The sequence below is a fragment of the Scyliorhinus canicula genome, chromosome 4 (assembly GCF_902713615.1).
Source record: "Scyliorhinus canicula chromosome 4, sScyCan1.1, whole genome shotgun sequence".
Classification (NCBI taxonomy): Eukaryota; Metazoa; Chordata; class Chondrichthyes; order Carcharhiniformes; family Scyliorhinidae; genus Scyliorhinus; species Scyliorhinus canicula.
Genome location: NC_052149.1, coordinates 27,794,656 through 27,938,834, shown reverse-complemented (window position 1 = coordinate 27,938,834; position 144,179 = coordinate 27,794,656). Strand labels below are relative to the sequence as shown.

At 43.8% G+C, this 144,179-nt stretch overlaps 1 protein-coding gene and 1 pseudogene across 1 annotated transcript; one reads left to right on the top strand and one right to left on the bottom strand.

The window, feature by feature from the left end:
* Positions 1 to 23,739: 23,739 nt before the first annotated feature.
* On the bottom strand, positions 23,740 to 110,496 carry snx7 (sorting nexin 7). The gene is made up of 10 exons (XM_038793916.1): positions 110,264 to 110,496; positions 79,894 to 80,076; positions 69,813 to 69,923; positions 67,027 to 67,185; positions 51,357 to 51,555; positions 47,303 to 47,502; positions 44,164 to 44,250; positions 43,821 to 43,925; positions 27,648 to 27,800; positions 23,740 to 26,043 (listed from the first exon to the last, which is right to left on the bottom strand). Exons 1-10 carry the CDS (start codon positions 110,384 to 110,386, stop codon positions 25,963 to 25,965), a joined length of 1,401 nt encoding a protein of 466 aa, XP_038649844.1. The 5' UTR covers positions 110,387 to 110,496; the 3' UTR covers positions 23,740 to 25,962.
* A 22,337-nt stretch (positions 110,497 to 132,833) lies between these two features.
* On the top strand, positions 132,834 to 140,131 carry LOC119964122 (annotated as a pseudogene).
* Positions 140,132 to 144,179: the final 4,048 nt, after the last annotated feature.

Below are 144,179 nucleotides of genomic sequence, written 5' to 3'. Positions count from 1 at the left end.
TTACTGTGAAAAGCCCCTAGTCGCCACATTCCGGCGCCTGTCCGGGGAGGCTGGTACGGGAATCGAACCGTGCTGCTGGCCTGCTTGGTCTGCTTTAAAAGCCAGCGATTTAGCCTGGTGAGCTAAACCAGCCCCTAGCCTGGTGAGCTAAACCAGCTTGATGAGCTGTTACCAGATGAGTGGCCAAAGATTTGGAGATCTAGGTCAGCCTACATTCCTTCAAATATAAAAATGCTTTAGCGAGTGCATAAATGCTGGGCGCGATTCTCCCAAAATGGGAGAAATCGTAAAGCTGGCGTCAAACCCGGGCGGGTTTGATGCCAGCGCGCCCCTTCCCGACCGGGAACCGATTCTGGTCCCCGGTCGGGGCTAGCAGCCCGACGCCGTAGGCTCCGGCATGACGGGCTTAACGAATATCGTTCAGCCCACTTGCCGGAGTTAGCGCCGGCTGACGCGTCATATGACGTCAGCCGCGCATGCGCGGATTGGAAGACTCCAACCCGCGCATGCGCGGATGACGTCATTGCGTATTTGCGCGAAACCCGCGCATGCGCGGGCCGGGTTGCCCCTCAGCCGCCCGGCGAATGGATACTGCGGGGCGGCGGAAGGAGAAAGAGTGCGCAGGCATCGGGCCCGCTGCCCGTGATCGGTGCCCACCGATCGCGGGCCCATGGCACCCTTGGCACGGCCGTGGTACTGCCGTGCCAATCGGTGCCATGGTTATGAAAAGCGAGTTTGTGACGCCGTTTTTACGAACGGCCAGACCAGGTGTGTTTGCCGTTCGTAAAAACAGCGTAAAGGGCAGGGACTTCGGCCCATCAAACAGCTGTGAATCGCTGCCGGCCGTAAAAAAACGGCGGCAGCGATTCGGGTCGGGAGTTGGGCGGGGGGTGGGGGAGAATAGCGGGAGGGCGGGAAAAATGTCGGGAAGGCCCTCCCGCTATTCTCCGACCCGTCGTGGGGGTCGGAGAATTTCGCCCGCTGTCTCTCAGGTGCACCATTTGCACATCCTCACAACTATTAGAAGAAACTCCGGAAGTGGCAAAGTGACCATTGGCTGCTTTCCCCTTTGAGGGGGGAGAGCTGACTGGTGATGATTTAACCCGAGGGTCACCACACCTCAGGCAAGGTTGAGAAGATGGAGCCTTCATGAGTAACCGCGGCCGGTACAGACATTGAACCCGCATTGCTGGCCTTGTTCTGCATTGCAAACCAGCTGTCTAGCCCACTGAGCTAAACCCGCCGAAGAAAGTGGGAAAGACCAGGGTAAGAAATGCTCCACAATCCCTCGGGCAAATTAAATTGAATCAACTGGAATTCTGTTGTTTCACACAAATCAGTTGTGGTTAAAGCTGCATAAATAAAAGTACGTGAATGGAGTGGTAGGCCATGGACAGTGGTGAGTATCCTGTCTGTTTGCATTTTACTCGCCACATGTACAAAAGCTGAAATTTGTACTGCCTGTCTCAGGCACTAACGTGGATAAGTCATCCAGAAACAAAAACAGAAAATGCTGGACAATCTCAGTCTGACAGCCTCTGTGGAGAGAGAACAGAGCTAACACTTTGAGCCTGGCCTAAGACTCCATGGGGATCATTTTAATTTTGATTGATGATATAAAATGTGCACCATTAAGTTGGCCAAGCATTATGACACTAACCTTAACTCCTAAATAGCACAGATCTATTTTGAAGATTAATTCTCCCCTACCCGGCGGGGCGGGGGGTCCCGGCGGGACGGAGTGGCGTGAACCACTCCGGCGTCGGGCCTCCCCAAAGGTGCGAATTCTCCGCACCTTTAGGGGCTAGGCCGGCGCCGGAGTGCCTCCCGCTCCGCCGGCCGGCGTGACTGGCCTTTGGCGCCCCGCCTGAAGGCCTTCGCCGGCCAGTGGACGTCCGCGCATGCGCCGGTGCATCAGCGGCTGCTGACGTCATACCGGCGCATGCGCAGCGGAGGGGGGTTCTCTTCCGCCCCCGCCATGGTGAAGGCCATGGCGGGGCTGAAGAAAAAGAGTGCCCCCACGGCACAGGCCCGCCCGCTGATCGGTGGGCTCCGATCGTGGGCCAGGCCATCGTGGGGGCACCCCCTGGGGCAGATCGCCCCGCGCCCCCCCAGGACCTCGGCACCCGTCTACGCCGCCAATCCCGCCGGCACCAGACGTGCTTTGATTCCCGCTGGCGGGAACGGCCTGTCAGCGGCGGGACTTCGGCCCATCGCGGGCCGGAGAATCGCCGCAGGGGGCCCGCCGACTGGCGCGGCACGATTCCCGCCCCTGCCGATTCCCAGGTGACGGAGAATTGGGGCCACGGCGGGGGCGGGATTGACGCCGGCCCCGCCCCTGATTTCCAGTCCTGAATTTCCCTACCAGAGTAAATAGTTCCTGCATATCTACCCTGTTAAATAATTTTATCATTTTAAACATTCTAATTAGATTACATCGGATACACGTTGCAAGAAGTAGATACAGGGTCAATCAAAATTTTCAACACTATGACTATTGAGTTTCCAATAGAGCAACGATGTTTCCACTTGTCGGGGAGTTGTAAACATAATTCACAAATAAATCCGATAAGACATTCGAGGGAAATTGAGAGTGATGAGAATGTGGAACTCACCACAAGAAAGTTGAGGTAAATAGCACAGGTTCTTTTCAAGACAGCTAGATACGTTTGAGGGAAATTGTAATACAAGGACATGGTGATGGGGCCAGAAGAAGTAAAGTGAAAGGAGGCTGAAACTGAACATAAATAGTGGCATAAACCTGTTAGGCCCAAATAGCCTGTTTGTCTGCCGTAAGGTTTGATGTAACATTTTTTGGGCAAGGGTACCAGAGGATAGTGAATAAAGGGAGAGAAATGCAAATGAGGTACTGATCAGCAGAACAGGTTTGAGTGTTGAAGGGCTTACTCCTGTTCCGAACGACTGGGTCATGTTGTACAGTGATGGGCTCCTTCAACTGATAACTGATCAAAAACAAATACAGTTTCAGCTGCCCTGAAATGTCTTTTGGTACACAGAAAACAGGCCGAGTCATTCAACTATATCTTAATTTGAGAGACAAGGTAGGAAAGTCAATGTAAAAGTTCCGAGTAAGTCCAATTTCTTATTTATGATTCCCGGTGTTTGGAGGACTGCAGATCTATCAGTTTCCGAGTAAATCAGCAACAACATATAGGGGCTGATTTAGCACAGTGGGCTATACAGCTGGCTTGTAATGCACAACAAGGCCAGCAGCGCGGGTTCAATTCCCGTAACAGCCTCCCTGAACAGGTGCCGGAATGTGGCGACTAGGTGCTTTTAACCGTAACTTAATTGAAGCCTACTTGTGACAATAAGCGATTATTATTATATTTATATAATGCCTTTGGCATACTAAAATGCCCTCAGATGCTTCACAGCGGCATTATAAAACAAAGTGTGACACTGAGCCAAGTGAAATATTGAGCCAGACAATTAAAATATTGATTAAAGAGGTAGATTTAAAAGTGTAACTGAAGGTACGACCAAATCAAATCAAATTTTTTTAATACATGGAATTGCAAGATCATTACTAGTGTTTTGGAAATAAAATTCATCGTTTTGTCTCTTTTTGCCTTGAAAGCCAGTGGGCCTGACAGAGCGTCTTCCAATCAATGTTACATGCTTCTTTATAATCAATGTTGCATCTATCCTTCTATCTTAATAACATGGTTGCTTAGAATGCTGTTTTCTCCAAAAGTCAATTGCTCAGGTTAGTTCAAGCATTCATTAACTTGCATTTTCCCTGTTTTGTCCATAGTAAATCCACATCCCATAACAAGTGTGCATTTCTTGATCACTTTACAGGCTATTTCTCCAGCCTTGCCTAGTATTTCAGTGAAACTTCAGTGCTTTTGTTCTGAGTAATCATCAGTGCTTTTGAACAGCAGCAGTGTTCTGCTGAATGGACATTTAAAAACTATCGGTAGACTTTTTAATTACAATTCTCTTCAACTTTTCACGTCCCGGAAATTGGGTTGTGTGCCGCTTTTGTTTCAGACAACGACTGACTCATTCACATAAATAAGCCCACGGGCTAACTGATTACCAGAAAACAGCTATGCCGTGACTGTTTTCGTCAGTTGGTCATAAAATAAACAAATTGACACGGTGATAAACTACGGATTTGTATACGCAATCAAAAATACCCCAGCAAGTAAAAACAAATAAGCTTAATTTTTCTTCCCATCAAATTGATTGTGTCAGTACAGCTTAAACAATATTGAGAATTTGGACTTTAAATCCCAAGGCACACGGGAATAAAATGAGCCAGCATTGATCGAAAATTGCAAGCCTCAGTATGTGTGTAAAACTTCCAAGACAACAATAAAAAATGAGTCGCTATAGCAACAAGGAACAAAAATCTGCACTCACATATGCTATGCTCCTGAAATTGCTAAGCCTCAGCTTTGGTATCTCATTCACTTCAGCACAGTTTATGGTAATTAGTGCTCTTCGAATTTACACTTGAGATTTTTATCCAGATTTCTTTAAATAATGTTTTAATTATATTTGACTTCTAACATAAGCCTTCTTTAGCTATTGTTATGTTCCCCAGCTGGATAATCTGTTTACCAGTGCAACTCTGTAACTAACCCGGTAAGAAGGCTAGTACAACAGGATTGCAATTTCTTCATTCTTTGTGAACTATGTTTTAGTCAATTTATCAATTTATCTTGTCCATCTGCCAAATTCTTCACCTTTATTCACCTCAGCCTTTTCTATCCCTCTCACTTCCCTTTTAAAATTCTCAATGCTACTAATCCCTCAAACCCCACTCCATGTCTCACATTGAAATGTTCTCTCTACATTTCCTCTTGATTCTTCGATAAGTCACTCATCATCTTCAGTAATTTTAATCTCCATCTCCATCGCATCTCTTCTTGGTCCCTCTCCTCTGAATCCGATCCAGACTAAACCTCTCCCCCTGTACAAACTCTCTTCTTCATATTCACAGCTACCCTGCCATCTCGTGTGGCCTCTGGTCTCATGGGCCTCGATGACAGGTCATCTTTGACCGCTTCCTTCCCATTCACATCCAATCCCTTTGTATCCATTATTGAAAATAACCCTTCCCCATGTTCCTTACAATTGCACTATGAAATTCCCTGCTGTCTTCTACCCTCCATTCATGTTATTTACTCATTGATTTTCTCAGCCATTCCTTCACTTCTACTCTTGATGCTCTTCTCACGAATAAAACCTTTACTCTCTTCATCCAGGTCATCCTCGGCCCATCGAGTCTGCACCAACCCACTTAAGCCCTCACGTCCACCCTATCAGCGTAACCAAGTAACCCCTCCTAACCTTTTTGGACACGAAGGGCAATTTAGCATGGCCAATCCGCCGAACCTGCACGTCTTTGGACTGTGAGAAGAAACCGGAGCACCCGGAGGAAACCCACGCACACACGGGGAGAACTTGCAGACTCCTCACAGACAGTGACCCAAGCCAGGAATAGAACCTGGGACCCTGGTGCTATGAAGCCACAGTGCTAGCCACTTGTGCTACCGTGCTGCCCTTGAATTTCCCATGGTAAGTTATCTATTGCCTTTAGCTCCTGTAACAAACTCGATATCCCTGCCATTAGTTCCTCCATCTCCCCAGCCACTGTCCCAAGATTAACCTAATTGTTTTAAGGCTGTACTCCAGTTAACCCTGAGCCCAGTTTCTGACCCCCAATGCTGTACTTCGCAAAGACTGCCTCCTTTCATTTCTCTGTGTTTCTGACCCTATCCTAACAGGTTGCTACTGCGACCCTTGCATTTATCACCTCCAAACTTGCGTATCTCTGTGCTGTTCTGGGTGGTCCTTCATCTTCTAACTTTTGTTCCTCATAAACTACAGCTCATCCAAACGTCTTTCACCTGTATCCTGTGCCCCTCACCAAGCACCCCTACTCTGGCTGATTTACATTGAATCTTAGTTGCCCAATGTTTCAAATTTAAAGGTATTTATAGGCCTTTAGACCACTTAATTATTTTAGCCTCGTCTTTCCCTATAGCATATCCAGCTTTTTCCTTGAGGCTCTGGCATGTACTCTTGTTCTTCCAGCCTTCCCTTCTCCCTACCATTTTAAAAATTCATTTCATGGGGTCTGGGAGTTATTGGCTAGGCCAGCATTTATTGTCCATTTCTAGTTGTCCTTCTGAAGGCGGTGGTGAGCTGCCTTCTTGAATCTCCATAGTCCCTGAGGTGTAGGTACACCCACAGTTCAATTACGGAGGGAAATCCAAGATTTTGGCCCAGCCACAGTGAAGGAATGCAATCTATTTCGAAGTCAGGATGATCAGTGGCTTGGAGAGGAATCTCCAGGTGGCGGTGTTCTCAGGTATCTGCTGCTCTTGTCCATCTAGATGGTAGTGGTCGTGGGTTTGGAAAGTGCTGCCTAAGGAACCTTGGTGCATCTTGTAGATCGTACATACGGCTGCCACTGTTCTTCTTCAGTGGTGGAGGGATTGAATATTTTGTGGAAGGGGTGCCAATCAAGCGGGTTGCTTTGTCCTGGATGATGTCGAACTTCTTGAGTGTTGTTAGAATTGCATTCACCTGGGCAAGTGGAGAGTATTCCATCACAATCCTGACTAGTGCCTTGTAGATGGGATTTGGGGTGGGGAGGGAGTGGGGCGGTGGGGGGTGGGGGGGGGGGGGGGCAGTCAGGATGTGAGTTAGTCACCGCAGGATTCCTAGCCTTTGATCTGCTCTGGTCTCCACAATATTTATATGGCTATCCAATTCAGTTTCTGGTCGATGGTAACCCCCAGGATATTGATAGCATGGGCAGCCATGTCATCAGCTGCTTAGGTACTACGCTCAGAAAACTTTTCCCTAAACTACAACACCTTTCCATCTCCCTCTCTTCATTTGATACCCTCCTTAAAACGTGCATCTTTAAGCAAACCTTTGCCGCTATGCCCATTTCTTTCCTAATTGCACCTCTGCAGGCAGATTGGAATATTTCCCTGTACCAATAGAGTTATACAAAGGCAAGTCATTTGAATTGAAACCAATTAAATCAGACGTTATTCTACCTCATTTATTAAACATCGTACCACAGTTGTATATCAGAACCGGCAGCTCGAGAGATTCATAGCTGGAACCTGGGTGATTGTGAAAATATTGTCACTTTGTTTAACATCATAACTGGGAGAAATAAAATCTCACTGAATTGGTAGTAGGTTTTGTAGATTTCTGCACACAGGGACATAACTTGTTCTCTCATAAAAAAAATGAAAAATCTAAATGGGAAATATAAACATGTCCCTCAATGAAGATAAAATCATAAGACTTGGAGGTCTAGAAAAATTAAGCGTGATTGATGCTAAAATACAGCATAAGAGATGAAACTTCAAAAAGTGAGGCAGATATAAGCACACGCATATATATAATGTATATATATATGTATATAAAATCACAATTGGCAGATTCAAAAAGAATAAATGGACACAATCTTTGGGAATATGATCACCAGAGCCATATTTGGAAGGCATTTGTTGAACCACAAGGATATAGGTAACAAAGAGTCCATAGCAGACTATTTGTTTTGTTTTATGAAGAAGGAGGGTGGCATGTTTGATCGATCAATTTGGTTGGATGGTTGAAGGAAATCCTTGTGAACTTGTACCGGCAAACGCAATGAAATATCAGCAGTGGCGGACTGGCCAGGGTGTCAGCTTGCCCGATGGCAAGTGGGCCCCTGATGAAGTGGGCCACCTTTATCAAATAAAAATGCAATAAAGAAACAAACACAGACAACTGTTTTAGTAATAAAAAGGAATAAGAAAAAAAAGAGAACAGGACACAAATAAGCAGTGCATGAAAAGGAACGAAGCAGGGGAGGTAGTGGAAGGGTGTGGAATAGGGGGCCCCCGAGTCGGGCATAATTAAGGAAATTCCATGTTTCCAGCAAGAGTGTGTGAATTTAAAGATAAAGTTACAATTCGTGATTTGAGATGGTCGGCAACTTCAAAGGATATCAAGCAGTAGTCTTGGTTCAGCCGGTATATTGGTCCAGGGCCCGGACAGCCAAGAAGGGGCCCGTGAATCTCTGAAGGGCCCTTAAAAATTATAATTAATTAGATAAATAAATCTCCAACTTCTTTCCTGAGATTTGTATTCTAACTTAATAAAATATAATTGTTTTTAAAAAGAGCAATACCAAATAAAAATGCAATAAAGAAACAAACAAATAATCACTCAGTGTATGAAGGAATGAAGCAGTGTTCAAAGGATGTGAAAAGGAGTGGGGGGGGGGCTGGTTCACCCGGGTTGGACATAGTTGGAAATCCACGTTTTCAGCAAGAGTGTGTGAATTTAAAGATAAAGTTACAGTTCGTGATTTGAGATGGTCGGCAACTTGAAAGGATATCAAGCAGTACATAGGGTCGTGAGGTCACCGAAAAGGAGAAGCGGTACCTTTGACCGTGAATCATGAGGTCAAAGATATTGAAGTGATAAGCCTTGATCGGTAAGCTCAAAGGGTTGCGACATGTAACACTACACTGGTATCAAACTGGACATGTTAACTTTGGTCGTGGGACCATTCTTAATGTCTTATTATAGTCGGACCAAACTTCTAAGTTTCAACAGTTGTCTCAGTTGCTTGCTGGTGTGAACACTGGACAGTGGATTGTCTCCTCTTCTGAAGCTGCATAGGCCACAGTAGTATTGACTAATGAACATAGCCTATTGAACTGTAAGTAAGTTATTTTATATGTTTTATCAAGTAGGGGTTTATCTGGCATTCCTTCAAGTTATTCTTGCAATCATCAATATTCATTTTTCCCAATGTGGGCTATTTTTTATTAAGTTTTTAGTTCAGGAATATTACTCCTACCAGCATGGAAAAGAAAAAGCATAAATCTGGGTCACTAAAATGCAAAGAACAAAAAGAAGCAGAAAGGAAGGAATCAGCCAAGCGATGCAGGCCGATTACAGAGTTTATAATACCACAGGCACAATCCACATCAATATCCAGTTCTGCAACAAATAATCAAGAAGCAAGAAACAATGCTCATGGTGATGATGCAATGACATGCAAGTTACAATTACTGGAATCTTCCAACATCCATCACAAGCAAAGCTAAAACAGTTTTTTGCTGAACATCCACTTCAGCCACTTGATGATCTGCCATTTGATGCTCGTTTGTCTGAGAGGAAAATTATGAATGACTCAGTCCCAAGAAAATGGCTAACATATAACAAAAAAAGTAGATGCTTATATTGTTCATACTGCTTAGCCTTTGAGTTTCCCAACACTTGTAATCCATCACCCTTTGTACGTGGCTTTAGTGACTACAGCCGTATTAGCCAGAGCTTGACTTTACATGAATCGACAACAACACATGTCAGAAATGCTCAGCAATATATCAGTGTGGTTAATGATGGCACCTTAGATAAAATTTTTGCAGCATCACTAATTAAAAGGAAAGAAGAAGTATTGAAGCAGAGAAGTATTGTCATGAGGATTATAGACATCATAAAGATGTTAGGCAAGCAAGCACTTCCTTTTCGAGGTCACAGAAATGAATCGGCCTACACTCCAGATAATGAGGTTCTGAATCATGGCAATTTTTTAGCTACAGTGCAGTTGATGGCAAAATATGACCCCATTATGACAGCTCACGTTTCTGCAGTGCAAAACAAGTCTAAACAAAGAATCAAACGATTAGAGCAACAAGGAAAGGCTCAAAGTAAAGGCCGTGGTGGACTTATTACATACCTGAGTAAAACAACTATAAACATGTCAATCAAAATTATGAAGAATATGATACAAGAAAGAATTAGTCATGAAGTTTCTCAAGTAAAATATTATTCTATTCAGGTTGATTCAACACAAGATAATTCATCCATCGATCAGTTTAGCATTATTATTCGGTATGTGCTTAAAGGTATTATCTGTGAGCGACTACTTTCAGTTGTGCCAAGTAATGATGGTACAGGACAGGGACTTTTTGATCTATTGATTGAAACATTACAGCATCTTAAAATTGACCCCCAATAATGTTTATCTGATGGCGCTGCAAGCTACCATGGCCAGTATAATGGTTTACAAAGTAAAATTGCTGATGTGGCTATGCCCATGTCTTGAATTTGGTGATAACTGAAACAAGAAAATGTTGTGTGCCTGCAGTTTATTTTTTCAATTTGCTCCAGAATATAGCAACCTTTGTGAAAGCATCATACAAGAGAATGGCTGTATGGATAGAAGTTATTGGAAAACATCTAGGACAAAAAAAAATGAAACGATTAAAGCTAATTGGTGAGACCAGATGGTCAGGAAAATCCAATGCAGCAACAACTATATTTGGACGTTTTGATGATGCCGGTGCCAGTACTTTCGTAAATCTATTGACATGCTTATCAATGATACAAGATTCAGAAAAGTTTGATGCAAAAACAAAACATGAAGCAAATGTTTTACTTCAAAGTCTTCTAAAGTTTGAAACCATATTGACAGCATTTACTTACTTGTATATATTTGAAACTACAACCCCGTTATCAAGTTATCTACAGACAAGTGGTTTAGATATGTTTACTGCATTGAGTTTGGTAGATTCAGCTACAACAAAGTTGAAGGAACAGACAAGAACATTTGATAACGTTCACAGCAAGGCTTTGGAATTTGTAAATAAATGTAATGACAGGATTTCACAGATGAATATGGATGAAAATCAAACATTGGAAATTGATGCGTTGGAAACAGCATTGCCAGTTAAGAGGCAGAGGAAGAAGAAAAGAATGGCAGATGAGCTCATTGATGATGAAAGAAATTCCTCAGATTCTCTAGCTGATTTTCAAGTAAATGTGTTTAACCTAATAATGGATCGCATTGTCCAGTCACTAGAATCAAGCTTTGTACAACACAAACAGTTGTATAAAGATTTGTCCTGCTTGGACCCAGCAAAGTTTATAACGATTGCAGAGAAGGGCCTTGAAGATGAAGCATTGGAAGGTATTATTAAGCCGTTTCCACAAATCAGCAAAGATCAAGTAATATTGGAATTGTTTTCTTTTTCTTCAAACTTTGATGTATTAAAGCTATTGCTTAATGATGGTGAGAATATGGATTCCAGTTGCAACAATTGTAAAATTTGCAGCACTTGCCCATCGTTTGCATTAAAAATTCTGGCATCCAACAGACTTCATGACAAGGCATATGATAACCTTTATGAACTTTATAAAGTCATCTGCACACTATCAGTTACTCAAGTCCAATGTGAGAGGACATTTTCAAAGCTAAAGATCATAAAGACAAGGTTAAGAAATTCGCTGTCTGAGGAGAATTTGGAATCATACATGTTGCTATCCATTGAAAAGGAATTGTTAGATGAATTGGATGCAGAAGCAATTATTGGCAGATTCGCACAATCATCTAGCGAACACAAACGATTGCTCTTAATATAGTGGACTGCATGCAATGCTCTATTGTGCTTTTGAACTATCTGTTAATGTGTAAATTGTGCAGTAAACTATTTAAAAATATCAACCAATTACTTAAAATTAAAAATTCAATTATAACATTCTGTATTTACATTTGGTATCTACTGCCAGTAATATGTACCGTACATGTACACTGTAATTACTAAGAAATACACATTTTTTCCACAAAACATTTAATTGTACCCTTTTTTCCATATGTATTTTTTGAAAATTTTATTTATTCGTTATGAAAATTAAATGATAGCATTGTAGTTGTGGGTGGGCCCCCTTTGTCTCCTGGCAACCAATATTTTTAGACCCAGTCCGCCACTGAATATCAGTACCCAGCAGGGTTTCAAAACTCCGACCAGTAGCATTAAAATAAATGTTGTTGGTTTATTTGTTGGGTCTCTCGAGCCAAACGGTTTTCTACAAATTTGTGAATGAAGTTTTTAACTATGCAATATAATAAAGCAACTTGTATGCCACATTTTTATCACTTGTCATATAATGAATGTTCAACAATTACCAACCCCCATAATCGGATATTGATTGTGACAAATAATGAACAGGCCGCTCTAATGCCTTTGCATAAGTACTCACTTGAAAGTGTCATCAAATCTTGTAGTTGCTGAGCAGTGATCAATAATGTTAGCAGAATGCTGAGCTATGTAGCAGAATCATAAGGGCATTATGCTGAGGTTGTAGTGCTCTGGGTTGCCTACAATCAGTGCTACTCTCTGAAGCATAAAGGAAAGGTTGATGCCTTTGCAGCAGTGCAAAGAAAGACTGCAACATTGACTCATATGGCTTATCAACTAGGTTAAGTGGAAATAAATCTGACCATCTGTAGCCTTAAAAAGGCAATGAGAGGGGACCATGCTGAACATAATTTGAGCGCCATTTCATTAACAGAAGACAATGAGGCAATGATACCAACAAGTAAAAGGGCAGGTTCAGGACGAATGTTGGGAAGCACTACACACAAAGAGGAGTTGATACCTGGACTGGTCTTCTTGATAAAGTATTCGAGATCTAAATTTTGAAATTGTTCAAGAGGCAATGGACTTCATTCAAAAAACAGTTGAATGCACCATAATGGTGTAGTCACAGGTATGTTTTGGTGACCTAATGGAATTCTTCTATCTGGAAAAAGTCAAGTATACCGTTAGGGGGTCGGTTGCAGGGTTCTAACGGAGGTAGCTGCCATGTGTTACCTACGTTAAGGAATTAGTCACCATCAGTTGCTGGGGTGGGGGGTTAGTTTATTTTGTTTGTTTCTTCGGTTGTCTTTTTAAAAATCTTGGCAGAAAGAGTGGGCATGATTAGTCAGGGTTTTTGCGTAAGGTGCATGGCGGCACAGTGGTCAGCACTGCTGCCTCACAGCACCAGGGACCCGGGTTCAATTCCAGCCTTGGGTTACTGTCTGTGCGGAGTTTGCACGTTCTCCCCGTGTGTGCGTGGGTTTCCTCTGGGTGCTCCGGTTTCCTTCCACAGTCCAAAGAGTGCAGGTTAGGTGGATTGACCGTGCTAAATTGCAGGTTAGGTGGGGTTATGGGTTACTGGGATGGAGCAGGGGAGTGGGGCTACATGTGGTGTTCTTTCAGAGGGTCGGTGCAGACTCGGTGGGCCGAATGGCCTCTTTCTACACTGTAGGAATTCTATTGTTGTATGGGTTCTATCTGCTGTGGTAATATGGGTTTTGTTGTAAAATTTATTGTGAAATTGGAAAATCATAAATAAAAATATTTTAAAAAATATTTATGAGAGTTCGAACCTTCCAAAACAAAACCTATGGATCCTGAAATATCCTTGGGCCTGCTGGCAGACCAAATATTAATTTTTAATCAGCAGTTGTGCTGGATTTTCAAGTCATGTTTTGAGCTAGGAATAAGTACGACAAAATGATTATTCATGTGGCAATGTATAAACCTCATCACTGTGTTTAAGGTGTTTTAGAAGAAAACACCATTTTCACAAAAATACTTTCTTCAAAGAGACATTGACTTAAAACGTTTGTACGATTTGCAAAGTTTTCTATTCACAGTTCTGCATCCAATTGTCTGTGAATAACCCTTTATTTCTACGTAGTGCGTGGGTGTTCTGTCCTGCCAGGCGAACATTTCAATTGCAGATGGTGTCAGTGAAGTGCAGCAGAAGAACAAATAAATAATAATTTGCATATTCATATCGTCGCACAAGGAATCATTAGCATCTGAGGGGGGAGGGGGGAGGGGTGAGAAATACATTGTCAAATTACAAGCAGTTGCTCGGTAGTACAGAACTCAAATATTGCTGAAAAGAGAGATGTTGCCAAAGCTTTTCATCTTGGTCTCATCAGGACAAATGACAAATGCATGAATGCCAAACTTCAAAAAGATGCTGATTGGTTGTCAAGTGGACTCTGATTGGCTGAGGCATTGGCAGAAAGAAAAGAATAGGGAACTATAGGCTCCCCAAGCTTCCTGGTAATTCAACAAAGACATGGACTTGAACATCTTCCTTTGATTTCCAGAGAAAGGGTCTCGACTTATGAACACATGTCACTTTTAATAAGTGTAAATGAGCCACGTTACAAGCACAACCGATTATCTTAAAATGATCATCAGTGTAGCTTTTATGGAATCACTTCTGATAGTAGCCATTTTGTTTTAGGTTTTACAAGCGCGGGCAGGTTAAATACGGTCTGTGGCGAACACCGGTGGAACATGCAGTTTTATTCGTTCAGCTAATCATTGGGATGCGCAGCCTGGCATCGCACTGGCACTGAAATTCATACACCATGGTGCACAACAGAACATCCTTCTGGACTGATGTCAGTGCCCGATAGTGGAAGATATCACTCATGCAGCCACTGCATCGCAGTGTGCAACGGCTCCCTTAACCTGTTGTTTAGATTTTTGAGATACTTTGCCTTTCCAGGGTAATTTGAGATAGACTGGGCAACTTTCATCTCTGAAAGTTGCACCCATTTGTGAGTTTGCACAATACACAGTGATAAACAATTTGATCAGGGTATTCATTGCCTTGCAGGATATTTTTGATGTGCTCTATTTCTGTAAGCAAATGGCTAGGGCCTTATTTTCATGATTGCTGAGAACCCCTTTCTGTTGAGCATCCCCAGGTGGTCTGGTGAGTGCAGGGCGACATGCGTGACATTTATTACTACCTGGGTATCCTGGCGATGGCGGAGAAACCTGCTGCTGGGCATCTTGCTGGGCTTGGTCAATGTCAAAGATGATGTAGTTTTCCGCCTGGGCATACAGAGTATCCGTGTCGGATGCACCTGTGGGCTGTGGCCTGTGATTTATCACGCAGGTCCCTGCTCCAGTCCTGGAGTGATCCCGAGATGTAAAGGTTCAGGACGGTGCTGACCTTGACGGCCACAGGGAGTGGGTGTCCTCCTCCTCCATGTGGTGCCAAGTCAGTGAGGGCATGCCACAGGTGCCGCACCACTCCTGGTTGAGGCGGGTGGGGTTTAGAAGAATGAGAGGTGGTCTTATGAGAGGCTGCCGCAGGCGGGGTAGGGGTGGGGGGAACGCTGTTGGCAGGAGCAGAGAATCCCGTAGCCAGAAAACGGACAGAGAATTCTGCAGTGTGGAGTGGCTTGAATCGGAAATCCCATTGACAACCGGCAGGAAGAGAGAACCCCGCCACCGGTGAACCGCTGAGAAACACGCGGCTGGGGAGAGAATCCAGTTCAATGTTTCAATACGATCACCTCTCGTTCTTCTAAACCCCAATGGGTATGAGTCAAACCTGTTCAATCTTTCTTCATTGGATAAGCCCACATCCCAGGAACGAGTCAAATGAACATTCTCAGAACAGTTGCTAATCCAATTATGCCCATTTTAAAATGAAACCAAAACTGTACACAGTACTCCACATGTGGTCTCGCCAAATGTCTCTACAGTTCAGTAAAACCTCCCTACTTTTGGGCAGCGCGGTAGCACATGTGGCTAGCACTGTGGCTTCACAGCGTCAGGGTCTCAGGTTCAATTCCATGCTGGATCACTGTCTGTGTGGAGTGTGCACGTTCTCCCAGTGTCTGCGTGGGTTTCCTCCGGTTTCCTCCCACAGTCCAAAGACATGCAGGTTAGGTGGATTGGCTTTGCGAAATTGCCATTAGTGTCCAAAAAGGTTGGGAGGGTTTATTGGGTTATGGCGATAGGGTGGAAGTGAAGGCTTAAGTGTGTCGATGCAGACTTGATAGGCCGAATGGCCTCCTTCTGCACTGTATGTTCTATGTTTTATATTTCATTCCCCTTGCAATAAACAACATCCCATTTGCCTTCCTAATCACTTGCTGTACCTGCATATTGACTGTAATTCATGCACTAGGACACCCAGATCCTTCTGTACCACTAAGTTCTGCAATCTCTTAACATTTAAATAGTACACAACGTTTTCCCACATTACATTCCATCTGCCAAATCTTTGTCCACTCACAACCTACCTATTGTTTCAATCAAATGCGGAGGGGTGAATAAATTCCTCTTTTTTCTGCTGCTGAGGTTGGTTATAATAGTTGAATTTTTAGAAAACTGAAATTTTTCACTTCAATATGTACTTGACCATATTTAACGCCATATGAAGAAGCCAGCTAGCCAGATCTCTTCAGTTAACAAGTAAGGAGCTAGTTTTGTTGTACGTCAAGTTCAGACATTTCGACCAGTTTGTTATTCAAACGTTTTACCCAGGTAACCTTATCTGCAAGACGAACAAAGACAGACACAAGTTTACAATTGAACCCAAGTTTATTTTCAAACACAATAAAACAGTTTATCCCCCAAATTATCATAAACCTAAAATTCATAATTACTACCCGTGCCGACGGATTGGATCACGAGTCTCGCACGCTGTCTCTGGTCCGCCGCCGTTGAGTCATCTCCGATGCCTGTGTCGAGTCTTCGCTGGGGAGGGTCTCTAGATGCCTCTTTTTTCTACCCCTCTGCGTGCCCTTCCAGCCAATGACCCCCTAGGTGGGGGTCGCAACACCCAATGGAATTGCCGATTGCAACTCTGCAGGACACCAGGAACATCCCCCAGAGGTTCATCCTCTACACGTAACCATATCCCACATATGATCTGGGTGCCAGAAAGCCTGGCTTCATCCGATCAACCACAGCAATCGATACATTTGAATGGGGCCAATTATCTTCCAATGAGGCTGATTATCTTCTGATGTCCTGTTTACAGGACAAGCCAGACTTGCCCCGACTGTCTGTCTTTGTCCAGTGTACTCGAGTTTGGTTGTTTGACTTCCCATCAGCCTGTCTGTGATTCTGGCTGTGGCTTTAATTTAAAGTGTCCAATTCCGTACCGGGCCTATGATTTGGATTGTTGGCAATTTTACCATAGTTTTATTATTAAATCGCACTAAGTTAAAGTACAAGCAACATTAAAAAGGTAAGACGTGCTGAATCCCATGCCAGGCACACACATGTACACACACTTAAGTATGCAAAACAGAATAAGTTACAGAGTGAATGAGGTGGAATTGATAAGGGTCAAAGTCCATCAGAAAAAAAAAATCTAAGTTCCGATGTTCCTTTGATGGTGTTGAAATTCCAGTGTTGCGGCAGATGCAGGTTAGTTGTCTTTCTGGAAACAATCTCCTATAACTGGTATCGGTCTTTTTCCAAATGGACCCGGGTTAAAATCTCACCACGGCAAATGTGGAATTTGAATTCAATTAATGAAAATCTGGAATTAAAAAGTCTAATGATGACAAAGAAACTATTGTCGATTGCTGTAAAAACCCATCTGGTTCGCTAATATGTGTTTTAGGGGCGGAAATCTGTCGCCCTGACCTGGACTGGCCTGCATGTGACTCCAGGCCTACAGTAATATGGTTGACTTTTAGCTGCCCTCTGAAATAGCCGAGCTCCTTTATGTCAAGCTACTAGAACGTCTATAAGGAATTAAACTTGACAGTGCACTCGGCCATGATTTGGGCACCAGAAACAACAACTTCAAACTGAGCCCTGTTGACCCTGCAAAGTCCTCCTTGCAAACAAATGCCAAACTTGGGAGAGCTGCTTCAGACTGATCAAGCAACAACCTGACATTATCTATATACAATATGATTCCATGAATATGACACTATCCCAGACACCACCGGCAGAACACACTCAACAAAGATAGTGGCACAGTAGGGTACAGTCGCGAGTCCTCAATATTGACCTCTGGAACCCATGAAGTGTCATGGAATCAGTCCAAACATGGGTGACGAAACCGCCAGCTGATTACCACATACTGCCCCCCTCTCTCTTTCCCCTGTCCTCAGTTGATGAATCAGTACTCCTCCATGTCAAACACCACTTGGAAGAAACAGTAAGGGTGGTAAGGGTGCAGAGTGTACTCTGGGTGGAGACTTCAATGTGCATCACCAAGAGTGGCTCAGTAGCACCACTATTAACTGAGCTGGCCACATCCTAACGGGCATAGTTGCTGGACTGGATCTGTAACAGGTAGTAGGAGAACAAAGAGGAGGGAAGAACATACTTGACCTTGTCTTCCCCAATCTGCCAGTGGCAGATCCATCTGTCCATGGCAGTATCAGTAGGAGTGCCCATTGCACAGTCCTTGTGGAGACAAAGTCCCATCTTCGCATTGAGGAGACTCCACCGTGTTGTGTGGCACTACCACTGTGCTAAATGGGATAGATTTTGAACAGATCTAACAACTCAATCCATGTAGCGCTGTGGGCCATCAAAAGCAGAATTGTCCTCAATCACAATCTGTAACCTTATAGGCTGGTATATCTCCCGCTCTACCATTATCACCAAGCCAAGGGGATCATCCCTGGTACAATGAAAAATGCAGGAGGGCATGTGAAGAGCAGCAGCAAGCATACTGAAAAATGAGGTGCCAACCTGGTGAAGCCAGAAGTCAGGACTACTTGAGAGTCAAACAGCACAAGCAGCATTCAACAGACAGAGTTAAGCAACGGAACAACCAACAGATCAGATCGAAGCTTTGCAGTCCTGCTACTTCCAGTCATGAATAATGGTGGACAATTAATCAATTCAGTGGAGGAGGAGGCTCCACAAAGGTGTGGTGAGAGTGACTGTTCTTCACATGAGGGCAGCATTTGGCCAGATATCACATCAAGGAGCCCGAGCAAAAATGGAGTTGATGGGAATCAGGGGAAAATTCTCTGCTGGTTGGAGTCATACTTGGCACAAATGTAGACAGTTATGGTAATTGGAGGTCAATCATCTCAGTTCCAGGACATCACAGCCAGAGTTCCTCAGGTTGTGTCCTAGGTCCAACCATCTTCAGCTGCTTTATCAGTAACCTTCCTTCCAGGTCAGAAATAGGGATGTTTGCTGCTGACTGCACAATGTTCACCACCATTCGTGACTCATCAGACACCGAAGCAGTTCATGTCCAAATGCAGCAAGACCTGATGATATCTAGGCTTGGGCTGAGAAGTAATGTTCGTTTCATTTAGTGTACATACTCACTAAGTCTGAATGCATATTTATCAAGTTTGTAATGAGTTATATATTGTTCAGTTAATTATCTTAAAATAAACCGAGCATGGTTACAAAAGTATAAAATTTATTGATGGCGGCTTTGTTACTTTTTTGGAATTTTGTTGTTTACCTTTAACTTGTATTTTCATGGTATTTATCCATTCAGAACTGTTAAATAAGCAAGCAATCATGAAAGCCAACCTCCCTTGATATACCAGAGTACTACAGTACAAGTTACATGAAAATAAACCATTAAAATAAATTATTATTTTTTGAGTACAGCCGCTGTTTTAATGTAGACAGATAGGGTATGTGTGTGCACAGCAGGTTTCACAAGCAGCAAACTGGGTAACCAGGTGAACTGCTTCTAAAGTCGAATTAAGAACTAATAAGGTCTGCAACAAACTTTTGATGGGAACTCGTATCAAGGGCTGGTTAGGACACAAGTTTTGATTCCTAAGCTGAAGTTATTTTTTGTTTACTACATCATGCCCTGAATTAGTAGTATTCCAGATTGGAGACTAACCGAGAACATGAATCCAAGTATGCAGAGATTGTAAAAATTCCTCTGGCATTTCATTCTTGTCCAAGAATGAAGGTTCGGTAGAGATAAAAAGTCTTCTAATCCTTTTTGCACTCTTTGTTCCGACTAAACATTTTTGCTGTCATAATGACAAAGCCTCTTGCATCAGTATCATAGAATCCCGACAGTGTACAAGGAGGCCATTCGGCCCATCTAGTCTCTGAAAGAGCACCCTATCTAGGCTCACTCCCCTGCCAGATCCCCGTGAATCCACCTAACCTGCACATCTTTTAACACTAAGGGGCAATTTTGCATGGCCAATCCACTTAATCTGCACATCTTTGGACTGCGGGAGGAAACCAGAGCATCCAGAGGAAACTCACGCAGACATGGAGAGAATGTGCAATCTCCATACAAGTCACCACCCAAGGCCGGATTGAACCCGGGTCCCAGGGGCTGTGAGACAGCAGTGCAAACCAACTACAGCTAACTTTCAACTTGTTTCTTGAAGAAACATTACATTCCCCTTGAAGTTTCAATGGGCTCTGTGGTTTCAATGTTGCAGTATGCCTTCTATCATCCCTTTATACTTGGTTGTTTACATTCAATTTTGCACTCCAATGACTTTTACAAGCTTCTTGACTGACTCTTTGTCAGCTGAAGGCCATCTCAAAGGAGGGCTTAGTTTGGTTTGTTTTTATAGCACTTCGCAGTCTATTAATGCAAGTGTTTCCTAGAAAGACCAGGTCTGACAGCAATTATTTTATTTTGTATCTTTTTCAACCTCTGATGCCTGAACAACATGCCTGCATTCGAGTTACTTTACCACCATAGAAGCAGCTGGCACCGCTCAGACATTAAATTGCAAGGGTTCCTCAATGAGGAGCTTATCACAGCCACTGTTGGAATTCCCTGGACAGACATGGTAGTCATAGAATTTAACATCACAGAAAGAGGCCCTTCAGCCCATCGTGTCTGCGCGAGCCTTCAAGTACCTATCTATTCTTATCCCATTTTCCATATTGCACATATATTATCTTTTATTTATCTCTGGGTGGATGAATCAAATGGGCTGACTGGTTTCTTGCACCTATGATTCTTTTTTCTGAACTTTTAATCTTCTGTTCAATGAATGTCTTGTAAATGACACAAATTTGCAAAAGGACATTATTAATAATAATAATCTTTATTGTCACAAGTATGCTTACATGAACACTGCAATGAAGTTACTGTGAAAAGCCCCAAGTCACCACACTCCGGCACCTGTTCAGGTACACATGGGAGAATTCAGAATGTCCAATTCACCTAACAGCCCATCTTTCGGGACTTGTGGGAGGAAACCGGGGCACCTGGAGGAAACCCACGCAGACACAGGGAGAACGTGCAGACTCCACACAGACAGTGACGAAAGTTGGGAATCGAACCTGGGTCTCTGGAGCTGTGAAGCAACAGTGCTATCCAATGTGCTACCGTGCTGGCCCATTTTTTGAGAGATGTCAAAATATCTCTCATTTTACCAGATAATGTAGATGATCCTCGCAGACTTCAACCTCTGGGAGCGAGACTAAAACGATAATTTGCATGATCAGCCATGTATATGAACAGTTGCTTCTCCTCTATTCCTTCCGGTCTCAAAAGGAAGACCAAAGTCAACCTTGTAAATGAATTCTGAAACAACTGTATTATGCAATGGTGGGACTGTAGGTTCCCCCTGGAGGGATGAACCAAGATGGACTCGACAGTCTACCTCGTCTAGTCTACCTGATGTTTTGTGGGGATAAAAAAAAAACCTAATCTTGATTACTCATAACCTGAGCTGAGGTTTTATCTTCTCCCAACCCTACTCACTGTCCATTAAGACGGTGGGCTACCCACCTACTTCAACTGCTGCTCCCCAACCAGAGACGTGGAAGTTTATCACAGGAATGTTGAAATCCCCTTTTCCTCCAATGGTGCACTGTATCAGAAAAATCCACAGAATTGCAAGGAAATAAATGAAAAACAAATTGGTCTCAAATGTTCCTTATGTTGTACTCATTACAAAGACTGCTCTGTCAGCAAAGACCGGCAGGAAATAGTAAAGTTCGTCTGATAGATTAACTCCGAGCAAATGGTTTCAACTTTGGCGAATAGCACACAGAACATGCGATTGCAACAAAACAAGTTTCAGCCTGCAAAAGGTGTCAGGCTGTACAAGCCAAACTGAGAGAGCTATTGGCTTAAATGAGAAACTGGACTCTCCATCAATCGGAGGTTTGGCTCCTGGAGTCACCTTCAAATGGACAACAATTTCCGGTGTCAAATTTCTAACTGGAGTACAGCATTGTAATAAAAATGCCTTAAATGGTATTTAGTTGTTGTAACTTCTTGTGAGTGGATCAGGTTTAGGTGGGGCATCCAATATAATGTGGCACTGGCCACCAATGCTTCCAGCAATCTCAGCACACTCTTCTACCAGATACAGCCACTAGAAAATGGGATTGTTTGCAATTAGGACCTTTCATCAATATCAGTGACAGTAGAAATCGGATCTATATTGACTTTATGTTACATCCAGTTATAAAGTTGCCTTTTTGTTAAAACATTGTGCTTGTAAAAATAACTGGGAGAACTATTGGTGAATAACTAAGCTCAATGCTCCCCGAGAGGACACGGAGTAACTTCATTCTAAAAGCTACTGCAACCTTGGATTTTGTCCTGGTAACAGGTTAACTTTAATGTGGCTCACTCACACCATCAAAAGCGGAATTCTTCCAGCCAACAATGTCTCAATGGTTTAATTATTTAATCCAAAAGGATCATAAATTGGCATTCAAATTTATTACAATTGTTCAATTTTTTTCCCCTCAAATGAAAGCCAGGTAGTGCACAATCACACTCCAAGATCCAAGTACTTCATTTCGGATGAAAATAATGGAATTTCTATCAATTTAGACAGTAGGGAGGGGCAAAGGGATCCCTGGACAGCTTAGACACTTTTGTTGTTCCCTTGATGGTCAGGGACCAGGCTGGAAATTGCCCTGGCACTGCCAAAGGGTGGGCTTGAAAGGGTGGACGGGGTGCCTTTGGAGAACCCATAGTAGGGTGTCGCTCACTGGGGGGGGGGGGGGGGGGGGGGGGGGGCGCGCATGGATGCTGATGACAGCGATTGTAGAAGCCTTGGGTTTTGCCGGTGAGGTGGGATGAAGGCCTTTTCTGGCAAGAAGGTGGTGCGGTGGGGGTGGGGTTTTTGCCGGCACAAAGGCAGGGGCTGTAGGGTTATTCTTACATCCAGGTGCCTGTCCCACACATTTTCAGCGCAAATCTTCCCTGGCTTCATAAAGATTTCTACGTGTGGGTGGATTGCGATCTGGATTGAGCCGGTCAATCAGGTGAGAATCACACCTAGTTTCCCACTGGATACCGCATTTACAAATGTTAGGGGAGAATTCTGCCCATAAACGGAGAGCTTTGATTTTACCGACATTACATAATGGAACCAACTCCAAAGCACCATGAAAAGTAATCCAAAGACATGGCATTTCAGAAATTATGATTCTAAAACCTATGGGCAGCACGGTGGCACAATGCTTAGCACTGCTGCCTCATGACGCCAAGGACCCGGGTTGGAGTTTGCACATTCGCGCCATGTTTGCATGGGTCTCACCCCCACCACCCAAAAAGATGTGCAAGGTAGGTGAATTGGCCATGCTAAATTGTCTCTTAATTAGAAAAATAAAGAATTGGATACTCTAAATTTATTTTTAGAAAATGATTCTAAAACCTGGTAGAGGTTAGTTGTCATCCAGTTCAACCAAAGTTTAGTGATGCTCTCTTTCTACTTGTATGATTTGTTGTGTCTATGGATTGTAATAGACAATGGATTGTAATACATTTTGAATTTATAAATTCAAACACTATTTTAATCAGGCCATGGTGAAAGAGGAGAATGGGACTAATTGGATAACTCTTTAAAAGACCTAGTTAATGCACAGTGTACAGAGGCTCAAGAGAAATATTATTTTACACGGACTTGAGGATAAATTTCCTCAGTCAAAGGTTTGTAAATTTTTGGTATCCCAGAGTGTTATGGATGCTCCATTGTTGAGTATATTTAAAGATGGGATAGACAAATCTCTGGGGTCTTCGGAGTCATTGGATATGAGGACTGGTCATGAAAGTGGAGTTGAAGGCCAAGATTATGTCGAATTACAGAGCAGACCCAACAGGCCGTTGGGTCTACTCCTGCTCCAAGCTCTTATGTTCATGAGTAATGAAATAAGAGTAACGAGTAATGAAATAAGAGTAACATGATGGTGGTTTAATTGCTATAGAACTTTATTTTCCATTTACTATTTCTCCACATTATAAATGGCATTCTCATAGAATGTTTACATTTTCAAAAATGCATTTAACAGAATTCAATACTGTACATTAAGGTAAATATATTCAAATTGAATCATGCATATTACTAATCAGGAAAGTGTTTTAACCCAAACTTCACATTTATTTCATTTTACTTGGAAGGAAACAAGATCGCAGATTGCATATAATACCAGTTCACAATTCTACTTTGATAACAAAAAATTTGCATTTACTGGTCAGCCAACAAAATTCAAAACAAATCTCGTTAAGTTTAGGTTTAATATTTTGAAATTGTGATTCTACTTTATTTTAAACAAGCATTTAAAAATACCATACTTAAATTTAAGACAAAGTTATTTTGTCAAAAAATAATTTGAATTTTTTTTTAAAAAAAGGGTCTATTTTCAGCAATCAGCAGTAAAAAATGTGAAACCATTCTCTGCAATTCAAAAGAATAGTAAATTTTTGGTGCTCATTTGGTCCAGTATGTCAGTTAAGTACAATTTGTTCTAGCCCACGACTATTCCAAAATACTCCTAGAAATTACAGTCCAAAATATTTAACAGAGCTTGGTCGAAGAAATGCTGCTTGTGGATGCACATCAAGTCCACATTTCCACGATGCGCTTAATCACAATATTCTTTAAAAGCCAAATACCACATTTTTTCATCAATGGCTTAATTATTAAGGATTCAATAAACGTGTACTTTTATCATCAAATAATGTAAGTTATTACCCTCAAAAAGGCACAAACTATCAAGGAAAAAAAATGTTAAAAAAGCAGGTATAATATTTGAAAATTTTAAGAATCCCAGATATTTAGTTTCTAAAAGTAACATTTGCATAAAAGAATGTATAACAATGCAAAAAATTACAAATGTTACACAGATTGGGCTGTAGTTCTTAAGATAGAAGGCAATACACTCCTACCAGCTGAATATACTGGCCCATTAAAATGAATTGTAGGTGGAATTGGTCTTTGGCGTTTGCACATAATGGAAGTGAAGTGCATGGAAAAGAAAATGGGTGGGTGTGAAATGCATATAAGAAAATAATAAGAGTTATACGACCCTTCAAACCCACACTGCCATATGACAAGATCTACCGTTACTCTACCTTCCTGCCCGATTCCCTTACAGACAGAAATACAGCCTTTAAACATACACATTGACTCACATTCACAGCCTTCCGTGATACATAATTCCAAAGATTCACATTCACCATCTTAGTGAAGAAATTCCTCCTTACCACAGTCTGAAATGATTGACCCATTATACTGAGTCTACGTTCCCCAGTTCTGGACTTTCCAGCCTGCTGCTGATTAGCTAATGACTGTTTAGTACTACTGCTAGAGCCCAATTTCAACCCAAATATGTTTTCATTTCAAATAATGTATGGCTGAGGTTCCATGGTGTAATGGTGGGCACTCTGGACACTGAACCCAGCGATCGGAGTTCAAATCTCGGTGGAACCTTCCCTTTTGGGGGCTGGTTTAGCTCACTGAGCTAAATCACTGGCTTTTAAAGCAGACCAAGCAGGCCAGCAGCACGGTTCGATTCTCGTACCAGCCTCCCCGGACAGGCGCTGGAATGTGGCGACTAGGGGCTTTTCACAGTAACTTCATTGAAGCCTACTCGTGACAATAAGCGATTTTCATTTCATTTCATAAAGTAAAAAAAAGACTAAAATTGTCCAATGGCACAATTTACTGCACTGATGTGACGGCACCCACAATTTCCAACAGAATTCCCCAACCAGGGGGAGCATGGGAGAGAAAAAGGTTCATTTATAAAACTGTCTAAAATGATTGTTATTCTACACAATTTATTTAAGGCAGTTAAATTCATTTAAGTAAATACCCTTTGAATTTGTGGTGAATGATTATTCAGAATCATTTATTTGCATTGATAGCTGATTTTGCAAATGCATTAACTTAAGCATTACCTGAAGTTTAAAATTGGATAATTCCAATGATCTGTTTATTCTTTGGATTGTAGAATGTTCAAGTCATCAAAATAATTAAAAAATGCAAAAAGGGTAAATAATGTTCCATCAAAAGGTTTAAAAACATTAAAGAGTTCAGTATTTTTTCTTTAAATGCACATGTACACGTTCTAATCAGAGAAAAGTAATACTTATACGCAGAAGCTTGACCAAATTCCAGATTTGTTTCTATGTGCTTTGTTTACCATTCTTGTCTGCTTTCATCTCAGTCTGTTGTGAGGCCAGGAATGACTCCCATGTAGCTAGACACTAAATAGAAAAATAATTTAAAAATATAGAATTGGTAGCTTCAAACAAAAAAGTATACATATCAGCAACCGGAAACAAAATCAACAATTCTGCAAACCGATGTTGGGGACTATGGAAAGATCAAGTGGGATGATATTTCAGGTGTGTGTACAGACCCTTTATCATCACTGGGAAAGAGGCTGAATCTGAAACTTTAACTGACTCATTCTCTCCACACATGCCAACTGACCTACAGAATATAACAAGATTAACCAGGTATCTGAACCACTGTAAAAAAACATGCTATAAAAGTAGGAAAACTGCTATTACACTAAACCAGTTTTAGAGGCATGCATACGAGAAGTCAAGATAAATGTAGTCCTGAAATCAAGCAGGATTGGAGAGTAAGTGAACAATGATGCTCTTTCCTATGAACTTAGTTGCTCCTCCAGAACCATTATGACAGGGATATTTATTGAACATAAAAGTTTCAGGATTTTTAATTATTTAATAGTAAACAGAAAATTGATGACAACTTGTACATAAAAGACAACAGAAAGAAGAATTTCACTATTCTCAATCAAACTTCAGTATCAGCCATCAAAATTACTACACAGATCTGGGCACCATGGCATAGAAGATTTATCTAAAATGTGACAATTAAAATCCCAAAACAACCTCATTTTCATTCTTCTCGGAAACTATTTTCCACCACACTTTTGTCGATGAAATATAATCTGCACTTAAATATTTTTTTTTTTTTTTTTTTAAAGTGTTCACAGTTGAAAAGGTCAATTTAGAGGACCCAGTAGTGGATGAGAATTCACCTGAGGAAGGAGCAGTGCTCCGAAAGCTAGTGATTCGAAACAAACCTGTTGGACATTAACCTGGCGTTGTAAGACTTCTTACTGTGCTCACCCCAGTCCAATGCCAGCATCTCCACATCATGAATATTTTTAAGGCAGAAGTAGATAGATTCTTGACTATTAAACAAGGTAGATGTGAATGTGAAGTTGAGGTCACAATCATCAGGTATGATCTTATTGAATGGTGAAGCAGACTCGAGGGGCCGAATAGTCTAGACCTGCTCCTTTTTATATGCTCGTATGGATCAAAACATTTGGGAAGCATTGCTACAGCCATTCACAGGAATTCAATATTTTTATTTAATACCAATTGAGATTCCTAATCAGTTAGCAATTGAGCCCAAATTAGCTTGTGCAGGGACTAGCAGTTACTGCTGAAGAAACACACAGAACCAAAGAGCTGCACTCCCAAATGTTGTATCGTGCAGTGAAGATGACATTCTCCACAATTCACTGAAAAATAGATCCTGACTGGGTGTCAGGTGGGCAAATACAAGTCTATGGTGAATCAAGTAGTATGGTGAACTAAATGCAGGCTTTACTTTGCCTTTACCGACTCTCAGTTCCAAGCACTATTGCAGCTTTGATTTTCTATTTTAAAAATTGCTTTTACAATAATGCTTATGTTTTGCTATAAAAAAAGACCAGCACACTTATGTTTTGAGGGCATTTTGTTCCCTGTGTTATTTAGTATTCTTCATTCATTACTAAAGTGTATTTTACCCACTGCAGAAGAATCTGAATTTAAAAGTTTCTTACCCTTTCAAAATAATGAATATTATTTTCAGCTGCAGTTTGGAAAGCAGATTGTAAGTCATTCTGCATGTTGATAGACCATCTTTCCCAGTCCGCTTTCAAATCGCTATTGGCACATTCTACTTTATCCTCAAGTTGCCCAATATCCGCCTGAAGCTAAAACAAAATTATTTACATTAATCTGCAAGCATGCCTGGAACATAAGCTGATTTTAGCCGATACCAAACAAAAACGCAGGAACATGAAATACTCGTGAATAGACAGAATTGAATCCCACTGATCCTTTACAATTCATCTAGGTTTGAAAAAGGGTGAAAATTACACCTCGAAAATTACGTAATATTGAGTGCTACAAAAATATACATAACTAGGCATGAATTTAATACATATATTCAAAACTGTCAGTTGTTTGTAAGGCATTGTGCCAATATATTCCCCAAAATATACGATATGAAATAGCCATAAGAGAGGATGATTAGTAAAGTGATCAATTCAGAAATAAAATCTCATATACATTGATGTTAGCCTTTAGGTCTATCACGTGTACAACAGCTGTAGTAAATTGTTCATTATTCTTGCTTGACAGAATGGGTATAATTAAATCAGTAAAATCAATGCAATTCTTCAGAGAACTAAGCAACCTCAAGACAAGGTGAATTTACTTTATACATATTCAAAATTAATTTGTCCCCACCAATAAGTTTTTGACTGCTTTATTGGAAACATTCAAAATGGCAGTAGTTCCAGTTTAGAAGCATTATCCAACAGCAAGAATCAAAAATCTTAGGCAGCGCGGTGGCACAGTGGGTTAGCCCTGTTGCCTCACTGCGCCAAAGTCCCAGGTTCGAATCCCGGCTCTGGCTCACTGTCAGTGTGGAGTTTGCCCATTCTTCCCGTGTTTGCGTGGGTTTCGTGCCCACAACCCAAAGATGGGCAGGCTAGGTGGATTGGCCACGTTAAATTGCCCCTTAATTGGATAAAATTAATTGGATACTCTAAATTTATATTAAAAATCTTCCAAGGTTCCACTTTCATTTCCTGTAACTTGCTCTGCCAAGAACTTTGGCAAAATCAAAGTCAGATGAACTGGAATCCATTTCTAAATTCTGTTCCATCTGTTGACATTTTACTTGACTCAATAAATCCAAGTGCCAAAGTTCTATCAAGACTTCCATGCTACTCCCACAGATACAAGTGACCAGATTGATAGTACATAATAATGCAAATGCATAAATGTGCTTTTTGAATTTAGTGATTAATTTGTGCATTTCTGAAAAAAAAGATTCCAACTAAACCAATAAGTAATTAAAAGATAGAAGATGACTTTCCCTTGTTGCAGGCTACGTAAAACAAATTTCAGTGTTTAGGTCTTTGTGCAGCATTAGGGGTGGTTCCTTTTGACACAGATTATAGCAGCTTGATATACAGTATCACATGTGTTTTTTGAAAATATTACTCTCTAAATTCTGTAAGCAGCTTCGCCACAAGAATGGTCCAGATGCAAGTCCTCAGAAACTGAGGTGCAAAATTGCTAAACTGAAATTGAGATTGAACAACTGAATAACATTAGATCCACTCTCCATAGGTTTGGTCTGTTTCATCTGATTGAAATTTGCCAAGTACAGAGCTCTGTCCTTTAGTTTCACTATCCAACCTTGTAAGACTTGGAGAAGGCCCACAATAATGTATGTGTCTCATATTCTGCACTCCATGCCACATTGGTTAGGTGATATTTGAAACAAGCATTAAGCCCATTGTCTATGTAAATTGTGGGGCCTGAGATAATACATGGCAGGGGAGGCAGTTGCTGACAATGGGGTTAATGCTTATTTCAGGGTCTACTGAAACACTGCATGATTTCAGTGCCATGCATGCTGAAATCAGTTTTCCCCACAAACAGCAGCGAAACCAACAGATGTTTCAGTACCCTGCTTAATTCAAAGTCTTGTGCATCTCCTTCAGGTAAATTGCATGTGTGGCTTGTGAGCATGGCCTCTTATATAGCAGAGCATTTGACGATTAGAACTACACAAGATATGATTTTGTTCAAAAGTCAGTAGGAGGGCCCAAATAAAAAAAAATAGCACCAATTGTGTAATGCAGAACACGGATTTCTCATTTGATTACGGAATGGATCAGCACAGAGATGCATACATGCGATACCCATTATACGTTTCACCTAACCAGCTCCCAGGGTCAGCAAAGGTCCAAAATGGTAGATCTTCGTGGGAATGGAAAAAGGTCTTTTAAATTGAGACTGATCATCAGCAAGAAATTTAAGACACTGGCTTGTACTAGAGTCATACATTACATTAATTGGCAAATACATCATTTTATTCTTGACGGCTAGATATTAATGATATAACAATGCATGACAAAGGAGGGACAGTATTTACCACACCATCTCACTTCTGTTCTGGTCAGTGTCATTTTGTCCTGGATACTGAAATGGGAAATACTGAAAAATGTGCTAGAAAGAGGCGGGCATCTCGTTAGCACAGGGAAATTGAGTTCCCAGTATGGTTTTAAGAACCTGATGCAATTTTGAAAAATTTTGAAATAGGCATACACATATTGGTACATGACACTAAGTAATCTAACCAGGGACCCTCAAGAGGTTGTTGGTCATAAAGAAAATATTTTGAAGAGCGTGTAAATTATTTTTATGGAGTCAAGTTCAGAATATACTACTGGCAGCTCACTGGTTATGCATATTGTCAACATTACAGTGATTACACTTCAAAAGTAAATCATTGGCTGTAAAGCACATTGCTGATGCTGAGGTCGTCAAAGGCCTGATACAAGCGTAATTCTTTTTAAATTTCAATATTATTTATCAAGGTTCTTTTGAAAACATTTTTCAAACCTGCGACCCCTTACCACCAGGACAAGGACCGCAGATGCATAGAACAACTCAGCCTCCAAGTTCCCCTCCAAGTGCTCACTAACCCAACTTGGAACTATATCCCCATTCCTTCACTGTTGCCGTGTCAAAATCCTGGAAACTCGTTCCTATTGGCTCTGCACCAAGCCATAGCTCACTCCGCTGTCTCCCATCCAGCACAAGTGGTCACATGATTATGTACCCCATCTTTCTAAAAACAAAAGTCCATTCATATGAACAAGATCAAGCAACAAAACTAATCATGTAATACATAATTTGTGGGTTAACTATATTCAAATATATATGCACAGTAGGGGGTGGTGTGACACAACATGTTGAAATAAGATACTAAATCTGCACATATTTAGCGACGGAGCTCAGCCATTCCATCCTTTGGGGGTTACAGAGCACAAACCATATGCATTCCCAAGGCAGAATGGAAAAATCTGAGAGCAGCCACTCTCATTTGCCTCCAAGCATTTACTGAAAGCAACATTTTACAGTGAGACCCACCTCTCCAGCTTGCATGGTGTGCGGTAGGAAACCTGCTATTGTTAAAAAAATTGAAATAATATAGTTACTAAAGTTGAAGCCCCCACTTTAATAAAATATGCTATAATCATTTTACCTTACTCTGGTTTATATTTTTATTATGTAGCAACAGTCTTAGAATCAAAGAGTATATACTTGCCAGATAAAATTTCATTACAATACTTGGTATTTTGGTTGGAGTGCCATCTATTGATGGTTAGTAATATTGTACAGAGTGTTCTCACAATAGTAACATTGTACATTGGTAATTTATAAAACTGACAATCAGAAAGCACATTACTAAATAATTTTCAGGAAGACTTGTAATTATGCAGCTCCTCCCACAGGATATGCTAAAGCACTCTGCAGGCAATGGATTACTTTTGAAGCGCAGTCACTGTTGTAATGTAGGAAATGCAGCAACCAAAAAGCAAAGTCCCACAAACAGCAATGTGATAATGAACAGATAAATCTGTTTTGTATATTAACATAGAACTGTACAGCACAGTACAGGCCTTTCGGCTCATGATGTTGTGCCGAACTAGTCTGAAACTAAGATCAAATCAACCTACTCCCAATCGTTCTAGTGCACGCCATATGCTTATCCAATAACCGCTTGAAAGTTCCTAAAGTGTATGACTCCACGACCATAGCTGGGAGTGCGTTCCACGCCCCAACCACTTTCTGAGTAAAGAAGCTACCTCTGACATCCCTCCTACATTTTCCACCATGAACCTTATAGTTATGCCCCCTTGTAACAGCTACCTATACCTCTCATCATCTTTTACACCTCAATTAAGTCACCTCTCATCAAACAAAGGGATAATAGCTGGCCAGGACACCGTGGATAACTTTTCTTCTTATAAATTGTGCCATGGAATCTTTTAAGTCCACCTGAGGTGGTATTCACGACCCCTGTTTAATGCCTCGTCCAAAAGATTGCACCTCGGTCAGGCATACTCCCTTCCAGTACTGCACTGCAGTGTCAGCTTGGGTTTCTGTGTGACAATTGATCCGACAACCTTACAAGAAAAATGGTGAGATTTCTACCAAGTGACCAATGGCTGACACACAATAGTTCACAGCTAATAGGGCAAATGAACATTAAGAGCCATTTTAAAATATCTAATTTACACGTTAAGAATAAAATTAAAACTAGCTGGTTTACATGCAGGTAAGAAAAATTCAATTATCTGAAGTAAAAGCATTAACTTCTTAAAATAGAATTGTTTAAAATAAAAGTTGTTAAACCGGTTTGATAAAAAGCTTTCAGAAGCAGAGAAAGTAGGACAGCTGCAAAACAACATACATGCAGCGAACCAAAGCAAACGGCATAGAATTTTGTGTGCTGCTAAATTTTGATAATAGTATATTTCTATGGGTTTTGTATAGAGTGGACTAATGTTTATGGACTTTTAAGTTAGGCACTTTTGAAATGGTCAGATGGAATTTCTGTTAAGACAATTAACAGACAAGGTAATTGGGAAACAGGAAAGCAGTTGCTTGTGAGAAGCTATACTTGATGAATTTATGATCCTAATGGTGCCTCCAAGTCTGAATTCAAGGATTTTTATGCTTTGAAAGTTTTGATCTTAATATGGCGCCCTGTATTTAAACAAACCATGTACTGCTTTAATTGATCTGTGCCAGTAGGAAAACTTTATTCCGATATGATAGGAAGTGGTCTTTAACCGTTGATTTTAATAGCTTTAGTATGAGGCTTGGGTTAAAACATTTTGACAAGAGAATGTGATCTTGCTTATTGTCACGAGTGGGCTTCAATGAAGTGACTGTGAAAAGCCCCTAGTCGCCACATTCCGGTGCCTGTTCGGGAAGGCTGGTACGGGAACAGTTTTTGACTGTTTGGCATCAAAAAGAAACCTGCCATTGGTTTGTAATGGAATGTGACCTTCTGGGGTCTGAGGAAGGAAGTGATCAAGCTGTCTCAGTTACCGATCCGTAAAGCAGAGGTTGCAAAGTTGAGGTGACACGAGATGATTTGCATCACATAGTCAATAGAAAGTGTGCATTTGGACCATTCCCCCAAAACATAAGTGTTGAAGTGAGTTATGGGGTTAAAAGTTGGAGAATTAGGGTCCTTGTTGGCACAGTTTTACCATCACTTCATTGGTGTACCTCGTCTGAGACGTAGTTCATCATTACCTTTGACACAGAGGAAAACAAACTTCAACTGTGCTGTCAGCATACAAGGAATCCTAGGCTCTTGAGGATAGAGTTTCTAGGTTATCTACACTGCTTCTTGTTAAGTATATTTACATTTTACTTAATACATTCTACTTAATTCACAAATATTAGTAATTTGTCTCTTGTAGGTCAAGCACAACTGAGGACCTTTGTGTTCGAAATAAAAAATTCAGACCATAAAGAGTTTTATACCTCAAAAATTACATTGCACAGATCAAAAGTAAACAGCAAATGAAACAAATGTAGCTCATGAGCGGCAATATATTTCCTTACATCTCTGCTTCTAATAAAAAACTGCGAAGCGCCATTTTTGTTGTAAAAATTTCACAAAAATGTAAAGATGCGGTGTTGATTTTGCGGTCAGCAATGTTCTTTGTGGGCGGGGGCGTGCTCACACCTGGCATTTGATTCAGCGCATGCAGTCTGCCTAAGAACTGTGAGAAGGATGAGACACATTGAGGCTCTTCAGCCAGATTGAAGAATCCTCACAGAGTAATCTAGAAAATGTAAGAGGAAAGCAAACTGAAAATTGTGAAGGATAGGATTGAGAGAGGAGAGACAGATAGATGGTAAAGGAAGAAAAATATAGCTTTTAAAATCTCAAACACAAATTAGCTTCCAAAGGAATGCAACTCCACACTTATAAAATTAAATATATAAGCCCAGAGACCAGATTTGGCAACAAAGAATACTTATGTCATTAAAAATTCACTTATTCCTGAATTAAGTCAAGAATAGTGGGTGGTGGTGCAACTTCACTCCACTGCATTTCAGTGCTGAGTCCATTGGCAAGGATTGTTACAATGCACCCCACAGAGCAGCAATATATTGCTGACAACAATTTTCACATTTGTGTTTAACTGCTCATGAGTACTTTGGAAGCTGTAATCCAATTTACTCCATAATGACGGTGAGCACAGACAGCCTCACCATTATTTATAATATTTATTTACGTTTTGTGTAAATAATAATGTACAATGAATAAAAATTGACAATGGTGAGATGTCACTTTGGGAGCATTGAAAAGATCTAAATAGGGCTCGGAGCCTGGGACAACTCAATCCAGCCCAGCTCCCTCCACAGACACAGGGTCCTGGCATCATCCGAACCCAAAGGAAACCACACGTGATTAAAGTTTCTACTTTTATTTTGATTATTATTCATTTCAGAGCATAAAGTCCCAGTCTGTGAGTTGCAGTTTGCTGATGGCTTTGCGTTGTCATTCCATACTAAATTCACTTTCACCAGTTTGTGCCTGGGTTTTTCCAGGCCTGCAAGGAGTTTGGACTTGGGCCAGGACATATAGACTCCACCATCGACAATCTCTCTCTGGATGTCGGTGACACCTTCACTTAGCTTTAATCAACAATTACCAGTAACCTGTCCTCTGATGTTGAAAACAGCACCAGAATTGTTAACATCATGTCTTTCACATCAAAGTTGCGAAGGTGAATGTGAGTCAACAGAAAACGAACCAAACATTCAAAGCTCTGTAACGACCAGGCTTGTGTTCTCGAAGCCCTCCATTACAGTAGCGAAGCATGGGCAACTTATGCCAAGAAAAGGAGCTGAACAGCCTCCACACTCCTCTGCCTCAGATTAATATTGGGCATCTCCTGACAGAACAGAATGTTGTGCTGTATCTGAAAGCACATCAGCGTCTAGGGATCCCCAGAATGTTATTTTTCCTCGAGTCAGCGGCAACCCTGTTGGCTGAGTCATGTGCATCAAATGGACGATGGCTGCTTTCCCAATGACATCCGGTATGGAGAGCAGCACAATGTCTGCGATACAAGGTTATCTGTAAGCGAGATCTCAAGTTGAAAAACTGAGTCGGTGAATGGGGAGTCCTTTCTGCTCACCAGAGTACATGGAGGCAGGCTGTCAGGAAAGGTGTGGAAAAAGCTGAGGCCAAAAGAAATGACCAGATGGAGGAAAAGAGAGCCCGCTGGAAGGGAAAATGGTCGACCTAAGGCCAACATTATTCATCTGTGCCAGCTGTGGAAGTGTTTACCACTCACAAATCAGCCTCTACAGCCACAACAGACAACGTTCAACCCAGAAGTCATACATGTCTGGCGGCATCTCCCCGGGTGATGCAACTTGTTTATCATATACTGCTCTATCCCTCTTAAGTCAACGCTGTGTCATATTGTATTGTTTAGTAAGCAATCATATGGCGAACAGAGGCAGTTATTCTCTAACACCACCACTGCCATTTTCACCATAATTGATACATATTTGTTGTTGCCGCAAAGAGAAAAAGTTGTTCATGGAGGTGCCGCACTTGAAGTTCGCAAAAACTAGTGCAGGGTTCAAGAGATGTTGCTTTTGTAAGGTAAGATGGTGAACTCCTCAAGAGCCCGTAAAATGCTCCACTAATCTCACTGCTTAACATTTCACCAGCAAATAGTGTTATCTGAATATACAACCCTCCCCTTTTACTCCTTCAGTGCCAACGATTTCTCTAAAACATTTGAACAGATCCAACACAATATTAATTACATCATCATGTTATTTATACATATATACATCAGTAAGACAGTCTCTTCGGGGGACGTCTGTCTCGTTTGGACAATATCCGATGTTCAGGAATTTAGTCCTTTTGAGCTCACGCAAGTGTCCCCTGTTCATTTGTTGGTAGTATTTCTTGTGAAACTAACTCAGTGTCTGTCTCTGTTGGTAGTGACGATTCTGCAGTAACGGATTCAGTAATTTCTGCAGATGTAGATCTCAGTCCTGTCATCTCACTGTCCATACATTCCGATGTGAATATTTCTGGTGAAGACTCTGTACATTCACTTTGTGAAGCTAATAACTGGTTAGTGTGCCAATGCTAAAGCCGTTCATAGTCTGTTTGAACTGTGTAAAATAGCAGACTTGTCTTTGCTAGAATGATGGCTGAGGTCATTATTCTATTGAGGTCCCCTGAATGAGGTCTAATTGTGTTCTGAATTTCCTCTTTAATAGTAGCATCGTTGGTGAGCTTTGAGTTGTTGAACACGTGGAATTTCTTTATGACATTAGAAAGTTGTTCATAGAATCCCTACAGTGCAGGAGGCCATTTGGCCCATCGAGTCTGCACCGACCCTCCCAAAAGAGCCCAATACCCTGCCCTATCCTGTAACTCCATAATCCCGCCAAATGGTTGGACACTAAGGGGCAATTTAGCATGGTCAATCCACCTCTGCTGCACATCTCTGAACTGTGGGAGGAAACCAGAGCATCCAGAGGAAACCCATTCAAACTCGGGGAGAATGTGCAAACTCCACACAATCACCAGCGGTCGGTATCGAACCAGTGTCCCTGGCGCTGCGAGACGGCAATGCTAACCACTGCGCCACTCATGTTAACACATCTGGGTAAAGAACTTGGTTTCTCAATGCCTTTACTGCGTGTTTGAGCAATTGCACAAAGCATTTGGCTAACCCATTGGTTGCTGGATATATGGAGCAGAATTAATATGGCAGTTACCAATCCCCTTCAAGTAATCTTCAAACTCTGTTATGTAACTTTTGTCCCATTATTACTCAAGTTGCTCCTGCTTTCTGAACCTTGCAAAACCTCATCTAGTCTCAAAATTGTTTGTTCCATTGTTGTGGACTTCAGGATTGCAACTTCTGGCTATTTAGAATGTGCGTTGACAATCACTAGGAACAAACAGCACGGTAGCATGGTGGTTAGCATAAATGCTTCACAGCTCCAGGGTCCCAGGTTCGATTCCCGGCTGGGTCACTGTCTGTGCGGAGTCTGCACATCCTCCCCGTATGTGCGTGGGTTTCCTCCGGGTGCTCCGGTTTCCTCCCACAGTCCAAAGATGTGCGGGTTAGGTGGATTGGCCATGCTAAATTGCCCATAGTGTCTTAAAAAGTAAGGTTAAGTAGGGGGTTGTTGGGTTACGGGTATAGGGTGGATACGTGGGTTTGAGTAGGGTGAGCATGGCTCGGCACAACATCGAGGGCCGAAGGGCCTGTTCTGTGCTGTACTGTTCTATGTTCTAAATGCCCCTCAATTGGACCAGCATGGTCAATATGAATTCTCTGCCATGGCTGTGCAGGCCATTCCCATGTATATAAAGGTTAAAGGGGGTGGAATATTCCTGAATGTAGAGCAAGACTGGCATAGCCCCACTTATTCTTCAATTTGGGCATCTAATCCTGGCCACTAGAAGTAGCTGCGTGCCAACTCCTTCATCCTAACCACACCAGGATGTCCTTCATTCCGCTGTTCAAGGATTCGGTTTCGCAGACATGGCGGAACAATTACTCAACTACCCACAGAAGAACACCACTCTGAACTATCAACTCAAGTCACCTCGTGGTGTAAGGCTTGAGGTCGGGATTCTATCAGTGCATGTTTGTTAAAATGCCTTTTTGGATCATATCCGTAACCTGCCCCATCACTGGATCGGTGTATGTATACTTCTGTACTTGAGATTAAGTTACCGGATGTTTTCAACATGAGAGAAACAAAAGATATTTACAAAATTTGCATCAGATTCTTGTTTGACTTTCTCAACTTACCTGACTTGTAATGGCAGGCTAGCGGCACAATTCAGTGGCCCCATCGCGCCCGCTTTAAGTGTCAGGACGAGGCCACTGAATCTCGCAAGTTTGCAAAACGTTTCATGAGATCCAATGGAATCTCACGAGAAGTCGCGATCTGGATCTTACCCTCACTGGACGTGGTTCAGATCAGCATATGTAAATGAGCCATACAACTCATTTAAATACAAATTTATTGGATTCTCCTGGTGTCCGGGACTTAACTGCCGCGCTTGTGAATCCTTGCCAGGGAGCCATTTAGTACAGTTCCACACAAACATGGACCTGACACAACAGCACCCGGAGGGGGGTGGTCTCACGGGCCCCCAGACACTGCAAGCCTGGCACCCTGCTGACCTCCTCCTAACAAAAACATGCTGAATGTTCTTCATTCATCCCCGCCTCTCCAAATGCAGATTAATTCTGTCTCTCTTTCTTCCAATAGTTTCCCCACTGCTGAGGTTAGACTGACTGGCCTGTAGTTTCCTGGTTTATCCCTTCCTCCCTTTTTGAACAATGGTACCATATTGGCTATCTTCCAGCACCAGAGAGGAATTTCTGCTAGAGCATGCATCACCTCCTCCAGCATTTGCTTGAAAGATAACAAAGTGATTTCAGCTTTTACACCATTTTTAAAACAAAATGCTGAAGTTGTACCTGGGCTAAATCGCTGGCTTTGAAAGCAGACCAAGGCAAGCCAGCAGCACGGTTCGATTCCCGTAACAGCCTCCCCGAACAGGCGCCGGAATGTGGCGACTAGGGGCTTTTCGCAGTAACTTCATTTGAAGCCTACTTGTGACAATAAGCGATTTTCATTTCTTCTGAACTATGTATGTTTCCCTGAAGACAGTTACTTTTTGAAATCCTTATTTCACAATAGCGGCTGTCGCGATCAACTGATTGAATTGTCAACGCCTCTCTACGATTTGAACTGTTTTCTTTGGGTTTTTTTAAAACTTGCAACAAACTCATTGATTTTCAACCTGAGTCTCGACAATGGTTTTCTTCAAACCTCCAAATCTTCGTCAATAGTTGTTTATGACCTGAATCCCCATTGCAGGTTTCTCTTCTGTTATACATTTGTTGTGGCCACAAAGAGAAAAATTAAGACGATGTACCATGCTTTAAGTTTGTAAAAACATAGTGGAGTATTTATTAAGAGATGTGCCTTTGACAGAGTAAGATGGCAAACTCCCCAACACTCCGCTGACATCATAAGGTATCACATGACATTTCACCAGTCAATAGTGTTACTTGAATACATAACAGATATGCGGTTTGATTAATTCAAAGATGGGTAATATAGCTGATTGTGATTTCCTTTCTAAAAAGGTCTTCCCATCAACAATGTACTTCAAGTATATAGGTGAGCATTTCTGTAGGCGATAATTAGGTAAGTAGGGTGCCTAAAGTGAGACATTAAAAATCAATCTCTCTCATAATGGGCATGCCATTGCGTTTGAGGTTACTTATGTGCTCAATAATGAATTTAACAAGGGGCTGTGCCATATATCGGAAGAAAGCTCATTCAGGATTTAAAATTTAGATCATGTAGTCAAATTAAAATCCACAATCACTTTTAATTACTGGAGTCATGCCTGGTGTCGGTACATTAAAAACAAATTAAGGTTAATTTTTTTTAGCTGCTAGGTGATGTAGGCTATTTATTGCAGTTTTTCAGATACAGCAAATTTGTTCACACAATGCTTTTGTTCCCTCAGTTCAGATTTGCATTTTAAACAGACGGAAAAGTGTCCTAAGCTGTTTTGACTGTGAGCAATGCAGTCATTCGATGCCAATGACCACAACACTACTGATTCTCTGCAGTGTATTTTGTTCGACAGGGTACTTGATCTAATTTCATCGAATGAAGTCAGGCAGAAATGTCGGGGGGGGGGGGGGGGGGGGGATGCATTTTGGTGAATAACTCAGTAAAGATTTAAAGTAGTTATGGAACATGATAAAGATAGACCAAAATAAAGGTTCTGAACTGAGGGAAGGCTGGTTTTAATAGGATAAGACTTGCCAAAGTGGACTGGAAGCATCTATTGTTGGAAAATCCACATCAGAGCAGTGAGAGTCACTGAAAAAGGAATGAGAGAGAGTACAAAGCCAACATGTTCCTGTAAAGGTAAAGGGTGGGACCAGAAAGTCCAGAGAACCTGGACGTCAAGGGAAATACAGGATTGGATAAGGGAAGAAAGGGAGGTTTATGGCAGATACAGGGGACTGAAAACAGTGGAGTCCTAGAGGAGTATAGAAAGGAGGGCTTACTGAAAGAAATCAGGAGAGCAAAGACGGGGTAAAATAAAGGAAACTCCCACTGTGTTTTATAAAAATATCAAAGGCAAGGGGGTAACCAGGGAAAGAGTAGGGGCCATGAGTAACCAAAGTGGCAATCCGAGTCTGGCGCCAAAAGATGTAGGTGAGATATTCAATGAGTATTTTGCATGTGTTCACTATGGAGAAGGATGATGTGGTATAGAAATAAAGGACTGTGATATAATTGAACAGATTAGCATTGAGAGGTAGGAGGTGTTAGCAATTTTAGTAGGCTTAAAAGCAGATAAATCCCCAAGCACTGGTGAGATGATTCCTAGGCTGCAGTGTGAGGTAAGGGAGGAGATTGCAGATTGCCACAGGTGAAGTGCCAGACGGCGCAGGCCACGCGTGGTCCCAGCGTTCGAGAACCTGCCGTGACAGCTGCAGGCAGTGACCAGAGACGCCACACTAGGCCGGGATCCATGCCGCTGGCCGGGGGCTTCTGTTAGGGCTAGGGGCAGTGGTGGGTGGGGCATGGCCAGGGGTGGGTTTTGGGGTCGGGGTGAGCTTATACGCGATCCAGCACTGCTGGCGCCATGTTTCCCGGCGCGACCAGTCGGGGTATAGGCGTGCCCGGCCGCTGCTTGTCAGCTCTGCGCATGTGCGGCCCAGGACCCGTCGATTATCCGGCCGTTCTCCGCGCGTGTTCCATGCGGCACCGGTGCTTGTCCCTCACCAGTACCGGAAATCGTTGAGGGATTCGTGCCGATTTTCCCATCGTGGAGCACCACGGATTCTCCGTTCCTGGCTGCAGAAACGGAGAATCTTACCCCATGTCTTTGACAAGGGGAGATCATGTCTAACAAATTTGACTGAATTTTTCACGGTAGTGACTAGGTGTGTAGATTAGGGCAGCCTAGTTGATGTTGTCTACAAGGACTTCAGAAAGGCTTTTGACAAGGTCCCACATTGGAGACTGGTCAAGATAAGAGCCCGTGGGATACAGGGAAATCTGGATCCAAAAATGGCTTACTGGCAGGAGGCAAAGGGTGTTGGTCGAATGCTGGTTTTGACACTAGAAGCCTGTATTGAGTGATGTACCGCGGGGATCGATGTTGGATTCCTTGCTGTTTGTAGTGTACATTAATGATCTAGATGTGAAAGTAGGAGGTATGATCAGTAACTGTGCAGATAACACAAATTGGTGGTGTGATAAATAGCGAGAGAGATAATCATGAGAGAGTACAGCATGATATAGGAGGCTGGTTAGGTCGGCTGAACAGTAGCAAATGGAATTTAACCTTCAACGGTGTGAGGTGATGCATTTTGGGGGGATATAACAAGGCAAGAGAATACACAATGAATGGTAGGATGCTAGGAAGTATAGAAGACCAGAGGGTCATTGGGGTTCACGTCCACAGGTTTCTGAGGCAGCAGGACAGATAGACGAGGTGGTTAAAGAAGCATATGAGATACTTGCCTTCATAAGCTGAGGCACAGAATATACGGGCAGGCTGGTTAGGATGGAGCTGTATAAAACGCTTGTTAAGCCACAGCTAGAGTATTGTGTGCCTTTCTGGTCGCCACACAATAGGAAGGATGTTCTTGCACTAGAAAATATACCAGGATGTTGCCTAGGCTGGAGCATTTCAACTGTGAAGAGAAACTGGTTCGGTTGGGATTGTTCTCCTTGGTGCAGAGAAGGCTGAGGAGGGACCTGATCGAGGGGTACAAAAATATGAGGGACATTGACAGGAAGAGTCAATGGGAGAGTCTGGGAAAGGGGAACTGTGGGGACACATATGGACGATTTTAAAAAGCTCCCCACTGAACGGAACAAGGGAGAAATGGGAGGAAGAGTTAGGGACAGAAGCAGGGTGGGGATTCTGGAGCAAAGCACTGAACAAGGCCAACTCCACCTACTCCTGCGCAAGACTAAGCCTCATGCAGTTTAAAGTGCGCACCTGACAAGAACCCGAATGAACAGGTTCTTCCAGGAGGTGGAGGCCAAATGTGAATGGTGCCAAGGAGGCATGGCCAACCACGCCCACATGTTCTGGGCATGCCCCACACTTGTTCGGTTCGGGGCAGCCTTCTTCGAGGCAGTGTGCAAGGTTGTGGGGATGAGGGTGGAACTGCACCCGAGAATGGCAGTCTTCGAGGTATCGGACCAGCCAGAACCTCATGTGGGGAAGAGGACCAATGCCCTTGTCTTTGCCCACTGAGGAATCCTGCGATCAGCAGCACCACCTACAGCTTCAGATTGGCTGGTGGGCCAAAGGGGAGGAGGGGGTGCCAAAAAGGAACAACATGTAAACTGTTACCATCTCATCTATTTCTTGTACATTCTTGTAGTGTAAAAATGCTAACTTTAATCAAAAATTTTTTTTAAAGAACACCATAGCATACAAGATTATAGACCAAGTGCTGGAAAATGGGATTGGAGTAGAAAGATGCTTAATGGCCGGCATAGACATAATGGGCTGAAGGGCCTCTTTCTGTGCTATAAAACTCTATGCTCCTAAATGCCTTGGAAAATACTGATGAACTCACCTGCTCTATAGTGAGATCTATGGTGTATATTGTCAGTTAATAAATATATATTTATATTTTTGAGGCAATCCTTTTGCTGAGAAATGTTGGATTAAATTATTACTTCATCTATGGCTTTTGTGAAATAGAATAATTCCTGTGAAGACAATGTGGAGTTTTGTTTTTTTGTTTCGTGATTGGATGGCTGACAAAGACAGAATTTATTGACTATCCCTAATTGCCATTGAAGTGGAGATAGTGAGCCACTTTCTTAATAGAACAGAGCGGCACGGTGGCACAGTTTGCACTGCTGCCTCACAGCGCTAGAGATCCGGGTTCACACACACACTTGCAAAAAATCTGTTATTTTGTGCTAGTTTTTCTGACCTCCATTTGAACACAGGAAGCTGGTTGAGCCTCATGTCCACAGAGCTTCATCACATGACACAATGCTCCTATTCATACAAAAGTAATTGGCCCAGAAGGTTCAGAGATGCCATAAATTGGAGCTCCACGCCCAATCACATGTGCACTATGAATTTACTCCAAAATTTCCTTTAAAAGAAATTTGCTTATGCCAGTTACATGCATTGGCAAATCAGGGACCTCAGCAGTGCAGCAAATGGCTTCCTCTCTCTGCATTAATGAAGCAGATTGATGTGCTCAAACCTGAGCCAAGAATTTTGAATTTCAAATCCTTTCAATAATTGAATTTGATCACTTAGTACTTAACTATGTGCACATTCAGTTGCCATATTCCGCTTTTCAGAAGCAGTCTCTTATATTACAGGTTTATGCTTTTATTATTTAAAATATTAGATTAGTAATTCAAACTACTTAAAAAGTCCTAATGGTGGAATGGGAACAAAAGGTCAAATTTATGGGGCTATGTTCCACACCCTGAGGGAGCCTGAAATACTCAGCACTACACTGGGTGAAATGACATTCAGATATACCAGGGAGCATCTCTTGACTAAACACAAGGTTCCTTTCCCATACTAATGACGGTCATAACACCTGCTGAAGGAGCTCTCTCCAGAACTGGTCAGCAATTGAGTATAATATGCTCTGGCAATGCTCTGCAGATTACAATAATGCTTGATCTGTGAAAAAAAAAAATATTTTAACAAAAATAGCTTGTCCCTGACAGAAACAGAATGCCGTTGCCTCAGAATAAAGCAAATGGAATTCAGGTTAATGGCAGTACTTACTACTTACCTCTTCAATTTCATGATCAATCTTCTGCTGCTTCTGTTGTTTCATTTCCACTGTGTTTTTACCCAAGAAGGCACCAAACGTAAAGCTTAGATCAGAGTGCTCCAGCTGATAACAGTATGCAATACATTTGAATCAAAAGATGGGACAGAGTTAAAATGTAATTCCTGTACAGATTTGGGTTAATCAATTAAATATCAAGTATAAGCAGAATATTTTTCACAGTTAAATACTGATACAATTTATAACCTTACATTCAGTTATTTCAGTTAGAATTACATTTGCTTCTAATTACTGGTTTTTGGATCTAAAAACATGACAGAAAAAATTCATATTTTATACTCACCATTTCTTTATCTGCTTTCTTATTAGTTAAAGTATCAACTCGTAACTCATAATTTGCCTGAATGAGGTCTCTTCTCTTCAATACAGACTGAGGAGGAAAATATAATAGTCTTTACATTATTACGTATAAAATTTTGCACTATGGATACTGAAATTTTTTAATTACGTTCAGTAACACGTGGATCACACTTTCATAGTTTCATTCCAATACTTAACATTTGGAGCTGTATTACAAATCTAAACGATAGGGTAACCATCAATACACCTACTATCTTAATTACCTTTAGAGTCGAAAGCTTAAATGTTTGTGTACTTCCAGGTTTCTGGCAATCATACATCCTGCACGAGAGTCGAGTCTAATATCTTAAGAGTCATAGAATTTTGCAACACAAAAAGAGGCCCTTTGGCCCATCGTGTCTGTACCAGCCATTAAACACCTATTTATTCCAATCCCATTTTCTAGCACTTGGTCCTTAGCCTCGTATGCTATGGTGTTTCACGTTCTCATCCCATCTAGAGCCTTCATAATTTTGCACACCTCAATTGTCCCCCCTCAGCCTTCTCTGCTCGAAGGAAAACAATCCTAAGCCATCTCTCATCATCGCTGAAATGCATCCTTCCTAAAGTATGGTGACCAGAACTGCACACAGTACTCTAGCTGTGGCCTAAGAAATATTTAATACAGCTCCATCATAAACTCCCACTCATTCTATGCCTCAGCTAATAAAGGCAAATATCCCAGATGCTTGCTTCACAGTGTCAGGGTCCCAGGTTCAATTCCCGGCTTGGGTCACTGTCTGTGCGGAGTCTGCATGTTCTCCCATGTCTGCATGGGTTTCCTCCGGGTGCTCCGGTTTCCTCCCACAAGTCCTGTGCTGTTAGGTAATTTGGACATTCTGAATTCTTCCTCCGTGTACCCTAACAGGCAACGGAATGTGGCGACTAGGGGCTTTTCACAGTAACTTCATTGCAGTGTTAATGTAAGCCTACTTGTGACAAGAAAGATTATTATTATAACCATCTTATCTATCTATCTATCCTGTTGCCTTCAGAGATCTATGGACATGCACCCCAAGGTCCCTCTGATCCTCTGTACTTCCTAGTATCCGACCATACATTGTGTATTTCCTTGCCTTGTTACTCCTCCCCAAAATGTATCACTTCACACTTTTCAGGGTTAAATTCCATTTGCCACTATTCTGCCCATCTGACCAGCCAATCTATATCTTCCTGTAATCCAAGGTTTTCCTCCTGACTATTCACACCACCAGCTTTCGTGATATAGAATCATAGAACTCCTACAGTGCAGAAGGAGGCCATTCAGCCCTTCAAGTCTGCACTGACCCTCTGAAAGCACACCACCCTATCCCCAGCAACCCCACCTAACCTTTTGGATACTAAGGGGCAATTTTAGGATTGCCAATCCACCTAACTCGCACATCTTTGGACTGTGGGAGAAACCCACACAGACACATGGAGAAAATGCAAACTTGGCACAGGCGGTCACCCGAGGCCGGGATTGAACTCGGGTCCCTGGCGTTGTGAGACAGCCATCTGAAAAATTACTGATCATACCTCCTACTCTCATGTCTAGATCTTTAATGTACGTTAATTACATACAGCAAGGGACCCTGCACCAAACCCTGTGGTTCACCATTGGACATGGGCCTCTAGTCGCAAAAACAATCTTTGACCGACACCCCCTGCCTCAAAGTCAAATTTGGATACAATTTGCAACTGGATCCCATTGGCTCTTACATTCTTGAACCCGTGCAGGACCTTGTTAAAAGCTTTCTGTAGTCCATGTAGACTACATCAACTACACTACCCTCATCTACACACCAGTCACCTCCTCGAAAAATACATCAATTAAAACTAAGCCAAGATTACATATTAATATGCACATTTCATTTCACAGAATCAGGAGGCGGTCATTCGGCCTATCGTGTCTGCACTGGCTCTTCGAATGAGTATGACTTAGTGCTATTCTCCTGCCTCTTCCTTGTACGCATGCACATTATTTAAATACAAGCAATCATCAAATGCCCTTGTGAATGCCTTGACTGAACCTGCCTTCAGCATACTTCCAGTATTTTGTTAAATTAATTTTATGGCCAAAATATTAGAATGATTATAGTTACGAATGCAATAAAATTTACTTCTAAAAATTCCTAAGAATAGATCATTCGTAGCTCATTCCATTGAAATAAACTAACATGCAATTAGCTTAAGAAATTCAGTCGCTAACCCTTTTTTGGGTGTATCATCACAAGGAATGCAGCTGTTGAAGGCGGTCAATTATCATTTTGTCAAGGCAACTAGGGATGCATAAGGAATGTAGCTTTGTCAGCGCCACCCATATCCCAAGAACAAAAACAACCTGTGACTGTATTAAACCTAAACACTGTAGCATATTCTTGATTTGATTTTCTGTTTGATAATGCTGAATTATTTGCAATGAAACGTTCAAGTTTAGCTTTACAAAATAAAGTTACATCATCATAATTAGCAACCAATACCTACACAACATAGAACATAGAACAGTACAGCACAGAACAGGCCCTTCGGCCCTCAATGTTGTGCCGAGCCATGATCACCCTACTCAAACCCACGTATCCACCCTATACGCGTAACCCAACAACCCCCCCCTTAACCTTACTTTTATTAGGACACTACGGGCAATTTATCATGGCCAATCCACCTAACCCGCACATCTTTGGACTGTGGGAGGAAACCGGAGCACCCGGAGGAAACCCACGCACACAGGGGGAGGACGTGCAGACTCCACACAGACAGTGACCCAGCCGGGAATCGAACCTGGAGCTGTGAAGCATTTATGCTAACCACCATGCTACCCTGCTGCCTTACACAAGTAAGTCCATAAAATTTTCTTCAGACTTAATAAAGCCCTATTATTTTCTTACATAGTGCTCAGATGCAGAATTTGGGAAGGAAACTAATATAACCTAGAGAGCAGTATTTTGTTTTACAACAAATTTCCGTCGTTGTTCATTCCAAAATACTACATAACTATTTTATCTACAACCTTGGAACTTATAAATCCACTTATAATCTTTGATTTGGCCACACTCGCCCTAATCATTTTGTGACCCTGAGATTTAAATTAAAAAACAACCTACCTTCAGGGTTTCTGCACATAGAACATATTCATGCAAGGCAGGAAGCAAATCCTCTGTGAGGCCCATTGTAAGTCCTTCAATGGCTTTGCAGCAGTTTTCAATTGAACTAGCTACTCCTTTCAAAGGTTCAGCCAGCTCTTGTTCGGATTCAGACCATTGAGCATAAATGGGACTGTATTCCTTCATCTCAGCCAAGTGTTCTTTAGCCCAAAAAATTAGAAAACATTTCAGTCTTTTCTTCTCAGCAGCCTCAAAAAACAGATCAAAGAATCACGGACAAGAATCGAAATACACACAACCAAAAATATACATACCGAATTGGATAAGATTATTTCTGAGAAAATCAGAATGAGATTTCCCAACTTTGTCAGAAATGGGCTATATTATATCAGGACTGAATGTGTGAATAATGTCGGATTTATTAATCTCTTCCCAAACACACCTTCACAATTATTTTTCTGGGCAAGGTTTATTTCAAAAACAATTTACACTTTCATTCTAAAAGATAATCAACGTGGGATTAGAAAATCTACTTTTCCTCCAGAGGATATCAAATTTAATGTCAAACTTGTCCGAGCAGTTTTAAATTAGTGGAACAATTATGAAATCCACTAAACACAATAATTATTTGAGAACACAAATAAATTGATGATTGTAATTTTATTGATTTTTCTGGAGATAAACCAGAAAGGTACACTTAACTCTCTAGTCTGGAATGCTGGAGACAAAGGCATTTGAGTTTTGTAGATTTTAGAAAAATGTTGGAATGCCTATCGGCAATTTTTTGTACACCTACTTGGCACGTGTGTGTGTGTGTGTGTGTGTGTGTGCGCCTCCTCGAAATATACCTCTTTGAAAGCATCCTCCTCAAACGCCACTTCTCCTCCTACATGCTACATGAGAGGTAACTGTACTTGACAAAGGGCATTAAAATAGTGCCCGAGAAAGCTCCAAAGATTTACCACTAACAACCAGTAGGGCCATTATCTGGAGTGCAATTCAACCAAAACATTTCCAAGTATCATTTTGGGCAAGTTTGGCAGGCTGTTTCCCGCTGGCCTTTTGGGAAGATCCAGATCGGTATTCACCCATGCTTAGTCATCTTTTTGGGCCTTGGGAAGTTTCTGCAAGCGGAGCTAAGCCTTCTGGCGAGAACAGCTCCTCAGAAATCGTGGCGCCATTTGAAAGGGTTCCCCAATCGCTAAGTGACCTTGAGGGTCCCCCACATCTCCATCCATGGGCAATGCCACGCTCTGTAGACATGGGTATTTACCCTCTGCAGACATGCCTCCTCCCCAAGTGAGGACACCCCACTATGGGATCTCGGAGGGGCCCCCTTTTCAGGTCCCCCACCACCACTTTGGCACCTATGAGGATCCTTCAAACCCCCCATTCACCTTCCCTCCCAATATTTATGAGGCCCCTGCAAACCCCCCTTCACACTCCCCCACAACTTTTATGAGGCCCCTATAACATCCCTTTCACATCCCTCCCCAACTTTAATGAGGCCTCTCCATACCCCCATTCGATGGGCATGCTCCCCTCTGGCCCGCCAGGGTACTGTCCTGCTCCCGACCACCTGAGGGCTCCAATGGCCTCCGAGACCCCCAAGTGGGCCAAGTGACCATCATGACTGGTCTCTGCTTGTGGAGACTAGTATCAACCAGCGCCTGGTTGAGGCCCAGCCAGCGAATGTTGTGTCAGCATATTTAAATGATATTGAAATATCATTACCATATTATTGAAAAATCATTATCTGGGCGTGATCCAGATTGCGTTGGGTGTAATGAGTCCGGTGACTCAATCAGTCTGGCGCAAAGCCCGAGTTGGTCCCCTCCCGGATTCACACATGCACCAGGCTCTGTGCTGGGTGCAACACGCTAGCTGAATTGTGCCAGTTAATTCTGTTGCAGCACCACAAGTGGCCAGTCTTGGAACTGCATGTGGACTCAAAATAAATTTCATATAACGTTTTTCCATATTTTGGAGTTCCCGATTTGAAAGGTTACAGTGGATTACATGTTTTTACGGCACTGCATGTGGAGAGTGCGATGCACAAAATCATCGTATTTCCAGCAGCTTTGCTTGGAATGACTGGGACCTGGTGTAGTGCTTTTTATGGTTATTTTTATTTGGCAACCAAAATGTGACATTAACTTGCTAAAAAACAGAAATTGTACTGAAATAATTGATGGTAGGCCAGTAGCAAAAGCATAATAAACCTCAGACTGAAAGGTAGATTACAAAATTAATTGTATTCTAACACCTATGATGAATTTGCAACTTTTGCTCAAGTTGTTTGTTTAATCGCACCCCAAAATGTTTCCCTCATTTGTACATGAAAGGTCATTTTTTTTTGTCCTCTTGGTTCCAGAATGGATTTGCATTGTTTACTGAAACTATCATGGTAGCACTGCCCAAGAAGAAACGTTCTCACCATGACCAACACCTGACACCTGAACAGACCACCTTACTGCAATGTCTTTTCTTTTAAAAAAAAATTTAGAGTACCCAATTCATTTTTTCCAATTAAGGGGCAATCTACCTAGCGTGTTCAATCTACCTACATTTCACATATTTGGATTGTGGGATCGAAACCCACGCAAACACGGGGAGAATGTGCAAACTCCACACGGACAGTGACCCAGAGCCGGGATCGAACCTGGGACATCGGCGCCGTGAGACTGCAGTGCTACCACTGCGCCACCGTGCTGCCCCCTTACTACAAAGGCTGAGGTCAGCATTAAATACCTTATGGACTTCTGATCAATCCAGTTCAATCATTAATCTATTCAGCAATACAAAATAAACCTCTCCTATTATTTTATTCGTTCAACTATAACATTTTCAGTGCTGTACTGTTCTATGTCTATGTCTATTTTCATGCCTTGATTGTTTGTTAATTTTCTAATTTCTGGGTGCAGTGTTCCAGGGAATCGGTGAAAATTTAAACTCCCGTGGTCAATCAATCTATCCATCCATCTCTCACTCACTCACATACACAAACTCTGCACCACAATTAAAACTCCCAAATTCCTTCCTTCCTGCTGGTCATGGAACTTGGGCTATAACTGTGCATTCTGGACATCATAGCAGAGTAAAAACTGAAACTTACATGCTGTATTTATCTCACACAAACACATACTTTATTTAGCCATTTAAATTAAGAGGTCAACAAATCCCTTCGGCAATTTGCATATTAGGTTTGACACTGCACTGAATTTACTCTGATGTTATACTCAAGCAGTAAGAGACAAGTGCTCCATTCCTGAGCCCATTCGTAACACGTTCATGAAGGGAAAAGTGTACATTTAACAAAATGATTTTCTTTTAAAAACTGCTAATTTCACAAATGAAATAGCACTTCCTACTAACTAACCATATGGTATTAGCTGGTTGCTTGGAGTAGTTTATGACTTCAATCATTTGACTCTAAATATAGGATACATGGTGTAAATTAGGCTTCGAAAAAGAAAGGGACTTCAAGTCTTCTGCATATACTGCCTTCATTTCAACAAACATCTGGGCAGCAAATATGTTCATGTAGCTGAGCTTTATGTATACTTCCCTTTCCTCTCTGAAAGTAATTATCACAGTTTTACTAATCCGGGATTTAATATGTCACATTTAACTTCATAAAAAAAGCTTTTGTCAATGTTATGTGAACGTTAACGCTAAACTAATACATCAAATAATGTGACACACAAACAATGCAACTACATTGTCTCACCTGAATACAGCCAACTAGTCACTTAAAAGGATGGAATTGTTCCCAACACTGTTGCTTACAGTGACTACTGAAATTGAAACGTCCAACGCATGCATGCAGCAAGGCTGATTCACGACATCACAGAACTATTTGCAGTGGGCCTGATCAAGGTCAAATTAATCATGCACAAATTCAATGCAACACAAATACAAATTTGTTGCTGGCATTATGTACACAAGTTATAAGTAGACATTTCATATTAAAAATCAAGGGAGAAAGTATTAGCAAATAAACTTTTATGATTATTATTGAAGCTGCAGTAAAAGACTAATTTGCAGTACTGACCTTTCAGTTCCCTTAAAATCCTTTGGCTGATTTTATCCAATGTTCCCATTTTCTGACGGAAAATGTCCACATAGTCACTCATGGTTGTGAATTCGCTGGGTCGATTCTTAACACTCCTAACTGTGCTAGCAACAGCCCTGACTGTTTCTCCCATTTTACTGATGAATCCTGGACCAAGTTTCTTGTGAGATGCCAAATCCTGTATTAACATTTTAAAAAGATAAAAGTGAATAACCCAAAAGGAAAATAATTATACTGCATATCAAAAACAAGAGAAATAAATTACAAAGTTGTCATGCAATGGATAAAATAGGAACAGATAAATAGTAGCAAGTAATTCAATTAGATTATGGCAAATCTATATTTGCATCTGTCTGCCTTAGTTCCTTAAATCCTTTGACCTAATGAAAACCTACTAATCATAGTTGTAAATTGTCAATTTACTTAGCCTCAACCGCTTTCTGGGGAGAATTCCAGATTTCATAGAAAATAGGAGATGTAGGCCAATCGGCCCTTCGAGATTGCTCTGCCATTCAACATGATCATGGGCGATCCTCTATCTCAACACCTTACTCCTGCAATCTCCCCAACCCCATCAACACCTTTAGAGTCTAGAAATCTATTTTCTTCTTAAATATATTCAATAACTTGATAGAGAGCTCCATAGGTTCTGTGGTAGAGAGCTCCATATCTTCACCACCGCCTGAGTGAAGAGGTTTCTCCTCATTTCACTCCTGAATGGCCTATCGTGCATCCTGAAACTGTGGCCCCTTGTTTTAGACCCAGTTTTGGGCATCTTACTTCGGGAAAAATATTTAAAGATTATGGAGAGCACACAGAAGACATATCCTACAACAGAATTAGGGATAAAAGGCAGAATTATAAGAGGCTAGCAATACTGGGGCTATTTTTACTCTAAAAAGCTGGGTCATGGCGATCTGACAGATTTTAAAAATTAGATTTTACTGCAGTAAACCAGAAAAAAAACGAATTCCATTGGCTGTTAGGTATGCAAATAAAAAGCATAAATTGCTGAACATCACGAAAAAGACAATATACGTATTCAGAGGACTATTAGGTACATGTAATGTTCGGGACATAGTGGTGGATGTAGAATTCTTAATAGCTTTTAAAAAGGGGAATCAAATAAATATTTAAAAAAAGAGAAACTTAAAAGCAGAGAGGAAGATATGATTCTGTGATTGAGATTTGCTAAATGTACAGCTCTTCTACAGTAGAGACCCAATACTGTAAAATGGGGTTTCCCATTGAGGAGCAGCCCAACACCATCGGGAAACCCCCGGGCGCAGGCAAAACGGAGAATCCCGCCCCCTGTGTCTCAGGAGCACTGAATTTAAGAACAATGTGAGCTTCCACATAGCTTTCATAAATATTTTTGAGGGTAACAAACCAGTGGTGCGTGGGAGCAATTGTCCCATCACATTCATGAGCATAAATTTCAAAACAAATTCAATTTCCCCTTCTTTTTCCTCCTTTTTTCTCAGATGGGGTTACTGCATCTTGGCACGATTTTACAAGAAACTTGGGCTATATTTTAGTTGATTCAATTTTGAATTTATCACTATTAGTGCAGAAATATTATAATTGGGTGAACAACCAATATGCAATGTCACAGCTGCGGGATGGAATCGCATCTTCCTATTTTGTTGAATTATACTCAGCTCCAGAACTCATTGCAGCTTTGGTCCAAACTCAAGACAAAAGAGCCGAACTTCAGAGATGGGTGAGCGTGACTGTCCTTGACATCAAACACTTGACCGAGTGTGGCATCAAGGACCCCTAGTAAACTTTTAATCAGTGAGAAGTCAAGGGGGAAACTCTTCATTGGTTGCAGTCATAACATACACAAAGACAGAGTTGTGGCCGATGGAGGCCGATCCTTTCAGTCTCAGCACATCGCTGTACGAGTTTCTCAGGATAGTGCTTTATGCCCAACCATTTTCAGCTGCTTCATCAATGACCTTCTCCCCACCATGAGGTCAAAAATGGGGGTAATTGATGATGATTGTTGAGCACTGTGTGTGACCTCTCAGGTACTGAAGCAGTCCATGCCCATAAAAAGCAAGACCTGGACAACATTTAGGCTTGACCTGAAGTGGCAAGTGACATTCACGCCTTACAAGTACCAGGCAATTACCATCTCTAAGAGAGAATCAGATAATTTGCCCGTAACAATCAAGGGCATTATTTTTGCCAAATCCCTCACCTTAGAACATAAGAACTAGGAGCAGGAGTGGGCCATCTGACCCCTCGAGCCTACTCCGCCATTCAATAAGATCAAGGGTGATCTTTTTGTGGGACTCAGCTCTATTTACCCGCTTGCTCACCATAACCCTTAATTCCTTTACTGTTCAAAAATCTATCTTTGCCTTAAAAACATTCAACAAGGTAGCCTCAACTGCTTCACTGGGCTGGAAACTCCACAGATTTACAACCCTTTGGGTGAAGAGGTTCCTCCTCAACTCAGTCCTAAAGATGCTCCCCTTATTTTGTGGAGATGCCAGCGTTGGACTGGGGTGAGCACAGCAAGAAGTCTTACAACACCAGGTTAAAGTCCAACAGGTTTGTTTCAAACACGAGCTTTCGGAGCACTGCTCCTTCCTCAGGTCCTTATTTTGAGGTAATGTCCCCTAGTTCCAGTTTCACCCGCCAGTGAAAATTTGCTATTTTCCAATGTGACGGAACTGCCCCAGAGTCCAGCGAATTTTGGTAAATTACCACGAGCGCATTTTCTATTTCCCCCGCCATCTCTTTTAGTATCCTGGGATGTGTTATATTACAGCGATGCAATATATATATTACTCATTTGTCTTGCCGAGTTGTATTTAACTTGATGATAAACAGTCAAAGTCTTCCAGTTGATGACAAATTATTTATTGAGTAACAAAATAATATACTTGTGAGTTCTTTTACTTTAGTACTTTGACTGTTATAGAATTAACTAAGAATAGATTAAATTAACAATTAATATAATACACTACATTCTGAGCTGGTCATGTCTATCCTCGTGCTGCAATGCATACACACGAACACTAAGTAAGAATGGGAAACTCCTTATACAGTTCCTGTTAGTATTGTCATCGAGTGATAATCTGGCTGTACTGACTACACATTAACTAATCACGTTTTAACATGTACAGAGATCACTACAGGATGTATTCCATCAGGGCCAGGAAACTTATCTACCTTTAGCCCCATTAGCTTGCCCAACACTACTTCCTTAGTGATAATGATCGATTTTAGATCGTCATCTGCCATAGCCTCCTTGCCATCAATTATTGGCATGTTGTTTGTGTCTTCCATTATGAAAACTGACATCTACCCGTTCAATGCCTTGGCCATTTCCATATTTTCCATTATTAAATCCCCCTTCTCATCCTCTAAAGTAAGAAGTCTTACAACACCAAGTTAAAGTCCAACAGGTTTGTTTCAAACACTAGCTTTCAGAGCACTGCTCCTTCCTCAGGTGAATGGAGAGGTATGTTCCAGAAACATATATATAGACAAATTCAAAGATGCCAGACAATGCTTAGAATGTAAGCATTTGTAGGCAATTTAATTTTTTACAGATCCAGAGATAGGGAGAACCCCACGGTAAAGAGGTGTGAATTGTCTCAAGCGAGGACAGTTGGTAGGATTTCGCAAGCCCAGGGCAGATGTAGGAGGATGAATGTAATGCGACATGAATCCCAGGTCCCAGTTGAGGCCGCACTCATGCATGTGGAACTTGGCTATAAGTTTCTGCTCAGCGATTCTGCATTGTCGCACGTCCTGAAGGCCGCCTTGGAGAATGCTTACCCGGAGATCAGAGGCTGAATGCCCTTGACTGCTGAAGTGTTCCCCGACTGGAAGGGAACATTCCTGCCTGGTGATTGTCGCACGATGTCCGTTCATTCGTTGTCGCAGCGTCTGCATGGTCTCGCCAATGTACCACGCTTCAGGACATCCTTTCCTGCAGCGTATGAGGTAGACAACATTGGCCGAGTGGTGTTCTCACGTGTAATGGTGGTATCCATGTCGATGATCTGACACGTCTTGCAGAGATTGCCATGGCAGGGTTGTGTGGTGTTGTGGTCTCTGTTCTGAAGGCTGGGTAGTTTGCTGCAAACAATGGTTTGTTTGAGGTTATGCGGTTGTTTGAAGGCAACCTTGGCAAGATGTTAATCTTCATCGATGATGTGTTGAAGGCTGCGAAGAAGATTTCGTAGTTTCCCCGCTCCGGGAAAGTACTGGATGACGAAGGGTACTCTGTCGGTTGTGTCCCGTGTTTGTCTTCTGAGGAAGTCGGTGCGGTTTTTTGCTGTGGCGCGTTGGAACTGTTCATCGATGAGTCGAGCGCCATATCCCGTTTGTACAAGGGCATCTTTCAGCGTCTGTAGATGTCTGTTACGCTCCTCCTCGTCTGAGCAGATCCTGTGTATACGGTGGGCTTGTCCATAGGGGTGGCTTCTTTAATGTGTTTAGGGTGGAAGCTGGAGAAGTGGAGCATCATGAGGTTATCCGTGGGCTTGCGGTGAAGCGAAGTGCTGAGGTGACCATCCTTGATGGAGATGAGTGTGTCCAAGAATGCAACTGATTTTGGAGAGTAGTCCATGGTGAGTCTGATGGTGTTGATGTCATCGTGTTGTCGTTTCAGTGATTCTTCGCCTCGAGTCCAAAGGAAAAAAATGTCATCGATGTATCTGGTATATAACGTCGGTTGAAGGTCCTGTGTGGTGAGTAGATCTTGTTCAAACTTGTGCATGAAGATATTGGCATATTCAGGTGCGAATTTGGTCCCCATGGCTGTTCTGTTCTGGATGAAGAACTTGTTGTCAAAGGTGAAGATGTTGTGATCCAGAATGAAGCGGATGAGTTGCAGAATTGCGTCTGGAGATTGGCAGTGGTCGGTGTTGAGTACTGAGGCTGTTGCAGCAATGCCGTCGTCATGGGGGATGCTCTAAAGCACCAATGTTTACCTTAGCCACTCTAGTTTCATTTTATATATTTGTAGAAACTTTTGTTTAAAAAAAACCTTGACCAGCTACATAAATACTGTGGCTATAAGAGCGGCCAGAGACTGGGAATGTACTGCCGAGTTACTGCCCCCCTACTACACCCACCAATAAAGCCTGTCCATTAGTGCGTACATTCGTTTTTGATCAATCCTTTGCTCTTTCCATACCTCTGGAACCTTTTACAGTCCGATGTTATGTTCCCCGCTAGCTTACTTTCATATTGTATTTTCCCCTTATTAATAAATGCCTTTGCTGAATTTTAAATTATCAAGTCTATTGCTTTTTCTTGCTAATTTGTATGCCTCTTCTTTGAATCTAATACTATCTCTAATTTCCCTTGTAAGCCATGTTTTGGACAGTTCCCTTTCTACTCTTGCTCCAAATAGAAATAAACAACTTTTGGATCTTTTTGGATCTCACCTATTTGTTCTTGAAAGCCTGCCACTGCATGCTCACTGTCCGTCCTTTCAGGAATGTTTCCCATTACGTCAGAGACAACTCGTGCCTCATACCATCATAGTTACCTTCACTGAAGTTCAGAAACCTGGGGCGGGATTCTCTCAGCCCAGGCCGGGCCGGAGAATCACCGGGCCGCGCGCCAATGGCGCGACACCACCCCAACGCCAGTCTGCCAATTCTCCGGAGAGCGGAGAATCGCGCCATTGGCGCCAGCACGGTCGGCGAGGCACGTAGAAGATTCTCCACCCGGGATGGGCTGAGCGGCTGTACAAAGAAATCCGAGTCGTGCAGGCGCCATCCACGTGTGGTCTTACCCGGTGGCACCTCGGCGTGCATGCATCCGGGGGCGGCCTGGTGGGAAGGCAGGGGAATATCCGACCGGGGGGGGGGGGTCTCCGCTGTGCCCTGGCCTGCGACCGGGGCCTACCAATCGGCGGGCCGGCCTCTTTGTTCCGCGTTGGCCCCTGTAGCCCTATGCCATGTTGCGTCGGGGCTGGCGCGGAGAAGGGAGCCACTGCGCATGCGCAGACCCGCGGCACCCATCAGACGCCAGCATCGGCAGCTGGAGCGGCGTGGGTCACTCCAGTGGCGTGCTGGCCCCCTGTAGGGGTCAGAATTGCTGTTCCTGGGGGCATGTTGATGCCGTCAAGAAATGCATGTTTGACCGTGTCAACACTTAGTCTCAGGATCAGAGAATCCCGTCCCTGGTCTCAGAATCAACTGCATCACTATCCACCTTGATAAAGAATTTTATCATATTATGGTCACTTATCCCCAAGGATTCTCGCACAACTAGATTGCCAACTAATCCTTTCTCATTGCACAACATCCAGTCCAAGATGGCCTGTTCCCTTGGTGGTTTCTCAAAAGTATTGCTTCTGAAAGCCATCCTGTATCCACTCCAGAAATTCCTCCTCTATTTTAGTGACTAATTTGACTCCCCCAATCTATATGTAGATTAAAGTCACCCATAATCACAGATGTTTCTTTATCACATACATCTCTCATTTCCTGTTTAATGCTATTCCCAACATTACCACTGCAATTTAGTGGTCTGTATACCATCCATACAAATGTTTTCTGCCCCTTGGTGTCTCAACTTGACCCTGGCAGATTTCACATCATCTGTGCTAATATCTTTCCTCAATAATTGTAGTTGTATAAGTTTACCTAAGGTTTAAGACATGGCAGGAGATCCCAGACCCGTGTCATGCTCCTCGTGTGCGATATGGGAGTTCAGGGACACGTCCACTGTCCCTGGCTCTTTCACGTGCAAGAAGTGTGTTCAGTTGCAGCTCCTGTTGGACCGCTTGACGGCTCTGGAGCTGTGGATGGACTCACTTTGGAGCATCCGCGATGCTGAGGAGGTCGTGGATAGCACGTTTAGCGAGTTGGTTACACCGCAGGTGAAAGGGAGATAGAAAATGGGTGACCAAAAGACCGAGCTAGAGTAGGAAGGCAGTGCAGGTGTTCCCTGCGGTCATCTCCCTGAAAAACAGATATACCGCTTTTGGATACTGTTGAGGGAGATGGCTTACCAGGGGAAGGCAGCAGCAGCAAGGTTCATGGCACCATGGCTGGCTCTGCTGCGCAGCAGGGCAGGAAGAAAAATGGCAGGGCTATAGTGATAGGGGACTTGACCGTAAGGGGAATAGACAGGCGATTCTGTGGACGCAATCGAGACTCCAGGATGGTATGTTGCCTCCCTGGTGCAAGGGTCAAGGCTGTCTCGGAGCGGCTGCAGGACATTCTTTGGGGGGGTGGGGGGGGGTGAACAGCCAGCTGCCGTGGTGCACATAGGTACCGATGATATAGGTAAAAAACGGGATGAGGTCCTACAAGCTGAATTCAGGGAGTTAGGAGTTAAACTAAAAAGTAGAACCTCAAAGGTAGTAATCTCAGGATTGCTACCAGTGCCACCAGCTAGTCAGAGTAGGAATGTCAGGATAGATAGGATGGATGCGTGGCTTGAGAGATGGTGCAAGAGGGAGGGATTCAAATTCCTGGGGCATTGGGACCGGTTCTGGGGGAGGTGGGACCTGTACAAACCGGATGGTCTGCACCTGGGCAGGACTGGAACTGATGTCCTAGGGGGGGGTGTTCGCTAGAGCTGTTGGGGAGGGTTTAAACTAAGGTGGCAGGGGGGTGGGAACCGATGCAGGAAGTGGGAAGGTAGTAAAACAGGGACAGAAGCAAAAGGAAGTAAGGGGGAAAGTGCAAGGCAGAGAAGACATAGTCAAAAATCTAAAAGGGCGACAGTACAAGGTACAGTGACTGAGGGGAGCTCAGTGAATAGGCCCAGTAATACTAAAAGGAATAAAACTGGAGATGTTAAGATTCAAAACAGAGGTAAAAAAACCAACATAAGTGTACTTTACTTGAATGCTCGTAGTATTCGGAATAAAGTAAATGAGTTGATGGCGCAAATCATCGTGAATGAGTATGATTTAGTGGCCATTACAGAAACATGGTTAAAGGATGGTCACGACTGGGAGTTAAATATCCGAGGGTATCAAACTATTCGGAAGGACAGAGTGGATGGTAAGGGAGGTGGTGTAGCTCTGTTATTTAAGGATGACATCCGGGCAATAGTAAGGGATGACATTGGTGCTATGGAGGATAAGGTTGAATCCATTTGGGTGGAAATCAGGAATAGTAAGGCGAAAAAGTCACTGATAGAAGTAGCCTATCGGCCACCAAATAGTAACGTTATGGTGGGGTAGGCAATAAACAAAGAAATGACTGATGCATGTAGAAATGGTACAGCAGTTATCATGGGGGATTTTAATCTACATGTTGATTGGTTTAACCAGGTCGGTCAAGGCGACCTTGAGGAGGAGTTTATAGAATGTATCCGCGATAGTTTCCTAGAACAGTATGTAATGGAACCTACGAGGGAACAAGAGGTCCTAGATCTTGTCCTGTGTAATGAGACAGGATTGATTCATTTTTTAAAAAAAATAATTTTTATTGGAATTTTTTACAGAAAATATAAAATATAACAAACAATGAAATGCAACAAAAAAACCCATAACAACCGTAACACCCCTCAAACCGTATCAACACAAGTATCAGATCCCCCCCCCCCAACCCCAACAAGAGAACTTAAAAATGAATTAAAATTAAATAGACAAACATAGTCATCGTTCCCCCCCCCCCCCCCCCCCCCCCGCCCCGGTTGCTGCTGCTACTGTCCCAGTACCCTATCGTTGAGCCAGAAAGTCGAGGAAAGGTTGCCACCACCTGAAGAACCCTTGCACCGATCCTCTCAGGGCGAATTTGACCTTCTCTAGCTTAATAAAACCCGCCATGTCATTGATCCAGGTCTCCACGCTTGGGGGCCTCACATCCTTCCATTGTAGCAAAATCCTTCGCCGGGCTACTAGGGACGCAAAGGCCTCTTTCGCCTCCTGCACTTCCGGCTCCACCCCAACCCCAAAAATCACGAGTCCCCAGCCTGGCTTGACCCTGGATCCTACCACCCTCGACACCATCCTCGCCACCCCCTTCCAGAACTCCTCTAGTGCCGGGCATGCCCAGAACATATGGGCATGGTTCGCTGGATTCCCCGAGCACCTGACATACCTGTCTTCACCCCCAAAGAACCTACTCATCCTCGTCCCAGTCATGTGGGCCCGGTGCAGGACCTTGAATTGGATGAGGCTAAGCCGCGCACACGAGGAGGAAGAGTTAACCCTCTCCAGGGCATCAGCCCATGTCCCATCTTCGATCCCCCTCCCACTTAGTTTTCAGCTCCTCTACTGACGCCTCCTTCACCTCCTGCATAACCTTGTAGATATCAGATATCTTCCCCTCTCCGACCCAGACCCCCGAAAGCACCCTGTCACTCACCCCCCTCGCGGGAAGCGAAGGGAATCCCTCCACCTGCCGTCTAGCAAATGCCTTTACCTGCAGATACCTGAACATGTTTCCCGGGGGAGCCCAAATTTCTCCTCCAACTCCCCCAGGCTCGCAAACCTCCCATCAATAAACAGGTCCCTCAGCTGTCTGATGCCCGCTCTGTGCCAACCCTGAAATCCCCCATCAATGTTCCCCGGGACGAACCTATGGTTCCCCCTTAACGGAGCCTCCATCAAGCCCCCCACTTCTCCCCTATGTCGCCTCCACTGCCCCCAAATCTTGAGGGTAGCCGCCACCACCGGACTCGTGGTATACCTCGTAGGAGGGAGCGGCCACGGCACCGTTACCAGGGCCCCCAGGCTTGTATCTCCACAGGACGCCCTCTCCATCCGTTTCCATGCTGCCCCCTCTCCCTCCATCACCCACTTGCGCACCATCGACACATTGGCTGCCCAGTAGTACCCCGAGAGATTGGGTAACGCCAGCCCCCCCCATCTCTACCCCGCTCCAAGAAGACCCTCTTCACCCTTGGGGTCCCATGCGCCCAAACAAAGCTCATGATGGATGCTGCTGGTCGCCCTTCTAAAAAAGGCCCTAGGGATAAAGATGGGCAAACACTGGAAGAGGAACAAGAACCTCGGGAGAACCGTCATTTTGACGGACTGCACTCTACCCGCCAGCAATAGCGGCACCATGTCCCACCTTTTAAATTCCTCCTCCATCTGCTCCACCAGCCTGGTAAAATTAAGCTTATGGAGAGTCCCCCAACTCCTGGCCACCTGCACCCCTAGATATCTGAAACTCTTCACTGCCCTCTTAAATGGGAGCCTCCCAATTCCCTCCTCCTGATCTCCCGGGTGTACTACAAATACCTCGCTCTTGCCTAAATTTAACTTATAGCCCGAGAAGCACTCAAATTCCGCTAACAGCTCCATCACCCCCGTCATTCCCCCTTCTGGGTCCGCCACATACAACAGCAGGTCGTCCGCATACAGCGATACCCGATGTTCCTCCCCACCCCGCACCAGACCCCTCCATCTCCCCGACTCCCTCAACGCCATAGCAGAGGTTCAATCGCCAGTGCAAAGAGCAAGGGGGACAGGGGGCACCCCTGCCTGGTCCCACGGTAGAGCCTAAAGTACTCCGATCTCCTTCCATTTGTAACTACACTCGCCATCGAAGCCGCGTAGAGCAGCCTCACCCATTTGATGAATCCCTCCCCAAAACCAAACCGCTCCAGCACCTCCCACAGGTACCCCCACTCAACTCTATCAAACGCTTTCTCTGCGTCCAGCGCCACCACTATCTCCGCCTCCCCCTCCACTGCCGGCATCATGATAACATGTAGCAGTCTCCGCACATTCGTGTTGAGCTGCCGCTCCTTGACAAATCCTGTCTGATCTTCGTGTATTACCCCTGGCACACAATCCTCTATCCTGGTGGCCAGGATCTTCGCCAGCAACTTGGCGTCAACATTGAGGAGCAAGATAGGCCTGTATGATCCGCACTGCAAGGGGTCCTTATCGCGCTTTAGGATCAGAGAGATCAGTGCCCGCGACATCGTCGGGGGCAAAGCCCCCCCTCCCATGCCTCATTGAAGGCTCGCACCAGCAGGGGGCCTACCAGGTCCGCATACTTTTTATAAAATTCCACCGGGAACCCGTCCGGTCCCGGGGTCTTACCTGACTGCATTTGTCCAATCCCCCTGACTAGCTCCTCCAACTCTATTGGCGCCCCCAGCCCATCTACCAGCTCCTCTTGAACCCTTGGGAAACATAGCCTGTTCATGAAGCTCTCCATCCCCCCTCTCCCCATCGGAGGTTCCGACCGGTACAGTTCCTCGTAGAAGTTCCTAAAGACCCCATTTACTTCTGTCCCCTTCTGCACTACATTTCCACCCCCATCCGTCACTCCACCAATTTCCCTAGCCGCATCTCGCCTACGGAGCTGATGCGCCAACATCCTGCTCGCCTTCTCCCCATACTCAGATACCGCGCCCTGCACCCTCCTCCACTGTGTCTCCGCCTTTCTGGTGGTCAACAGGATTGATTCATGATCTCATAGTTAGGGATCCTCTCGGAAGGAGCGATCACAATATGGTGGAATTTAAAACACAGATGGAGGGTGAGAAGGTAAAATCAAATACTAGTGTTTTGTGTTTAAACAAAGGAGATTACAATGGGATGAGAGATGAACTAGCTAAGGTAGACTGGGAGCAAAGACTTTACGGTGGAACAGTTGAGGAACAGTGGAGAACCTTCCAAGAGATTTTTCACAGTGCTCAGCAAAGGTTTATACCAACAAAAAGGAAGGACGGTAGAAAGAGGGAAAATCGACCATGGATATCTAAGGAAATAAGGGAGAGTATTAAATTGAAGGAAAAAGCATACAAAGTGGCAAAGATTGGTGGGAGACTAGAGGACTGGGAAATCTTTAGGGGGCAACAGAAAGCTATAAAGAAGAGTAAGATAGAGTATGAGAGTAAACTTGCTCAGAATATAAAAACAGACAGGAAAAGTTTTACAAATATATAAAACAAAAAAGAGTGGCTAAGGTAAATATTGGTCCTTCAGAGGATGAGAAGGGAGTTTTAATAATGGGAGATAAGGAAATGGCTGAGGAACTGAACAGGTTTTTTGGGTCGGTCTTCACAGTGGAAGACACAAATAGCATGCCAATGACTGATAGAAATGAGGCTATGACAGGTGAGGACCTTGAGAGGATTTTTATCACTAAGTAGGTAGTGATGGGCAAGCTAATGGGGCTAAAGGTGGACAAGTCTCCTGGCCCTGATGAAATGCACCTCAGAGTGCTAAAAGAGATGGCGAGGGAAATTGCAGATGCACTAGTGATGATTTACCAAAACTCACTAGACTCTGCAGTGGTCCCGGTGGATTGGAAATTAGCAAACGTGACACCACTGTTTAAAAAAGGAGGTAGGCAGAGAGCGGGAAATTATAGGCCAGTGAGCTTAACTTCGGCAGTAGGGAAGATGCTGGAATCTATCATCAAGGAAGAAATAGCGAGGCATCTGGATAGAAATTGTCCCATTGGGCAGATGCAGCATGGGTTCATAAAGGGCAGGTTGTGCCTAACTAATTTAGTGGAATTTTTTGAGGACATTACCAGTGCAGTAGATAACAGGGAGCCAATGGATGTGGTATATCTGGATTTCCAGAAAGCCTTTGACAAGGTGCCACGCAAAAGGTTGCTACATAAGATAAAGATGCATGGCATTAAGGGTAAAGTAGTAGCATGGATAGAGGATTAGTTAATTAATAGAAAACAAAGAGTGGGGATTAATGGGTGTTTCTCTGGTTGGCAATCAGTAGCTAGTGGTGTCCCTCAGGGATCCGTGTTGGGCCCACAATTGTTCACAATTTACATAGATGATTTGGAGTTGGGGACCAAGGGCAATGTGTCCAAGTTTGCAGATGACACTAAGATGAGTGGTAAAGCGAAAAGTGCAGAGGATACTGGAAGTCTGCAGAGGGATTTGGATAGGTTAAGTGAATGGGCTAGGGTCTGGCAGATGGAATACAATGTTGACAAATGGGAGGTTATCCATTTTGGTAGGAATAACAGCAAACGGGATTATTATTTAAACTATAAAATATTAAAGCATGCCGCTGTGCAGAGAGACCTGGGTGTGCCAGTGCATGAGTCACAGAAAGTTGGTTTACAGGTGCAACAGGTGATTAAGAAGGCAAATGGAATTTTGTCCTTCATTGCTAGAGAGGTGGAGTTTAAGACTAGGGCGGTTATGCTGCAATTGTATAAGGTGTTAGTGAGGCCACACCTGGAGTATTGTGTTCAGTTTTGGTATCCTTACTTGAGAAAGGACGTACTGGCACTGGAGGGTGTGCAGAGGAGATTCACTAGGTTAATCCCAGAGCTGAAGGGTTTGGATTACGAGGAGAGGTTGAGTAGACTGGGACTGTACTCGTTGGAATTTAGAAGGATGAGTGGGGGGTCTTATAGAAACATATAAAATTATGAAGGGAATAGATAGGATAGATGCGGGCAGGTTGTTTCCACTGGCGGGTGAAAGCAGAACTAGGGGACATAGCCTCAAAATAAGGGGAAGTAGATTTAGGACTGAGTTTAGGAGGAACTTCTTCACCCAAAGGGTTGTGAATCTATGGAATTCCTTGCCCAGTGAAGCAGTTGAGGCTCCTTCATTAAATGTTTTTAAGGTAAAGATAGATAGTTTTTTGAGGAATAAAGGGATTAAGGGTTATGGTGTTCGGGCCGGAAAGTGGAGCTGAGTCCACAAAAGATCAGCCATGATCTCATTGAATGGTGGAGCAGGCTCGAGGGGCCAGATGGCCTACTCCTGCTCCTAGTTCTTATGTTCAATGGGGGGCAGTACGGCGGCACATTGGTTAGCACTGGGACTACGACGCTGAGGACCCGGGTTCGAATCCCGGCCCTGGGTCACTGTCCGTGTGAGGTTTGCACATTCTCTACGTGTCTGCGTGGGTTTCAACCCCACAACCCAAAGATGTGCAGGTTAGGTGGATTGGCCATGCTAAATTGCCCCTTAAATTGGAAAAAATGTATTGGGTACTATTTTTAAAAAATATAATGTATCAATAGGGATTGCCAAGCAATGCTGGACTTGTCAGTGGCGCGCGCATTATGTAAGGAGAGAGATCTGGGTAACTCCAATTCCATTCTCTTCATATCAGTAATAGACAAGAATAGGAATGCACCATAGGACAAATCAGAGTGTGATACATCAGGGACACTCAACTTTGTTTCAGAAAAAGGAAGCTCTGTCTTACGAATTTTCTGCTTTTTGAAGAAGTTTGGAAGACAGTAAATACAGATACCCAGTAAACAATGCCTTCCCAGTCTTTCAAAAAGCTTTGAAAAAGGCTGCTACACAAGACTGAAAGCTTGGATATTAGTGACAATGCACTATGCTGAAATCCTGAGGTAGAATATAGCTGTGGAGGGATATGGATCTGATTGGAGACCAGTCACCAATGGTGTCATGCCGGGATCTGTTTGTTATTTACTATTTTCTGTAATGAGCGAGATGTGGGTGTTGGGAACATGTTCTGTACGTTATGAGAGATATGAGATACGATATGCGAGAAGTCAGGACTGTAGGTGATGCTCAAACTCTAGAGCAGACCTAGATGCAATTAGGCCAATTACTGACAAACAACGTTTAGCTTAAGACTCTCAGGGAAAACAACTGATGCAAATAGAGAAAGAAATTGAGATGTACCAGCGTGCAGATCACAAAGTTACAAGACCATTGCTGCGAAGCAATAGGATGTTATTTGCAGGAAAATGCACTATAATATAAAGTATATTGTTTTGTCCTTGTGCAATTGATTAGCCCTCAGTTAGATTATGATGGCTAGTTTCTGTTTTCTCACACGGATGATACTGATGCTTTGGAAAGAATAAAGAAGGCCACAAGGTTAATTCCCAGTTTAAAATAGCTTACTCACCAAGTAGCTCGTGACATTTTAGAAAAGCATCAACCCCTTGGGTGATTTGACTGAGTAAAAGGACTAGATTGCCTTTGTGCAGATTGTTTCAGGTGAATAAGTTGGAGAGGACCAGGGGTCTCAGTCCAAAGTTATATAAATGTAGAAATAGGTTAGGAGGTGTTTTTATTCCCCTGGAGTACAGTTCATGTGGTGATTGCTGATTTATTGAGTTCTGCAAAGGCTCAGCCAACTTCTCGATCCGTATCATATGAATCACGTATGGTTGATCGTCTAACTAGCTTTTATCACCCAAAGGAGTCAGGAGACAAATTTTTGTTGCTGTTCTGCCTCTTGAGAAGGGGAAGCAAATGTACTGTGATGCACTAAATATCACATTTGTGTTAGAAAGGCCAATAACTCTTGGCCCCTGTGCAAAATTGCACATTCACCTAACTAGGAATATGTTTATAACACAATGACACTGAACATTTGATGGGTAGAAAAGGTCACCCATAGAAACACAAGCACATCAGGTAATCCAAACAAAACTCAAAAGCCGTTCTGTACAATGGTCATATGGACTCGAAATTTAACTCTGTTTCTCTCTCCACAGACGCTGCCAGACCTGCTGAGCATATCCAGCATTTTCTGTTCTTGTTTCAAAAACAGATTAGCTATTCTGAAACAACTGTAGCTTCTAAGGTCTAATTTCAATATTGTTTGATACCTTTAAAGCACATGATATAGATAAATGAGCAACAAATAATTCATCATAATTTGTCCTATTAAAATCGATTCCCACATGCAAGTTTATGTTAAAGCACATAATTACACATTTCTTACTTTCCTCTGTTTAATGGATATATAATGAATAGATTTTACCTCTACAGTTAGAAATATTTTGAGGTCCTCATTAAAAGACAGAGTAGGGTGGTCAGCAATTCTGTTTAAAAATTTATGTAGTGCCTTCCGCCGAGTTGCTACAAAATCTTCATTAAAGCGTTCCACCATACCTCTCATTACAAATTTCTCTGGCAACGGCTAAGCAAAAGAGAAAATTAATAACGGTTGCATTCACAGAATTATAGCACTCATCCACAATGAATTACAGCACTGCCACAGTTTAATTTTGACACTTAATTTCATAATAAAATGACTAAAAGAACAGAGAAAGCAAATCTCAAGAGCATTCATATAAAAATCACACTCTAAATGCATGTAATTTATGGGAATGACTGCTATTTTTGGCCAAAATAGTTTAAGACTAAGAAAAGTTTCAGTTGTAAATTTTTTAAAATAATAATGGGTTTATTTAATCAGCTTCAAGCGTTGCATTTTCCATTGCTTGAAAGCTGGTGAAAATTAACAATATACTGACAATTATTGTCAAGACTCAGATGAACAATGATCATTTTGACCCATGAAAGCATACTCTATGACTGGGCTTTTATATGCGGGAGGGGGTAATGGGGAGAATGCAAAAGGGAGAAAACTAGACAATTGGTTAATTTTTGTTTCACTACATCTGACAATGGAAAATATTTTATTATAGTAGTCATGCCCATGAAATAAGCAAAATATTCCAAGAGTATTCAAATGGTTATTTTGCTTGCTTGAAAATCATGAAGACCGCAAAGTTATATTCATCTTAATTGCGGAATAACATCTGTGATGTTTTGCTATCATTGTGATTTCCTCTGTGGGTTTGAATCACAGGAGTAAAAATTGCATATGGCACAAATAGTAAAACTACCAGAGCAAAAACAAAAAGATCATGCTCCACACAACAGACCGACATGCACATTTCATAAACAAACCTGTTGGGCATTTCCATTGTTGACAATTGGTGTACTAAGCTGGCAATAAATGATTGCTTTCCACTTCAGAATTCCTGCTTATATTCAAGTATCAAAGGTTTCAATATCATAAAAGCAGGAACAGAGAAAATATGCAAAAACACACCGCTGACATCAGAGTGCAGAGCAAGGATTTAATTGAAGGTTGATTTCTGTGCCAGACATCGAAACATAGAAAATAGGACCAGCACACCAGTTCTGGCTGTTAAAATGTACATGTTCAGTAACTAAATTGTACAACTAAATTTCTACAAGTAAACACTCTGAAGGATCCATGGATAAATGGATGATATAATAGGTTATTGAGCATTACAAATCAACGATTCGGTTGCTGATTTGTGCTGCATTAGCTGATTTCAAACATACAGTGTGACAACTGGCCTCGAAGCCCCGTGCTGCAGAAACAGCAAAACCAATACAATCAGGGCTCACAGCCCTGCTCCGGCTTCTTATGCAGACCCCAGGATTAGGCTCAGCATGGTTAAACAGACATGACGGAACTTTGCTTGAACTTAGGACACTGAATCTAGAAACAACAATAAAAATCTCAGAATTTCTCCCACTAGGTTATAGAAATTTGTTAGATTTGGCAGGCTGATACTAATGATCTGTGGAACAAATCAAGCTGATCAGCCGCATGAACACTGTTGTGACTCAAGTGGCCAACTTCAAGTCATCCAGGGCCCAAGGTCAGTTCAAGACTTGAGCCAATTGGAAAAAAAAACTACTCTGCGACATGTCCAAGTATATGCTACTCTTATTATATCTTTTTTTCTATTATCTTTATAGTACATCAATTATGTTATTTCGTTGTTACTCTACATTGTGTTCTAAGTCTATTTATTGGTTTTCTAGTTTTTAAATTGTACCTATCTCCATTATTCTTTCTTGTTAATCTCTTGTATCTACTGGCGCTTTCATTTTATGACCATGAGCACTTATTTATACTCCATCATTTTCTCTTTGTTACAATATTCTAGGGACCAGGTGACTAGGACTAGCTGGAGCAGATAATCATGAAAAGAAGAGTAGCACAAGACATGTCAACATGAGCATGCATTCTGAAAGCTGGCATGAATTTGGACTAAATCATGAAAGTGTAAAGATAAGTACAATTGTATCACTGTCCAAGATGTGGGTGGCTGGGAAACATGTTAGCCAAACTGCAACATACAAAGGGAAGTTTACAAACAAGTTTGAAACATTTTTTGATAAGTGTTTATGTAATGTGTGCGTAACAAATTGAACGTTTGTTTCAAAGATAAACAGTGGGGTACATACTAAACTATTACGGTCGCCCTCTGTGCAGAATTTGTATATATAAATCGAGTGCATTTTTGAGAGTGAATTAAATCAGATGTGGCACTATAATGATACCTGAGATGTGTTTGATCCTTCCTTTGGGAAAACTAACTGGTTAACGGTAATGTCCTATGAAGAGACCTTGGAAGACATTGGGCCTGTATTCTCTGGTGTTTCAAAGAATGAGAGGTGATCTAATTGAAACCAAAAAAATATGTAAAGGAACAAACAGGATAGTTGCAGCTAAGATAGTTCCCCTGATTGGGGAGCCTAGAAGTGGGGACACAATTTCAAAATAAGGGGGAAGCCACTTCGGACTAAGATGAGGAAGTCTAATTTCTCATGTGTATTCTCTACCCCGTCGACAGAAAATATGATAATATAATCAATTCACATTATGCGCACACAGTCAAGATTTTTAATACAAAACAAAAAAGATGCTTGTGGAATTATTTTGAAAATACTTAAGTGTAAGCAAATCTACAACTTTTCCAAAATTATTAAACTTACAGGAACAATTAAGGTAGAATGTGCTTCTTCAAGTTTGTCCTTTAGCCACAAGAAATCTTGATAACGTCTACGAACTTCATACTCACATGAGTCAAACTGACTCCGAGTGGTCTATAAAAATAGGATTGAGAAAGATTATATACAGAAGAGTGCAGATTATTTTGAAATACACGAACAGCCTTTTTACATTACAAAAGACATCCATTTATTCTTGTTAATATTTGGGTATGGCAGAACAAACTGTTCAAAGAGTTATTTAGGCTGATTAGCTGAAGACTACCATGTTACACAGGGAAGGTAATGAACGTAAAGCTTATCAAATGAATATAAATAACGCTTAACCAATAATCAAATCTCAAGTATGAACTAAAACAGAAAATTGGTTTGAAACTAGTTCAGTTGTGTGAAACAGGCGATTATATAAAAATTCCTGGAAGTCTAATCCTGTTAACTCAAATAAAATTACTTATCAAGTGGAAATTAATTTATAATTTTAAAGAAAGTAGCAAATAGACAATCATTCAATTTTATCAAACTTAAAAAAAATTTCCCTGACCAGCTATCGGTCCTTATGGGCAGCACTGTAGCACAGTGGTTAGCACTGTCGCTACACAGCACCAGGGACCTGGGTTTGATTCCCAGCTTGAGTTACTGTCTGTGTGGAGTCGTCACGTTCTCCCCGTGTCTGCGTGGGTTTCCTCCAGGTGCTCCGGTTTCCTCCCACAAGCCCCGAAAGACGTGCTTGTTTGGTAACTTGGACATTCTGAAATCTCCCTCCATGTACCCGAACAGGTGCCATAGTGTGGCGACTGGGGGATTTTTGCAGCAATTTCATTGCAGTGTTGATGTAAACCTACTAGGACACTAATAAAGATTATTATTTTTCCATTCTTGAAAATCTTCTCACTTCGAGGACAGTTGCATTTGAGGTAGATGCCCTCAACCATCTTCTATTAATTAACCATTTTTCACGAGCCGAGACAGTAAGTATATGGCTTCTATACGACAGATTAGTTGCATCTAGTTGTGAATGTTGGTGAATATTGAGAGACTCAATAAATATCCTGGTCTTAAACGATGGCACACACCAGTATGTGAGTGCAAAATACAAAAGTGAAGCATCTGCAACGATCTTCAGTCAGAAGTGCTGATTAGATAATCTGTTTCAACCGTTTCCTGAAAGATGCCAGTGTTTGGCCTATTCAAATCAGCTGAGAGGGACAGCATGGCGGCGCAGTGATTGGCACTACTACTTCATGGCACCGAGGTACCAGGTTCGATCCCAGCTCTAGGTCACTGTCTGTGTGGAGTTTGCACATTCTCCCTGTGTTTGCGTGAGTTTCGTCCCCACAACCCAAAGATGTGCAAGCTAGGTGGATTGCCCACGCTAAATTACCCCTTAATTGGAAAAAATGAATTGGGTACCCTGAATTTTTTTTTTTCAAAGTCAGCTGAGTGCACCAGATGTTACACTGTGACCCTGACAACATCCCGTTGCAGTGCTGAAGATTTGTGCTCTCAGGTCTGCCTTGAATCAAGTTGTTGTGATGCAGCTGAAACACTGCCATCTATCCAACAATTTGGATAATGTTTAGGTATTCTCTAGCTACCAAATCCATAAGACATTAAGACATAGGAACAGAATTAGGCCACTCGGCCCATCGAGTCTGCTCCGCCATTCAATCATGGCTGATATTTCCTCATCCCCATTCTCCTGACTTCTCCCCATAACCCCTGATCCTCTTATTAATAAAGAACCTATCTATCTCTGTCTCAAAGGCACTCAGTGATTTGGCCTCTACAGCCTTCTGCGGCAAAGAGTTCCACAAATTCACCACCCTCTGGCTGAAAAAAGTCCTCCTCAACTCTGTTTTAAAGGATCGTCCCTTTAGTTTGAGATGGTGTCCTCTGAATCTAGTTTTTCCTCCAAGTGGAAACATCCTCTCCACGTCCACTCTATCCAGGCCTTGCAGTATCCTGTAAGTTTCAATAAGGTGCCCCCCTCATCCTTCTAAACTCCAACAAGTACAGACCCAGAGTCCTCAACCATTCCTCATACAACAAGTTCTTCATTCCAGGGATCATTCTTGTGAATCTCCTCTGGACCCTCTCCAAGGCCAGCACATCCTTCCTTAGTAAGAAGTCATACAACACCAGGTTAAAGTCCAACAGGTTTGTTTCAAACACGAGCTTTCGGAGCGCAGCTCCTTCCTCAGCTGCGCTCCGAAAGCTCGTGTTTGAAACAAACCTGTTGGACTTTAACCTGGTGTTGTAAAACTTCTTACTGTGCTGACCCCAGTCCAACGCCGGCATCTCCACATCATCCTTCCTTAGATACGAGGCCCAAAAGTGCTCACAATACTCCAAATGGGGTCTGACCAGAGCCTTATACAGCCTCAGAAGTACATCCCTGGTCTTGTATTCTCGCCCTCTTGACATGAACCACCACCCGCAAGTGGCACAGGTGCGAGGGGCGCAGTGTGGGCGGGAGGCGTGGGAGCGTGGCACAGGTGGGTGGGGCACATGGGGGCCAGGAGCAGCATGGGGGGGGGGGGGGAAGAGTGCCATCAGCGGGCGAGGGGTGCAGCAGATGGGGGGGGGGGGGGGGGGTGAGGGACGAGGGGAGCAGCAGACGTGTGGGGGTGGGGGCCGAGGGGACCAACAGCGGGATGATGGCAGCAGTGCAAGCAGAGACGAGACGGCCAGGTATGAGGGGGAGTGAAAATGAGATGACATCATGCTTTGCATGTAGTGTCTCTGACAGGCAGATCAGTGGAGGATGATGAGTGTGTGTGTTAGTCCCCGTCCTACAGCAAGACCGGTCTCCAGTAGTCTTGGATGTCCCTGCCACACGGCCAAGACCTCGTGCCGCTGCTGGTTGGTTTATAATGACCACCCCACGTTAAAAGAATCCACGCAGGGGCATTTTCCACCGCAAACACACCCCATCCGTCCAAATGAATTTTGGGACCTGGAACATCAGGACCCTCATGGACAACCACAACAGCAGCAGATCTGAACATCGAGCATACCCCACAGAGCCAAAAACAGAGAGGCGTTCATCAAAGACCGAGAGGTAGTCAATGCCCGCTGGAGAGAGCATTTCAAGGACCTTCTCAACCAGGACACAGACCTTGACACAAGTGTCCTCGACACCATCCCACAATACGCCACCCGCCACCATCTCAGCGCAACCCCAGCTCGCTGTTGGTCAAAAAGGCCAACCGGCAGCTGAAGAACCGCAAGGCCTCTAGCGCAAATGGAATCCCCAAAGAAGTAATAAAATATGGCAGAGATGCACTCCTGACAAGAATCTACAATTTCATCATCTTTGCCTGGAAGGAAGAAAGCATGCCGGATGATCTCAGAGATGCCTTATTTGTGACCATTTTCAAGAAAGGAGATAGGTCCGACTGTGAAAATTAGTGGCTGAAGAGCACCTCATTGAGTCTCAGAGCGACTTCTACCCATCAAGAGGCTCAATGGACATCACCTTCAGCGTACAACAAATCCAGGAACAGTGCAGGGAGCAACATCAACTTCTGTACATGGCCTTCTTCGATCTCGCGAAGGCGTCCGTCAACCATGAGGGATTGTGGAACATCCTCCTCAAATTCAGCTGCTCGCAGAAATTCGGCACCTGCTCCACGATGACATGCACAGACCAAATACATTTGCAAACTGAGGTCAAACAGGGCTGTGCCACCCCACGTCTCCATCTTCTCTGCAGCAACACTCTACCTCGTCACCCTGACCCCCCGCTGGAGTGGAGCTAACCTGCCGGACAAGCAGGAAACTGTTCAACCTCCACGCCTCCAGGCCAGAACCAAGACCAACCCAACCTCTATCATCGAGCTGCAGTGTGCAGACGACATCTGTGTGTGCGCACAAGGGTTGAGCTACAAACCATTGTTGCACATTCACTGAGGCATACGAGAGAATGGGCCTCAGACTAAACATTCGGAAATCAAAGGTTCTACCAGCCTGCTCCTGCCACACAAAACTGCTCACCAACCATCAAGATCCATGGTGAGCCCTTGGACAAAGAGGATCATTTCCCATACTTCAGAAGCCTACTCTTGGTGCAAGGAGACATTGACGAAGAAATCTACTATAATGTGCCACCGCAGTCTTCGGACACCTGAGGAACAGAGTATTTGAAGACCAAGACCTCAAGCCCAGCACCAAGCTCATGGTCTACAGAGCAGCTGTGGTCCCCATCCTCCTGTATGCATCAGAAACTTGGACAATGTACAGCAGGCACCTCAAATCCTTGGAGAGATATCACCAATGCTGCCTCCACAAAATCCGGCAAACATAATAATAATAATCTTTATTAATGCTACAAGTAGGCTTACATTAACATTGCAATGAAGTTACTGTGAAAATCCCCCAGTCACCACACGACGGCACATGTTCGGGTACACAAGAGAGAGAATTCAGAATGTCCAATTCACCTAACAAGCACGTCTTTTGGGACTTGTGGAAGAAAATCGGAGCACCAGAAGGAAACCCATGCAGACATGGAGAGAACGTGCAGACTCTGCAGACACGGAGAGAACGTGCAGACTCTGCACATACAGCGATCAAAGCCAGGAATCGAACCCGGGACCCTGACGCAGTGAAGCCACAATGCTACAGGATAGGGGTACCAACGTGAGCGTCCTCTCCCAGTCCATTCCCCAGTGACGAGGCACTGGTCATGCTCAATGCCCGCATGCTCAACACAAGACACCCAAAACACTCTACTTCAAGCTCTGTAATGGCAAGCAATCACGAGGAGGGTAGAGGAAACGCTACAAGGGCACGCTGAAACCCTCCCTCAATAAATACATGGGATAATGATACATGGGAATCACTTGCCTGGGAACACACAAGCTGGAGAAAAAGCATCCGCGAAGGCAGCAATGACCTTGGCGTTGCAGGGTGGAGCACGCAAAGGTCAAGTGTAAACAGCGGAAGGAAGCACATAATCTAGAGCATCTCACCCACCCCATCAGGCACCTCTTGGCAAACCTATGGCAGAGTCTGTGGATCCATGATTGGATTTTCAGTAGAAAGTAGAAACAAGTCATCCTCAATGTTGAGGGACTATCTAAAGGAAGAGACCTAAAGGAAGATTTTTGGGGTTGTTGAAGGCCAATCATCTCCAGGATACCACAGCAGAAGATCCTCAGGGCAGTGTCAAATGCTTAGCAATCTTCAGCTGTTTCATCAATGACCTTCCCACTATCATAAAGTCAGAAATAGGGATATCCACTTATTCTTGCACAAGGTTAATTTCATTCAAAACTCCTTGGATAATGAAGCAGTTGATGCTCACATACAGCACGATCTGGAAAACGTTGTGTTGGACTGAACAGTGTCAAGTAACAATAGCACTACAAAATGGACAAGCGGCGACCATCTCCAGCAAGAGAAATGTAGTCACCACCCCATGACATTCAACAGCATTAGCATTATCAAATTCCCCACCATCATCCTGGATTCACCACTGCTGGATTCACCAATTATAGAGGGGGGTCCTTTAAAATACTGGCTAAAATGATTCTTGAAAATTATTGAAATACGAGTAAGTTATAATTGTTTGAATACTGTCCATGGCTGTCTCAAATGTTACGAATAATGTCCTACAAGTCCTGATATGGAAGATACATTCGACAAGATAGAAAAAATATGGGCAGCACAATTGCTTCACAGCTCCAGGGTCCCAGGTTTGATTCCCGGCTGGGTCACTGTCTGTGCGGAGTCTGCACGGGTTTCCTCCAGGTGCTCCGGTTTCCTCCAACAGTCCAAAGATGTGCCAGTTAGGTGGATTGGCCATGCTAAATTGCCCTTAAGTGTCCAAAAAGGTTAAGTGGGGGTTACTGGGATAGGGTAGATACGTGGGCTTGAGTAGGGTGCTCTTTGTAAGGGCCGGTGCAGACTCGATGGCCAAATGGCCTCCTTCTGCACTGTAAATTCTATGATCTATAATATCGCAGCTGAGACAAGACGTGACGTAGGGAGTTTGAACGTGGGCCAAAAATCATGGGACAGCTAATTAATTTGGAGTCATTGCTTGATGTCTAATTAACCAATCACTTGTTAAGTGACTGATATTTTCCTGAACGAATCAAGGGGGGTCTCAGATGAGATTTAGAACCAATGAAACTAAGGGGCTAAACCCAGATAAGGATTCCCTTAAGGATTGATCCATCTAACGGATTAGCAGAGAAAATTATAGCCGTCGGAGAATAAACATTTCAACAAAGGCCTTTGTTGAAATGATTTTTAATTTTGTAATCTGAAGTCACTTTTACCTTGAAGTTTTGTTTTACTTGTTCAAGGACATTTCGAGAGACACGGAAAAAGCATTTTCCAGTTAATTTTATGTAAATGTACCAAAATGTATTTTTAAGAAATAAACTTTGCATTCATTCAACCGGACTTATCTTTGAGCGAGAGATAAGACCAATCTTACTACAACCAACCAGAAATGTCCATGGACCACCCACATAAATGCTGTGACTACAACGTTAGATAAGAAGCTGGGAATTCTGAGGCATGATATTCACCTTCTGACACTCCAAGCTTGTCCACCATTCACAAGGCACATACAAGGAGGGTGACTGAATATTTTTCAATTACCTGAATGAGTACAGCTTCAACAAAATCAAAGAAGCTTGATGCCATCCAAGATAAAATCATTTTTTCAATTACCACCATATCTAACCACTTAATAGACCGCTCCCCTCCACTGTTGCCATCATCTGTAAGATGCAGCAACTCATCAAGGCTTCATTGGCAACACCTTCGAAATCCACAACCTCCACCATCCAGAATGACGAGGGCAACAAGCACATGGGAACGCTGCCATTTCAGAGTTCACCTTCAAGTCACACACCTGGGGCGGGATTCTCCCCTACCCGGCGTGACGGGGGGGGGGGGGGGGGGGGGGCGGCGTAGGGGAGTGGCGCCAACCACTCCGGGGTCGGGCCTCCCCAAAGGTGGGGAATTCTCCGCACCTTTGGGGGCTAGCCCCGCGCCGGAGCGGTTGGCACCAGAAGACTGGCGCACAAAACCGGCGCCAGCGGCCTTTCAATGGCAGTGGGTCTGGCCGAAAGGCTTTCGCCGGTCGGCGCATGCGCCGGCGGTGACGTCAGCGACCAGCTGCCGCTGACATCACCACCGGCGCATGCGCGATGTGGGTTTCTCTTCCGCTTCCGCCATGGCGGAGGCCGTGGCGGCGGCGGAGGAGAAAGAGTGCACCCAGGGCACTGGCCTGGAGTCTGAGCGGGGGGCCCCGATCGCGGGCCTGGCCACCGTGGGGGCACCCCCCGGGGTCCGATTGCCACGCCCCCCCCCAGGACCCCGGGGGCCCGGTCGCGGCGCCGTTCCTGCCGCCACTAGAGGTGGTTCAAACCTCGGCGGCGGGAGAGGCCTCCCAGCGGTGGGACTTCGGCCCATTGTGGGCCAGAGAATCGCCGCAGGGGCCTCGCCGATCGGAGTGGCGTGATTCCCAGCAGGGTCGGAGAATCGCCTGGGGCCGCCGAAAATCCCGCCCCCGCCAATTCCCGGGTGGCGGAGAATCTCTGCCACGGCGGGGGCGGGATTTTCGGCGGCCCCAGGCGATTCTCCGACCCTGCTGGGGTTCGGAGAATTTCGCCCCTTGGGTGGGATTCTCCGGTCAGCGATGGCGAAATTGTGTTCGGCTGGAGAATATCCGATCGGGGACGGGGTTCTTTCGCGATGCTCCGTCCCTTCCAAAGTGGCTACTCTTGAGAGTATGCCGCGCGCCGTATCGACGGCCTCAGAATGTTGCCCGAGGCCCACCCCCGACCAGCCGAGTTCCCGACGGCATCGGTCGCGTGCTATCTTCCATCGGGAACTCAGCGTGGCGGCTGTGGACTCAGTCCACGGGCAGGTGGGATTTCGTCAGGGGCTGGGGGCATTATTGGGGGGGTGGTCCGGGGCTCGCGAGCCGGCCAAAAGGGGGCATTATTTTGCAGGCTGGGTCCACTTGCCATGTTGCACGGATTTGGCTGCCGCCCCGACAATTCTCTGGGCTGTATGGGCAGCAAGAGCCGGGTGCTCACGCTGCCTGCCTACTGGACCCAGCCAAACGGAGGATCCGTGGCCGTTTTGCACCAAATTTCCAGTCGTAAAACATTCCCGTTCCCATACCAGCGTGAGGACATAGCCTCAGAATCAGAGGATCCAGCCCTTTGACTTGGAAACAGATCCTTTTTCAGAGCTGGATCAAAATCCTGGAATTACAGCTTAATAGCATATACCCTGCAATGGTTCAAGGCGGTGGCTCATTACACGTTTCACAAAGATAATTGGGGATGAGCAATAGTTAATCAATTTGGGCGTTACTGGCTAGAAAAAACAAAACCAGCATTGCAGTCAAGCCTGGTGCTGTTCTCATCAAATATTAACACATCAGTTTTCAAGTGACAGGGAAAAGGGAACCTCGATTGGTGGTTCCATCTCTGGCCCAGAGGCCTCAGAAGCCAATGAAAATAATCGAACTGCATTTCCAGTGATTTTTGGAGAAAAGTCAAGATTCTAATTTCTTCATAAAATTGGACACTTTTTCGGAAAAATATATTTAAAAAGTATTCTGCTTTGCATATACATTAACCACAGAACAGTATCTTATTTGACACAAATCCTATTTGAGTCAAAGTGAGGTACCGCTAAATTAATAATTCAAATTATTCCCCAATAATAGTATATGAACATTTAAACTGGTAAACTGAAGATAATATGAATATTCTGTAACTAGAGAGAAAAAACAATCTTACAACCAGGAAACAGCATGCTATACTAATTGATTTGTTCATGAAGCAGGTTAGTTTCCTTGGGAACTGTCAATACAGCAGAAATCAGATGAAAGGGAACTATTTCACTGCTCAATTTTTATAAAGACCTTTAATTGGATAAAGCCTTAATCAGAGTTGTCTTTATTCTGTGCCTTTTAAGATTTAAAGTTGATCATCCCGTCCTTTATTTACACGTAAAAACTGCATATTGAGGAAATACAAACTTACATTTCTCATTACCTAAATTTCCACCCATTATTAAATAAACAGTTAGGAAAAGGAAGGTATCTGAGACACCCAACTTCCAAGTCAATGAGACTTATAATTACAATAGTCAGGGAAATAATAAAACTGCTTCATATTGTAACCCAAAGTTTATTAACAGAAAGTATTTAATTACATTCCAAAGGCAGACATAAATTTGCAATTTAACTGTTTATGTTAAGCAGCGTTGATATTAAGAATAAAAATAGGTTTAGACGACAAGACTTTTTTGCTATGATCTTGAATCACAATCTAAATGTTGTATTACCAAAAGTTAGTTGATTTATTTCATTTTAAATCAATCCCATCAAAGCACAAGTGTGCTGGATTTATGATTCGTGTTGACTTGAGTGGTGTACAGTCAGTTGATTTATTTAATTTTAAATCAATCCCATGAAAGCACAAGTGTGCTAGATTTATGATTCGTGTTGACTTGAGTGGTGTACAGTGAGAAAATCAGAGTTGGGTAAAATACCAATCAATTCCTCGATCTATTAAAAATATTTTTGAACGTTACTTGAAATTTTAACAGCTTTAGGCAAATATTTAGTTATTTGTAAATCTTAAACATCCAACTTCTGGTAAAATCTGTTTTACATCAAAGCGGCCTAGTGTACCAGTGAATTACACTCAAATATTGGAGCCTGTGGCGTTACCTGAGCGTAACAAAAAGCGCATGTAATTTACAGCTACATGAAACAATGCTAAAAGCCTGACCATCAATACTTTTTGATGATCATCCTTTTCAAAATGTACCCAGCAAAACAAAAATGATAAAGGACTGAGAAATAATAGAATTCAGATTTGGCAACATTTTCCTATCTTTGATTCTATACCTGGCAGTCTGCATTCTAGGGCCAGAGCATCACATTATGTTTTGCTAGATTTCTCCATCATTCGCAATAATGCACCATTGTTTTGCAACAAAATGTTCCTAAAATTATATTACAGTTAGTTTTTGAAATTAAGTATTGGAACTACGTTAATCAGTGACTATTTTCTCTTACCTTAGTAGTGATCCTGTAAGTGACAAAAGTTTCAATTGCTGTGACATGATTTTCTGGGTCATCTACTGCGACAAAAATATCTTTGCCATCAGACTCATCTTCCAAAGTGTGCTGATTGATCATAGAAGATGGTGAAGTTTGCATGGAGATGCTGAATGAGCTTGCATCGGTGAAACTAGCATCCTGTTGGAAGACAGAAAGACAAGAACCATTGTGATCTAAATAGAGATCCTGTCAGCATAAGTAGCAGTTGCACAAAGCCATATATAGAACTTATATAATCTGATCTTGTAAGATCCTGGACTTGTACACTTAGTGAACCGATGTTCTAATTTATATTGTGAGATTCTTCAGATAAAAGTACAACCCAGGACTTGTGTTGTGAAGTTTTGAATGTAATTTTACAAACTGAAATTGGCAAGTACAAAATGTGATCAAACTTTAAGTGTGACAAACTAATATAAAAGTAAAATAAAGGGGATGCTGGAAACCTGAAATAAAAGCGGAAAATGCTGGAAATACTCAGCAGGTTAAGCAGCAAATGTGAGTTAACCTTTCAGATCTGTGGCCTTACATCAGAACTCTTATTTTTCCCTCCGCTGCTTGACCCGAGTATTAGTTCAAATATGACAAGTTTCTTTAAAAGAAAATTGAAGATCAATTACATTAAAACATTGTCACAATCCCATTTGGTGTTATAACTGTATGGGAAGATTCCAGAATGGAACCCTGGCTCAAAGCACCATTGGCGGTATTCTCCGTTTCTGAGGCAAAGTGTTGACACCAGGGCAGGATTCATGGACTTCCACGACTGCAAAACTGGCACTGCACCTGGACCGATTCAGCGATGGTGGAGGGGCTAGCACCGGTGCTACATGGAACACAATCTATTCCAATGAGAAACGGTGTGGGTTCGCCGGGTCCGTGACTGACACTCAGGCGGCTGACAAGTTGCAGCCTCATATACACATTACATTCCCCACACACACTCATCCAGCCAACAAGGTGGCACTGGTTGCGCTGGAGCAAGCCCATTCTGCTGATGGGTCAGCTGGGACCAGAGGTGCACTGGGGGACACCCATACGACCTATGGCCCTAAGTTCACAGTGGGCAGTCAGCAGCGTGCGCAGCTGCATGGCTGCCTTCTAGGCCACAGCAATGGTGCCCCGTGCCCCATCTCCTGGCCATCCTCCGCTACTCCTCCCCACTATCAGAAGCACCCCTGCCTGCGGCACGACTATCAGCAAGTATATGGCGATGTTGGACACTTTTCATACCCCTCTCTCTCCCTCAGCAGCCGCGGCACCTGTTTACGATTTTTAAAAGCGCAAGTGCACCTCGCCATCAGGATTTTTCCCAGTGGAGCAGGAGCATCATGAAGGCCCCGGAGAATACCAGGTCAGGCCCGCTAATATGCCAAAGCTGTTTACTGGATGTGCATTCTGGAATGAATCAACGCCGCTGTCGAGGCACCGGAGAATTGCGATTCAGTGTGAAACTGCCGCTAGTCATGATTTTGGAGTCAAAACCGGTTCTCTGCCCAAACACGTTTCCCGATTCTGGCGTCAGCCGATGGTGAAACACGCCCCATATATTTTTTTAAAAACATGGAGGAACAGAGTCTTATGGCCGCTAATCCGTTTTAACAAGAAAAAAAATTGAACATAAAATGTTGGATTATGCTACAATACACCATTACCTCCCCCCTCCCCCCACCAAGTTTAACAAATGCACACAGATCTTAAGGTGAGCATGGCTTATAAATGATATCATAAGTCAAAATGGTCTTAGTAACACAACATCCATTTGAATACACAAGGTGGTTGTGGTCAAATCCCTTAAAATGACCTTGTTTTCTGAACATTGTCGCTTTTTGTCACCAAAGAAGAAATAAAATTATGCAATACCACCTAGCTCATTGAAGATTCAACCAGAACTGTCATGGCTTCATTTGTGATGAATTGCAGCAAGTTAGAAAAGAAAATCAATGTGAAATAGAGTGGAAACAGGGGAAGTCAATGGGAAATGGGTGATTTAGTTTAGAAGGAGGAAAAGATAAAAGATTGTTTTTTAATCTGATATTTAAAATTTTACCGAAAAATTCAAAACCTCAAGGAACAGTTTCCAAACTAGCGAGCTAAATAGTTAATTTTCAGTTCCAGAGGTTGATTGGCAGTAATGATACAATTAAAAGGGTATTTACATTGCTGATCACCAGTTAAAATGTTTGCGTTGAGTTTAGTTAACATAAATACAGCAACTTCACAACATTCAAAGCATGCGAATGGTGAGGCAGATTGCAAAATGCCACATTGGTAAAACTAACCATGCAGTGGCACAACCATTCACGCAAACATTAAGGGCAGCACCATTCGCCCCACCATTAATTCAACAGCAATTAATTAAGGAATGCTGGCATGGATTTGTTCAAAGAAGATAGCGTTTAACTAACCTGACTCAGCTTTGTGATGAAATGAAATGAAAAGAAAAGAAAATCGCTTATTGTCACAAGTAGGCTTCAAATTAAGTTACTGTGAAAAGCCCCTAGTCGCCACATTCCGGCACCTGTTCGGGGAGGCTGGTACGGGAAGTGAGGGAGGGTTAACGAGGGTAACGTTATGCATATAGATTGATATGTGATTTCATTGTATTTGGACTCCCAAAAGACATTTCAAGAAGTGCCACATCATACACTTTCAGCAAAGTTAGCATCCATGGACTAAAAGGGACAGTTGCAGCATAGTTACAAGGTTGGTTGAGTGACAAAATGCAACAGAAACTGTTGTTCTGGGGAAGGTATATCATGGTATTCTCCTAAGGTCATTACCAGGACTTCTGCTCCTTTTGATGTACATTAATATTTAGACTTCGGGTATACAAGGTGCAATTTCAAAATGTGCAGATGACACAGGAGGCACTGTGAGATGCGAGAAGGATAGCATTAAACCTCAAGATATAGACAGGCTGGTAGAATGGCCAGATGCATGGCAAATGAAATTTAATGCAGAAAAATGTGAAGTGGTACATTTTAATAGGAAGAACAAGGAAAGCAATGTAAACTATGGGCACAATTCTAAAGGGAATGAGGGAACAAAACATCTTGGAATATGTGTGCACAAATCATTGAAAGCAGCAGGCAGGTTGAGAAAGTGGTTAAGAAGGCAACAGCAGTTGTTTGTGCCTTTCTCATTTACCCTACTCTGACTAAGCAATGAGATGGAGGAACTCCATTTGATACTGGTTTTAGCTTGTAGCTTTGCATTAATTACACTGCAACATGATTGGACATGATAAATTGCCCTTAGTGTCCAAAATTGCCCTTAGTGTCCAAAATTGCCCTTAGTGTCCAAAATTGCCCTTAGTGTCCAAAATTGCCCTTAGTGTTGGGTGGGGTTACTGGGTTATGGGGATAGGGTGGAGGTGTTAACCTTGCTCTTTCCAAGAGCCGGTGCAGACTCGATGGGCCGAATGGCCTCCTTCTGCACTGTAAATTCTATGAAATGACAAGGTCTTAATTGTGAAGGTCTATCTCCCTAATGAACTCAAAAAGAAAACTTTTCTAAAAATGTTTTAGCAAATTTTTCATCGTCTTGGCTCACTCTGTTCAGTTCTTTAAGTTTCTTTGCTTCTTCCTATTAATTTCAGACCTGTACATTTATCAGCAATATTTCCCAAGTTTGTGATAGTTTATAATCATTGTGCAACATTTATTGCAACATAACAATCTATAGTTATAAGAATAAACACCTTAAGAGCTAAGGCAGTGTAGAAATCTTTTGTAAAGGGAGTTTAACTGTATTTGCTGGACCAGGACAAGCCATTTCCTAGACTTCATTATCATCCTTATATTGTGTTGTAACTGTAAGTTGGTTTTAACTTGTTGATTTATTTAACTTGGATGTTGTTTGGGGAAACAGGGCAGTCTTAAGGCATTCAAGGATCACTGATATAGTTCGGGACAAGGGGCACGTTCTACATAAACTGTGTGTCTAGTAATACATGTACTTAAATACCTTATAGTAGTCAAGTTTGTGTATATTTGTCTTCTCTGTAATTTAATAGTCTTTAATAATTGTTACACGACGATTGAACTGCTTATTCTCACTGGAGTTTCACTTGCCTCCTGACACCATTCCAAAACACAAAACTATACACTCACAAATCGGTGTTCCAAGTTGGAACTTGCAGATAACATCAGGGTGGTGCGTGACAGGCTCAAAAAAATCATGTTTTTGCTTATTCTCAGCAATGACATGTACCCACATTAGTATCGTCATCAACAGTGCTGTCAAGCGATACTTACTCAGCAATAACCTGCTCATGGAGCTCAGTTTGGGTTCTCATTAACCTCATTACAGTCTTGGTTAAAATATGGACAAAAGAGCTGAATACCATAGGTGAGGTAAGAGTGACAACCTTTGACATTGAGGAGCCCAAACTAAACTGGAATCAGTGGGAAAACTCTCCGCTAGTTTGAGTCATACCTGGCACAAAGGAAGATGGTTGTGGTGGTTAATCACCTCAGCTCCAGGACATCTCTGCAGAAGTTCTTCATGGTAGTGTCCTAGGCCCAACCACCTTAGGCTCTTCATCAATGACCTCCCTTCCATCACAAGTGGGGATGTTTGAAGATGATTGCACAATATTCAGCACCATTCACAACTCCTCAGATAATGAAACAGTCCATGTCCAAATACAGCAAAACTTGGACAATATCCAGGCTTGGGCTGACAAGTGGCAAGTTATATTCACGCCACAGAAGTGCCAGGCAATGACCATCTCCTACAAGAGAGGGTCTAACCATCGCCCCATGTCATTCAATGGCATTACCGTAGCTGAATTACCCAAAATAAACATCCTGGGAGTTACCATTGATCAGAAACCGAATTGATCTAGCCACATTAATACTGTGGCTACCAGGGCAGTTCAAAGGCTCGGAGTCCTACGGTGGAACTCACCTCCTGACCTCCCAAAGCCTGTCCACCATCTACAAGGCACAAGTCAGGAGAGTAATGGTATATTCACCACTTGCCTGGATGAGTACAGCTCCAACAGCACTCTAGAAGCTCCACACCATGCAAGACAAAGCAGCCTGCTTAATTGCTCCACCTTCCACAAACATTAAAAGTGTCCACCACCGACGAACAGTGGCTGCCATGTGTACCATCTACAAGATGCACTGCAGTAACTCGCCAAGGTTCCTTAGAGAGCACGTTCAAAACCCACTACCACTATCATCTAGAAGGACAAGAGCATCAGACGCATGGAAACACTGTGGGTGTACTTACACCTCAGGGGCTGCAGCGGTTCAAGGCAGCAGCTCACAACCACCTTCTGAATGACAACGGGGGATGGGCAATAAATGCTTGCCTAACCAGCGACGCCCACATCCCAGAAATAATTTTTTTTTTAAATAGTTATCAGCCTTAATTTTTCACCTCATAAATGAATGTTTTTCTTAGTACCTTATAAATGGGAGCAAGGGAACTCATAATATGCTCTGTATTGCAAAGATGTGCAAGAGTTTAAGACAAATCTACACAGAGAAAACTGCACATGGCGAAAGAAAGAGAGAAATTAGTTTTCCAACTATACAAATGTAGTATGAAGCTGATTTCAAGCTAAAAGTCATAACATTTGCCAACTTGTCAAATAACTGTGCTGCAGAGGAAGTATTTTTTTCATATTTCAAAATGCAAACCACCACCTGTGGTTAACATTTTATACTCGGCAAATAACCCCATTTTTTGGAAGGTCTTTTGAGGCTTGAAAGGACAATTTATATGCCAAAGATTTTAAAAGATGGATGAATACAGCATGATCATGTTATTTGAAATGCTCAGTTTGTCATTCTTTACTGCTTAAATACAGTATAATATTAAAAATTAAAGAAAAACTCATCATCTGAAATTTATTTTATTCTGCAAAGAGCACTGATTCTTTCTTTTGGTGGTTATCTGAAGTCATCCGCCTCCACACTGTCATAAAATTCCAGTGTTTCGTTATCTTTTGACTCAGTAAGTCGCCAGTCTCTAATGGTGGGGATTTCAGGTAAGGAACATCTGTATGTACATACTCTGCATGTCTATTTCTTTAAAAGAAGAAACAATTTCTGCAGCAGACATCTCTCTGCAGATGTCAAGGTCGTCATCCATTGAAAGACTGAATGTGCTACCTCCCTCAAGCCGCTGGGACTCCTTTAATCAACCTAATCAACTTGTGTCTACTGTTTCACCACACACCATTGTGTGCAAGGTTATGTCTCATTTTCCAGCAGCACAGGAATCGATTTGGTGCTTTGAAGCTTTCCACTCAGTTCTTTGAAAAGCTCATCAGCTTTTGAAAAGAAGGATTGTCTGAGCTCTTCAGTGATTAAGCCACCTTCACAGAACTTCATAAACATCAGCCATCTTACTTTCATGCTTCAGTTTCCTAGCCCGGTTCTCAATTCTTCAAGTTGCCCAATTTTCTTTTAGAATTCTGAAATATTTAGTAATGCCAAGAACTGAGAACCAAGAACCATTTTGAGAAATGATGAGAGAATTCAACTTCCATTCCTGGCAAACAATAATAATGCACAGCTGGATACCGGGTAAAATAAGTTCATTGTCACATTGATGACCAAACACAATGAGATTGAGAGGAAGCCCTCAGGTTCTAAAATAGAAAACGTTGTTAACTTGGGATTTCTGCGTATCTGTTTCATAAAATCAGGAACTTCAGTAAATGTAACTACAAATGTAGAAGTGGATTTCATTTGGAACTTCACTGATAGGGTTAATATAACAGTTCTGAAAAGCTCTGTGAAAGAGATGTCAACAGGTCAAGGGATGAAATAAAGGGAGCGTGTTCTGACCGGCATCTGTGAAAGCAGAGATGTCAGAAGGTTATGGGATGGAAAAAGGAGAGTGTGGCTTTAGTACTATTTAATGTTCTGACCCGCATCTGTGAAAGCAGAGAGGTCAAAAAGTCAAAGAATGGAATGAATGGGAAGCGTTACTTTATTGCAGAGATAGCGCAATTAAGCTCGTTTGACCAGTTGAGACAAATAAACATTGAAATGTAAAAGGAATGGGCTTTGGAATGAGTTAAGCCAGATGGCCATGGGATACAAAAACCTTTGTAATAATATTAATAGTGACTTGTGCTAATGATTATGTCAAAAATAACCTCCCGACCTCGAAGAATAATTCCATATATGTACATGTTCTGGATCCTTGCCAAATCATAGGTGTATCTAGGAATTTAAGGGGACCACCCCTAAGCTGTAAAATGTATAAAAATACAGTCCTTATTCTGGGATTTTGGCACTTCTCGAAGGTAGTTACCCGACTGCTTAGAGATTTGTCCCGGCCGTGAATAAACGAATATTCGTTACTGACGTGTTCGAGTGTTTTACTTCTGGACTGACGATCAGATACGTGAAAGCGCAATTCACACAATAACACAAACATCTCACAATTGAAAGGATATAGGGCAAAAAAAGACAAAGAACTGATTGTGCTAAAATGGGAACTGCAATTAAGTGAGTTCTAAATAAGTTACGATCCCTGTGGGAGAACCATAAACCAAAATAACCAAGTTTACCCAAACCCCTAAATGAAGAAATTGCCATTAAGATTTAACTTTTTTGTAACTTTTACTTGAACAGAAATGGAACCAAAGCAAACTAAACATGAAGAGGCAAAAGATACTTTAAGTAAAATGGTAAATTTCACATCAAATAGCCGATACAATGATATGTCTTAAACTTACACAAGCACCTGCATCGCTCCCCGGTAAACACTCAGCACCACAGCAGCTCCAAAGTTATCCATCTTGTTCTCTGGCGTGCAAGATCTCTCGCTTTCCCACTTAATTGATTTGGCCCTCAAATAGTGGTCACTAGCAGCCACATTCGATTTGAGGTTCTCGGAGAAGGTAATCACCTGAATGGGACATTCCTGTAGAACCACCTCAGTTCGATTCACAACTTTTCATGACACAACTTCCCCAGAGCCTCTTTACCTGACTCCTTTAAGAAAATTCATCAATTGGTCTGGTCAGCTGTGAAAAATCTAAGCATAGCTGTGTTATTGTCCAATCCATCATCCTAGCACTGAGCCTGTCTTCAGCTTTACGTCCTTTTTAACAATATTTCACCCACAGCTCCTTGTAAATGTGTCTTCTCTGTTCTTCCTCTACTGGTTACAATTCTCTGGTCAGAAGGTGTCCATATCCTAAGTTCCTTTCTCTCGGTAGAGCTTCCAGGTCAAGGGTCACCAGGTGACATGGAGCAGTATTTCTTTTTACAAAAGAAAATTACAATCGATTCCTTTACAATTGATGCACACTCTCAAGACTTTTACAAACATTCTGAAAAACAATGACGGATTCCACAGCTATTTTAAAGAAATTACAAATGTTCTTTCTATACGGCTTCCCGGTCAAAGATGGTCACAATAACTAAACTATAGTCAATCTCAGTTCAAACAGCAGTTGATGGTCAACAACTTTTCTCAGCACCCATTTGGTGTATGGGGAAAAAAATAGCTAGATCTCTAAATTTAGAGTACCTAATTCATTTTTTCCAATTAAGGGACAATTTAGCAAGGCCAATCCACCTACCTGCACATCTTTGGGTTCTGGGGGTGAAACCCATACAAAAACGGGGAAAATGTGCAAACTCTACACGGACAGTGACCGAGAGCCCGGATCGAACCTGAGACCTCGGCGTCATGAGGCAGCGATGCTAACCATTGCGCCACCATGCTGCCCTGCTAGACTCTATATCAAGGTGGAAGGAGTAGCTTTTTAAAGAGGCGTATTAAAAGATGAAAGGCAAGAGGGATGCTGAAGAGTTTAAGGAAGAAATTAGAAAGTTTGGGGTTGCGACAAGTGAAGGGAATAAAGGCAGTAGTGCGTTGAAGGGGTGCACTAAAGGCCACAATCACAGGAGCAGAATTTTGAAGAAGGGGTGATTTACACAGCTGAAAGAAATTGCAGAAGTAAAGAATAGACACAATGAAGCTGTCTAAAAACACACACTCTTGAAAAATTGAGTTCCTCAGTCTATAATAGGGTTCAAATAAATTTAAAATAAATTACTGTAGCAGACATAGTGTAGTTGAAAGACTTTCCAGTCTTATCTAAAATGACAGCAGGCCGACAAATCATTTATTCATCTTTCTGACTCACATCTGGATTACTGGTTAAACACACAAAGACTCACTTTCAGTAGAGAGATAACTGTCTCAACTGCTAAAGACAATTGCATGAAAATTAATTAAGAATCATTCGCAGAAATGAAAAATAATTGGCATGTTAGAACTTGGGCTAGGAAAATAAAAAATTTAAAAATAAGAGCATCACACAAGGTCAGGGAATTAGAATGAAATATTTTTAAATAGAATGACCTTAAATAATTTTGCACTGATTTGCTCTAAAATTGCATTCCAATTTGTAAAAGTAGTTTTAATTTCCCCCACTAAACTTTGAAGAGGAAATATTCAGAGAAAGATGAAATGAAATGAAAATCGCTTATTGTCACGAGTAGGCTTCAATGAAGTTACTGTGAAAAGCCCCTAGTCACCACATTCCGGCGCCTGTTCGGGGAGGCTGTTATGGGAATCGAACCGTGCTGCTGGCCTGCCTTGGTCAGCTTTCAAAGCCAGCGATTTAGCCCAGTGTGCTAAACAGCCCCTATTACATACTTCTTGCAGTGCTTTGTGCTAAAATTTTAGTTTGGGGCCGCAGAATTTGTGAAAATGGCATTATAGCCATCTTACAAAAACTAAATTCTCTAAGCAATTAATGATTCATGTAGCAAGAAAAGGATGCTGAAGCCCGATTCAGTGAAGTGGCAAAGCAATGGTGGCAAAAAATCTGCTGCCATTTTCTGTTATGTGTAAAATTTGATTTCAACGTGAGCAAAATTGAGTGAACAGCAAATTGGACTGACAACTTAAATGTCAGCTAAAAAACAAACTGCCAGCCTCACCTTATTTATGCAGCGATATCATATCACAATCCAGTAATTAAACACTGCTGCACTAAAATAAGTTTTAGAAGTAATAGTAACATTTACCACAGATCTGTGAGAAACATTTGAGTACAAGAAGAAAAACAAGTTCCTTTTAGTAGCTGGAATATGCTCGCTGAACGTTTGGGCAACTAGTTTTCACTTGAACTGACTGGGTTTACTTGCTTCTCCAGACCTCTGGGCAGACCTCTGGAGACTTCATTTAAGAGCAGGTTCAGTGTGTTTATGGTCAACGTAACAACATTTGGCAAAACTGCTAATCAACTTAAAATCCTTTTGCAGTGGCAGAGTCAAATCCTGAGGCAAACTGCGAAACTAGAGAGAGACCTGGCACCTCCTATTAATTACATCATCTGCATCCCACTAAGATGTCACATGACCTCCTTAGTTAGGATTAAATACAACTCCCCCATTAACTATCTACTCTCCATGGAATCTCCAGAAATCAGAACAATGTTCCATTAGTCCTATATATGTAACAGGTAAATGGTTGGAAACCATGGTTACCTCACATTTTACGACTTAATTACAGCTTTAGCAGACTCACAGTCTGGATACTTTAACCTAGGTTCTTTTATTACTGGAACAAATAACACAGCCTTAACACAGGCTTTTAAAAACATTACTACAACAGATACAAAATATAATGCAACTGATGAGCCATCAATTGAACGCGAGACGAGTTGCTGTACAAAAGATAGGCTTTAATAAGCTAGAACTTAGCCCTGCGGTCGACTACAATAAATGGACGACCGCCGGGCGTTCAGACTATTTATACCTCGGTATGGAGGCGTGGTTAACTCAGCCTCTTGACCAATCGGAGAGCCGTCACATGACTGGACTCAACCAATCGGTCGAGAGGCACATGACCGACCAGGGCCAATGGTAAGCCGGTGTTCTGCACCAACGGCAGACAGCTATGCAAATCATACCACCACAGCAACAAATTCTACATTCATCACAACTTGTATACTCGCCTTTTGTGATTCAGCACTGGGGCACCCAGATCCATGTGCACTTCAGAACTCTGCAATCTCTCACCATTTAGATAAAAAGTTTATTTTTTTATTCTTCCTGCCAAAATGGAAAATTTCAGATAATGTCCACATTATACTCCAGTTGCCAGTTTTTGCGCACTCACTTAACCCATCTATGTCCCTTCATAGCCTCCTTGCAGCCTCTTCACAATTTATTTTTCTACCTATCTTTGTGCCAGCAAATTTAGCAACTATATCTTCAGTACCTTCATCCAAGTCATTTCTATGAATTGTAAAAGGTTGAGGCCCCAGCACTGATCCCTGTGGCCCCACTCATCACATCCTGACAACTAGAAAGAGACCCATTTATCGCAACTCTGTTTCCTGTTAGCGAGCTAATCTTTAATCTATGCCAATATCTTAACCCCTACACCATGAGCTTTTATTTTTGACAATAACCTTTGATGTGGCACCTTATCAAATGCCTCCTGGAAACCTAAATAAAGTACATTCACAGGTTTCCTTTTATCCACAGTACACGTGACTCCTTCAAAGAACTCCAATAACTTGGTTAAACATGATATCTCCTTCACAAAACCAGGTGGAGTCTGGCAGATTGCCTTGATTTTTTTCAAGTGCCCTACTATAACATCTTTAATAATGGCTTCTAACATTTTCCCAATACAGATGTTAGGCTAACTGGCCTGCAGTTTTTGATTATTGTATCCCTCAATTTTTGAATAAAGAAATTACATTTTCTATCTTCCGATCTATCTATCTTCCCCGAATCTAAGGAATTTTGGAGATTGAGAACCAATCCATCAACTATCTCATTAGCCACTTCTTTCTAGACTTTAGGGTGAAGTCCATCGGAACCTGACAATTTGTCAGCTCGCAGACCCAACCATTTGTTCAGTACCATTTCCCTGGTGGTTGTAATTTTCCTGCGATGCTCCCTCCTATTTCTTTTCATGATTTGCAGCAATTTGTCAGATGTTACTTGTGCCCTCGAGAATGAAGACAGTTTAATTAATTCTCCATTGCCCTACTTTCCATTATCAATTCTCCAAACTCACTTTCTACAGAACCAACATTGTTAACTCTTTTCTTATTTAAATTTCTAGAGAAACTCTTATAATCCATCTTCGTACTATTAGCTAGCTTTCTCTCATACTCTAGTTATTCCCTCCTTATTAATGTTTGTCATTCTTTGATATTCTTCCAAATCTTCTGACCTGCCACTCATCTTTGTGCAAATTGCTTTTTCTTCAGTTTAATGTCTTTATGAGCAGCAGGGTGGTGCACTGGTTCGCACTGTTGCCTCACGGTGCCGAAGTTCCAGGTTCGGTCCCGGCTCTGGGTCACTGTCCATGTGCAGTTTGCACATTCTCCCCATGTCTGCATCGGTTTCGCTCCCACAACCTAAAGGTGAGGAGGCTAGGTGGATTAGCCACGCTAAATTACCCCTTAATTGCAAAAATGAATTGGGTACTCAAAGTTTAATGCTTTTAACATTTTTAGTGAACCACGGATGACGGGCCTTCCCCATGGAATTTTTGCTGTTCTGCTGAGAAACTATTGCAAAAACATTCTATGAACTCCTCATCCATACTACCCTTGCCCAAATGATTTTTCCAAGAGTAGATAAAGTTCCCCATGATTGTCGTCGTACCTTTCTGACAAGCTCCCACTATCTCTTCTTTTATACACTGTCCTATCATACAGTTACAATTAGGGGGACTGTACACCACTCCCACAGGCGACCTCTTGTCTTTATCATTTCTCATCTCAACGCAAACTGTTTCTACATCCTGGTTTCCTGAATTTAAGTAATTCCTCACTAATGTATTAATACCATCATTAATTAACAGAGCTCCCCCCCCCCTCCCCCCTCCCCATCTTTTCTAAACTTCCTGTCCTCCCTACATGTCACAAATGCTTCAATATTTAGGTCGCAATCTATGTTATCATGTCTCTGTAATGGCTATCAGATCATACTTGGTCATTTGTATTTGCACAGAACATCAGTTAATCTGTTTTGTTTTGAATGCTGCGTGATTTTAGATACAACGCCTTTTGTTTTGTCCTTTAATTATTTTTGTAGGATCTAGCCTTCTCTGCTCAGTATTATGACCACAGCTGGCCAGGTCCTTAAGGGCATAGCTGCTAGACTGGGACTGCAGCAGGTGGTGAGGGAACCAACAAGAGGGAAAAACATACTTGCCCTCACCCTTACCAATCTGCTTGCTGCAGATGCACCTGTCCATGACAGTATCGGTAGAAATGACCACCACACAGTCCTTGTAAGACAAAGTCCCGTCTTCACATTGAGGATGCCTTCCCATTATGCGGTGTGGCATTACCACCGTGCTAAATGGGATAGACTTCAAACAACAACTCAATACTGGGCACCCATGAGGCACTGTGGACCATCAGCAGCAGCAGAATTGTCTTCAACCATAATCTGCAACATCATGGTCTGGCATATCCCTCACTCTACCATTAACACCAAACCAAGGGGATCAATCCTGGTTCAATGAAGAATGCAGGAGAGCATGCCAGGAGCAACATCAAGCGTACCAAAAATGAGGTGTCAACCTGGTGAAGCTATAACGCAGCACTACTTGTGTGCCAAACAGCATAAGCAGCAAGTAATAGACAGAGCTAAGCGATTCCACAATGAACACATCAGATCTAAGCTCAGCAGTCCTTCCATATCCAGCCGTGAATGGTGGTGGACAGTTAAACAAATCACTGGAGGAGGAGGCTTCACAAATATCCCCATCCTCAATGAAGGAGAGCCCAGCACATATGTGCAAAAGACAAGGCTGAGGCATTCGCAAAAATCTTCAGCCAGAAGTGCCGAGTGGATGATCCACCTCGGTCCTCCTCCGGGAGTCCCCAGCAGCAGACAGCCAATACAATTCACTCCACTTGATATCAAGAAATGGTGAAGGCACTGGATACAGCAAAGGCTATGGGCAACAGTACTGAAGATTTGTACTGCAGAACTTGCTGCACCCTTAGCTAAGCTATTCCAGTACAGCTACAACAATGACATCCACCTGGCAATGTGGAAAATTGCCAGTTGTGTCCTGTACACAAGAAACACGGCAACTCCAACCCAGCCAAGTACCGCCCGATCAGTCTATTCTCCATCACCAGCAAAGTGATGGAAGAAGTCATCAACAGAGCTATCAAGTGGCACTTACTCAGTAATAACTTGTTCACGGCGCTCAGTTTGAGTTCCGTTAGGATCACTCAGCTCCTGACCTCATTCCAGCCTTGGTTCAAACATGGACAAAAGATCTGAACTCCAGAGGTGAGCTGAGAGTGACTGCCCTTGACATCAAGGCAGCATTTGACGTGTACAGCATCAAGGAGTCATACCTGACACATCGGAAGATGGTTGTGGTGGTTAGAGGTCAATCATCACAGCTTCAGGACATCATTGCAGGAGTTATTCAGGGTAGTGTCCTAGGCCCAACCATCTTCAGCTACTTCATCAATGACCTCCCTTCCATCAGAAGGTCAGAGGTGGTGATACTTACGGATGACTGTAAATTGGCCAGCATTATTCGTGACTCCTCAGATAATGAAGCAGTCCGTATCCAAATGCAGCAAGACCTGGAAATATCCAGGCTTGGGCTGACAAGTGACAGGTTACATTCGCGCCACACAAGTGTGAGGCATCTCCTACAATTGAGGACCTAACCACCACCCTTTGACATTCAACGGCATTACCATCACTGAATCCCCCACAATCAACATCCTGGGGATAACATTGATTAGAGACTGAACTGGACTTGCCACAATAATACTGTAGCCACCAGGGCAGGTCAAAGGCTAGGATTCGTACAGCGGGTAACTCACCTCCTGACCCCCACCCCAACCCCCCCACCCCCCCCCCCTCCCCCACCCCAAAATCATGTCCACCATCTACAAGGCACAAGTCAGGAGTGTAATGGAATATTCTCCACTTGCCTGGATGAGTGCAGCTCCAACAACACTCAAGAAGCTCAACACCATCCAGGACAAAGCAGCCCCTTGATTGCTCCCAACTTCCACAAACATTCAAAGCGTCCACCACTGACTAACAGTGGCAGCCGTGTGTACCATCTGCAAGATGCACTGCAGTATCTCACCAAGGTTCCTTCGACAGCACCTTCCAAACCCACAACCACTACCATCTAGAAGGACAAGAGCAGCAGATACCTGGGAACCCCACCACCTGGATGTTCCCTGCCAAGTCACTCACCACCCTTACTTGGAAATATATCGACGTTCCTTCACCGTCATTGGGGGAACATCTTGGAAGTCCTTCCCTAACAACACAGTGACTTCAGCGGTTCAAGAAAGCAACTCACCACCACCTTCTGAAGGGCACTGAGGAATGAGCAATAAATAATTTATTTAAATTACTCTCAGGTGTGTACTCTCTGTTCCTTCCTGTCATGGTCTGTTTATCCTTTCCCATATTAATACCTTTCTCTCTTGCCTTGTCTTTGTTTTTTGGTATACCGCATCTTCCCAAATTTGATCCTTTGACCCCACTATTCAGTTTAAAACTCTCTTTCCTTCCCTAGTTATGCAGCTTGCTAGAATATCAGCCTCAGCACAGTTCATGTGTGGACCATCCCAACAGTGCAGATGCCACTTTCCCCAGTATTGGTGCCACTGCCGCACAAATTGGAACCCACTTCGCCCACATCAGTCTTTGAGCCACAGGTTCATTGCTCTAATCATATTTGTCCTATGCCAATTTGCACAGGGTTCAGCTAATAATCCAGGCATTATTTTCTTGTCTATGTTACTAGTACCTACATGGACCACGACCACTGGATCTTACCCCTCCCATTGCAAGTTCCTCTCCAGCCCTGAGCAGATGTCGTGAGCTCTGGCACTGGGCAGCCAACACAGTCTTGACTCTCGCTCTTTGCTACAAAGAAGTGTCAAACCCCCTCACAAAACCCCTTACTACCACTACATTCTTATGTGTTCCCTTCACTTGAATGGCATCCTGTCCCACAGTGCCACAGTTAGTCAGCTGATTCACCATGAAGCCCCTACTCTCATCCAAACAAGCTGAAAGAGGTGGAATTAGGTTATTGAGCTGGATGATCAGCAGTTATCATAATGAATATTGCCAAATGGCCTCCTCCTGCTTCTTTTTCTCTGTTTACCCATTTACCATATCCTCACCAAACAGCTAACTCCTGTTTCTGTGGTATGGTAAGAACCAATCCTAAAGGGTGAGAAAGAAAGACAGAAAAAGCGAAGGGAAACAAACACCTCCTTTACCCCTTCACCAAACTCTCCCATTTACCAAACTCCAAGCTTGCACTCAGTTCCTTGCTGAACTCTATTTTCTTGAGTTGCAATAAAGATTCTGAATTTATACAAAACTGAACTGGATCTACTGAACTGGCTCAAGGCAATGTTGTGGTAAACATTATCTTTTATTGAACTGACTGTACAATGCAAGGTTTAGCATGAGGCTTCACATACAATTTCCTCTCAACAAACCCACGTAATGTGATTTTATATCATTGATTTTTTTTTTACACCATTGATTTTTTGTTTTTAAAGTGCCCAATTTTTTTTTCACATTAAGAGGCAATTTAGTGTGGCCAATCCACCTACTCTGCACATCTTTCGATTGCGGGGAAATGTACAAACTCCAGATGGACAGTGACCCAGGACCGGGATCAAACCCCGGTCCTCAGCTCCATGAGGTAGCAGTGCTAACCACTGTGCCATCGTACCACCCTGCATCATTGATAATGGAGACTATTTACGTATTTAACGTTAATCCATTACCCTCAACACCACAAACTGTGTCTATTAAATACATAATTTAAATTATCCTACATTACCCCAAAGTCTCTGCATTCATTCATCCCTGGTGTTGTGGTGGTTTTACCAATTTCCCTGACCTTGCTCTCAGCTCTCTCTCGGGATGTACATGGTTCAGGCTCTCCATGTTCTGTCTCAGCCTTGCTAGAGTCATAAATTAATCAAAAGAGACTACTGGTTCTGTGTTCAGGTGGTCTTCCAGATCATTTGGGTAGTTGGCCCATTCATTGATGGAATTTTTGTCGATAAAAGTGCAGTTCTGTTTCTTCTCACTTCTTTCAGAGAACTAGTGCAGCATCAATGGGCAGAATGGCCTCTGTCCATAAAGATTATGTGATTATTCCATTTTCAGTCTCCACAAGACACGATCACAGATGTCTGCACGTCCTCCCCGTGTGCGCGTGGGTTTCCTCCGGGTGCTCCGGTTTCCTCCCACAGTCCAAAGATGTGCGGGTTAGGTGGATTGGCCATGCTAAATTGCCCGTAGTGTAAGGTTAATGGGGGGATTGTTGGGTTACGGGTATACGGGTTACGTGGGTTTAAGTGGGGTGATCATTGTTCGGCACAACATCGAGGGCCGAAGGGCCTGTTCTGTGCTGTACTGTTCTATGTTCTATGTTCTATTGTTTACTTCCAAAACTTGGCAATTGCGATTCAGGTCACAAAAACATGCTAAATTCTCCTGGTTGGAGTTTTGGTGAATCATGTACTTTATGGTATTTATTATAATTTCTGGTTTGATTTGCACGGCATCTTCTTCCCTTATTCTCTCCATCTTTGTTGTTTTGAGACAATGCACAAGGATGTGTAGAAGAACAGGAAGTTGAGCCCAGTTGTCTTCCCATTAGAGCTGTGGACAGAGCCAAACCATTCTGGAGTGGTGTAGAATGGCAGCTCAAAAATATCATACCCATGGTTCTTCACAAAGCCATTACCATCCTTATGCCTCTTTCATTCTTCCATCAGCTTGTAGATATCGGAGAGAAATAATCATATGTACAACTCCACAGGCTTCGGTGAACTGCTTAAAAATTTGTTTGCCTTGTGTTGCAAAAATTTATTTTGGTAATTTAGTGACAGCTTCCGAGGTGGGATCATAAAGACGTTTAACTTCAATCAATAACACTGAGGAATGTCTTCCATTTAAGCTCAAAAGCATTCATTCGAGACGTTCCCATAGTCTGGTTGGAAATGAGGATACCATTCCCTTTGCTCCTGGCAAGATTGCACAGCAGATCCAGCTTAAAATCATTTCCTCAAATGATTTTGAGATCTCTGGCTACCAAATAGAATTTCACGTTCTAGTCCAACACTTCGTAATGCCTAGATTCCCTGGTGTATTCTCTGAAATGTCTCGAGTCTGAAGACTTTATGAGCAGTCTCTCATAAATCAGGTCATCCACAGCACTGAAATGACTGTGTTGCTCATAGGAACATAACTGGGAGCAGGAGTCGGCCATCTGGCCTCTCGAGCCTGCTCCGCCATTCAATAAAATAATGGCTGATCTTTTTATGGAATCAACTCCACTTATCCGCCCGCTCACCGTAACCTTTTATTCTTTTACTGTTCAAAAATCTATCTACCTTTACCTTAAAAACATTTAAAGAGGTAGCCTCAACTGCGTCACTGGGCAAGGAAGTCCAGATTCAACAGATTCAAGATCCTTTGGGTGAAGAGGTTCCTCCTCAACTCATTTCTAATATGCTCCCCCTTATTTTGAGGCTGTGCCCCCTCGATCTAATTTCACCCGCCAGTGGGAACAATCTTTCTGATTATATCTTATCTATTCCCTTCATAAATTTTATTTGTTTCTATAAAATCCCCTCATTCTTCTAAATTCCAATGAGTATAGTCCCAGTCTACTTAGTCTTTCCTCATAAGACAATCCTCTCAACTCCGGCATCAACCTAGTGAATCTCGTCTGCACACCCTCCAGTGTCAGTACATCCTTTCTCAAGTAACGAGACCAAAACTGTATACAGTACTCCAGGTGTGGCCTCACTAGCACCCTGCACAGCAGCAACATAACCTTCCTGCTTTTTAACACCATCCCTCGAGCAATGAAAGACAAAATTCCATTTGTCTTCTTAATTACCTGCTGCACTTGCAAACCAACTTCTTGCGATTCATGCATAAGGACACCCAGGTTCTTCTGCACAGCAGCATGCTGCAATTTTTTAACCATTTAAATAATAGGCCATTTTGCTGTTATTCTTACCAAAATGGATGACTTCACATTTATCAACATTGACCTCCATCTGCCAAACCCTTGCCCACTCACAAACTATCTATATCCCTCTTCAGACTTTGTGTCCTCTGCACACTGGGCTCGACCGCTCACCTTAATGTCATCTGTGAAATTTCACAAATTACACTTGGTCCCCAACTCCAGATCATCCATGTAAATTCTAAACAATTGCACCCAACACTGATCCTGGAGGCACACCACGAGCCAATGAGAAAATCACTGATTTCTCCCTACTCTGTTTTCTGTCAGTTAACCAATCCTCTATCCATGCTAATACATTACCCGTAATGCCATGCGCCTTTATCATATGCAGCAGCCTTTTTTACTGCACCTTGTCGAATGCCTTCTGGAAATCCAAATACACCACATCCACCGGTTCCCTGTTGTCCACCCTGCTCATAATGTCCTCAAAGAATTCCACTAAATTAGTCAAACATGACCTGCCTTTCATGAACCCATGCTACGCTTGCCCAATGGGACAGTTTCTATCCAGATGTCTCGCCATTTCTTCCTTAACGATAGATTCAAGCATTTCCCCACTACAGAAGTTAAGCTAATCGGCTTATTATTACTCGCCTTTTGTTTAGCACCTTCTTTAAACAACGGTGTCACATTTGCTGTTTTTCAATGCGCCAGAACCGCCCCAGAGTCCAACGAATTTTGGTAAATTATCACAAGCGCATTTGCTATTTCCCGTGCCACCTTTTTTAGTACCCAGGGATGCATTCTATCAGGGCCAGGAGACCAGTCTACCTTTTGTCCGATTAGCCTTTAGTCATAATGATCATTTCTAGGTCCTCACCTGTCAAAGCCTCCTTGCCAACAATTATGGTCATGTTATTTGTGTTTTCCGCTGTGAAGGCCGACACAAAATAACTGTTCAATGCCTCAGCCATTTCTTCATTTACCTTTATCAAATCCCCCTTCTCATTCTCTAAAGGAACAATGTTTACCTTAGCTACTCTTTCTTGTTTTATTTGCTTGAAATATTGCTTCAAGTGAGATTATTTGGAACATATTCTGGCCATCCTTTGATGCAGTATTCCCAAATGTAGCCCATTCTTCATCAACTTTTTGTGCCATTAAATTGTATTCAGCCTCTGCGCAGTTGCTGAAAAACTGTGGTCAATGAGGGAGAGGACTGCACATAGGCAATGAAATTTGTGTCTTCCTGTTCAGGCGCTTTTCAGCTATGTGGCATTGTGTAGGCACTGCAGTGCAATCAGTGGCGGTACAGTGTAATTGCAGTAATTAAAAAAAGACAATTTTAAAAATGAAGGACAAAATGCTTGACCTTGAAATAAAGAATGAATTCTGTGTGCATGCTTTAGTTCTATTCTTCCTTACTTCTAATCCTGCTTCACTTCAAGGCTATAACTGTTCCGGACTCTCAAAGCCAGTTTTTGCAGAAATTGTTAAAATTTGTGTTTGCGTTTTCATCACAGTATGGTAACGTCTTGAAGTAAAGGGCATTTCCATTTGTTTTAATAAACAACAATAATGGCGCTATTTACTCCTTCTACCATTGATGGTGGTGGCAATTGCCTAGCACTGAGTGGAATGTTCTTTCTCTGCCATGGTCTTAAATTTGGTGAAAGGAAAATGTTGCTCCAGTTTCGCTGTATGTTCTTAACGCCAGGCCAATCAGTAAATCTTTAGTGTATAAAACACTGCATCATCCATCTCTTCAAAGCTTTGACTATTAGTTTTTGTTGACAGCTTCTCATGGCTTCTCACCACCTCTGCTCATTGATTGTGGAAGGTGAAGGTTGGGATGTTTGGCTCAAGGACACAGTTGCCAATTGTGTTTAGATGTATTTGTGGCGGTCTGACCACAAGACCTCCCAAGGCTATTTGCACCAACTAGCTAAAATGGCCTTTCTTCCCTAGCTCCAATTTTTAAAAAATATGTTAGTGTTCAAGCAAATTGTTTTGATACACTTGTGCTTTTTCTCCCAGGTTGCTTGTAGCAGCATTCAGAAGATTCTGTCCTGAAGATTATTCTATATGGTAAAAGCAAATTACTGCGGATACTGGAATCTGAAACGAAAGAGAAAATGCTGGAAAATCTCAGCAGGACTGGCAGCATCTGCAAGGAGAGAAAAGAGCTATTGTTTCGAATCCAATGACTCGTTGTCAAAGCTGACAAAGAGTCGTTGGACTTGTAACGTTAGCTCTTTTCTCTTCCTACAGATGCTGCCAGTCCTGGTGAGATTTTCCAGCATTTTCTCTTTCATTATTCTACATGATGGTGGGAAAGAGGTTGCAGTGAGAGTAAAAAAAAAATGGCAGAGGCGAGGTGAAGAATTGAAAAGCTAAGAAATTGGTGGTGGGGAGTACAGAAAATGTCTAAGTGAAGTTTGAAAAGTTTAGAGAAAGAAACTAAAAAGTCTCAACAGGCTTAAAGGAATGTGGACTTTTATAAAACATACAAAACTATCAGTAACACCTTAAAAAATGTTTTTAAAGGCTGAGGAGAGAGGTTTAGATACCCAGAGAAGGGCTGAATGACCTCCTCTTGTGCTGTATTAAAAAAGCAGAACTTGACCGGAAAATACAACTGCAAATTAGTTGTGCAGTTTTAAAAACTGGAAAATAAAATGAAAAGAAACAGAAACACTGGGAACAATGCTTGAAAGAGACAGTAGAGATGAACTTCAAAAAAAACATGCACTGAAGCGAGTTTTAAAAAAAGAGGACTATGCTTAAAATGTGAAACAATGGCAGCAACACCAAAAAAAATACAAACATCAGAAGTTGAATGAGATAAAGAAACAAACTGCTGAATGTCAGGATTCATATCTGTGCCAGCACTGCACATTCCACTTCGGCTCCGCTTTGTAAATTTTGGAGCAAGCACAGCAGCTAGATTTGATCAGAAGCAAGCAGAGTCCAATTGTTGAAGCTCTTTTGAATGTTTCAAGCAAGGTTGAGGTATAAATTAGAATTACATGCTGGTGGGGAGTGGTAGAAGAGAGAAAAACTGTCTGCTCAAAGTAGAAAAACAATATATACTTTTTAAAGAATAAAATCAGCTCAACTAAAACTTAGTGAAAGTATTCATACAGTACACACTAAACAGCCAGAAGCAATTGGAGCAGGGACTTAATGGATCAATTATTGGTGTGGGGCCAAGTAGCTTGTATGTTGAGTTGCAGGAATGTTTCCCTTGCTTATCTGTTATCTTCACACTGCTGATTATTGTTCTCTCTCTATATATCAGCTTTGTTCATGCATGAATCAGACGATCACAGGTTCAAGGCCTACTCCAAAAATTTCATTTAGACTGACACCACAGTGCACTACTATTATTACTATTGACTGGGTGCGATGGCTCACGGCCCAAAATACCTGCTCAGGTAGATTGGAGGTAGATAGGAACAATTGAGTTCTCTCTCACTGCTAAGATGAACATTTAAAATTCAACTGACCTTACTTCAAAACAGCGGTGATTAATTTCATCGCTGTTTTGGAACCTTGTTATGCATAAACTGGCTCATAATTTATCTAAATCACAAAAGTAATTATAGAAACAATAACTTTAAAACAAATTCAATAGTTATGAAATGTTTTGGTATGTCCCAAGCATGCAAAAGATTCTATACAAATGTAAGTTATCTACTGTTGGTCTACTATAACAGATATCTTCCATGGGCAAGAAAACTACAACATTCAAGGACCTCAACACCACCCAGGACCAAGCAATCTGCTGAATTGGCACCCCATCCACCCCTTAAATAGTTAATTCCTCCATGCACAGTAACAGCAATGCACCACCTGCAAAATACATTGCAGCAATTTGTCAATGCTCCTCAGATAGTCCCTTCCAAACCTGCAGCCTCTACCCACTAGAAATACAAGAGTAGCAGATACATGGGATCACTAACACCTACAAGGCTCCTCTCCAGCCACTCACTTTCTACTTTAGAACTATGGCGGAAATCTTCCATCCTTGTTGCATCTGGCATTTTCCGGTGTTGTTGAGAGTCAATGGTGTTTTGACTTGAAGGGTCCAGCCACGGACAAGGCTGGAGAATCCCACCCTATAATTGGCATTCTTTCATTGTCTCTGGATCAAAAACCTGAAACTGTCTCTCTAACAGCTCTGTGGGTGCTGCAGCACATGGACTGCTGCAGTTGAAGAAGGCAGCTTACCACCACTCTCTCAAGGGCAATCAGAGATGAACAAGTGTTGGCTTTTCCAGTGATGGCCATATCCCACAGACAAATAATAAAAATGAATTTTCCAATATTATTGAGGCTAGTAGCTGAAATAACACTGCATATTTCTATCGTCATTGTGGTAACTTGTCCAAGTCAAAAATGCGTTACAAGATAATTTTCTTTAATATAACAAATTAGTGAAGTTTAAAATACAGTATGGACTCAAATATGGGAGCAACTAGTTAAACAGCGAAATAATAACAGAATAGAATTAGAACTAATGACAGTTAAATACAAATATATACAGGTAACAACTAATAACATCACAGCACGTGCTGGTGACATTAGCAATGCATTTAAATAAGAAGATGCTTAATGATAACACTCTATAACAGTCAGTTGCCCAAAAATTATAACTTGATCAAAACAACAGCTCATTGTATTTTTTAAAAAATTCATCTATGTTATTCAAATAAATATTCAAAGATTACCCACAGGCCTTTTCCAATTAAAGGGCAATTTAGCATGGCCAATCCACCGAGCCTGCGCATCTTTGGATTGTGGGGGTGAGACCCACGCAGTCGCGGGGAGGATGTGCAAACTCCACATGGGCAGTAACCTGGGGCAGGGATAGAACCCGAGTCCTTGGCGCCATGAGGCAGCCATGCTAACCCTAGCACAGGCCTTTTTACTCCAGGTGCTCCGGTTTCCTCCCACAAGTCCCGAAAGGCACACTGTTAGGTGAATTGGACATTCTGATTTCTCCCTCTGTGTAGGGCCTTTTCACAGTAACTTCATTGCAGTGTTAGAACATAGAACATACAGTGCAGAAGGAGGCCATTTGATGCATCGAGTCCGCACCGACCCACTTTAAGCCCACACTTTAAGCCCACACTTCCACCTTGTCCCTGTAACCCAATAACCCCTCCTAAACTTTTTGGACACAAAGGGCAATTTTAGCATGTCCAATCCACCTAACCTGCACGTCTTTGGACTGTGGGAGGAAAGCGGAGCACCCGGAGGAAATCCATGCAGACACAGGGAGAACGTGCAGATTCTGAAGAGCCTACTTGTGACAATAATGATTATTATGTTCCATCAAAAGTTAAATTTCCTTTCAAACACATGACACACTATACACCAACAACAATTGGCTAAACTAATTATTTAAAATCTAGTAAAGCAATTTTAGCTTTTGAAAGTTAGAAACAAAAATCATGTTATATATGCTTCCTTATTGCAGCAAATTGAAGGACTAAAAACATCAACATCAAGTATTGGCAAAACATTGGTTAACAAGTCATACTGTGAAATAATCTCACCTACAATATTGATAATTAACTGGAACAAAATATGATAATTTAACATTTCCTGAAAAAACTCAGTTCTAACCTACAGAACTGAGGTTCCTAAAAACAAAATGTTAAGTATCAATTCCAATCCTCTCTCTGATAACTGAGTGAGACCAAACTAGAACATTCACAAGCTTCTGGCCATCTCGATCACAAAGATTGCCTACTTCCAACTTTGTAACATCGCTGGTGTCTACCCAGCCTCTCTTCATCCATTGCTGAATGCATTCTTTATTACCAATAGACTTAGCTTGAGCATCGGCTGGAGCATCAATGAGGCTGAGAGGTTTGTGGATAGCACGTTTTTAGATGTTGGTCACCTCGCAGCTTAAGGAAGTGCAGTCCGAGAGGGAATGAATGACCATCTGTCAGAAGGAGGGTATGCAGGAAGTCAGAAAAGTCCCAAGGTGCATCTCACTCCAAGAACTGTTTTTCTGTGTTGGAAAACAGTGAAAGTGACAATTTCTCTGGTGAGTGCAGCCAAAGCCAAGATCACAGCACTATGTGTGGTTCAGCTGCAGGAGAGGAGTTACGAGTGGAGCAATAGTGATCGGAAACTCAATAGTAAGGGGTGTAGACAGGCATTTCTACATGACTCCAGGATGGTGTGTTGCCTCCCTGGTGCCAGGATCAAGGATATCACTGAACGGCTGCAGCAGAGCATTCTGAAGGGGAAGGGTGCACACTTAGAAGTTTCCCATGGGTACCAATGACATAGGTAGAAAGAGGGATGAGGTCCTGCAACAATAATTTTGGGAGCTAAGTAGTTGATTGAAAAGCAGGATCTCAACGTTTGTAATCTCTGCCATATGCTATTGAGTGTAGGAGTGGAGGGTAAGTATAGTCACCATAGTCCCAGATTACCATACACTGCATTCCCCTTTGAGGGGGAAGAGCTGACTGGTGGTGACGTAACCTGAGGAACAGGAGGATAGAGCTGATGAATGTATGACTGAAGTGATGGTACAGGAGGAAAGGTTTTAATTCCCTGGATTACTGTCCCCATTTAATTTCCTGGATCACTGGGTCCATTTTTGGGGAAGGTGGGACCTGTACAAGTCGGACAGATGGAATGGATAAGGAAAAAAGGAGGCTTATGGCAGATACAGCGGGCTCAAAACAATGGAAGCCCTAGCGAAGTATAGAAAGTGCAGAAAGAAATGATGAGAGCGAAGAGACGGCACGAAAAGCTCCTGGCAGCAAATAAAGGAAAAGCTCAGGGTATTTTTCAAGTATATTAAGGGCAGGAATGTAACCAGGGAAAGGTAGGGCCGATTAAGGACCAAAGTGGCAATCTGTGTGTGGCGCCAGAGGACAGGGGTGAAATTTTAAATTAATTTTTTTGTATCTCTGTTCACTCTGGAGAAGGACGACGTAGGTACAGAAATCAAGGAGGGGGGCTGTGATATAATCGAACAAATTTGCTTTGAGAGGGGAGAGGTGTTACGAGTTTTAGCGGGCTTAAAAATGGATAGATCCCAGGGCCAGACGAGATGTGGGATGCAGGGGAGGAGATTTCAGGAGCTCCGATGCTAATTTTCAAATCCTGTCTGGCCACAGGAGAGGTGCCAGAGAACTGGAGGGCAGCAAATATGATACCATTATTCAATAGGGTGTATAATAGCATAGTGGTATTGTCACTGGACAATCCAGAGACCCAGGGTAATCCTCTGGGGCCCAGGGTTTAGGTAGGGAAGAAAATCTGCCGTCCTCACCTGGTGGGGCCTACATGTCACTACCAATCCATAGCAATGTATTTGATTCTTAAATGTCCTCCGCGATGGGCAATAGATGCTGACTCAGCCAGTGACGCCCACATGTCATGAACGAATAAAATCAAAGGAAGTAGGGATAAACAAGGTAACTATAAGCCAGTGAATCTAATATCAGTGGTAGGGAAATTATTGGAAAAGATTCTGAGGGACAGAATTAATCTCCACTTGGAGAGGCAAAGATTAATCAATGATAAACAGCGTGGCTTTGTAAGGGGAGATCATCTCGCACAAATTTGATTGAAATTTTCAAGGAGGTGACTAGGTGTGTAGATGAGGGCAGTGCAGTTGATGTAGTCTACATGGACTTCAGTAAGGCTTTTGACAATGGACATGGGAGGCTGGTCAAGAAGATACGAGCCCACAGGATACAGGAAAATTTGATCCAAAATTGGCTTAGTGGCAGGAGGCAGAGGGTTGAATGTGGTTTTTGCGACAGGAAGCCTGTGTTGAGTGATGTACCATAGGGATCAGTACTGGGTCCCTTGCGTTTGTAGTGTATATTAATGATATAGACGTGAAAGTAGGAGGGATGATCAGTAGGTTTGCAGATACATAAAAACTGGTGGTATGGTAAATAGCGAGGAAGAAAGTCTTAGAATACAGGATATAGACGGGTTGGTCTGATGAGCAGAACCGTCACAAATGGAATTTAACCCTGAGAAGTGAAAGGGGAAGCATTTTGGAAGGTCTAACAAAGCAAGCGAATATACAATGAACGGTAGGATGCTAGGAAGTACAAAAGACCAGAGAGATCTTGGGGTGCATGTCCATAGATCTCTGAAAGCAGTAGCGCATGTTGATAAGATGGTTAAGGCGGCAAATGGGATATCTGCCTTTATTAGCTAAGGCACAGAATATACGAATAGAAAGGTATGATGCAGCTGTACAAAATGCTCGTTAGGCCACAGTTGAAGTACCAAATGCAGTCGCCACATTATAAGAAGGATGTGATTGCACTAGAGGGTGGAGAGGAGATTCACCAGGATGTTGCCTGAAATGGAGTGCTTCAGTTATGAAGGGTGGTTGGTTAGACTGGGCTTGATTTCTTTAGAGGGGAGAAGGCTGAAGGAGAACATGATCGAGATGTGCAAAATTATAAGGGACATGGATAGGAAGAAACCTTTCCGTTAGTAGAGGGGTCAATTACCAGAGGGCATAGAATTAAAGTTATGATGGGAGATTTAGAGGGGATTTAAGGAAAAACTTTTTCACTAACTAAGAGGTGGTGGGAGTCTGGCACTTACTGCTTGAAAGGGTGATAGAGGCAGGAACCCTCACAGCATTTTAGAAACATTTAGGTGAACACATTGCATTCAAGGCCAAGGACCGAGTGCTGGAAAATGGGATTAGAATAACAGGTGCTTGATTACTGGTACAGACACGATGAGTCGAAGGGCCTCTTTTTGTGCTGCAAAATTCGATGACTATTCCAATGCACTTCTGGCTGGCCTGGCCCCTTGTTCTAAAACTTAAGCTCATCAGAATCTCTGCTCGCCCTCTGCTTACTCGCACAAAGTACTGCCCGTGTTTCAACTCCTGCATTGACGTGGACTGGTTCCTGGTCTGGCAACAACTCGATTTAAAATTCTCATCCTTATTTTCAAGTCTGTCTATGGTCATGTCCTCCCATCTCTAAACTCCTCCAGCCCTATAATCCTCAATGTTCTCTCTGCTCTGATAATTCTGATCTCTTGCGCAACATAATTTTCATCACTCCACCATTGGTGACTGCACTTTCAGTTTGTATGGCCCCTAAGCTCTGGAATTTCCTCCCGAAGCCACTGCCTCTCCTTCTCTAAGCCATTATTTAACACCCATCACTCTGACCAAACTGATACATGTAGCACAGTGTCGTATTTCCTTTCATAAAATTCGCGTGAAGCACTTTGGAAGATTTAACTATGTGAAAATCACAATATAAATGCAAGTAAAGATGATTCTGTTATTCATGAAGTACATATGGTGTTTTTAAACAGATTAGAGTTAATAATCTGGTGCATTTATAATGCAGCTACTCTTTTTGACAAAGTAGTTGATGTATCACTTTGAGCCAGGAACCACCTCATTTATGCTGCAAGGTTTAAGTCAAAATTCCTCCACAGGGAATCTATACATCTAGTCTACTGGTTAAAATCTAAATGTCTGGGATGCACAGGTTAGCTCTCTATGAATTATAGTACAAGTAAATTATAATAGATAATTTCCTCCCACCATTAACAAGGAGGTACAAATTTAAGATATTCACAAACATGGAGTTCAGGAAACTTTTTTAAGACCAGCATAAAATTCCACCACAAGCAATTATGAAGCAGACTTAATAAAGTATTTAAGAATAAGAAAGTTACTTGAATATTTAAAATAATTTACGGTAAAGGTGGGGGTGGGGGGGGGGGGGGGTCAGGAGGCTGCAGTGCTGAAAAATGGCATGGATTGAGGCGCCAAATAATCTATTTTGGTCCTGGAATAATGTATATCAACATCAGGTAGGTTTACAAGGATCCACTCAAAACACTTCTTAAATCCACATTTAAAAGCTTGGCACAGCACTGGAATTATACTCCAGGCAATTGTGAAGCTACCTCCTTCACGTCATTTCTGGTAGAGTTGGGCTGTACCTTGATTCCAGAGTGAAGTCGGAATTGCTGTTGAATGAAAGTGTATTTCTGCCAATTTCAAAGCTTCAGTAGAAATACAACCTTGCATACATATGGCAATGTCAGGTACCTGATCTCAACTGAAGAAAACATTTACAAATGATTCAAAAATAACTGGTGCAAAGTGAAAGTACTGTGTGGCAAACTTGTTTACGGCATGATAATTGCTCCAAATATGTCCTGACTTGCCCAACTTGTTTTCAACACAGACAATAAGATTAGGTCATTCGATTATTTACTATGTGCCCTGACAATCCCATGAAAACAAAAACTCCTTACTTGTGTTTACGACTAGAAGCAAATCTGGTCACCCAAAACTGTCTAAACTTCATGGGGAAGGGTAGGAGGGGTCCTCCCTTGCATTTTAAAAACCATTTCCCCACGAACGAAAGAAACAGATTTCCGAATTAGGGGTAGCCAGTCTGGACCTGATTCTGCCCCCAAATGCTGATGCCCAGGGTAGATGTTCGAATTTTAGGCACTCTGTTTTTCTCTCCATCCAGGATATGTGTTTTAGTAACCGAAGAGAAAATGCTGGAAAATCTCAGCAGGTCTGGCAACATCTGTACGGTCTGGCAGCATCTGTAAGGGAGAGAAAAGAGCTGACGTTTCGAGTCCAATGACTCTTTTGTCAAAGCTGGTTTTGTCAAAGCAGGGGTCATCTGGACTCGAAACGTTAGCTCTTTTCTCTCCCTACAGATGCTGCCAGACCTGCTGAGATTTTCCAGCATTTTCTCTTTCGTTTCAGATTCCAGCATCCGCAGTAATTTGCTTTTATATATGTTTTAGTAACTCTTGTTCTTCTCTCCACAGATACGGAGTTTCCCCAGCACCTTCTGTTTTCATTTCACATTTCCAGCACCCGCAACGTTTTGCTTTTATGTTAATCATTGGTGTCTCAGTGTTGACACCAACTCTATGTCTCCACCACAACTTGAGAAAACTCCCAACCCTCGAGCTTCACTCCAGATACAACCTTTTTGCAAGGTGCTCGGGGTGAAAATGAAACGACTTGGCCACTTTTCTTTTTAAACAGCAGACACGACAGTACAGTGAAAGAGTTAGTCTGCCTGCACAGAGAGTTTTTGCTTCAGTGGCGATCCAGGTGTGCGGGGAAAACAACATTGAAAACAAAAATCACTGCTTCAAAATTGGGGTGCAGTGAAGTAGAAGGAGAGTTTTAGGACAGGTTTACCGCCGCCCCACCACCCCTCGACAGGGGGGGGGGGGGGGGTCTGCCGCGCAACCCCTTCACCCCCAAACTTTAACCGCTGAACCGACGGCGACAACCGGGCTGGCGCGGGCGAGCGGGCGGACCGACCTTACTGAACACCTCCAAGTCATCGTCCTCGTCCTCATCCTCGAAACCCAGCACGTCCTTGGAGAGCGGGTGGGGAGCGACCCCTCTGGGGGTCTTGCTGCTGCTGCTGCCGGCGGCTTCCATCTTCCCTCCCCTGGCGCCCGCTGATGTGTCCGACTCGGAATCGACGCCGAACCGTTCCCCCGCCTCCACACAGCGGCCACAGGGAGTGCTCAGTGCGCAGCAGCGGAAACGGCCCGCGCTCCAACGGAAAACGCTGCAAACGGCCGGGGCGCGAGGGTTGGGAACCGTTAGACTCGGAGGGCGGGGCGGGGCTGGCTGGGTGTGGGTGGTAGGTAGGTAGGGAGGAATGGAGGGGGTGTGGGTGGTAGGTAGGGGGGGGGGGGTGTGGGTGGTAGGTAAGGGGGGGGGGGGTGTGGGGTGGTAGGTATAGGGGGGGGGGGGTGGTGGGGTGTGGGTGGTAGGTTAGGGGGTGGGGGGTGTGGGGTGGTAGGTAGGGGGGGGGGGTGTGTGGTGGTAGGGTAGGGGGGGGGCTTGTGGGTGGTAGGTAGGGGGGGGTGTGGGGGTGGGTAGATAGGGGGGGGTGTGTGGGTGGGTAGGTAGGGGGGGGGTGTGTGGGGTGGTAGGTAGGGGGGGGGGGTGTGGGTGGTAGGGAGGGAGGGGGGACGGGTGTGGGTGGTAGGGAGGGGGGACGGTGTGGGTGGTAGGGAGGGAAGCTGGGACGGGGTGTGGGTGGGAGGGAGGGGGGACGGGGGTGGGTGGAGGGAGGGGGGACGGGTGTGAGTGGGTGGGAGGGAGGGGGACGGGGGTGGGAGGGAGGGGGGACGGTGTGGGTGGTAGGGAGGGGGGAGGGTGTGGGTGGTAGGGAGGGAGGGGGGACGGGTGTGGGTGGTAGGGAGGGGGGACGGGTGTGGGTGGTAGGGAGGGAGGGGGGACGGGTGTGGGTGGTAAGGAGGGAGGGGGAAGGGTGTGGGTGGTAGGGAGGGAGGGGGGACGGGGGAGGGAGGAGGGGGAAGGGTGTGGGAGGGGGGAGGGTGTGGGTGAGGGGGAGGGTGTGGGTGAGGGGGAGGGGGGACGGGTGTGGGAGGAGGGAGGGGGGACGGGTGTGGGTGGTAGGGAGGGAGGGGGGATGGGTGTGTGGTGGTAGGGAGGGGGGACGGGGTGTGGGTGGTAGGGAGGGAGGTGGGACGGGTGTGGGTGGGAGGGAGGGAGGGAGGACGGGGGTGGGTGGGAGGGAGGGGGGACGGGTGTGGGTGGTAAGGAGGGAGGGGGGACGGGTGTGGGTGGTAGGGAGGGAAGGGGGACGGGGGAGGGAGGGAGGGGGGACGGGTGTGGGTGGGAGGGAGGGGGGACGGGTGTGGGAGGGAGGGAGGGGGGACGGGTGTGGGAGGGAGGGAGGGGGGAGGGTGTGGGTGGTAGGGAGGGAGGGGGGACGGGTGTGGGTGGTAGGGAGGGGGGACGGGTGTGGGTGGTAGGGAGGGAGGGGGGACGGGTGTGGGTGGGAGGGAGGGAGGGGGGACGGGGGTGGGTGGGAGGGAGGGGGGACGGGGGTGGGTGGGAGGGGGGGCGGGGGTGTGTGGGAGGGAGGGGGGACGGGTGTGGGTGGGTGGGAGGGAGGGGGGAAGGGGGTGGGAGGGAGGGGGGCGGGGGTGGGAGGGAGGGGGGGACGGTGTGGGTGGTAGGGAGGGGGGACGGGTGTGGGTGGTAGGGAGGGAGGGGGGACGGGTGTGGGTGGTAGGGAGGGGGGACGGGTGTGGGTGGTAGGGAGGGGGGACGGGTGTGGGTGGTAGGGAGGGAGGGGGGACGGGTGTGGGTGGTAGGGAGGGAGGGGGGACGGGTGTGGGAGGGAGGGAGGGGGACGGGTGTGGGTGGGAGGGAGGGGGGACGGGTGTGGGTGGGAGGGAGGGGGGGACGGGTGTGGGAGGGAGGGAGAACGGCTGTGGGTGGTAGGGAGGGTGTGGGTGGTAGGGAGGAGGGAGGGTGTGGGTGGTAGGGAGGGGGGCGGGTGTGGGTTGTAGGGAGGGGTGGGGGGGGTGGTAGGGAGGGGTGGGCGGGGTGGGTGGTAGGGAGGGGGGGCGGGGGGTGGGTGGTAGGAAGGAGGGGCGGGGGTGGGTGGTAGGAGGGGGGTGTGGGTGGTAGCGGGGGCCGGGGGTGGGAGGGGCCGGGTGGGTCGGTTGTGGGTGGGAGGGGGAGGGGCCGAGTGGGGGGGGTGGTGAGGAGAGGTGGCCGAGTTGGGGGGGGGGTGGTGAGGAGAGGTGACCGAGTGTGTGGGGGAGGGTCACGAGGAGAGGCGACCGAGTGGGTGGGGTGTGAGGCGAGGAGAGGTGGGGGGAGGCGAGGTGAGGTGACCGAGTGTGTGTGGGGGGAGGCGAGGAGAGGTGGGGTTGGCGAGGACGCTGATGAGCGGGGGGGCGAGGAGAGGTAACTAAGTGGGTGTGGGGGGGGGGGCGTGAAGAGAGTTGACCGAGTTGGCATGGGGGGGCCGAGGAGAGGTGACCTAGTGGGTGTGCTGGTGAGGGGGAGAGGTGGGGGATGGCGAGGAGAGTTAACTGAGTGGGGGTGCGTGGTCAAGGATAGGTGACCAAGTTGGGGGGCTGTGACCGGGGGAGGCATGGGCAAAGAGAGGTGACCAGGGAGGGAAGGGCGAGGAGAGGTGACCGGGGGTGGGAGGGGAAGGGAGGGGGCTGGTTTTGGGAAGAGGAGGGGGTTGGTTAGAATGGTGGGGGTGAGGAGAGGTGACCGAGTTGGGGGTGCACGAGGAGAGGTGACCGGAAGGTGTGGGTGGGGGGGAAGGAGAGGTGACCGAGTGGGTGTGGGGCGGTGAGGAGAGGTGACCGAGTGGGTGTGGGGGCGGTGAGGTGACTGGAGGAGGGAAGTGCAAGGAGATGTGACCATGGGAGGGGAAGGGAGGAGGCTGGTTTGGGGGAGGGATGTGGTGAGAAGATGTTCCAGAGGGAGGGGATGAGGAGAGATGACGGAGGGAGTGGGGTGAAGAGAGGTGAGTGAGTGAGTGGGTCTGGGGGGGAGGAGAGGAGGATGAGGGGAGGCGAGGAGAGGTAACAGAGTGGGTATTGGGGGGCGGCGAGGAGAGGTGGGGGGGCGAGGAAGCTGATGAGCGGGGGGGCGAGGAGAGGTAACGAAGTGGGTGTGGGGAGGGTGAAGAGAGTTGACCAAGTTGGCATGGGCGGGCCGAGGAGAGGTGACCAAGTGGGTGTGGTGGTGAGCGGAGAGGTGGGGGGGGAGGCGAGGAGAGTTGACTGAGTGGATGTGGAGGTGGGGGGGGGGGGGGGGAGGAAAGGTGACCAAGTTGGTGGGGCTGTGACCGGGGGAGGCAAGGGCAAAGGGAGGTGACCAGGAGCGGGACGGGCGAGGAGATGTGACATGGGGAGGAAGGGGAAGAGAGGCGGCTGGTTTTGGGGAGTGATGGGACTATCAATTCATGCGACACGTGGTTAGAAGTGAACATTGGTTTTAATCGTCTTACAACAGAGCCTGCCTGCAACGAGATGAACTTGAGATGAACTGGCAGCAGGCTCACAACAATCGATCTTTATACTTCCGGTTAGGGGGAGGAGCCAAGGGTGGAGCTCAGTACAAACTCCTCATCTCCCCCTATGGGCAGGGCTGCGCAATTACACACAATACAGTACAGAGCACAGAGCCCACAAGGGCCCAATACATGTGACACAATACAGTGTGAATTACTGAGGTTCATAATTCACCACAGGGAGGGATTGGTTAGAAGGGTGAGGAGAGGTAACCGTGTTGGTGGTGGGGGGTGGGAAGAGCCAGGAGAAATGATAGAGTGGGTGGGGGAGCAAGGAGAGTTAACCGAGTGGGTGGGGGTGGGCGAGGAGAGGTAGGCTGGGCAAGGGTTGGTGACCGAGTGGGTGGGTGGTGAGGAGAGGTAACTGAGTGGGTGGGGGGCATGAGGGGAGGTGATCGAGTTCGGGGGGTAGGGTTAGGTGCCGTGTGAGGGACGGGCAAGGAGAGGTGACTGGGGTGGGTGGGGGGTGAAGCCAGAGGGAGAGGTGACCGGGGGGGGGGGGGGGGGGGGTGACATGAGGAGAGGTGAGTTAGCCGAGTTGGTGGAGGGGGCAAAGAGAGGTGATCGAGTTTGTGTGGGAGGGGCGGAGAGAAGAAGTGGGGGGTGGGGTCCGAGGAGAAATAACTGAGTGGGTGTGGGGGTGTGCTTGCTGCTAGGGGAGGTAACCGAGTGTGTGTGGGGGGAGGGGCACAAGGAGAGTTGACCGAGTGGGTGTGGTCGTGGGGGGGAGGCGAGGAGAGGTAACCGAGTGGTGGTGGCAGAGGCAGGAAAGGTAACCATGTGGGCGTGGGATCAGGAGAGATGACCAAGTGGGTGGGAAGGGGGGGGCGAGGGTTAGTGACCGAGTGGGTGTGTGGGGCATGAGGAATGGTGACCGAGTTGGGGGAGGATGTGGGTTAGGTGATCGGGAGGGAAGGGCAAGGAGAGGCGTCCAGGGTTGGTGGGGGGGGGGGGGTGGCGAAGCGAGACGGAGAGGTGACCGAATAGACAGGGACGCGAGGAGAGATAGCCGAGTGGGTGGAGGGGACGAGGAGGGGAGATCGAGTAGCTGTGGTGGGGGGCAAGGGGAGATGACTGAGTGGGGGGGGGGCATGAGGAGAGGTGAGTTATCCGAGTGGGTTGAGGCGGCGAATAGAGGCGACCGAGTGGGTGTGGGGGAGGGTCGAGGGGGGAATGAATGGGAGGGGGGGAGCGGCAAGGGGAGATGCCCGAGGGGGTGGCGAGGGGAGATGAACGAGTGGGGGGGGGGGGGTTGTGAGGGGAGATGACTGAGTGAGTGGGAAGGAGGTGGCGAGGGGAGATGAACAAGGCGGGGGGGGCAAGGGTTATGAACAAGTGGGGGGGCTGGTCGAGGGGAAATGAACGAGTGGGTGGGGGGGGCAAGGGGAGATGACCGAGTAGGTGGGGGCGTGGCGAGGGGAGATGAACGAGTGGGTGTGGGGGGTGTGAGGGTAAGTGACCAAGTGGGTAGGGGGTCAGGGGCAAGGGGAGGTGACCGAGTGGGTGGTTGAGGAGAGGTGACCAAGTGGGTGGGGGAGGGGTCCAAGGGGAAATGACCGAGTGGGTGGGAGGGGGGTGCAAGGGGAAATGACCAAGTGGGTGGGAGGAGGGGGGCAAGGGGAGATGACCAAGTGGGTGGAAGGGAGGGGAGGAGAGCTGAGCGGTGGGAGGGGTCGGTGAGGCGAGAAGGAGAGGTGATTGGGGAGGGGGTGAGGTGAGTTGGCCGATTGGGTAGAGGGGGCAAGGAGAGGTGACCAGGTTTGGGGGGGGGGGGGTGGGCCGAGGAGAGGTGACCAAGTTTGGGGGGGGGGGGGGCGAGTAGAGGTGACGAAGTGGCGGGCGGGAGGAGGCGAGGAGAGGTGACATAGTGGGGGGGGGGGGGGGGTGGCGAGCGATGGTGACCAAGGGGCGGGGGTGAGGAGAGGTGACCGAGTTTGGGGGGGGGGGGGAGGAGAGGTGACCAAGTGGGGGGAAGGAGGGTTGACAAGGAGAAGTGACCAAGCCACCTGGACTAGAAAACTTTTCCTCTCCTTACAGATGCTGGTCAGGCCTGCTGAGATTTTGCAACATTTTCTCTTTTAGGTTAGGAAGAGGAGTTGTGGGGGGTGGGGGGCTGAGAATGGAGTGGAGGGCAGGTGGGAGGGAAAGGGTTGGGTACTTATGACGGAGCAGTCAAAAATCAGTCCAGGAAATTATCCGGCCAAAGTGTTACCTATAAGGGCAGCACGGAAGCACAAGAGCGGCACGGTAGCACAGTGGTTAGCCCTGTGGCTTCACGGCTCCAAAGTCCCAGGTTTGATTCCCGGCTTGGGTCAGTCTCTGTGCAGAGTCTGCATGTTCTCCCCCTGTCTGCGCGGATTTCCTCTGAGTGCTCCGCTTTCCTCCCACAGTCCAAAGATGCAGGTTACGTGAATTGGCCATGATAAATTGCCCTGAGTGTTCAAAAAGGTTAGGAGGGGTTACTGGGTTACAGAGATAGGGTTCAAGTGTGGGCTTAAGTGGGGTGGTCTTTCCAAGGGTCGGTGCAGACTTGATGAGCCAAATGGCCTCCTTCTGCATTGTAAATTCTATGTTCTATAAAGACACTTAACTCTCATTTGCTGTTTTCTCAGCCCCAGTCAAGAACTGGTCCGTTATGATCCAGAAGCTACCTACTCTGGAAAAATATAACATTCCTACATCCAAGTTAGCCCTCCTCTTGCAAAGTTTAAGCTCATGCACTGTGCTTGTCCCAAATCTGTTCAATGGAAGAACCTCTCAGTAGGAATGTGACTCTCATTGCATAACATTATTTGAATGCAAGACTCACTCGTTTTAATTTTAAAAACGTAACTTATTCCTAAAATAACCTGGAGAGAGGATTTGACCATCTCCCCATACCATTTAAAGACATTTCTATTGCTGAACTTCTCCCGTTATCTGCACCCTATTGTCCATTGACCAAAAACTGAACTGGGCCATCCATTGTGGCTCCAAGGGCAGGTCAGAGGCTGGGAATTCTGCTGGAAGTAATTCCTCTACCTGCCCAGTGTTTGCCCACCTTGTACGAGTCACATGACAGGTATGTAATGGAATACTGTCCACTTTGCATGTGTGCAGTTCCAAAAATGCTTATGCTCAACACCATCAAAGACAAAGCAGTCTACTTCATCAGCAGACATATGGAAATACACCCAAAAACTCTCCTCCAAGTCAAACACCACCCAACATGGAAATATACCTCCTTTCCTTCACTTGGTCAAAATCTTAGAACTCACTTCCTTGCATCACTGCAGGAATGCTTGCACCACAGGTTGTACTTGCTCAGATTGATTTAAAAGATTGCTTTCTGGAACAGGAATACCTGATATCCTGGCCAACTTTAACTCCATTACTGAAGTCGGTTTGTGGTCACTTCATCTACTTGCTCCTAATGTACGTTCACAGAATAATAAAGTGCAGAAGAGGTCCTTCAGCCCATCGTGTCTGCACTGACGCATGAAAGACACCTAACCTGCCTACATAATCCCATTTGCCAGCACATGGCCTATAGCCTTGAGTGTTATAATGTGCCAAGTGCTCATCCAGGTACTTTTTAAAGGATTTGAGGCAACCCGTCTCCACCACACTCCCAGGCAGTGCATTCCAGACCATCACCACCCTCTGGGTAATGAGGTTTTTCCTCAAATGATTCCCTAAATCTCTCGTCCTTCGCTCCAGCTAAAACAACCCAAACCTAACCAACCACTCGTCATAACTTAAGTGTTCCATCCCAGGCAACATCCTGGTGAATCATCTGTACCCCCTCCAATGCAATCAGATTCTTCCTATAATGTGGCAACCAGAATTGCACACAGTACTCCAGCTGTGGCCTACCCAAAGTTCTATACAACTCCAACATGACCTCCCTGCTTTTGTAATCCGTGCCTTGATTAATAAAGGAAAGTGTCTCACATGCCTTTTTCACCACCCTATTAACCTGCCCTTTCTGCCTTCAGAGATCAAGGTCCCCTTGTTCTACAGAACTTCCCAGTGTCAGGCCATTCATTTAATCAGGGGCTGGTTTAGCACACTGGGCTAAATGGCAGGCTGTTAAAGCAGACTAAGGCAGGCCAACAGCACGGTTCAATTCCTGTACCAGCCTCCCCGAACAGGCGCCGGAATGTGGCGACTAGGGGCTTTTCACAGTAACTTCATTGAAGCCTACTTGTGACAATAAGCGATTTTAATTCATTCATTGTCAAATTACTCCTTCCAAAGTATATAACCTCACACTTTTCAGGGTTAAATTCCATCTGCCGCTTTTCGGCCCATTTCGCCATCCCCTCGTATCTTTCTGTAACACAAAACACTCAACCTCACTGTTAACCACCTGGCCAATCTTTGCGTCATCCACAAACTTACTGATTCTACCCCCCAATAGTCATCAATGTTGTTTGTATAACTGAGGTACGCCATTGGACACTGGCTTCCAGTCACTAAAGCAGACGTAGGTCATCACCCTCTGTCTCTTACAGCTAAACCAGTTTTGAATCTACCTTGTCAAATAACCCTGTGTCCCATGTGCATTTGCCTTCTTTCTAAGTCTTCCATATGGACCTTATCAAAGGCTTTGATGAAATCCATGTAAACTACATCAAATGCACTACCCTCATCTACACACTTATCAATCAAATTTGTTAGGCATGACCTCCCTCTGACTTCCTAATCCATCCTTGCCTCTCCAAGTAGAAATAGATTTTCGTTTAGAATTTTTTCCAGTACTTTTCCTACCATTGATGGGAGACTCACTGTTCTGCAGTTCCCTGCCTTATCTCTATAACCTTTTTTAAATAGTGGGACCACATTAGCCATTCCCCAGTCCTCTGGCACCTCCCCGTGGCCAGAAAGGAATTAAAAATTCGGGTCAGAGCCCCTTGAATCTCCTCCCTCGCCTTCAACAGCATCCTGGGACACAATTAATCTGGACCTGGAGATTTGGCAACTTTGAAGCCTGCCAACACCTCCAATACCTTGTCACTCCCTTTAACAATTCGCTCAAGAACCTCACGGTCTCTCCCTGAGTTCCATATCTTTCTCCTCATTGTCTTGGGTGAAGAGAGATGCAAAGTATTCGTTCAATGCCCTACCAATGTCCTCTGGCTCCACCCACATAATTCTACCTTGGTCCCTATTGGGTCCTACTCTTTCCCTGCTTATCCTCTTCTCATTGATATACTTACAGAATATCTTGGGGTTTTCACTATTTTTATCAGCCAGAGTTTTCCATATCTCCTCTTTGCTCTCCTAATTGCTTTCTTGAACTCCATCCTGCACTTTCTATAATTCACTAATGCCTCTGATGATTTTCTCCCCTTGAACTTGCTAAAAACCGCTCTTTTCCTCATTGTAAACTGAATTTCTCTGGTCATCCATGTTTCTCTGGACTTGTTACTCTTCCTATTACCGTAGAGGGAACATGTTGAGCCCATACCCTCCACATTTACTTTTTGAACTGCTCTTCTGTAGATTTCCCCACAAATAACTCCTTTCCAGTCTACCTTGGCCAGATCCTGCCTTATTTTACCGAAATCCGCTCTCACCTAATCCAAAATATTTTATTGCAACTTTTCTATTTCTTTGTCCATCACAAACTTAAAATTGTACCATGTTGTGGTCACTATCACCAAAATGCTCCCCACCACCACCTCAACGATTTCATTCTCCCCCAGAATTAGGTCCTACACTGGCCCGTCCCTTGTTGAACCCTCTACACATTGAGCTAAGAACTTACATTGCGCTAAGAATGTTACATTGCTGTGTACAACTTAGTTGCTCTGTTTGCCTATAAGAGTGAATGACTTAAAAGTAATTCACTGACTGCAAAGCTCTTGGGTTGAATTTTAATGTCTTCCCTGTGGTATGTTTGGTGGTGGGGCAGCATTTAATCGAGTAGCAGGTGGGGATCTTGTCCCTTGCCTCTACTATCATTTAGTCCAGGGTGGGATGGCCTGTGGATGCCTGGACTCCACACAGACAGTGACCCAAGCAGGAATCCTGGACCCTGGCATTGTGAAACAACAGTGCTAAGCACTGTGCTACCTTGCCGCCCTTCAGTAATAGGATGGGAATAGACGGATCAGGAACCCAGAAGTATCAAAGATTTTAGGTTAGACGGACAGCATGGTCGGCGCAGGCTTGAAGGGCCGCAGAGCCTGTTCTTGTGCTGTACTTTTCTTTGTTCCTACATCTTATGGTCTTCCGTCTCACCACTGTCAACTGCAGCTCTAAAGTGGCCAATTTGTACACTTAATGGCCTTGTTGACTGCCACTGGTATTAACCTAGTGGGGGTGGGGTGGGAGGGGGGCTTGCAATGCAATGCAGGCATCAGGAAGGTGGGAGCCCACTGTGAGCTACCAGCCGTCCTTGCTCCCAACCCCCGTCACCCACTCCCTACCGCAAACCCAACCTTGTAATTTCATTCATGCTACCTTTGTTTGGGGCCCATCTAGATCAGAGGCTTCAGATGAGTGTAGCACCTGCAGCAGCCACCACCTCCCATGAGGCAATGTTGACTGTAGAAATGATGCAAGCGTCTGATTAGTGGGCAGCTGTAGGTAGCTGAGGCTCTGCCTCACCTCCATTAATTTCAGCCCAAAGTTGCATTCCTAAGCAATAGAGGGTATATTTTCTTGAATTGAATTGGTTTCCAGTTCACGTCTGTGCAAAAGTTGTATATTATAGGTCAAGAGTTGAGTCAACGTGACTCCCAAGTGAAGCAAAAAAATCAAGATTGCCTACTCTGCTGCGTGTTAGGGTGATCCCCTTCTCTGAAATTATGTAGGATTTACATAAAGGATGTAATTTTACAAATGTGCTTACCAATAATTAATTTCCATTAAAGTTAATGGGGGGATAAATCTTAGGGACCATTTTAAATTCCTGGCAAGCTCCAAATGCCTCTGGGTGGGATTCTCCATCGGTCAACGCCAGAATCAGGAAACATGATTGGGCAGAGAATTCAACATCAGCTGAAAACTAAGGATGGAGACGGGCGCCAAACGGAATGCCATGCTCCCATCCCTTGACAGAGGCATGAATGTGTTCTACACCACATGCCAGCGGGGCATGCAAATTGTACAGCAAGGGCCATTGGCATATCATAAGAACATAACATAAGAACTAGGAGCAGGATTAGGCCATCTGGCCCCTCGAGCCTGCTCCACCATTCAATGAGATCATGGCTGATCTTTTGTGGACTCAGCTAAACTTTCCGGCCTGAACACCATAGCCCTTAATCCCTTTATTCTTCAAAAAACTATCTATCTTTACATTAAAAACATTTAATGAAGGAGCGTCAACTGCTTCACTGGGCAAGGAATTCCATAGATTCACAACCCTTTGGGTGAAGAGGTTCCTCCTAAACTCAGTCCTAAATCTACTTTCCCTTATTTTGAGGCTATGTCCCCTAGTTCTGCTTTCACCCGCCAGTGGAAACAACCTGCCCGCATCTATCCTATCTATTCCCTTCATAATTTTAAATGTCTCTATAAGATCCCCCCTCATCCTTCTAAATTCCAACGAGTACAGTCCCAGTCTACTCAACCTCTCCCCATAATCCAACCACTTCAGCTCTGGGATTAACCTAGTGAATCTCCTCTGCACACCCTCCAGTGCCAGTACGTCCTTTCTCAAGTAAGGATACCAAAACTGAACACAATACTCCAGGTGTGGCCTCATTAACACCTTATACAATTGCAACATAACCTCCCTAGTCTTAAACTCCATCCCTCTAGCAATGAAAGACAAAATTCCATTTGCCTTCTTAATCACCTGTTGCACCTGTAAACCAACTTTCTGTGACTCATGCACTAGCACACCCAGGTCTCTCTGCACAGCGGCATGCTTTAATATTTTATCGTTTAAATAATAATCCCGTTTGCTGTTATTCCTACCAAAATGGTAACCTCACATTTGTCAACATTGTGTTCCATCTGCCAGACCCTAGCCCATTCACTTAACTTATCCAAATTCCTCTGCAGACTTCTAGTATCCTCTGCACTTTTCGCTTTACCACTCATCTTAGTGTCATCTGCAAACTTGGACACATTGCCCTTGGTCCCCAACTCCAAATCATCTATGTAAATTGTGAACAATTGTGGGCCCAACATGGATCCCTGAGGGACACCACTAGCTACTGATTGCCAACCAGAGAAACACCCATTAATCCCCACTCCGTGCTTTCTATTAATTAACCAATCCTCTATCCATGCTACTACTTTACTCTTAATGCCATGCATCTTTATCTTATGCAGCAACCTTTTGTGTGGCACCTTGTCAAAGGCTTTCTGGAAATCCAGATATACCACATCCATTGGCTCCCCATTATCTACTGCACTTGTAATGTCCTCAAAAAATTCCACTAAATTAGTTAGGCACGACCTGCCCTTTATGAACCCATGCTGCGTCTGCCCAATGGGACAATTTCTATCCAGATGCCTCGCTATTTCTTCCTTGATGATAGATTCCAGCATCTTCCCTACTACTGAAGTTAAGCTCACTGGCCTATAATTACCTGCTCTCTGCCTACCTCCTTTTTTAAACAGTGGTGTCACGTTTGCTAATTTTCAATCCACCGGGACCACCCCAGAGTCTAGTGAATTTTGGTAAATTATCACTGGTGCATTTGCAATTTCCTGAGCCATCTCTTTTAGCACTCTGGGATGCATTGCATCAGGGCCAGGAGACTTTGTCTACCTTTAGCCCCATTAGCTTGCCCATCACTGCCTCCTTAGTGATAACAATCCTCTCAAGGTCCTCACCTGTCATAGCCTAATTTCTATCAGTCACTGGCATGTTATTTGTGTCTTCCACTGTGAAGACCGACCCAAAAAACCTGTTCAGTTCCTCAGCCATTTCCTCATCTCCCATTATTAAAACTCCCTTTTCATCCTCTAAAGGACCAATATTTACCTTAGCCACTCTTTTTTGTTTTATATATTTGGAGAAACTTTTACTGTCTGTTTTTATATTCTGAGCAAGTTTCTCTCATAATCTATCTTACTCTTCTTTATAGCTTTTTTCGTAGTTTTCTGTTGCCCCCTAACGATTTCCCAGTCCTCTAGTCTCCCACCAATCTTTGCCACTTTGTATGCTTTTTCCTTCAATTTAATACTCTCCCTTATTTCCTTAGATATCCACGGTCGATTTTCCCTCTTTCTACCGTCCTTCCTTTTTGTTGGTATAAACCTTTGCTGAGCACTGTGAAAAATCGCTTGGAAGGTTCTCCACTGTTCCTCAACTGTTCCACCATAAAGTCTTTGCTCCCAGTCTACCTTAGCTAGTTCTTCTCTCATCCCATTGTAATCTCCTTTGTTTAAGCACAAAACACGAGTATTTGATTTTACCTTCTCACCCTCCATCTGTGTTTTAAATTGCACCATATTGTGATCGCTCCTTCCGAGAGGATCCCTAACTATGAGATCATGAATCAATACCGTCTCATTACACAGGACAAGATCCCGGCCCAACTCGGCATTTTTTGGGCTTCCCACCATGCTCCACCTCTGCCAGGATGAATTACTGACGGTGAAGTTCACTTGTGATATTGCAAATTGGGACACACACGCTGTGGCTGCTGAGGATGTGGGAGTGGGAACAAACAGTGTTCAACATCGCTATAGTGTGCTGAGAGTTGTGCAACTGGCCTGGGAAGGTCTGCCAGGGTCAGGGGAGTAATGGGGGGCATCCAGGAGGTGGGCCGTGGGGTTTGGCTGGCCGGGCACAGGCTGCCATTGCCGCAGCTTACAAGGCAGCCATGCGGCTGCGCACGCCGCTGACTGCCCACTAGGAACTTAGCATCAGAGGTCTTATGGGTGCACCTCAGGCCACCCCCCCCCCCCTTCCCCCCCTAGGTACCCTCTCGGACCAGCTGACCCAGCAATAGGATAAACATGCTCCAGCGCAACCAGTGTCATCATCTTGGCTGGGATGAGGGTGGGTATGTATTGGAGTTGCGCCCGTTCAGGTGGCGTCAATGCTAGCCCATTAACGGGACCTGAATCGCTCCGGGATTGGCACCGCATTCGTCCACATAGAACACTCACCGATTCAGTCCAAGCATCAGCACTTAGTCTCTCAAACGGAGAATTTGCCCCTCTGTCTTTCAGGAGATTGTGGGTTCAAGCATGAATTAGGATATTAGTACAATATCTAGTTGCCAGTCAAAATTACAAAATAGTGCTGTATTTTTGGATGTACTATTCTTCAAATGAGATGTTAATCCAGCACCTGCCAGCAGATTGAAATTTTAATGATGCCATGCAACTATTTGGCTTTGTCAATCTTTCTCCCTCAGCCAGCAGGAAATAAACATGCTCACTCATCTTAATGCAATCTTGCTGTGTGCAAAATGACTGCTTTGTTTGTCTATATAACACTCACCACTTCAACGTACTTATGCAAAAGGTTTCTTGAGCTACTTGAAGCAAGACTTACTTTTAAAAATTGTTATTATTAATCTTTGCACATTATTTAATGTAAATTAAGTTTTTTAATCCTTGCATTCTTTGACATAGCCTTTGCTTCTCAATAAAGAAACATTACTATTCATTAATTCACTACTCTAATGAACATGACCATCTCTGTTGCTGCCCAATGCATCATTACTCTAACATATTCTTATTTCATGCTTCCTCCTGCATAACAAATATAGATTTATTGAGATTTTCAGAACTGGTCTTTCTCTTAGCAACTTGTAAAACAATAAAATATGTAAAGGTCAGCTGTACTCACCATTATCAATCCTCAGAAATCCCAAATAACAAGCTTCCTTTGTACAACATGAGCTGTAATTCTGGTCGATTGTCTTTACCACTTCATAATAAATCGCAAAGGCATCTATCTATCAAAATTACTATTTCTATGAAGTGTCTTTAAGAACAAAGGATTGTGGACTTTAAATTGTTGTCTGCATAAAAGACTAAATAGAATAATTATGGTCTTGTTATAAATAAATGGTGTAGCTAATCAACAAACAGTTTTTTTGGTTCATGCACACTTCTAAAGCACCACAGTATATCTGTTGTATCAGTTGGCATCCCTTTACAATTACAATGTCATTTTAGTAAGATTGCAGTTATTTTCTGCTTGTTGCTAAGTGACAACACTGTACATTGAACTGCAGTAGAACGGACCTAAAAGATTTTTGACCTTCTCCAATTAAAGAACATTTTTACCTCTTTTTTTGCCCCCCAAGTTGGGTGATGTGGTGAGTAGTCTGGGGTCGGGTTAGTCAGCTGTTCAGCAGGGTAGTCGGGAAGAACATAAAATCCTGCCCTCTGACGTTGTTTTTCCTACTGGAATTGAGTACAGTTTTCTAAATAGCTTACAGAAGCTTCTAATATAGTACAACAGGACCAACAAAATCAACTTGAATTTAAGTAATATCAAAGAATTTATCAAAGCACTTCACAGGAAAATGCATGTTGAGCAAGCAAAGAATGCAGAAGGTGCAGTGGCCAGCCTCGATTTAAAGAAAATGAGATTCGATAGAATATAAAAGGCTTGGGGAGAATGTAAAGGTGGAGATATTTAGAATCATAAAATCCCTACAGTGCAGAAAGAAGCCATTCAGCCCATTGAACCTGCACCGGCCATCCGAAAGAGCAGATCCACTCGGTCCACTTCCCCCACTCAATCCCCGTGACCTAACCTGCACATTACTGAACACAAAGGGCAATTTAGCATGGCCAAGCCCCATAACCTGCACATCTTTGGACTGTGGGAGGAAACCCACGCAGACAGGGGGAGAATGTGCAAACTCTACCCAGACAAAGCCGTAATTGAACCCAGGTCACTGGCTCTGTAAGGCAGCAGTGCTAACCACTGTGCCATCATGCTGCCCTTTGAGGAAGAAATTTAAGAAAGAAATCCCTGAGGGTGAGACTCAAGAAGATGAAAGCTCAATTTGCCAATGATGGAATGAAGAGTCAGGATTAATAATCATAATACTGGGCCAGATTCTCTGGTCCCCTACCCTCCTGCTCCTGGGACCCCAATTTTATTGGCTGACCCCTCCCACAGGCGGGACTGACCTCTAAGGGTGGATGGAAGTCCCACATGATGCCAATCAATGCTCAAATGAGCGTGAAATGACAGTGGGTCTTAGAGAATCGGCGGCTGTGTATTAGACACCGACTCTTGGGCTGGCAAGTGGTGATTGCTCGCCATCATTAAAATTCTACGCATAAGAGTTTTACAGCATGAAAAGAGGTCCTTTGGCCCTTGGTATCTGTAATCCAACAGGCACTTGTCTATTCTAATCCCATTTTACAGCACTCGGTCGCTAGCTTTTTATGCTTTGGCATTTCATCTAAATGCTTCTTAAATAAGAGCATAAGACATAGGAGCAGAATTAGGCCACTCGGCCCATCAGGTCTGCTACGCCATTCAACCTTGGCTGTTATTTTCCTCATTCCCACTCTCTTGCATTCTCCCCATAACCCCTGATCCACTTATTAATCAAGAACCTATCTATCTCTGTATTAAAGACACTCAGTGATTTGGCCTCCACTGCCTTCTGCGGCAAGTTCACAGATTCACCACAATCTAGTTGAATAAATTCCTCCTCATCTCTGTTTTAAGGATCGTCCCTTTATTCTGAGAATGTGTCCTCTGCTTCTAGTTTTTCCTGCAAGTGGAAACATCCTCTCCATGTCTACTCTATCCAGGCCTTGCAGTATCCTGTAAGTTTCAATAAGCTCCCACCTCATCCTTCTAAACTCCAACGAGTACAGACCCAGAGTCCTCAACCGTTCCTCATACGACAAGGTCTTAATTCCAGGGATCATTCTAGTGAACCTCCTCTGGACCCTTTTCAAGGCTAGTACACCATTCCTTAGTTACAGGGCCCAAAACTGCTCACAATACTCCAAAATTCTGAGAGAGTTCCTGTTTCAACTACCATTTCAGGCAGTGAGTTCCAGATTCCCATCGCCCTCTGAGTAAAAAAGATTTTCCTCAAATCCCCTCACTCTAAACTGATGCTCCGTGGTTATTAACCCTTCTGTGAAGGGGAAGAGGTACATCCTATCTTCTCTATCTATGCCCCTCATAATTTTGTGATAAGTCATCTGACTTTCATCCATACTCATTCTCAGGAAAACAGGAAGTCAGTTGGAAACTACTTCCAAGTATAATAAGGGCCAGGGGGTAGAGGTGGAGCACAGTGAGATCTGCTAGAGCACAAATCAGAAGGATTTCATACCCTTTTAGGAAAGATTATTAAGGGTAAAGTAATAGCATGGATAGAGGATTGGTTAATTAATAGAAAGCAAAAAGTGGGGATTAATGGGTGTTTCTCTTGTTGGTAATCAGCAGCTAGTAGTGTCCCTCAGAGATCCGTGTTGGGCCCACAATTGTTCACAATTTACATACATGATATGGAGTTGGGGACCAAGGGCAATGTGTCCAAGTTTGCAGATGACACTAAGATGAGTGGTAAAGCGAAAAGTGCAGAAGATACTGGAAGTCTGCAGAGGGATTTGGATAAGTTAAGTGAGGCTAGGGTCTGGCAGATGGAATCCAATGTTGACAAATGTGAGGTTATCCATATTGGTAGGAATAACAGCAAACGGGATTATTATTTAAACGATAAAATATTAAAGCATGCCGCTGTGCAGAGAGACTTGGGTGTGCTAGTGCATGAGTCACAGAAAGTTGGTTTACAGGTGCAACAGGTGATTAAGAAGACAAATGGAATGTTGTCCTTCATTGCTAGAGGGATGGAGTTTAAGACTAGGGAGGTTATGTTGCAAGTGTATAAGGTGTTAGTGAGGCCACACCTGGAGTATTGTGTTCAGTTTTGGTATCCTTACTTGAGAAAGGACATACTGGCACTGGAGGGTGTGCAGAGGAGATTCACTAGGTTAATCCCAGAGCTGAAGGGGTTGGATTATGAGGAGAGGTTGAGTAGACTGGGACTGTACTCATTGGAATTTAGAAGGATGAGGGGGGATCTTATAGAAACATTTAAAATTATGAAGGGAATAGATAGGATAGATGCGGGCAGGTTGTTTCCACTGGCGGGTGAAAGCAGAACTAGGGGACATAGCCTCAAAATAAGGGAAAGTAGATTTAGGACTGAGTTTAGGAGGAACTTCTTCACCCAAAGGGTTGTGAATCTATGGAATTCCTTGCCCAGTGAAACAGTTGAGGCTCCTTCATTAAATGTTTTAAGGTAAAGATAGATAGTTTTTTGAAGAATAAAGGGATTAAGGGTTATAGTGTTCAGGCTGGAAAGTGAAGCGGAGTCCACAAAAGATCAGCCATGATCTCATTGAATGGCGGAGCAGGCTCGAGGGGCCAGATGGCCTACTCCTGCTCCTAGTTCTTATGTTCTTATTACACTTGAAGCAGAAGCATTTTCCTTCTCCAAAAAAACACTCACCACAGAGATCTAAAAACTGTCATTTTTGAAGAGAATCATTAAACTGCTATGGGCCCATGTTTAGAAAACCCCAAAGTATATCGTGGAGTTCACCTGACCTACAACTTTTTATTGATTTTGATTACGATGAGCACAAGAGCCTGTCCTTTGTTTGAATAAATTTAGAGTACCCAATTAATTTTTTACAATTAAGGGACAATTTAGCATGGCCAATCCACCTATCCTGCACATCTTTGGGTTGTGGGGGTGAAACCCACAAAAACACAGGGAGAATGTGCAAACTCCACATGGACAGTGACCCAGAGTCAGGATCGAACCTGGGACCTCGGCGCTGTGAAACGGCAGGGCCAACCCACTGCACCACCATGCTGCCCTACAACAGTCTGTCTTTCAGGTGTTATTCAACAGAGTTATTCGGCGCTTTTAATCAAAAAAGCTTTATTCTACAAATTTAATTAATATTTGTATAAACACCCACAGTAAGAATTTTTATCAACTACAAACATAAAGACCCCACACAGCTACAGTAATCTATGTATAACCCTTAATGAATTCCCCCTTAACTGTTCCAATTCAATTACAAGATCCCATAAAGAAAAAGAAAAAACCCTTTTTACCAAAACAGTAGGTAACTATAACCATTGGGTTTCTTCCACTCTTTAAAATTGAAAATGGAGAGACAGGCCAAAATTCTACTCTGGCTGAGTCTACAGCAGCCAAATATGAAAACAAAAGTAAAAACTCACAGGGCCACAAACCAGCTCCAAAACTCAAAGTGAAAGTAAAGTCTCACATGGCCACAGCCCAGCTCCACCCACACAATGACATCACTGAAGCCATGTGATAAGACAAAAACATTTCTTAAAGAGGAACTCCCAGGACAAAACAAATGATCAACTTTTAATATTCCTAAATAACCGTAGCAGCATTTTGTTTTCCATCTATGCTAATAGTTATATAATGCAAGAATGCCAGTGTTTAGTGTAAATTATGGAATTAGTGTTAGGCATATACAAATGGAGATAACTAATACAGTTCAATCTGAAAATATCCCCAGATTTATCTTCATTATAGGAAAAGAACACAAACTAGATTTCTATGACAGTAACTTGCCTTATATTTTCCTAGTTAGAGCCACTAGATGCAAATGAAGCAGAAACCACAGACACCAGCTTCTTTCCTTCATTGACTCTAAAAATGTTATGGTACATATTTAAGGTGTATCAGTCACCAAGAAATATTAATAGACATTATTCATACTATGAAATGAAATGAAAATGAAATGAAATGAAATAAAAGCTATTGTTATAATAAAATCTATTGTTATAAAGCAAAATATTGTGTTTAGTTCACAGAAACAAGGCACATAACAGTGAACATTGCTAAATTACATTATACAAACAAATAAAATAAGTTGTAACACTTGTACAACTTCAGCGTAATTGGGTCAATATTGGTGTTATTTCCATAACATTATTAATTGTCTTCAATTCATTTCATTTGGTATTTGCTCAGTTGTTGCACTCAAAAGGTTAAATATTTGGAGGCAATATTTTCACTACAGCATTATTTTTAAATGTTTCAATAGAATACGATATCAGGATGCTTTTTTAACACAAGTTCAAATGTGACAAGACAAATAAGTGTAATTATTTTACTTCTGTAATGTTCGCTAACCACTAGATGTTGCTGTTGTATAGGCTTGCCTTGCTTCATGTCTGTTTGTCAAAACATGCTGTAAACTGCAACTCTTCAAACTGGGCCAATGAAAAGCAATTAATATTTTTTAATACAGTTCTCTCAGATTTTTGGAACTGTGCTCACATAAGCAAAGAAAGCCTTATTCAAATTTATTGAAGTATTAATAGAACATATTTGTTCAATATGATTCAGTTTGGATAAGACATCAATGTAGGAATGCTGAAGAAAAAGATGAACGACTCAACATTTATTGAAAGTGGAGAGGTCTTTCTAATGAAAAATTCCTCCAGGTAGCAAGCAATATATTTACAGATTGACACTAACTAAATAATATGAGTATATTTAACAAATATAATTAGTTTAATGATGAATTAGTACAAAAAATATGTTTGAAGCCTAAGGATGGCAAAAATTTGTCACCAGTTTAATGGTTTCCCACACCAAACAACAACCAGAAAAAGAATACAAAATGTCTCTGCATGAACTGAAAAAGTTAAATAATAAAATGTAATTGTTTCACAGATCGTTGCTCAATCATGATACTGTGAAGTTATAGCAGCTTTCCTAAGAATCGTATGCAGATATTTGTTAAATCGTTTACTTAATTTGAATGTAATTATGCATATGAGAAAGAAACAAAGGAATCAAAAGAAACATTCACATTTATTGAACTTTCATAGAACATAGAACAGTACAGCACAGAACAGGCCCTTCGGCCCTCGATGTTGTGCCGAGCAATGATCACCCTACTCAAACCCACGTATCCACCCTATACCTGTAACCCAACAACACCCCCCTTAACCTTACTTTTTAGTACACTACGGGCAATTTAGCATGGCCAATCCACCTAACCCGCACATCTTTGAACTGTGGGAGGAAACCGGAGCACCCGGAGGAAACCCACGCACACACGGGGAGGACGTGCAGACTCCGCACAGACAGTGACCCAGCCGGGAATCGAACCTGGGACCCTGGAGCTGTGAAGCATTTATGCTAACCACCATGCTACCGTGCCGCCCCCCTATTTCCATTCTATTTTTTTAGTTATTGAGAAAAGAGACAAGCTATCAAATCTTTTCAACTTGCACCCATCAGTATAGCTCAGCAGAATTATCCAACTGCAATGGGAGAACAATAATGCTCCATGCTGTATTCTCCATGGCAACGCCTTCACCAACCAAAGTCCACTTGCCAACCAACCAGCACTCTCTTCTCATGCAGCACAAGCAGGCGATCTCGGATCAGCAATATGTTAGCTCTAAATCACTCAATAGGCAGTGTGCAACAGCAGCCTCAACTAGCTCTTGGATGTTCTCCCAACCCTCTTAGGAAAGCATTTTTGTGTGCAATCGTACACCCAAACTTTGAATAATGCCTTCAAGGAGATGTGATTCCCAAGCCTCAGAGTTTTCTGATCAGTTATACAATGGTGTCACAAATTTCACTTGCCTGCACTAAATATTCTCTTAGGTTCATCAGTGGACCTTGCTAGTCCATGATCAGAAGTCTACCCTTGCCACCGGTAAAATAATGTCATGATCGAATCGGAGAATCCCTACAGTTCAGAAAGAGGCCATTCAGCCCATCAAGTCTCCACCGGCCCTTAGAAAGAGCACCCTACTTAAGCCTGTGCCTCCACCCTATCCCCATAATCCAGTAACCGTACCTAACATTTTGCACCCAAAGGGCAATTTAGCATGGTCAATCCACCTAACCTTTTTTAAAATTCATTTACAGGATGTGTGCGTCGCTGGTTAGGCCAGCATTTATTGCCCATCCCTAGTTGCCCTTCAGAAGGTGGTAGTGAGTTGCCCTCTTGAACCACTGCAGGTACATCCACTGTGCTGTTAGGGAGAGTGTTCCAGGATGTTGGCCCAGTGACAGTGAAGGAACGGTGATATATTTCCAAGTCAGGGTGGTGAGTGACTTGGAGGGAAACCTCCAGGTGGTGGGGTTCCCAGGTATCTGCGGCTCTTGTCCGAGATGGTAGTGGTCATGGGTTTGGAAGGTACTGTCTCAGGAACCTTGGTGAGCTACTGCAGTGCATCATGTAGATGGAACACACAGCTGCCATTATTTGTCAGTGGTGAAGAGTTTGAATGTTTGTGGAAGGGGGAGGAATCAAGCGGGTTGCTTTGTCCTGGATGGTGTCGAGCTTCTTTTTTAAAAGTAATTTAGAGTACCAGTTAATTTTTTCCAATTAAGAGGCAATTTAGCGTGGCCAATCCACCTACCCTGCACATCTTTGGGTTGTGGGGGTGAAACCCACATAGACAGTGAACCAAAGCCAGGATCGAACCTGGGACCTCAGTGCCGTGAGGCAGCAATGCTAACCACTGCGCCGCCATGCTGCCCTGGTGTCGAGCTTCTTCATTGTTGTAGGAGCTGTACTCATCCAGGCAAGTGGAGAGTATTCCATTACACTCCTGACTTGTGCCTTGTAGGTGGTGGACAGGCTTTGGAGGGGTCAGGAGGTGAGTTACTTGCCATAGGATTCTTAGCCATTAACATGCCCTGGTAACCATAATATTAATATGGCTAGTCCAGTTCAGTTTCTGATCAGTGGTAACCCCCAGGATGTTGATTGTGGGGGTTGAGCGATAGTAATGCCATTGAATGTCAAGGGGCGGTGGTTAGATCCTCTCTCGTAGGAGATGGTCATAGCCTGGCACTTGTGTGGTGCGCATGTACTTGCCACTTGTCGGCCCATGCCTGGATCTTGCCCAGGTCTTGCTGCATTGGGACATGGACTGCTTCATTATCTGAGGAGTTGCGAATCATTCTGAACATTGTGCAGTCATCTGAAAACATCCCCCTTCTGACCTTATGATATAAGGGAGGTCATTGATGTAGCAGCGGAAGATGGTTGGGACACTAGAACACTACCCCCATGCAGACATGGGGAGAAAGTGCAAACTCCACAGACAGTCACCCGAAACTCGGGTCCCTGGTGCTGTGAGCCAGCAGTGCTAACCACTGTACCACCCACAAGCTTTCATATTGGATGCTGTACTCTAGCATATACCATCACTTCCCTTGATTTTAATACAAAGTGGAGTGAAAGGTATATGAGTGAGATAATGCATGATTAGTTTCTTTTACGCACAACATGTGAGCGAACAGAATATAGAACATAGAACAGTACAGCACAGAACAGGCCCTTCGGCCCTCGATGTTGTGCCGAGCAATGATCACCCTACTCAAACCCACGTATCCACCCTATACCCGTAACCCAACAACCCCCCCCCCCTTAACCTTACCTTTTAGGACACTACGGGCAATTTAGCATGGCCAATCCACCTAACCCGCACATCTTTGGGCTGTGGGAGGAAACCGGAGCACCCGGAGGAAACCCACGCACACACGGGGAGGACGTGCAGACTCCGCACAGGCAGTGACCCAGCCGGGAATCGAACCTGGGACCCTGGAGCTGTGAAGCATTTATGCTAACCACCATGCTACCGTGCTGCCCCATATGATTATGTAGTAAGATACATTAATGATTTCCTATTGTTCCTGTATGATCAATGCATCGAAAATGTATGTTGCTATCAGTGCCCTTGGCAAATCTCTGTTGCAAGATTGCTATCCTTAAGCTAATTGCATTTCTACTGCTTCTGTTGCAGGTTGTATGTGCTTCTACCTAGCCCAAAGCCTCCCGTTCTCCCTGACTATCAAATGAGAGATAGCTCTCCGTGTTTCTTCCTCGCTCAGACTGTCTCTCCAAGGAAGAGAGAGAATTGCCCTGCTGCAAAATTGTCTGCCAAGGTTTGATCTGCCGAGCTGACACGAAAAGCCAGCACCTCGAATTGATGTGGGTACTGATGGTACCCATAAGCATGTTCGAGGCTAGCCTCTGCCAAGTACAATGATTAAAATTGATATGAACAATTATGGAATGTACATAACTTCCCATTGTCTCAAAGTTGATGTTACATGCAAAAGTACACAAGTTGACAGCTGTTCTGTCTGGGGCCCCACCCAGGAACAACCAACACTATCATCCCTTTGGTAAACTGCATCTGCTCCTTGAAGTTTTATAACAAAATCCCTTCCCGCAGAGGAAAATGTTCTAAAATGTTTCACAGAAGCTGTCATTCCTGACTTTCATCTGCTACATGATGGGCATTTATCTTCAATGCTACATAAGAACAAAATCCACCATTGTGAGTCACAATGCAGAGCAGGTGACTAAGTGTCTTTTTATAGTACTGTTTTCAAGCTTCTTTACAGGGCTGCTTTGAAGTTCTCAGCTACACACAGTGGGAATCTCAGCAAGTAACACCTGTAAAATTCTTTGCGTGAAAATCACTGTGGACCACATTACAAAGTGATCAGTAAAATCAACTTGGACCAATTAGCGCAGATTACTATTCAAAAGGATTTGGAAAGTAATAATGCATGTATTATGTTTGCAGGGCCATAGAATATTCTAACATATTTTAAAACCCTGTTAAAAATCATGAAAAGCATCTTTTATTTCTTCAGCATCCACATCCTTTTCAAAGCACAATCCCAAGGATTTACCGACAATGACTCCCATACTAGTGAAAAAGCTAACTCTAGCTGCACCTTCAGCATGCAGATTGACTTGTACACTTACAAACCAACAATATCTTTTTAGACATAGATTATCAAAATTATTTTCCATGTTCTTTAACTGGATTTATTGTTAATTAATTCAGCATGCATACAACTAAATGCCTATTTTCTTTGATTAAAATAATTCACCCAAGCCATTATTTATAGTTAATAACTTCAATACAAGGAAATGAGATTGGAGAGAAATATTTATTTGTTTATCAACCAAGTTAGTAATAAAAAAAATGCCTTTGCTGCCAGAAGTAAAAAAAAAAAGCACGTAAAATAAAATGATTTTGAATGCTCAAAAAGCTAACCTTGAATGCACAATGGACAGTATTTATCCCACGCAGAATCACCTCACTGTATAAATCACCAATTATTTAACACAACTGACCACATGGAACTTATCAAGTAACGTGACTAAATATTCTATGAGAATATTCCATAGATCCAAAATCTATTCCAGATACTGACTACAAAACAAATCAGATTTCTGCATGTACAGCTAGCTTAATAAAAGTCAATGGACAGGATTTTCTGCTCACATTAATGTCCGGCGGGTTTAGCGACGGGAGGGGAAAATATTGCAATAGGGCAAAAGCTTTCCATGATCGCCCTCTCCTCATGTCAGTGGCGGGCAGCGTTTCCGGCCATTCAACATCCCCAAACCCCCGTCCCATCAAATTATCCATCCACAGCAGCGTCAGATCGGCATGAATCACAATGGCTTTAAAAGGTGTGCACCTAGTGAGGAACCCTTTAGATATAGATATAGAACAGTACAGCACAGAACAGGCCCTTCGGCCCTCAATGTTGTGCCGAGCAATGATCACCCTACTCAAACCCACGTATCCACCCTATACCCGTAACCCAACAACCCCCCTCCCCCCCAACCCAACCTTACTTTTTAGGACACTACGGGCAATTTAGCATGGCCAATCCACCTAACCCGCACATCTTTGGACTGTGGGAGGAAACCGGAACACCCGGAGGAAACCCACGCACACACGGGGAGGACGTGCAGACTCCGCACAGACAGTGACTCAGCCGGGAACTGAACCTGGGACCCTGGAGCTGTGAAGCATTTATGCTAACCACCATGCTACCGTGCATGGTGGGCTCTGGGGGGCAGGGGGGCTCTGAGATAAGTGCAGCGATCACAGGCCAACCCCGAATTTTATGGGACTGGCTGAAGGGTATTGTTCTGGTTGAAGGTGACCAGTCTTCGACTCATGGATGCCAGTCCTGACTGGGGTGACCAACCTTTGACATGGGGTGACTGGCCTTTGACTCGACTGGGATAACATTGGAGCACGACCGGGGTGACACTGGAATGTGGTTGACTTCCAAGTCTGAGAAATGTGAGGTTTCCTTCTGCTGCTGTACCAGGTGTTTCTTGGAAATGGGTCACAAAGGGAAGGGGAGCTTAGAGCAATGCGATGGGTGGGTACTCATCACAGGCTCGCGGTTCTACTCAAATCCTGGTTTGGGGGTGCTTCTTGATGTGGAATGTTGACAAGGGCAAGGCTAATAGAAAGTCATGTCAGTGATCATTACTCCATTGAAGCTGAGACTGTTTAGCTGTAGCTTGAAGTAATGGCGATGTCTAGGCAAAGCAGATGTGCGCATTGCCACTAGATTCATGGAGGGTGATCAGGACATCCAGAGAGGACATCCCATTATCTTTACATGCCTTCAATGAGCATTGCTCTTCCATCTGACTGATAGCAGCACACACCCTCTGACAAGATTACTGCCATGAGGACGCAGCAGTTGTCCATAGTCCATATATTGCAGGAGGATCATGACAACTTGTAGTGAGGGCAGTGTATAGATCCTCATAGAGCCTCTGTGAATGTCTGACTCCTGTTTGGCTGATGGCAGCTTGCTCGCTTTCAATGGCTAAGGTTGTATCATAGTGATGCAGTGGGGAAAATTTCACATCTCCTGATCTAACGTCATCCCCCGTCAGCTGCGCCCTCGAAGTTCAGTGTCACCATGGACTGAGACAGATGGGATGGGGAAACCAGCAGTAGCTCAGAAATGCAGAGAGCACACATTGACAATGAGCAAAATGAGTGACATAGCCCGTTACACTGTGGGAGACATCCTCATTCCCTATGAGATACAAACATGATTGATGTGGTCAGTCTCTGTGAACGGACTACACCAACTGCTGGAAATCTTGCACAAAGCACATGGAGCAAGCCCAGGATTCAGCATCCTGCCTTCATCGTATTCAGGAATTCAGGTTTCAGGTTGGGACTACAGGAATACAGCTCATCAGAGGAAGGAACCATAGAACGGGTGCAATTAGTGGTACTATATTTACAGAGGTAAACGTGATGTACAAGTGCTTAACACCTGTGCCCATGCTGTGTAACTAGAGCCTCTTAACCTTTCGAACCCTGCAGCTACGTCTTGATGCATCCCCAACAGCTACAGCAGAGGTGGAGACAGCCACTCCCTGTTGTCTGTGATGACCTTGGCATCGGTCCTCTGGAGGACTGAGACTGGAGGGCTGAGGCCTGCTTTCGGAGTCCTATTCTTCGGCAGTGTCACCCCATCCTGTGGAGCAGAGGTGGTCACAGGAAGAGGAGATTCGGATGGGTGGGACACTTGCGGATTGGAAGGCCCCGGGGTGTGCACCAACTGATCTTCCTCCCCTACAGCCCCTAGATGTCATTATGACTGGGCCATGTTTGTGAAAACCAGTACGAAATGGCACCCTGGCGAGTTCTCCCTAATGGCTCATTTAAATATGCTGACCTGGATCATGCCCAATGAGGGCAAGATCCAGATTGCAACATCTCATGGAACTCTATGCTGTTTGGGAGGGTTTAAACTGGAATGGCAGGGGGATTGGAAGCTGAGCAGGGAGACAGAGGCGGGAGAAACAAGGATCGAAACTAAAGACAGAAATGTAAGAAGCAAAAGTGGAAGTCAGAAAAAACAAGGATGATAAACAAATGGGACCAGAATGCAAAATAAAGCTAAGGTGACTAACAAGGTTAAAAGGGCTTTGTGTCTTAATGCGTGGAGCATACATAATAAGGTTGATGAATTAACAGCGTAAATAGATACAAATGGTTCTGACATAATTGAAATTACAGAGACATGGCTGCAGGGTTATCAAGGATGGGAGCTGAACAGTCAGGGGTATTTATTATTTAGAAAGGACAGATGAAAAATGAAAGGAGGTGGCGTAGCATTGTTAGCAAAGGAAGAAATCACTGCAATAGTGAGGTTGGATATTGGCTTGGAAAATCATGATGTGGCATCTGTGTGGGTGGAAATAAGACATACCAAGGGTCAGAAAACATTGTTGGGGGTTGTCTATAAACCCCCAAACAGCAGTGACAATATAAGGGAAGGTATTAAACACAAAATTAGATCTGCACGAAAAACAAATGGGACCAGAATGCAAATTAAAGCTAAGATGACTAATTCGGTTAAAATGGCTTTGTGTCTTAATGCGTGGAGCATGCATAATAAGGTCAATGACCATTATCATCGTTAACTTTAATTTACACATAGATTGGACAAACTAGCAATGATATCGGGGGTGGGGAGAGGGGAAAAGCTCCTCGAGTGTGTAGGGAATGATAATTTTAGATCAATACATTGAGGAACCAACCAAATAATAGGCGATTCTAGACTTGGTATTGTGCAATGAGAAAAGATTATTAAACATACTTCCCTTGGGAAAGAGTGACCATAATCTGATGGAATTATTCATTAAGATGGAGAATGAAGTATTCAAATCTGAAACTAAGGTCCTAGATCTAAATAAAGGGAACTATGAGAGTATGAGGCATGTGGCAAGGATAGATTCGAGTCGACTGTGGATAGGCAATTAAAGAACGTGTGCATGAATTGCAATAATTATTCATTTCTGTCTTGCTCAAAAATAAAAGAGGAAAGGTATCTCACCTATGGCTTACAAAATAAATTAGGGATAGTATTATACCCAAAGAGGATATATATATATACAATTACCAGAAAAAGAAGCAAGCCTCAGCTTTGGGGCATTTTAGAATTCAATAAAAGATGACAAAAAGTTTGATCAAGTCAGGGAATATAGAGTATGAGAGCAAAATTGCAGAGAACATAGAAGCTGACCATAAAAGCTTCTATGAATATGTGAAGAGAAAAAGATTAGTCCCTTACAATCAGAAGTCAGGGAAGTTAGAATGGAGAATGGGGAACAAAGAAATGGCTGAAGCATTGAACACATACTTTGATTTTCTTCACAAAGTAGAGCACAAATAACCTTCCAGAAATGTTAGGGAACCAAGGGTCTAGGGCAGGGTTTTTCAAACTGCGGGTCGCAGGCAGGTGTTGGGAGGGTCACGGCGTTCTCAATCATGGAAGAAGCGCCCAATGGCCGTGACCAGCTTTTAAGAATTCCAGCTGTGACCAGCTTGTAAGAATGCCGGCCACGGCATTTTTTTAAGTTGCAATGCTAGCCACAAGGGATTGGTTTCCAGTCACGTGCAGGTTGCTCCAGTTGCAGAGCGCCAAGGCTCTCCTCTCTGGTGCCATGCCTGTGTAATTCTTACGTGGAATGAGCCAGTACTGAGATCAGCAGTGTCGGGGAAGCCGATACGAGCAGGAGAAATTATTGAGATTCAGCAGCACTCTCTGTGCTGGGAATCTGCCGTTTTACACTACCGAGGAACAGATCCATGAACGCTTGAAAGGAGAGAGATACAAAAGAGAACAGACGGGAAATTTTTCACACAGAGGGTGGGGAGCATCTGGAACGGGTTGCCAGAAGCAGTGGTAGAGATGGGTACAATCCTTTCCTTTAAAAAACAGATAAATAGTTACATGGGCAGGGTGGGGATAGAGGAATATGGGTCAACTATGGGCAATTGGGACTAGCTTAGAACATAGAACATACAGTACAGAAAGAGCCGATTCAGCCCATTAAGTCTGCACCGACCCATCTTAGACCTCACTTCCACCCTATCCCCATAACCTCCTCTAACCTTTTTTGGACACTAAGGGCAATTTATCATAGCCAATCCACCTAACCTGCACGTCTTTGGACTGTGGAAGGAAACCAGAGCATGCGCTGGAAACCCACCCAGACACGAGGAGAGCATGCAGACTCCACACGGACAGTGACCCAGCGGGGAATTGAACCTGGGACCGTGGTGCTGTGAATCCACTTGTGCTACTGTGCTGCTTAGTGATAGAAACTGGGCGGCATGGACAAGCTAGGCCAAAGGGCCTGTTTCCATGCTGCAAACATCTATGGCTCTATCTAACTCCTCTCCAAAAGCAGTGATGTTAAGTAAATCATCATGGGTTTGGACAAAATCAAGAGCATTTCATGTGAATTTTGTTTTGTGGAATACTACACAACTGGTGATGCTGAACAGTGCATACGATGTATTAATGGAACAAGTTTGGATGATCGAATCATCAGAACAGATTGGGATACTGGCTTCAAAGAAGGCAGGCAGTTTGGGCGAGGGAAATCTGGTGTCAGGTACATGATGAATATAGAACTGATTAGACACTGGCAAAGGTGGATTTGGAAAACTGATCCAGATGCAGAGAATTCCAGAACATGGAGAGAAATTCTCAATTTTCACTGACTGTAATTTGAGATTATGAAGCTGGAATCTTCCTAGAAACCCGGGATTGAAGAATACAGCTGGCATGTTACTGCCTATAACTTTGTGCAGTTCATTCTTTCATCAGCCCAATTAACACTTTTTAACAGTTTCAAAAAAGAAGCTCCCAGTTTCTTAGGTGCAATTTTGGCTCCTTCTAAAGTTGTAATTTTTGTCACTCCTAATAAAAACAGAATAAAACCTGAAGAAAAAGAGAATGCTGGTTGCGACCAGGCTTTAAAGCATCAGAGAGAAAGTCACACACCTGGCATGTATACTGATGTCACTGTATGTCCACGCATTTGTGCAAAATTACAGAGGAGAGATTCCTCCATTTTCTAGCTATGAGCAAGCATGGCAACAGGACTGTAAAGAACTGAAGGTTGATCGATTTGTCATAAGGAAGAGAGGGCCAGAGACGCAAACAGGCCAGGATCTCACAGCCGAATCTGGAGAGAGCTCCTCAGGAGAGTCCACAGCAGGACAAAGCGGTGCTGGTGTGAGCCGGAGGTCCAGAGCCACTGGTGAACAACCTACTAAGAAGAAACTGAAATCGGGAACAAAGCACTGTTAAGATGATGGGCAGGATTCTCCGACCCCCAAGCCATGAATCCCGCCCCACCGCTCTGGCGCCAGCTGCCAAATTCTCTGCCGCCGGTTTTCGGGCAGGGGTGGAGACCACGTCGCAACGGTCGGGGGCCGTTGGCAGCGGCCCCCCAGCAATTCTCCGGGCCCTGATGGGCTGAGCGGCCACCCGTTTTTGGCCAGTCCCGCCGGCGTGAAATGGACATGGTCCATCCCGGCAGGACCTGGCTTGGACGGTAGCTAGCAGAGTCCTCAGGAGGGCGCGGGGGGATCCGGCCTGGCCCGTGATCAGGGTCCACCGATTTGCGGGCGGACCTGTGCCATGGGGGCACTCTTTCCCTCTGTGCCAGCCTCTGTAAGGCTCTGCCATGGCCGGCACAGAGAAGAAACCCCCTGTGCATGCGCAGGAAACACGCCAGCGGTTCTGCGCATGCGCCAACTCGCGCCGGCCCACGGTGGCCCTCCGCGCTGGTTGGCGCGGCACCAACCCCTCCAGCGCCGGCCTAGCCCCTGGAAGTGCGGAGGATTCCACAACTCCCGGGTGGCCTGACACCAGAGTGATTCGCGCTGCTCATGGAGCCGCCGTCTTGGAGCTTGGAGAATCCCACCACGTCTTGAGGTATAGCTTTGTTAATTGGACAGATTAGATGCAAGGATGTTTTCCTTGGTTGGGGAGTCTAGAACCAGGGCACACAGTCTCAGGAAATTGGCTAGACCATTTAAGACTGAGATGAGGAACCATTTCTTCACGCAAAGTGTAGTGAACCTGTCGAATTCTCTACCACACAAGGCTGTGGAGGCCAAGTCACTGAATGTCTTCTAGAAAGAGATAGATACATTTTTAGATTTTAATAGCGTCAGGAGGTTTCGTGCAAAAGCGAGATTGTGGCATTAAGATGGAGGATCAGCCATGATCATATTGAACAGGCTCGAAGGGCTGAATGGCCTACACCTGCTTTATATGCACAGTAATTGAGCTGGAAAATCTCCAGGACGAAGAAAAAAAACAATAAACCTACAAATATATCCTAAGAGATGATGTCCTTGTCATTACCCCGTTTAGGAAGGATATTGCATTAAAAGCATCTCACCTCCAATATTCTCTTTAAATTCACCTCAGTCATGACATTATACCCACTGCGAGGTTTAAATTTTACTTTGAAGTGTAAAGATTTATAAACTGCTCCTAAGAGGTTGCTATTTTTAGTGTTGTAAATAATATTTACTGCTAATAATTTTGTTTGGTTTTATTATTGGATTGTTCACAGATTTGTGTGCAGTCATTTGTAGGAAGAAGTACATGACTTGGCAACATTTTTGGCCACACGATGCATTTGAAGCTGTTCGTTTGTGCAAGAAAAGAGAAAGAATGTAATATTGGCAGGTCGCTTTAGATACAAATCTTGCTATAAAATGCTACTATTATTCCAATTATATGTAAATGTTCACCTCGCTCCTGGCTGTGGGGACCCTGAATGAGATGAATTGGGTGATAGTTGATATTATACACTTTAAAGCAACCACATTTTCCACATATTTTGAGATTATTGATTGTCCTCATTTCAATTCCACAGTCACAATCCAGTAGTAACCTAATGTTTTATGCATATAATTTTGTGAAATTTCTAAATTTAGCGTCACATCCAGGTTTTGCTAATGTTTTTCACTTATCACTCAGGGCTACCTCAACTTGACAAGCACCTTATTTACAATACAGCAGAAATATGGTAGATTTAGGTTTATTACTTTGAGGCTTGGCTGAAGGGTGCATAGAAACAAAAGGAGTGTGACAGAAAATCAAGTAGAAAGAGCAAGAAAAGTAAATAAAAAGGACAGAAGCTTGGCGACATTAAGGGAGGAACAGAGAAAATATTCAATACGTATCCACCCACACTTTGGACATTAAAGGGCAACATGGTTGTTCCTCTCAAAGCTTAACCAGGTACATTTATTCCTTTGTGATTATTGCAAATTATATTTCCCGCATGTTATTCGGGCAACATGAATGTGAATTAACACAGTTAAGGCAGTAGTGTGCCAAACACTAATCAATGAAGATATATACACAAAAAAAACTAAGCCTTCCAAATAACTATCAATCAAATTCACTTCTCATACTTATGAGCCGCACCAGGTTAAATATTGCTTGAATTCTGTCAGCATGCAGACAATCTTATATTACTAGTGTACAAACTGAAGGCTTTGTCTAGCCTGATCTGTCATTACTGCAATTGCTAGAGGCTCTTGTGCTAAGATAAATAATAATGGTGATAACAGACAGTCCAGTCTAGTGTCTGTTCCCAACTTAAAGTGCGTCAAAACCATGACACGCATTACAGATGCGAGAGGGGCTAAGTATAGACAGAAGATTCATTTAATAAAACTGGAGCCAAATTGGTCATCCCTGCATTAAATCATCCAATCAAGCTGTGACTGTGATGGGCAGCACGGTGGCCTAGTGGTTAGCACAACCGTCTCACGGCGCTGAGGTCCCAGGTTCGATCCCGGCTCTGGGTCACTGTCCGTTTGCACATTCTCCCCGTGTCTGCGTGGGTTTCGCCCCCACAACCCAAAATGTGCAGAGTAGGTGGATTGGTCACACTAAATTGCCCCTTAATTTGAAGAAATAATTGGGTAATCTAAATTTTAAAAAAAAAGCTGTGACTGGGATGGTAAAATTGCAAATTGTAGTGGATTTGTGCAGTATGTTAACATGAACATTGCAGACTGATGACAACATAGTGGAACGCCATAGATCTGAGTCTCACATGTTTGACGCAATCAATTAAGTGTTTTAGCTTCATCATTCCTATATCTCAGGGACTTCCTCACTTAGTCAACATATCTCTTTGCCTTTTGTATAGAAGAAGATGTTGAACCTGGAATGTCTACACAGCTTTGTGCTCTTTGTTCTATTGGCTTTGGGTAACTGCTAGATACCACTTAAATCTGTTGCTTCAGGGTTAGATTATAAATGGACAGTGAAGTATGTGTTCATGTATGTCTCCAATCATAAATAGTGCAAAATGACTTTGCATATGTCAAAAAATGTTTTAATTAACATTCTTATCAAGGTTGTTTTACAAATTTCATCTTCAAAAATAATTCTTTTGAATTGGTATGGAATTTACAATTTTCCTCTTCAGTATTTTCAAACTCAAAATTCCAACACCTTTTGCCACTGACTCTCATTAGCCCTGCTAATGGCCACAACATATAATACTGATGGTCCCGCAAGAACTATTGCAGATAATACGCAGTCCAACCTGACTTTAGCACTTCTGTCATAAAAGGCAACTCAGCTGCTCTGGTGACTGCCTGATAAAAAGTGTGGCTGCCGCAAAAATAGAAATAAAATAATCATGGTGCTACTGATACATCTATCTCATGAGGACCTCCTTGCAAATTTGAAAATAAATCAGCTCTGGACTATGTTTCTATATGATTGAAACGAAACAACAATT

Bases quoted from the DNA above. Each gene is read 5' to 3' on its own strand.
- snx7 (XM_038793916.1), bottom strand. From the start codon at position 110,386: ATGGAAGCCGCCGGCAGCAGCAGCAGCAAGACCCCCAGAGGGGTCGCT. The intron at 43,926-44,163 runs GTGAGTATAAAA...TACTGTTATCAG, and splicing joins AGAAAGCAGATAAAGAAATG to CTGGAGCACTCTGATCTAAG. The intron at 26,044-27,647 runs GTAAGAAACTTT...TTTTCTATTTAG, and splicing joins ATATTCATTATTTTGAAAGG to TGTCTAGCTACATGGGAGTC.